This window comes from Anguilla anguilla, chromosome 13, assembly GCF_013347855.1.
Source record: "Anguilla anguilla isolate fAngAng1 chromosome 13, fAngAng1.pri, whole genome shotgun sequence".
NCBI lineage: Eukaryota > Metazoa > Chordata > Actinopteri > Anguilliformes > Anguillidae > Anguilla > Anguilla anguilla.
In genome coordinates, this window is record NC_049213.1 from 11,008,683 (window position 1) to 11,130,578 (window position 121,896).

A 121,896-nucleotide genomic window follows, 5' to 3' on the forward strand; every position below is an offset into this window, starting at 1 on the left:
AGCTTGACATTGCCTTTTCTGTCTGCCCTTACTGTACATCACTGCTGTACAGTAATTCATTCTACAAGAAGCACTTTTGGTAGCCTGTCAGCAGCATAACAGAAAGTGAAACAGAAAGAGTTTTGTTTCTTTGGTTGTGCATTTAAGCTGAACTGTATTTACTCTTATCATTGCATTTACGCTCAGAAAATGTATCAATTACTTTGAACAGTAGTCAGTATTGTGAAGAAACTGTTTTTCTTGCATATGCATCACTTTTCACTTGGTTGGACTTGCCAGTTAAACTGACTGATTTTAGCAAGCTGTCGTTTTTGGGTGGTCGTTCAGGTGATGTTCAAATTTGGATGGCTCGCAATTTCTTTTTGCTGAACTCTGATAAAACTGAACTCCTTACTCTAGGCTTAAATCAGTCAGATCAAATCCAGACACTTGTGGAACCACGTGTTCCCCATTTCAAACGGTTTTCAGAAACTTTGGTGTGTTTTGTCGATCCAAACCAACAAACAGTACTTAAAAGTTTGTTTGACCATGGTGTCACCAGCTACATAGGACACTGAAATTACTCATTCTTTCAAATTGCCATGATTAGATCATTCCAATGCTGTGTTTACTTGCCTGAATTGTCAAGCTTTGACCCAGCTTTAAGATGTACAAAATTCAGCAGCAAGATTAATGAACAGAACAAATCTGAGATTGCTTACCACTCCAATTTTAGCATCTCTATAATGGTTGCCAATGTCCATTTGCAAGTTATGTAAAAATGTTATTGATTACCTGCAAGACGTAATATACTTTAATATACTTATACATAGTTTGGCACTCAAGTACATTGTGAGCTTGTAATACCTTACAGCTCTCAAAGAGGGCTCTGGTCTTCTGAGCAAGCCATATTTGCTGTTCCGGAGTGAAGGTTGAAAGGCAGACATGGCCTTCTCAATGAAGGTTCCAGGACTCTAGAACAGCATTCCTCTTAAAATCACTACTGCTGGGTCAGTGTCATCATTTAAATCTCATTTTAAGACTCATTATCAGAACCTTGCCTTCTTGTAGGGTTTCAATTGTTTGCTATTAATGGGTTTTGTTTCATTGTTTCTATTTTTTTCTTTGTTATATTTACCTTATTCTGCTTTTTAAAATGTATGCTCGCTTTTGTACAGGTTTGTTTCATTGTTTTCATCTTGTGTGATTTTATTTTCCATCTATGGTCGTTAATGTTCTTATTTTTACTACTCCTATCATTTTATATGAAGTACTTTCTGCTGTATTTCCCTGAAGAATTCTAAAGGAAGTTTTATTATTACTGTATCTACAGAATGCCTATGTATTTAATGGTGTTGTAAGTGTATGTAAATAAATGTATTTCCTTGATTCAAAATGGTTATACATAATTGTATTTTATTTAAAACCAAATTTCAATTTGCTACTGAATTAGTTGAATTAGATCTTTTGACCCCAAGAATAATCTTGATTTTATATTTGGAAGCTGACACTTGAGACTGTCCTATTTAAAATAATTGCATGAAATAATGGTTACATCACATTTCAGACAAGCTTCCTTGAACAAGTATGTTGAATGGCCACTTCCTTCCAGCCTGTATTTGGTGTTTGCTAATGCCGGCCACAGTTAATACTTTCAGGGGAGACCTCACTTAAGAGTATGGTGATTAGTGAGGGGTAGTTTGAGTAAAATATTTAGGGACATGTAATTTTGAGACATCTGGTGGAGAAATGAAAAGTTACACCAACACTGAAGGGAACACTAAGGGTTAGAAAGAGAAGGAATGAAATCCAAAAGTAATATTTAAAATTATTTATTGCCATCACCCAAAGTACATCTCATGAACAATAAATAAATACAGCAGAAAAGACCAACATTCCCACAATTACTTGGTTTCACAATTCCATCCATTCATATTTACAAAGTGCACATTCATTTGTAATAAAAAAACAACAAAAAAGCTTTTTAAACTATGAAACATACAAGACACCTAACCATTACAATACAATTGGAAATATTCAGTATTAAAATGTAGTATTCAACACAAAGTATTGACACCGGTTACAAAATCAGGTACAACCAACCATTTGAACACAGAAATTGAAAACTACTGAAGAGAAAAAAACCCCCCTCAAACAGGTTTTCATCAGAAAATAAGTCCATTGTGCAGCAAACTGTTGTGTTGAGTAGTTCAGCACTTTTAATCCACCTCCTCAATGGTGGGTCCTTGAAAGCTGGACCCTTCACTGGACCGCGCCTGGTCTGCACAGCTTCCGGTTGGCATTCCTCCCTGGTACAGCTTGGTGATGATGGGATTACACAATATCTCCAGCTCTTTCCGTTGATGTTCATATTCCTCCTTCTCGGCCAACTGATTGTCCTCCAGCCAGGCGATAACCTGGTTGCACTTCTCAATAACCTTTTTCTTGTCATCCTCACTAATCTTGCCTTTAAGGTTGTCATCCTCCACGCTAGTTTTCATGTTGAAGGCGTAGGATTCTAGAGAGTTCTTGGCTGCGATCTTTTCCCTCTGGAGGTCGTCCTCGGCCTTGTACTTGTCGGCCTCCTGCACCATCCTCTCAATTTCCTCTTTGCTCAGCCGACCCTTGTCATTGGTGATGGTGATCTTGTTCTCTTTACCAGTGCTTTTGTCCACTGCCGACACGTTCAGAATGCCGTTTGCGTCGATGTCAAAGGTCACTTCGATCTGCGGGACCCCGCGTGGAGCCGGAGGGATGCCCGAAAGCTCAAACTTGCCCAGCAGGTTGTTGTCTTTGGTCATGGCCCTCTCTCCCTCGAACACTTGGATCAACACACCGGGCTGATTGTCTGAGAAGGTCGAAAAGGTCTGGGTCTGCTTGGTCGGGATGGTCGTGTTGCGCTTGATGAGAGCGGTCATGACTCCTCCTGCTGTCTCAATGCCCAGGGACAGCGGAGCCACATCCAGCAACAGCAGGTCTTGAACATTCTCAGAACTGTCACCCATGAGGATGGCAGCCTGGACAGCCGCCCCGTAGGCCACTGCTTCGTCTGGGTTGATGCTCTTGTTCAGCTCCCTGCCGTTGAAGAAATCTTGCAGGAGCTTCTGGATCTTAGGAATTCGGGTAGAGCCTCCGACCAGAACAATGTCCTGGATCTGTGACTTGTCCATTTTGGCATCCCTCAGGGCTTTCTCAACAGGCTCCAGAGTGCCCCTGAAGAGATCGGCGTTCATCTCTTCAAAGCGTGCCCGGGTGAGGGACGTGTAGAAGTCGATGCCTTCGTAGAGAGAGTCGATCTCGATGCTGGCCTGGGAGCTGGAGGACAAGGTTCTCTTGGCCCTCTCGCATGCTGTGCGCAGCCTCCTCACCGCCCTCTTGTTCTGACTGATGTCTTTCTTGTACTTTCTCTTGAATTCCTCCACAAAGTGGTTGACCATGCGGTTGTCAAAGTCTTCCCCGCCCAGATGCGTGTCACCGGCGGTGGCCTTCACCTCAAAGATCCCATCCTCAATAGTCAGGATGGACACGTCGAAGGTGCCTCCGCCCAGGTCAAAGATCAGGACGTTGCGCTCCCCTCTCTTGCCTTTATCCAGGCCGTAGGCGATGGCGGCTGCCGTGGGCTCGTTGATGATCCTCAGAACGTTGAGCCCGGCGATCACGCCGGCGTCTTTGGTGGCCTGGCGCTGAGAGTCGTTGAAGTACGCGGGGACAGTGATGACCGCATTTGACACCTTCTGCCCCAGGTAGGCCTCAGCAATCTCCTTCATTTTAACCAGCACCATGGAGGAGATTTCTTCAGGGTTGAATGCTTTACTCTCTCCTTTGTATTCCACTTCAACTTTGGGCTTTCCTCCATTGCTGACTACCTTGAAGGGCCAGTGCTTCATATCAGATTGCACGACGGGATCGTCGAACCTTCTGCCGATCAAGCGCTTGGCATCGAAGACGGTGTTATTGGGGTTCATGGCCACCTGGTTCTTGGCAGCATCTCCGATCAGCCTCTCGGTGTCTGTGAAGGCTACGTAGCTGGGGGTGGTTCTGTTGCCCTGGTCGTTGGCAATGATTTCCACCTTTCCGTGCTGAAACGCACCCACACAGGAGTAGGTGGTTCCCAGATCAATCCCGATTGACACTCCTTTTGCAGAAGACATTTTTCTTGATTGTTGATACACGTGTCCTAGAATAAAACAAAGCAAATCAGAAATATCAGTCTCTGCAGTTTCCACATTGCATGTTATAATCTGCTCAGTTCTGTTTTGGGTTTTAATTCCTCTCATAAACAACAGAAGACAAGGTAAAAACATACTTCACAGTGATTGATTCCATCAAAAACGTCAATAATCTGATTTCACGACAAATTTTAAGTCGAGGGAACTATACAAATTGAGCAAAATAAAGTTTAATAGTTACTCTTGCAAGACACGGTGCAGCCCTCTTTAAAACATGTTCCTAAAACACACTATTTGATATCATGTCACAAGTCGAAAAGAAATTCCATCAATATTACAGAATAGCACAATCATGCTAGTAAACTGTACTTGTGCAGAAATTACAAATTGTGAAGTAGATTGTGAACATTTTTTCTTCAAACCTAACAGACTGCAATCATCGCTGATAGAAAAAAGCAGAATATCTAGCGAGCAAACACGATGTAATTAAACTAGCATTCCATCCCCGAAAAAATGGAATTGTGCCGAGAGTTTACATACCCATCTGGTGGCAGGTAATTGCCTATAAAACTTTCAGTTACTATAGCAACCTGGCTTAATTAAACTAGGTACTTACAGAAAGAAGAAAGCTCGGTATCCGTTGGTGTCTCGCGTATAAATCTTGTTCAACTGCTGTCGCCTTTTCTCTGATGTGCTCTTCGTCAGCTTTAACAGACCAGCTGAAGGCTATTCTTTTTATACAATTTGCCCTTCTTCGAGAATTATCGGACTCCATCGTCCAATGACTGCAAATGTTCCCAGTGATGCGATGCGAATCTTCAGGAGCGTTCGAGAAGTTTCGCGACCCGTCCCGACAGTACGAGAAGCAGGCAGAAGATTCTGTGTAGTGGGAGGGGCCACGCACTGCAGAACGTTCCTGTTAAGTCATGTCGACGGCAAAGATTGTAGAGTTGTCAAGCTGCTTCACTCCCGTGTTGTCGTTTTTTACAGTCTCTGGTTGTAACATTGCAAGAATTCTTACTCGGACCGATTGTAGGGTACCATCATTTTAAACAGCAAAGTGGCCAGTGTACCAAAAACTTTTTTTTTTTTTAAACACATTTAAATAACAAACTTACGCCTTGTATGCCAGGCGTAAGTATGTTATTTAAATAATATCAAATTGTTCAAATCACTTATACTGTATGTCCCACTGGCATTTCAGGACAGGACACTATTCACAGGACCCTTCACTGTCAGCAGGGCAGTCAGGCACAGGACAGGACACAGCGCTGCAGCCCCTTCTCAGTTGAAGGCAGAGAGCATCGTGCTCAATGATGAGCGACAGAAAAACATATACTTTCATCACCAAATATTCACATTGTGCAGAAACTTCACGACACAGCAGTCATACACAATTTAACAAAAGCCCATACATTTGTCCATTGCTGACACATTCAGAATGCCATTTGCCTCAATGTCAAAGGTCATTTCGATCTGCAGGAACCTGTGTGGAGTTGGAGAGATGCCAGAAAGCTCAAATTTGCCAAGAAGGTTGTTGTCTGTGGTCATGGCCCACCCCCTCATCCATTTGAATCAGCACTTGAATGGGCTGGTTGTCAGAGAAGGTTGTAAAGGTCTGGGTCTGTTTGGTTGGGATAACTGTGTTGAGCAGAGCGATTGTGCCGGCACCTTTGGTGTCCTGGCACTGAGTCGTGGAGCTGCGTGGGAACTGTTATGACTGCATTTGACACCTTTTAGCCCCAGGTAGTCCTCAGCAACCTCTGTCATTTTAGCAAAAGGACTTTTTTTATGAGATCAAGAAAATATCATGTCCTTTGTTTTCCCCCCCCCCACATTGAACACCAATTTTAATTCAACAAGGGCTTTTAATCAAGGATCCAGGTGGATTTAAAACCGCTTAAGATGTTGAAAATATGTTTAACTTGACAAGGGACTCTAGTGCTTTGGAAATACAGATTAACTTTGATATTGGATGACACTTATCAAGGTCAGAGGGGTCATCATCCTTGTGAAGAGGGAGCACAAGGGCTGCCTTCCAAGTCTCAGGGATAATACCATAAATACTAAGTTAAGACTCCATAGATCATTAGGAATGCCCAAACAATTAGATGCTTCACATTTAATTAACACATGTTTAGACTTGGCTTTCATTAATTAGGTCTGTCTTGGCCATGTATATTTCACATTACTTTCAGGTTTACTTTCATATAAACTCAGTAATGCTTTTTTTCTGTGAATATTCTTCACAGCATTTCATACACACACTTGAAACACACAAGTAGACCAGGCAGGTTTCCAGAAGAAACAGGTTTAATTGATTAACTGAGAGCGTACAGAACACGGTCCTGTTCAAAAAAACATCAAGGTGCAGGAGGTTTACGTCAGGAATGGATATTGGGCCATCACCTGTACAGGAAGAAAAAAAACATGCCACGGTATCATTACTTCTGCACGTGACCACTAGACGTTTACTCATCGGATGCCAGGTATATACAATTGTTTAAATAAACGATGCATCCAGAGTGTAAAAATCATTTGAAATTTTTCACAGAACAGTTAACAGGAACAATACTCAGACACAAACCAACTTTTAAAAACATGAACTCACATTTGTTTATTCACCAGTTGGCCTGCAGCTTTCAAACACGCCAGCCTCCCGCATTGCATTGAATTCCTTCGTGGCGTCGTAGTTCTTGTAGAAATCAGCATACGCCTGTTTTCTGGGCTCGGTAACTCCGTACTGGAGGAAGAAAGAGGTTATTTGCAGGGACTTCTTGCGCCAATTAAACACTTCAGCAAAGTTAATTCCACACCAATATGGTGTGAACACTGGTACTATAGCCTTAGATTCCAATTTGCAGGTACCATTTGCAGACACTGTCCAGCACCAAGCTGCAGTACCTACATGTCTCATACATGAAAACAGCCACTATTTTAAAAATATATTAGTAGTCTGCAACACTCATCAGCTAAGGCTTCAGAGCCCATTTAACAAAATATAACAATTGATGAAACGCCTGATAAATGAAACAACTGATCTGAATATCAACTGAATATCACTCAAACAGTGGGACAATAAATCTTAATTACCAATTATCATCAATGAGCTGCTTGGCTCATTACCAAATTACCAGTATTGCCTTGGATTAATGGTTCCCATTTATTTTCTTAATGAGTAAATCTGCAAGGTAACCAATTATACAATATGCACCCAGCTTTTGTAAGTGTGTACCACGTCAAAACGCATTCACAAGTAAAAATACAGCATTAATGAAAAATACTTTCAGCAGGAATGATTTGTAAACGAAAATGAAATCAGCCACATTACCCAAACCCCACAACTATGTTAGTTTTAAGATTCAAGCAATATACCAACATGAATGACAGAAAACAGTGGGATTTTTGGATGTTCCTCAATAATTCATTTAACCTGCATTTTTTTTAGGACTGAAAAATATATAATCAACTGACAGTTGGCATTTTGGACTCAAAATCTCACTGGACACAGTGCATGGACATTTGATTTGTTTTGATAACGGGATTGTGAAATTCAAGGCTTGAGGAATATTTTATCAAATTTGAAAGCAAATTTCAGTGGTTAAAAATGAAATGAACCAAATGAATTTCAGCTGTAAACACACACAATACTTCAATCACCTCAGATTCAAAAATCTTCAGACACACGCAAGCAACGACACCATTCCATGTCTGTGTAAAAGATGCAGTACGTCAGTTTTGATATCTGCTTGAGGTAAAGACCTGAATTAATAATACCCAAATAACCCTGATCTGTGAAAATCGCACCAATTTTAATTACATAATTTTTTTAAAAACTGTTTGCCCTTTTCTTCAGTCCCAATCTGTTGGTTTTAATTGTCCCATTGCTGCAATACACAATCAGTGAGAATAGAGAAAAGTAGCACCGACTCTTGTCAGCCTGCTGGCCACAAGTTGGGCACTGCAATCCGAACTGTGCTACTTAAGACAGAAGGGACAGGGAGGTGGCAGGTGGCCTTGAGCCACAAATGAGCCGTTGCTGTTGTGTGATGAGGCGTGAGTTACCCTACTGACTGAAGCCCCGTTTCACCTGACACTACAGCCAATGGTGCACCCTGCCAGCCCATGCATATGCAGGGAGGGAGGGCATCGGTCAAAGTGTGCTTCATAAAGACCACCCAAGGCAACCGGGCACCAGCAGTAAGTGCGCTTGTCCGGCGTGATGCGTGGCCCAGCTAGTGGACCGCAGAGTGAAGAGAGGAAGCCCGTCTGCACTTTCCTGAACTGTTGATGCAAAGAAATTTAAAAAAATAAAAAACAGCAGCAGTTCTGCAATTTCACCTTGAAGATTGCGGCAGCAGCGAAGGACAAGGCGAAGGCGATGGGCAAGTGGAACCTCAGACGCTTCCCAAGGAGTCCTCGCATGACTGGCTTTGGCAGAGACATTGTGACACCTGAAACCTCACACGAGCAGAAGATTGCGTCAGAGGGGCTTCTGGGTGGCTCACTCCGTAAAAGCACGCACAGTAAGCACCGCGGTCTCGGATCAAATTCGACCCATGCCAGTGCCGACTGTACTTGGCTTTGCATTGCAAACTGGACATTCCAAATTTCAATAAAGGTCAATTTAACACAAATTTACTCATTCATAGGGTCAGAAATTAGGCTGCTTAGGAGGAAGTAGCTATAGTGATTTGTGAGCTTGTTATGAGGATGAAATTTGAATTCCCACTTCAGTGCATGTATGCGGTACATGTATGTTCATGCATAATATGTTTTATGGTTCCATTTTGAACGTTCAGACACAAGTACTACACAAGGCCTTAATAAGCAAATGAAGACCACCTTTGTAGCATCTGTTGGAAAGTTAGCCATATCATTGAGGTTAATAGAGTATCCCAATTGTATGCCACACATGGATCAGTAATCACAAAGCCTAATTAATATTTGCCAATAACAGAGTGTGAGAGCTTATTTCTAGGATATTTCTAAGAAACATTCAGTTATACATATTAGGGCTGTCCAATGTGAAGAGGAAATAAAAATGATAAAATGGTGAGTGAGTGAGAATGGAAAGAAGAAATACGACTTCATATAAATTCAATTTTAAGTGAAGTTGTCGATAAACAAAATTGGTTTCTGATGCTGGGGTGGAAAATAATGCTTCTGAATGCCATCTGCATGGGCATGAAAAGTTAAATGTTTCACTGCTGCAGTAAATAGACACTGCCTTACTTAAAGCAAAGTGTATAGAACAAAAAAAAAATTGATCACATTCAGGAATGTCCATTCCATCAAGGAAAACCTATCAAAGATTTTATAGATGCATGAGTAAGCAAACTGCAATTACATTTTCATGAGCTTCCTAGCCGTATAGCTGCAAAGCTGCATAGTTAACACACTGACCTGGCTACGTCTTCCCCCCTCCTCCAATTTCATATTGTCTATTTGAGATCATGATGTGTATGTATGCATGTATGTATATGCAATTTACATTCGCACGTGTATGCATATTGTGGAGGGCAAAAATTCTAAGTCGGTCGCCCATTTATTCATCAATTATCAACATTAGCGAGCTGATTACCAAAAATGTACTCTCAAATGACTCAAGTCACAAGTCTAATCGACTTAATTTGAGTTAATTCAACGTTTCAAGCTGGCTACAATAACAAAGGTTAGCTACCGTTTTGTTAATGCTTACGCTTACTTTTTAAGAGGCGAATGAAAGTCAGCCATTTGGCTATCCTCATTTGACCTCAGAAGACCATCACGTACGCAACGTAACAAGCATTACAATTGTACCGTTGCTACCAATACTTTAAAAATCCCCCCCTCAGCCAATCCATTTCAGCTAGCGACAACGACATTCTACACTTAAACACTTCTAGATTCTAGTCCAGGTAAAGTAAAGTTATCCGTGTTTAACCTTTCATGAGCAGTTTACAAGTGAGAGAGAACATTACGATGGACTATCTATGGAGGGATTAGACACGGAAGTATAACGTTAGTCCACTAGCGGGCAAATAAAAATCATTCAAATTACTGTATTGATACAACTAATGATGCTAATGTTAAGAATTTGACAGCTAGCTAGCAGCCGGTTCGTTTGGACAATTAATGTTCAATAAAACGATGGAACTACGACACTATAAGGCTACAAGCTAAGCTCGTTCGTAAGCAAACGTTAGCTGTATAACAGCTAGTTAAGTAGAAAACTAACGTTTACTAAGCCAAACTAGTAACCTTTACTAGCCATCCGTATTGTGTACACCATAGAACATGCGGGTGGTGACCTAGCTGACCGCTTCGGGTCAAAATGACTGTTAGCTAGCCCTGACTTAGCTAACGCTACCAAGGCCCTCGATTTGTACGGTGACTCTGAGCTGAAATGAATTTGACTGTAATTCTCTCTAATTATTTTCACACAACGTCCTCGTGTAAATGGCGCCAATAAAAGTATCCAAATGACATTTGTTACAGTAAATTTGGCTTCATTATACGTGAAATACTCACCGGTTTTACACTCGACCTTCTCGAGTTCTCAAGTTCCGATCACTGAACTGTTCCGCAATACGCTCACATGAATGACTTCTTCTATGGTTTAATGGTAATATTACTAGCTTAATTATGCATACCGCCACCTACTGGAGAAGACGTGGACTAACTACTATAAACCCTACTACAGCAAAGTCAGCTTTTGTAAAAACTTTAAAAACTCATGTCCATCCTCAATTCCATACAATCTGCTAAATAATCGTTTTTGTCTTAAATATAAAATAAGCTCTTCGCTCAAAACTTTAAGACCAACTGAGTACTCCAAGCACTCCTGTTATATTAAAACCAAACCATGCAACGTCGATTGCCCAGAGACTGCCTCACCACTACATAAGCAGCAAATGAAATACAGACCACAGAAGTTAATCTACTTTTTCTTATTTGTAGTTTTAGGCGGTTGTGAGACCAACATTAGTGCATTACCGCCACCTACTGGGCTGGAGTGTGACCCAAAGACCGCTAAGCTATGACTACTCCCACCCCCTCCCCCCAAAAAAATAAATAAATAAAATAAAACAATAACAACAACAACAAACTAAAGTTTTTAAAAAGGCATAGCCGTCGTTCTTCTTCTGTTGCTTCTTCTTCGGTGTCATTTAAAGGCGTTCAGAAAACGGTAAAGGCTGCATTACCGCCACCCACTGATGTTGTTGGGCTGTGAACTGAGGAGGCCGACAGACTACTTGCGATAAAAATTTAAAATGAAAAATAAAAAACTCAAATTCTATGAATCAGTATGACTTTTAAGCACTGTATGGAAAATTCCATGCTTCTATCTCCTATAGATTTTGAAATAATTTTATGAACATGACTTTCCTCACTTATCTCTTGCAGACTTGCTTTCAATATTCCTTTTTCCCTGCTCTATTTGCTACAATCATTAATGACTTGGAAAACAGTTTCTTATTTTCCACAAAAATCACATTTACTTAAATCATGCATCTTTATAATCTGCAATTCACTATTTAATCATGTGTGACCAAGTCTTAGTCTCGATATAACATTCTCCACTTTCCTGTCTCCCCCTCCAGCCCTTGTATTCTCAACCAATGGATTAATGGCAAATAAATGTTGACACTTGCTTTTTTTATTCCACTCATCCTGCCATCTCATTTTGAAAGGACTTTTGATTAGCCCTTTAGCTTCTGATTTACTAATACCTACCTCAATCTGTGTTTCACCTATCTTTAATGCCTGTTTAGCTCATGTATCTACCCTCTCATTGCCAAGTACTCCTACATGAGCAGGTATCCATACAAATTTAACAGACAGCCTTAATTGCTGGGTTCTAAATAAAGACTTATATACTTAAATATTTCAAAGAAAATATCTATTGAACTGCTAGCGCTGAATGATTGCAAATTCATTAGCGCTGATTGGCTGGGCAATCTGAGCACATAATTGTTCTCTCTGGTCTAACCTCCTCTGCCCATTGTAATGCAATAATTATTGCAATACATATAGTAAATGCGGACAAGTTGTCTGATAGTCTTCTGGCTTGCTCCACCTTAAACTCAGGGATAACAAAAGCAGCAGATGCCCTACCAGTCTTTGGATCCTTTCACTCATTTGAAAATATTTGTAAAAAGCCATAATATCTATTAATGTATATGGAAACAATTATTCCATATCTTCCATCCTCCTGATTTTATTCGTTATATTAGATTTAGATCTACCTCTTGTCACTCGTGGGAGCAGAGCACTAATGTAGCTAATGGCTAATGTAGCTTGTATAAATTCCATTTCATATATTATTTCACTACACAGGCAAGCATACAAAGCACAGGCTTCAAATAGTGTGCTGATTATCAAGGTGCTTAGTGGAACCAAGAGAGCTCAATCTTCTTATGTTTCAAGAGCAATAGCGTCTAAGGTCAGCATGGGGTTATGGAAGGTCTGGGCAACAACCACTTGGAACTGCCTGTGGCAACAACTTGTTGAAGTTCACACCCCAGGATTTGATGCCAAGGCCATACATGTCCACAGCTCCATCAAAAAAAAACAAATATCTATAGAGAACGGGGTGGCGATCTTGAGACTTCTTTGATGGGTAAACAGGAATCTGTTTTTTTAAGGGCTGTGGAGAAGATAAGAAGACACCAAAATGCAAAGGCCCATGAGATGACTATAAAAGTATTCAATAAATTCTTAGATCAAAAGCTAAAACAACATTTTATTGGCTAGTTGATTGAGACTCAGAGAGTCTCTGAGACTCTGTTAAAGGAAACCATTGTCATATTTAGAACTGCTTATTATTTTCCCAAAAAACATTTTAAATGGTTTACAATTCTGTAAACCATTTAAAAATATTTATGGAGAATCTGCTCAACCTTTACATTCAATCAACAAAGAAAGCTACTTAAGGCTGCGGCTTACCCTGGATTGTCCGCTGGACAGCCAGTAAGTAGTTTTTAGTACTATTATCTCAAATTAATTTTGTTTTCCATTAAGACTGGAGAGACTAAAGGGACAGCTGGGATGACATCACGTGCCTTATAAAAAAAGAACTGCAGGAGTTAATGACGTCATGCACTAGCCAACCACAACTTACTGCTCTTGTGTGAGTTCTCGAGTCAGAACCTAATTTTTCTACTTGCTTGTAATGCTGAAATAAAACGAAGAAATAAAAACTCAAAGTTGTAAGTGACGACTTGAAGTTTAATTTCTTATTATAAAAAGAATGCGGTTTGCATAAGAACTACGGCGTGATATTCCTCTCATATGAAGTTACAGATTGCCATAGAAATAAATGCGCATACAACCTTCTCACACAGTATTATGAACACAGCCTGTTCACAGTAAACATTGTCTTTCAGCTGCAACAAGCATTGTGTGTCAACTGCAGTGTGCTTAGCTGTGGTTTAAAACTCAAGTTTAAACCCCTACACCACACAACTTCATTCACAACTGGAACTGCTATTCAAATCTGTGAACTACGAATGTGCTGTTCCAGTTTTATTACAATTCTGTGGTCTAGAGGTTTAAGGCTGAGGTTTAAACAACCACATTGAAATTGACATCACAGGTCTATTATTGCTATTTTTGGCTGAGTTGTAGTTGAAATTTTGTAGACATCACTAGTAGTATCACCAATATTAATAGAGGATTATTTTAGAACAAGGAGTAGTTAAGATGATTTATGTACAATAATGAATGCGTGTCAAATCATCTTCACTACTCCTTGTTCTAAAATAATCCTCTATTAATATTGGTGATTGGCCGTAATCAGGGTAGATGTATATTTTACCACCAATAATTGTACCCTGACCCTGAAGTTGGTGCTATACATTTACAGGCTACTCGTTAAAGTAAACTAAATATTCATTAATTTCACTTTCAACATCATAACACGGACTGATGGGAGCGAATGGGAATAATGTCAAAAGAAACCGGCAGTAGGCTATTCGGCGAGCCCCATTACTCCATGTGATATCATCCCAGTTGTCCCCTTGGTCTGGGAATCGCACCAAGTTTACGCGTGCTGAGGAGTTATTTGGCCCGGGCCACCGGCAAAGCGCTGTCAAGTTCAGGTAAATATCCGTTTAGTGTCCAAAATATGATAGGTAGACTATGGCTGGCTAGCCTGTGTGTAAAAACATTATTGTTTTGTAAAATAAGCTGGAATGCTAGTTTGATTCATGTGGCTAGCTAGCTATATTACCTAACTTAGCTGAACGTTCACTTGTGGAAGGGTAACTGGAAAGAAAAATTGTTCCACAGTGAGTAATTCAGTTCCACCTACGACGCTGTTCTTCTGTTGATTTTGGACGAATTGTGCTTTGGAAGATGGTTGGAAGTTGACGTTGGATGGTTGGAATGTAGCCAGCAAGCAAATATTTAACTACAACACCATAACGATGCTGGTGTAGTTAACTAGGTGGCTCGGTTGCCATTCTACTGTGTTGCTAGTTTGCGAGTCCTGACACGGTTCACTGCTTCACGTGGACAGGGGGACACTGACTTTATCGTCTTATCTCCAGAAGGTGCGAGTGGCTGTGACTTTAGACAAGTGTGGTAAGCGTACGTTCAATAATTAAACCGGAATATACTGTTATTTGAATTTCTTTCTCAGTTTTTTGATTGGTAAAATTGTGAGAAATTGTTGATATGTACGTTAGCCGAGCTGCTGTATTACATTACAGGCATTTGGCAGACGCTCTTATCCAGAGCGTATTATCTTAGTCTATTGCAAACCAGGGTTAAAAAGATACAGAATTAAGCGTTTTCTGACAACCTGCATGCCAGGACAATATACGATATTTGTCTTCCGTTAAATCGTCATTTAGGTTGCTGACATGTTGCTAGCTAACGTGAATTGTAGCTTGTCATATGGATAGCCAGTTAACCTAGGGCTAACGCAGCGCTAACGCTCGAAGGCGTAGGTAGTAATATCCTCATTCAGCTTTCGGAATTCGTTCATTAACTGAAAATTGTAACCAATATTAATGACTTCAGTTTCCATTTAGCTAGTGTTACCTTAAGCTCGGAAGACACAGGGCTACGCAAGCCTGCTCAATGGCTGTCAAATGCAATTCCATGTAATTCCATAGACTAATGTTAGACTAGCTGACTTTATCCTGCAAGTGTGTTTTTGGTGATTTTAGCCAGGGCCATCTGGATTTCAACAGCGCAATGAACATGCTACAGTAGCATGCAGATTTAAAAAGAAAAGCTTAAGCGATTCTTATGTCTTGCAATTGGTTTCATGCGAGCTAGTTTCATGTAGCCAACTAGCGCCTGAGAAATTTCGAGAGCTGAGGTTTGCTAGCCAGCTAGCTAGACTAATTCGAATAATAATGGACCTATATGAGTGAATGATGTTTGCTTGCTAGTAAGTATAGCGGACACATTGCCAGTCTGCCAGCGTTCGCTGAATGCTTTACCAATTTCAAATAACTTAATACCTGCCCGGGCTAGTGTCTAGTTTGTTGGTTTTGCACATAGGCTATGTGGAGCAAATTTCTTGTAAATATCGAATCGTTAACGCTGAATCATATTGTGTATTCATTGTTTCTGGTTGTAAATATTCTAGCATGTTTAATTCGCCCTGCTTGAGGATTTGGGTTTGGGTTTTGGTTAAGGTTATTTACAAGTTAACGTAAAGCTGTGACATGAAAAATAAGATGCAGTTCTTTTCCTTTCGTTATCAGTTTCCTTAGACCTGGATCATACAATTCCAACCGCATCGCCAGGAGCTATAGTTTCTTGTTTAAATTCCAGTGCAAGTTTATAAAATGAACAGACTTACTTTTTCATTCATTTAGGCCTATGAAAGAAAGACCTTATTCTGGTCGGGGACTGAAAGTTTTTTCGGAGTGAATAAAAGGATGTATGACGTGGAAATATGATTGACAACTATATTTAAAAAAATTTAAATGCGTTTAGAACAATTATTAATTATCTTAAGACGTGTCAAACAGTGGAAATAATCGTCTCCAACATTTTAGCGCCGCCGACGCTATCAGGGCAACTTTGAAACATTATCTCGCCTGAGGCTGATTTATGACGAATAGTAAAACGTTTAAGTTTCAGTAATCAATTATGGACGGATCATATGATATTGGTATCAGTTTATAACCCGTCCAGGAGTAGTAAGATGTAGTCCTAGATGGTCCTCTTTTTTTTCTTCTCAAAAGCGTCTGGTCGGATAGATTCTTTAACGTTTTGATGATTTCATTTGGAAGGGGAAAAGCTAATTTCGTTGGGTTTATTAAGTTTTAATTTATTACTGTAATTTGCTGTGTGCATGTTTAATGTGATTTGTCGGTGGAACGGTTTCTTTGTCAAACTTTAACCACTCTCTGACCGGGCGGCGATCCAGTATTTACTTGTTGTGAACCCTGAGTCTCTCCCCGATTCGTCAGTTTAGGGGGCGTTGGAAACATGTCCAGAGCTCTTTGATTGTTTTGCCGAGAGACCAGTGAGCTCCAAGGCGCGCGTTTTGTATAGCAGCTGAGGTCCAGTGAACCAAACCGGGCACGCTAGTTAGCTCCCCCAAATTAGATGATTTTCTTGCGAAAACATCGTCCACATAGACCATGAAACAGTGGGTTTCAAATGCTGCAAGCAACATGCAGACCTGCTGTAGGCTCAGATATTAGCTGCGTTGGTGGATTAATTCTGGCATCCATATGCAATATCCATTTCTCTCATGAAAGTTTCTACGGAACGTGCAGTTGTTTTTTTCGGGTCAAACATCCACTCTTTGGTCTTGCCTGTCCAGAGATCAGTGTTCCAGACATCTTGTGGTTCATTGAGGAGCAATTTTGCAAGCCTCCTGGCTACCCTTCCATGAAAGCTATGCTTGTTCAGTCTTTTCCTAATGGTGGAGTAATGAACTGTAGCATTTACCATGTTGACAGAGGCCTGTAGGTCCATGAAAGTAACTTCAGGGTTCTTAGCAATTTTTTGGAGCATTAAGTGGGCTCATCTTGGGATGAATTTGTTGGGACTCCCACTCCTGAGTAGATTGCTGTCCATCTTGAATGTTCTCCATTTGTAAATGATCTGTTGAATAATGGACTTCATATTGTTTAGAAATGGCTTTAAACCCTTGCTTCTCTGAGATCAACACAGATATATTTTGCCCTTGGTGTGCTGTGTTAACGCAGACCTGATCCAAACAGAAATGTCTGCTTTTATATACAGGTGATAGCACTACCTGATGATCAAGTAATCATGTGCCCATGATTGGCAGCATCGTAAAAACGTCCCATCCCTACTTCAGACCATAAAACCTGAGTGCTCATATACAAGTCACTGTAAAGCCAGCTGGTTATTATAAACTTCCGTAAGTGTGTAAAATATCCTTCATTACGTGAGTCACTAGTTTTTCCACAGGCAGTTTTCACGTGAAATCTCAGTGTGAAATCAGGAGAGCCTTCTTTGATCACTGTCCAAATCATCTTGATAAGTTGTCATGGTCAATTTTCACGGTATCTTTTGTCATTAGCCTACTTGATGATGCTTGTAAACGTTTGTTGTAAAGATATGCATCTTTCTCCTGAAGTTGGTTGTAAAGGACAAGTAGTTTTTTTTTTTTTTGTGAAGTAGTTGGATAATTTTTTTTGTCTGTCCCAGAACTCCCTCCGTGACATCAGTGTTCTTTTCTTGTGCCAATAATTTGTGCAATAATAACGTGAAATTGAGTTCAGATCAACCGTTCCTGTCAAATCATGGATTTCAAGAGGGAGCTTTGTCAGATCAAGTCTGCCAACTTGCTTGGGGGCCAAAAACCTACAGGGGGAAAATTAAAGAATTTAGTTTCCATACAACAAGTCATACCTGATGGTTTCTTGATGGTGAAGGGTGATCTGTTAATTTGACTACACAATAGCCTATATTGAATCAGTCTGCATGAAATTTACCAGGTAGATACTGGTGCACTTGGTTACCCAATGACTTTTTGTTCGAAATTATGTCCATATTACTTTCCTTCTGCTCCCTGTGTTAGGAAAACAGATAGCTTTTATGAGGTTATTAACCACTAAGTGCATGATTAGTCAGGTCATTGTGCTGATCCAGTGTCTATGGACACTCCATAGGATATTGATTGTAATGAAATTTTAAATTAATAATGGTGAGTCATGTGATTAAGAAAGTGAACAATCCCTTCAAAACATAACTTTTATAAAGGTAGCGTCTGTTCTTTCCTGGTCGTTTTTTCCATCAGATGAACAAAAAATGAGATATTTCCAGATAAAATTCAAAAACTGAAGCAGGGAATACAAAGCAAGCCTTCATGCTTTATAGCTGGCTGACATTTTTCATTTGAACCTGGCGCACAATGCACAAGTTGACAGGCGGTGTGGTGAAATTCACATTGAAGGGGTGGCTCACTCAAAAATAGGGTTGGGTATCATTTAGATTTTATTGATTCCGGTTACCATTTTAATTCTGTCGAATCCGGTTCTTATCGAATCCTGGTTCTGATACCTGTCACACTGTTTGAGTGCAAAAAGAAACCAAAATGTGTTGTACGCCAAACCAATGGTGGAGGTGGATGGGTGAGGTGGAATGGGAGGTTTGCTGTTGTGGCCGAAAAATCTGTGGAATCTGTGTGACGCTGTCGAGTCAGCATGGACCAGAATCCCGAAGGAATGTTTGCCGCACCTTGCTGTTGAATCCCTGTCCTGAAGATGTCAAGCTGTTCCTGAGGCAAAAATGGGTCCTACCTGGTATTAGATAGGTGTGCCTAATAAAGTGGACACTGTCTGTGTGTCTGTGTGTCTGTGTGTGTGTGTGTGTGTGTGTGCGTGCTGGCCTAGACAGAGTATTATTATTAATGGGTATACATATAATGTAAACAGACATTTTATTTGTTTATTTTTGCTGTTTTATTTCCATAGGTGACCAAATGCAATGCTGCTCTTCAGACACTGTCCAGGTCTTACCCGGGTTGGGCTGCTCAAGCCTCAGAGGTACGGCTGTGACTTGGCTTCCCTGTCTCAGGCTCTCGTAAAAAATCCCATGGATCAGTTTTCACACAACCTTTGCACCATGTTAATGTGGAAGTTATAAAAACGTACAATGTGAAAGTTATAAACTGTTAGTCATTGCTCATTGAGACCAATGATTACGCATTGGTCCTTATAAAACACAAAAGGGTGCTTATTGTGTGATGTGTTCCCAGCTGGTTGCCTGGCCCTTTATGGCCCGGGTTTCTGGTTTCTGCTGCATGGGAGTTCATGCTGATTGGCTAATTTTGGATTTGCACCAGGCAAATTGCTGATATTGTGTCCAACATTCCTCAGAGAGGAAAGTGATATCAGCAGGTCCCTTCTGCCCGTACACAATTTTACCATTGTGTGTTCATTTTGTCGTGAAATTGGGAAGGCAACACTAGATAAGATAAGACACTTTATTTGTCATTGTAGGCATACAACGAAATTAAATGAAATGAAATTACTAAATTGTCCTCTTTTAACCTGACACCGAAACAACTTGCTGACCAGCATTTATAATAGATGGGATTCTTCCTGATTTTTCTTCGCTTGGAAATACTGATTTTCATACCTATAAGGAAACAAAAATTATGTCTATTTGATGTAACATACAAGGTTTTTATTCCAATAGCAGAAATGGCTAAGCACACAAACAGCATGTGCATTTTCAAGCCTTGATCCGTAGAGATACAGTACAGTACACAAAATAGAAAGGATGTAGTGAATCTGTTATTCTTATCAATCTGGCCGGATATTATTGGTCGTCCTGCTGTGATTCAGTTGGCATGTCTGGCTTTTGTAGTTCCTGGTCTCTCATTTCCGGTCGCTATTGTACCATGTTACCGACTGTATTGTAATCATGATAAGATCAAGGGCCAGCAGACAGTCTGGCCCCAGAGCCTGCAAGACATATCCTTCAGACCCAGATGCCTCTGTAGCCACTAGTAGTTGGCTTTATTGCCCTGCATACTGTAGTGCTGTTAAAGAGTGCAATGGTTCTTCCAGTGCATGCTTATGAAATGCATAAGTCCTCTTTTACGTTTACAGTCTGAAAATCATTAACCAGGAAAAAGTCAAATCCTTGATTTATTTTCAGTATACAGAAACAAAGCTCAGTAGTAAGTTCTGGTTTTGACGCAGCTGAGCATTGATAACAGACTTCAATCAATGCAAACATCAGTGAATACACTGGGAAGTGTGTAAACGAATATGCAATTCCTAAGTGAGATAGTTTGCTAGCTTAGGCTACTCCATCCAGATTAATTTAGGCAAATGGATAAATTAGCTGGTCAGTCACAGTAATACGAGGTTTCAGTGTACTATCGACATTATGGAAGTGATGTGGGACCAATACACTTTTGATGGTCAATTGAAGTTGTAAGTTGATTAGCTTCCTCATTCTTTGCGGAACTTGAATTCTGCACGCGTCTTGCCGAAAGTTAAATATGGTAACATGGATGGAGTTATCGGACCTGTATGGTTTGTTGGGAAAGTGGACGCTGTGGCTGTTCGAGTGCATTCTGGGTCACAGCAGCTCAACAGTGCTGAAATGGGGAGGCCTAGTGTCTGGGACACTGCAGTGCTGTGAGTGACCCAATCTGGTTTGAAGATGCAGACGGCGGACATCGTTTCTCTGTCAAATTTTGCTTTGTGACTGCGCCCCTTTAATAGTGCATGCACGTTTAAGTGCTGTCGCGTATCTTTTCTATTTTACGTCTGAGTGTGTGGCTGTAAGCTGGTTGGTTCCCTGCGGGATGTAAAATGTCTGTTCTCTGTTGCGCAGGTTCCAGCCGAGGCCCGGGGCGGCCTCTGCTCTGGCCCCGTGGGCTCGCTGGGGCAGCGGCGGTGGCGGCGATGGCGGCGGGGGGCGCGACTCGGGGCAGTACTTCCACGGTCGCGCCCCTGGCTGGGGCCACCTGTTTGCCGGGCTGCTGGCGGGGACAGGCGCTGTACTGGCTTACGGCCTTCACCAAAACCGGGTGCGTACTGCTTTCCTCTTTTTAAAAGGGAGTAACACATGCTTTAAATCTCAGGCTGAGTTCTGTCAGCACAACAAAGGGGCAGTGGTAGAGCTGGATGATTATAGCCATTATCATGGTAAAATTTGCTATGATAACAATATAATAAACTTTGGAGTTATTTTCTATAGGCATTACTCTTGCATCCTGTTGTGTATACTCCTCAGTCTACAACATCACATAGCATGCATGCAAATAAAAGCAATAGCTAAGGACAGCCAATCAGGCCTCAGGATAGGCCTGTGTAACAGCTTCACATTGTTGACGTGTACACACAACTGCTAAAGAATTATCACCCCTGTTGAGCTGGAAAGACACGAGATGAACCGGTCTGAGAGCGGGAAGAAGTTTCCCAGGGAGTGGCACAAACAAACTAAAACAACACTAACTTCTCATATACAATAAAACAGCAGTTTTACTGCATTTTACTGTTTTTACAGTGTGTTTATTCTTCAATAGTCCTAGAAGCAGTCCCAGCTACCCAGGGGCCTCGTACATATCCGTAGACTGCTGCTCCCGTCGAGCTTGCTTGTTTAATTTGCAGCTCACCCCATACTTCCTTCTAGCACAGGGTTTTTGGGTTTCCCTTTCAGTCACCTGCGAATTAAGGCCTTCAGGACAGAACTAAGCTGAAAATCTTTTACAAACTTCATATAGCTACAGCATTGGGATAAATTTAGGTTACAGTAACATGCGCAAGAAGGTTTTTTATTTTAAATTTGTTTTCAATGCAGGGACTAACTCCTCAGACCTCAATAGGATCAGAGACCCTTGGAGTTAACTTAATCTGTCCCATCTGTTGTTATTAATTGTCCCTGAACAGGAGAGCCCCATGTTCTTTAAGTAGTTAAAATACGTCTGAAGTTCCTTCAATATGTGAGGCTCTTCTTTCCTGAGGTTTGACACAGTGCTGGATACTCTCTAGAGCAGTGGAAACCAACCCTGTTCCTGGAGATCTACTGTCCTGTAGGTTTTCCCTCCAACTCTAACAAAGCACAGCTCATTCATCAGCTGGACGTGTCATTGAGCTGTGATTTAGTAGAGTCAGGCATGCCAGATTAGAGTTGAAATGAAAATCTACAGGATGGTACATCTCCAGGAACAGGGTTGGTTACCACTGCTCTAGACCAGCGATGAACCACTCCAGTCCTGGAGGGCTGGTTTTTGTTCCAAAATTTTTTTAAATTTTAGCTCTATAAACTGAGCTGGTTCTTCAGGATGCATTTTCAGTCTTCGGCTGTTGTTAGTGCATTCGCAAATGTTACCTCAATATGTGATTGAGCTAACAATGTAATTAGCAGAAGAAGTTGGCACAAAATCCTGAAACAAATCAATCCTAATTGTGCACCCCTCCTACCCCAGTCATAAAGAAAAGCCTGTAACAGCTGAACTTTCTGGCGATTCTGTGATTTTCAGTTTTTTTTCCTGGAGGTTTTACACCTCTTAAATGCCGTAGCCAAACTATAAAACTGGATTTATACTGCAGAAGCTAAAATGTACAGCACTCTGGTCATGGATGCAAGAGTTCCCCTGAGGTTTGAACAGATGACCCTCAGGTCCACAGTTCAGTGCTATTCAATTATGTGACAATGTTCCAGGTTCTTTCTTAGCATTTGTGTAACTCTTTTAGTGCCCGTGCACAATGAACTCTTTGGAAAGAACAGTTGTAGCTGAAACTCTGAAATGCTGACACTGCAGAAAGAATGTGACTGATGTGAACCCACAGCGCTGGACAATTGGGCCAGTCGGTCAGTGTTCTATTTGCCTTGGGTACCTTTCCACTCGCTTTTGTAAGGAGATTTAACAGAGTAATTGAATTAAAAGTTTCAAAAAGCTAATCTGCGGTGCTTGTAAAAAAATCTAATAAAATAAAAATAAAAATCTGCCAATTAAGAAATTATGAACTAGCTTCATCATTCTTGGTGGTTTCGACCAATCACAGATGCAGAAGTAGAAGACTTCTCTTTAGCCTGGGGATTTCGAATTTTGAGGCAAGACTGAGGATAAACCAATTGTCAGAGTGATAATATAGTCTCTTAGCTTGCTAGCAATAAATAAAGGTAGATGAGCTGGCTAGATAACTGCCCTTATTGCGTCCATGTTACTTCAGCAAATGGCTGTTTTATTTTACGAGTTAGTATGTCAAACTTATATGATACTAAAATGCCTTTCCCACAGCCATGTGCTTATCAAGTTACTACTGTGCCACCTTCATAGAGGCTGTCATACATACCCCCTGCCTTGGACAAAGACTCCTACACAATCCAATCGTTTTAGATTCATACACTATGGAAATGCTTCTTATCTCTTTCGCACTTGGTTCAGAGAGTCTCAGAGTCCAGGTTGTGTCTTGCTTGCATCTGACCTGTGCCTTGGTTGCGTTTAGGTGGAACGGGCGGCCACCACCGCCCAGCCCGTGGGGGAAGCCCCAAAGTTCCCCATCTTCACGCAGGAGGAAGTGGCTAAGCACCGCACCCTGGCCGACGGCGTGTGGGTGACCTACAAGGGCGGGGTTTATGACATCACCGACTTTGTGGCGGTGCACCCGGGCGGCTCCAAGATCATGCTGGCGGCCGGGGGGGCGCTGGAGCCCTTCTGGGCCATGTACGCCGTGCACGGGCAGGAGCACGTGCTGGAGATCCTGTCCGAGTACAAGGTGGGCGAGCTCTGCCTGCAGGACCAGCGGCAGCAGCAGGTGGCGGGGGCCTCGTGCTCCGACCCCTACTCCGGCGACCCCCCCAGGCACCCCGCGCTGAGGGTCAACAGCCAGAAGCCCTTCAACGCCGAGCCCCCGTCCGAGATCCTGTCGGAGAACTTCATCACCCCCACGGCCTTCTTCTTCAAGCGGAACCACCTCCCCGTGCCCGAGGTGGACCCCGCCACCTACCGGCTGGAGGTCGAGGGGCTGCCGAACGGGCCGCTGTCCCTGTCGCTGGACGAGCTGAAGACGCGCTTCCCCAAGCACACGGTGACGGCCACCCTGCAGTGCGCCGGCAACCGCCGCTCGGAGATGAACCGCGTCAAGCAGGTCAAGGGGCTCAACTGGGGCATCGCCGCCATCAGCAACGCCACCTGGGCGGGCGCCCGCCTCCGCGACGTGCTGCTGGCCGGCGGGTACGCCCCCGGCGGCGGCGCCGTCCGCCACGTGCAGTTCGAGGGCCTGGACAAGGACGTGACGGGCACCACCTACGGGGCGTCCATCCCCGTGGGCAAGGCGCTGAGCGAGGAGGGCGACGTCCTGCTGGCCTACGAGATGAACGGCGAGGAGCTGCCGGCCGACCACGGCTTCCCCGTGCGGGCGGTGGTGCCGGGCACGGTGGGGGCGCGCAACGTCAAGTGGCTGGGCCGGATCGTGCTGAGCGCGGAGGAGAGCGCCAGCCACTGGCAGCAGAACGACTACAAGGGCTTCGCGCCCTGCACCGACTGGGACACGGTGGACTTCAAGTCGGCGCCGGCCATCCAGGAGCTGCCGGTGCAGTCGGCCATCACGCAGCCGACGGAGGGCGGCGTGGTGGAGCGCTCCGCCGAGGAGGTGACGGTCAAGGGCTACGCCTGGAGCGGGGGCGGGCGGGAGGTGGTGCGGGTGGACGTGTCGCTGGACGGGGGCCGGACGTGGCAGGTGGCCCGGCTGCGGGGCGGGGAGGTGGAGGTGGAGGAGGAGGGGGAGGGGGATGGGGAGGAGGGGGAGGAGCGGAGGAGCGTCTCCCCGCCTCCGCCCCCTCCGGGCCGGGCCTGGGCCTGGAAGCTGTGGGAGCTGACGGCGCCCCTGCCCGAGGACGCCCGGGAGCTGGAGATCGTGTGCAAGGCGGTGGACAGCAGCTACAACGTGCAGCCCGACTCGGTGGGGCCCATATGGAACCTCCGGGGCGTCCTGAGCAACGCCTGGCACCGCGTCCGGGTGACCGTGAGCGAGGACTAGGACCGCCCGTGGGTTCCCCCTCAGACCGAGTTCGGCTCAGCGCACACAGAGCCGCGTTCTGATCCGGACTGAACCTCCAGGGGCCCCGGGCCAGGGCCCCAGGGCCCCACACACTGTTCGTCTGTGAGAGGGGGAGGAATCCGCTCTGCTCTGTAACTTGGTCTCAGCTTTGAATAGGAAAATGCAGCGATGAAAGAAAAAACACCGTTACTGACTCAGGACCGAAAATTCAAAGCAGGATCCTCCTACCGTCTGTTTCCTTCACGCACAAACAGAAGGACCTTTTTCGTGGTTGTGAGAAATGAATTGGGGTAAATGGCTTTGGTGGAAAACTAGGTTTATGAAGACATAGCGGCCTGGGAGATTATAACCCAACAGCTGCTTAAAATACACCAAACACATAAGCTCACTGCAGTCTATCCCTTGGAAGGTTCTAGAAGACTCCTTCACATTTGGATTCTGTAATTCTGTACAATTTTAAAATAATCTTTATTTTATCAAAAATTTATCAAATTTTTTAATTTAGTCACCCACTTTAAATTTTATATGAAAACGATATAATTATCTGCTTCCTACTTTGAGAAGCTAATAAAAATAAACACATTTTATTTTCAGCATGACCAAAGAACGTCACTGGATTCCCTACCTTCCAGTGATTGCTTATGATAAAGTCATGAAACACTAATGTTCTAACTACAAAATATAATATTTCAGAATTTGTACTATATTATGCCGGCTGCTCTAACATAACTGATACCTGCTTGTTTGGCTCCGCCTACGGCTTCTGATAAGTGTCTGACAGTCACTGGCGAACAAGCAAGAAGGACATCAATGGTTTCACATTTTATTTGGGCCAGGCGCCAACCATGTGAAAGTATGCTTTTATTTAGCCTTTTATCATTTTAATTTTCCTTTATCCGTGAATATCTTATTTGTCACAAAACTTGGGTGATCTTTGTACTTGGTTGGTTCAAGTGACGCTACCACTCAATTGTGCCATTTATGTGTTCCATGGAGTATTCCACTGAATATTCCATCAATAATGATTGGTCTGTGATTGTGAAATTTTAGATACTTTATAAATGATCAAAAAGTCTTACAAATCTCTTAGCAATTGTATGGCTGCCACATGCCCGTCAACTGCTTTATTTATCGTCGTTGCGTTTAAATTATCCGGTCATGACCTGGTGGTGGGTCTGGCCTTTTTGTGGATTTCATTTTTTTTTCCGTCCACACCTTCATAGGAACTAGCCAGAGATTTAGGGTTTTAACAAACAAGCTAAGCTCATGCTAACATTTGATAGACGTAGACTGCTTTAAATAAAGCTCACTAAACATGATTTAAGACTATTCTTACATCTTGTTAAATGATAATTGTAATTTCCATTTGATGTCTGTATGCACGGTTTCAAATGTAGGTAGACAATTATTCTTAATTTGACAGGTGTCATGATGATTCATGTTTGTTGGGTTCATTATTGGAGTCAAGAAGCTATATTTCAAAAGGCAGAATTCTGCTTATTGGTTTGTTATGGATTTAAAGATGTGATTTGCAGTGAAGGGATTTGGTGACTGTTTTGTAAAGAATAGAAAATTTACCTGTAGTCATTAATGTTGGATATTTGGTTAAAAATTGTTCAGCCACGTTTAAAGTAGGATAAAGGTATTCATACTGGATATTTTACTTAGTGTGTCCGTTACTGCTGAAACCGGGTAGCACAGGTTTTGTTCCTGGGTCTTAAACAAACTGAAGACTGAGTAATCAAGGGACAAAAAGCACTTTAATTGTTTGTTTCTGTGTCATAACAGTGTTGAATCCCTTTCCTAACATTCATGTGTCATCTTGAATCATTTGCAATTCCAGCAGGTCTACTACAGTGCCTTAAGATTTGTTTTAAAATAGTATAATTTATTGGTGTATGATCAATCATATTTTATTTTTAGACATTGTCTAATTAAATTACGTGCAATTTATGAATGCAACAGTGTGGTTGTGCTTTTCATGATGGTGTAATAAAAATGTATTTTTCTGTGTTTTGTGTGTTTTGGTCTACTGATCTTGTGGCTGAACTGGGTCTGAACATAATACTTTCAGGAAAATGTAATATTCTTCAACTCCAGACTTTCTGTTGAGTTGTAATGTTCTGGGCCAAGTGAGACTAATGATACAGGCTAGTAGCCAGAAAGGTGGCCACAATACAGATGCTGTCTTTTAGTAATAGACAGAATTTTGGTTCAGTTACTCGCCAGGCAGTGTCTTTGCTAAACAGCTAGCCAAATAATTTTATTAATATATTTATATTGAATATTTATATTTTTGTAGAGTTGGTGACATTAAAGGGGAGTTACACTTTATAACACTTCTGCTTCTCATGACTGATATTGTCCTTCTAATGAATGTGTCGCCCTTCATTTTTCGATTAGTTATTTCATTATGTTAATATTTTACGCTGTTTTGTTGTTTTCCTTCACAAATGCAGGAAGTAGACCCAGGCAGTTTAGTGTCGAACTCGAGGATGCATATCACTGCGCGACTTCTGATGTGGGCGTACCTGCAGACAATAACATTAGGTTGGTCGTAGAAATAGTGTTGTATGACTACTAGCTAGCGAAACCGAAAATGTCTGAAGATGAAGGAGATTTTGTTTTTGATCATGGGATTGTTGTGCCCTATCGATTCGAGCCGGAATACACAGAAGAAGACCTGGCTAATTTGCAGGCTGATCGTGCAAGAGCGAGTCAGGAGTGGGCCGAGATTGAGGAACCACAGGCTATTCCCAGGACAAACGGCAACTGGTGGTAGACATCCTATGTATCACAGACAGATGCGATAGCGTTAGCCAGCCCGCATAGTACCTACCTCGAGCGGTTCGACCAACGATGGGAAACAGCTGGGTACAGCTCCAGGCTTCAGACGGCCGCCTTGGTAGTCAGTGCCTTCAAAGTAGTTGCTGCATACCCTTAGTCCTTGTTTGCAAACTTCTTCGGCTGTTATGATGGGGTGTCTGATTACATCCAGCCATGTCTGAGTTGCATTGTGTGGAAAACTATGAAAATGTGCTTTCAAGACAAGTTTAACGGGGCAATGTACCTCATTATTACACCAACATCGCACCAAACCAAAGCTAGCAGACGTTAGTTTGTTCAATTTCAACGCTAAGTTAACGTAATGTTTTGCTTCGCTTCTTCTTGATTTTGCCGTGAAACGAAATCAAAGAAGAAGAAAAAACCGGAAACTGTACTATTATGTGGACTTGAGCTAAAAAAAAAAAAAAAATAGGTCTTTGTCTCTTATGTTAGACATTTAAAATGAAATAACTAATCGAAAAATGAAGGGCGACATATTCATTAGAAGGACAATATCAGTCATGAGAAGCAGAAGTGTTATAAAGTGTAACTCCCTTTTAAGATGCAACCGACTGTTGCAGTTCTCCAACTGTAATCACTAGAGAATTTTGTGGCTCTTGAACCACACTCCTCAGTGTCTGGAGGGAAAATACTCCTGCATCCAGCATCTAGGCAGGTTCATCACAGCTGTAGTTGTTTCAACAAACTTGTTCATTTTTGCCCCAATAGTAGAGATTGGATCTTTTTAGCCATTTATCTCTTATTTATTTATAACCATTGCCTGATTGATGACGGACAGCAGACTTTTGCCTTGTTTTATTTGTGTTCTCTCACCTTCCCCATGTTGATGGGTGAATAAGGGAGTTTGTGTGTCTCCACATATTTATACCCCAGTGAAAACGAAGTCATGCATGACCCCCTAAGAGTTCCTAAAAGCACACTGTGTCCTCTAATGGTGTTTGAGTAGATAAGTCAGGGTCTGCGGGGAAATTGAAGTGGACTCAACTGACTGTATTCAGTTCTCTGTGTTTCATGTGGAATTTCCTATACCACGCAAGCCGGTGTTGGGCGGAACCGATTTTAGAAAGTCAACACAGATTTGATAAAAGGATAGGTGGAGGAACCGAACAACTCAAACAAACATGGCAGAAACTGATTAATCAGCAGTAATAAATGTGCCACTGTGTAGTTTTTCATTGTTTAGAGAGGTGTGTATTTGTTTGTGCTCAGTTTACCACCTGTGGAACTGTTAACCTGGGTCAGATATACCCAGGATATTACTGGGATTTTAAAGCAATACAGAAGTAAAATATTTGATATGTTATCTTTATCTCCGTTCCAAACAATGTTAGCTGTGAATAGTGAATGGTTGCTAGATTGCACTTAGCAATAAAAGTGTCAATCATTTGATTTGATAAAAATGTGATTTATGTACAGTAGATCCACTCTAATGAAGGCATGGGGGGGTAATAAGTAATGTTTATCAGAGAAAAACTGAAATGAAACAAGGTTATTGATATTTATTGTTTTTAACTGATATTCTCTATTTTCATCTTCAAAGAAACCATGTAGACAAAAAGTCATAAAGCAAATATAGATTATGAATAGTAAATAAAAACTATCCAACTCAGTAATCCTGCTTCATGGAGTACCAGCCCTGGTTAATCAGGTAAAATATGTTGTTTCCCTTGTATTGTGTTCAAGAGGAAGCCGGTCCTGCTGGCTTTGGGTGACTGAGACTGTGCAGATGCACAGGCTTGCCAGCACCAGCAGGAGGCGCCAAAGCCAGTAGGCATGAAGAAGCAATACAGAACTTGAACAATACTTCCTCATGGGCAAAATATTTTATATCAGACAGATATTTGGGATTTAAACTGAATCAAAACAAAACATTTGGTTGTGGCCAAGATTTGCGGCCAAATCAGTGCCACTGTTCTAAAAGGATGACAAAATATTCAAGAAGTAATGCAAAAATGTCTGCATAGCTCTTGATGAGGGCTCTTTCTTCTGCTGAGCTATGTAGGTGTGTTTGTATCTACATCTTGTAAAAGCAGGTTTTGCATTTATATCATATTTTAATTAAATGTTACAGAATTACTGATGAGTTGTCCTATTTCAAGAATACAAACCAAGGTAGCCACCGCTAATTGTAAGGCAGATTTCTTTGCTGATGTGTTGTTTTAATACTTTTTTGCATTCACAAATGGCTTAGAAATATTTTCAAATGATTCTTCCAAAAAAAAAAGAAGCAGCATTACAATGCAGTATTACAATATTACCAATCAACCACAGAAAACCACAACGCGGTGGATCGGTGAGTGGGCCTATCATTAGCTAATGACAATTAAATAGCTTTCAAGCGTAGATGTGTGGAATCAAAGACTTTCTTTATTTGGGTGTAATGTCCGGGGTGTAATGTCAAGATAGACCCCCAGCCTGTCCTTTTCTGCTGAACAGGTCACAATAATCTAATTGTGTTTATTAAAATGTAATGGTTAAAATTGGGTTAAAACTTGAAAGAAATATTAAGATGATCAATTGTCACTTCTGGGGAATATAACCACAATTTTAATTCAATTTCCTGGATCTTTAGTTGGTTGAAATGACATGAAACCACAAAAACCCACAGACACTGTGACCTTCCAGGAATTTTGACACCTCTGCAATAATGCAATAGTGCAATATGGACCCCATGCACTTTAGGAATACCAATATACATAAAATAGCAGAAATATGCAGACATAGTTCTCATCTCTGTTTGATGCAAATGTGATATTTCTGGCAGTATTACTTGATAAAGTAATAAGACATGGCTGCTTGAAAACAATTTTATTTTGCATTCAAACCGAAGGACAAAGTGAGGGATAGAAGCTCAATATCTGTCCTGTATGCCATAAATAATTTCCTGGGTGAAAACAAAACACAAGAGTCGCATGATGCTGTTGTATCATATAATATCATAATTCAGAGCATTACCCATATCTATTTTTTACACCAGTGCTGTCATCAGTTTCCATTTCCTTAATGTTAAATATGGATCCACTACATCAGTTTGTATGATGCATAACTGCAAAAAATTCTGAAGAACCTGATGTTGTGGATCTATAATTATCATTAAAAGGAAATGAACACTGATGTAGTACTTCCCACATTTCTAGTTTTAACAAGGCTTGAGAAACTTGTGTAGAGGACAATGTCAGCATTATTTATGGAAGCCGTCATGTCAGAATTGTACAGCAGCTAAAAAAGTAACAATGAAATCATCACTTACTGTGGCAGAGATTTGAAACGGTCAGGATTGTGGTATTTCACAAACATTGGTTAGAGAGTTATTTCTGGTGATCACTGAACTGGCTACACTCTGCCTGAGAAGCTTGAATTGATTTTATAGGCCAGAGTTCAGGCATTAATTACAGTGGTACACGGAGGGAACCACAGAGGCATCTATTTAGGTTCATGACTTTCCTGCGTGGTCTTTGGGGGCGACTGGGCTAGCTATCCATGGAAGCTGTCCGTTTGTGTCCTGCCATTCACTCTCAGAACTGGTTGGCGGTAAGGCTGGTTTGCATCCTGGACGAGTGCCAGGTTCCAGGCTCTAAGGCAGGGACGGCACCAGGGACAAAACTTGGTCCCTTTAGTCTTGGATTGGGGTAGTAATTAAAATATGCAACATCTTAAAAACACGACGAGGATCAATGGATAATTGCCTGGATTATGGCCCAGCCCACTAAGCACCAACCATTGGGCAGGGCTGCACTAAGGACATGGTACGCAACCGTGAAGTGATGATAACATGATTGTTGGCGCAAAAGAAAAAATTTTTTGTCTCACCACAAAAAACAGTTTTCTTTATTGCTTTCCCCCTTTCTTCCGTCCATCAGTTTGTGTTCACTGCGGTGAGCTTCAATGGCAGTTTAGGGGATCGCAGACAAGCACGTACTCCATGTCCTCCAAAACGCATAATGACAAGCAGATGCCATGAAATGTCCGTGCAATCTACAAAGATTGCTGTGCATTTATGATGTATACAAATCCTCTATAAGCTCAAAATGTGATTGTGGAACAATTTTTCAGACAAATTTGTGATCTCTTGAAATCATAATTGAATATGTAGGTTTATGTCTTTTTTTTTTTGCTTTACTGCCAAATGAGAAACAGAACATTTTGCAATTATATTTGGTTACAAACCATGATGACATCTGTGAACGTTCAGTATTCTAGCATTGCAGTTGTTTGTGAGAGATCTTGGAGCAAAGGTAATGGGTAGTATTTCTGTAGCCCGATAGAATAGGAGTTTATATAAATATTACTTTTACGGTGGATGTTTAGAGATCCTTTTCTCACCCTGCTGACCCTCTTATAGATAAACAGCATGGCACGCAGAAGGAAAATCAGGAAATAAGCAATATGCAGTTTTAAATATTTTGAAACCAGCACTTCAGCCTCTTAGAATCAAATAGTATGCTAATTTCTGTGCATGTATATCTGTAAATCGTGTATGTATCCAAATGTGGTATCTCTGCGCAGCTGCTTTTAAATATGAGAGAAAACTGAGGAGTGACTCATGTAAAGGACGTAAATGATGACATCCTGTGCAGCTGTCTCTTGGTGGTGACTGTAAAACCACTGTCAGGACGAGTTGCTGAGATTTTGCCTCGGAAGCATGGATGATGAACAACAGGTTCAGCCTTACGCAGCGGCAATCCTCCACAGACAGACAAATTTTTTCAGTTTGAATCTCACTGGGGAGCTGGGTGACTCATTGATGTGACCTGCTTTCCCAGTTGGAGCAAAGTGTTTTTGGAACATTTTACAACATTACAGCAATGCTGTGTGAAGTTGGGGTGAAACAGTAATATCTAGTAATATTAATATAAAAGTTTTGTTTTTGCTTTTTGGTGTACCTACCAAACCAAAACTAACTTCCAGCTACATTGTACTTAGGGCCAAATCACATTTAGCCTTCACACGAAATTCACAAGAACTTGTAGTTTTCAGAAATTTCCACAATCAAAAAAAAAAAAAAACATCTAAAAAGCCATGTGGCTTATTTATTTACTATTGTAAGTCCTTCCTTTGTTGTCATTTACTACCCACAATTGTCAACTGACAGATTTGCCTTGTTTATTAAAATAAAAAAGACAGGATGGTCCTCCAACCGTCTGCTGTCAGAACACAAATGTTGCACAGATGTGTGTAAATCACTGGCGATTGGTTCCTGGAAAGGATTGGCTGTTCTAGTCAGCGTAGAGAGTGGGGATTTCTGGCACTGGACAATAACAGCATGTGGCCTGAGGTAATTCTGAGGAAACGGAAATATCTGCATGTGTCTCTACAGTCTGATTTTCGTGAAAAACCTCTTTTAGGAATATTACAGACATTTACAGAGAAAACAGGGATTTTCCAACATATGGGGAGAATTATTAATTTAACAGCGAACATGCACGCAAGTTCAATATACAGATTGCTGACTAGGCCTTTGTTGCACTGAACAAAAACACTGTTCGGCAAACTTGTTTGGCAATGTCAGTGACGAGTTTAGAAATAGAAATGGGGTTACCATCATTTGTAGTGTTATCTCCTATTTACCTAGTGGTATCCACTGAAAGCACAGTGCTAGTTTAATTATGTGCCTTAGTTAAATGCCAGAGGTTAGTGCTGAGATCACTTACCTCTTGTAACCAAGATTCCCTCGCAATATGAAGGTTAATTTTCCTCAATAATTTACCCCTGACTGGCAGCAATGGTGCAGGACACTCAGGGAGTCAAATGGCACTCTTCCATTCTTGCTGAGTCATATTGGCTATTAAAATGAATGACCTTTGACCCAAGATACATGAGCATCTGTTTTCTGAAGATCTCCCTCAACAGCGACTAGAATTTATGTCATTTAATTGGCCCAAAAGGAGGGAAGGAGGATGTATGAAACTTCAAGGCTACTGCAGGTCTCTTGATTGGCTTGGCCAGTAAAGGCCAGTAAAATCATCAGAACAGGTTGATCCATTTTTAAACCTGGGCTTTGACATTAGTGGACTATAACTGCAGCGACGGTTAGCCGGGGTTAGCTGGGGCCTAATTTATAAAAATGTTCTTAGATTTATACTTGAACTTTGTCTTAAGATAATTTCCGACAGCGTGCTTATGTTCGATTCATAAAAGATACTGAGCATTAAAAACCTTGCTTACTCAGGTTCTAAGAAGCCCATTTGTAACTTACGCACCCATGATCTATAAATCTCAAACTAACTTAAAATTGACGGCACCTGAACGTGCCTTACAATCAGCTACTTCCCCTTATATAATGCTTGTACAAATGAGGGTTTAGTCAGGAATAACCATGGACCAAAAGAGAAAAGCAAACTTTTTGGAAGACGAGATCACGGCGATGGTAGAGGAGATTGAAGACAGGCAACACGTATTATTCGGTGGACTAAATAGTGGGTTGACAAACAAAGCCAAACAGGTAGCTTGGTAGTGTGTTGCCGTTGTGCAGTGAACAGATTGTTCATAAAGCTAATGCAAAGTTCGCCACAGGCTTGGACGCATATGCGTCCCAAACAGCAATACCCCTACATAGCCAGCAGGAAAATCACTTGCGTCAAGTCTATACTTTGCGTAGAGATAAGATCATTTTCATGTCAAAGTAAGGTTTTATAAATAACTACTTATACGTGATTTTCTGCATAAGTCATATTTAACATAAAAATTGACCGAAGTCCGTTTTATAAATGAGGCCCCTGGATTGTAACCGCATCAACCCCCACTATCTATTAGCCAGACTGGTGGGTGTGTGTGTGTGTGTGTGTGTGTGTGTGTGTGTGTGTGTGTGAGAGAGAAGGGGAGTGGGGAGGGGGGGCTAAGACAGTGACATGCTAAGCTAGTGAATGAGTGTATGGGAAGAGTAAGATTACAAAATCAGCTCTATCCAAGATGTGTGACTAATCTGGCTGTTTCAGTCAGGGTGAAACATCCCTTACAAAAAAGCGTTACGCATTTTATTTTTTTATTTATTTATTAAAATAAATCAAGTCTAATTTCTATGTATATTTTAAATTACTTCATAAAAATAAATTGGCCGATTTAAAATATACTTAAAATATTTCCTGGAACTATACTTTAAGTATACCATTTATGAACTACCTCTAAGCTTTGTAACCTAAAAATTAAAGCGGTTTAAACAGTGATCTATGTTTAAAATGAAAATGCACTTTAAGGACACTTCCTGTGCTTTTATTCAGAAAAGGTATACTTAAGGGACACTTTCATAAACTTGTTTTTTGTAAAGAATTTTTTTTTTTTTTAATTTAAAAAAAGTAGCTTCTTTTTGACAGCCCTGGCAGAGAGCCAGTAATAAAATCTGGACTGCGTCACGCGTCTGTGAACCGTAGATGAACTGCCCTGGGGTCATTACGTTGGAACAGCGAATGGGTACACATTCTACCGTGACACATTTTCAGGCAGAGGCATTCACGTAACCTGACAGGACTTACTGTCATGTTCTGTACGGTATCACATAAATGGGAAGAAGGAAAATATATGCATATACGTGCGTATGCATACACATGTACAATTTTCGTTGTTTTGGCTCTGTACTCCTGCACATTGGATTTGTGATTGGTTTATTTGTTGACTGTCAGCTTTAATTTGTGTATTTCATATTGGGTGAACCACATAGGAATTGCAGCCCTCTTTATATGTAGTCACCCCATTTTGAGGGACGAAAAGTTATCGGACGGTTGGCTGCTCAGCTGTTTCTTGGCCCGCTGTGTGTTGTAGCATCATTAGCTCATGCACAAGAAAGTTACCAAAAGGTCTGGAGTTCATTATAAGCGTGGGATTTGCATTTGGAGTCTGTTGCTGTTTTCTCTCAACATGAGGACAAAAGTGTCAATGCCAGTTAAGCAGGCCATCATGGAGTAGAAAAAACTGAATAAATCAACCAGAGGCAAATTAATTTCGTCCGTCAAAACACTTGGCCTGTCAAAATCAATTGTTTGAAACATTGTTAAGAAGCAAGAATGCACTGGTGAGCTCAGCAACAGCAAACAACCTGTTAGACCACAGCAGATCACTGTAGTGGATGGCTGAAGAATGCTTTCAATTGTGAAGAAAAACACTCTCCAGGATGTAGACAGAAATATGTCAAAGAATATAAAAAAGAAAAGACTTTACCAGCATAACCTCAGAGGGCTCACTGCAAGATGCAAACTTGGTAAGCCTCAAGAACAGAATGATCAGGTTAGAGTTTGCCAAAATTTAAATTTAATTAAATTTTTAAAAAGTACATTATAAAACCTGTAGAGTTCTGGAACAAGCTGTTATAGGCAGATGAGACGAGTATTAACCTGTACCAGGACAATGACCCCAAACACACTTCTAAAGCAACCAAGGTGATTTCCAAGGCCTAAAAGTGGAGTTCTCTGGACTGGCCATGTGTTTACTTGCTGAAGCCAAGACTGAAGGCAAAAATCTCCAGAAACAAACAGGAGCTGAAGATGGCTGTAGTACAGGCCTAGCAGGGCATCACCAGGGAAGATACTCAGCGTCTGGTGATGTGTATGAGTCACAAACTTCAGGAAGTCATTCATCACAAGAGATTCACAACCAAGCACTAAATATGACCATTTTTATTTAAGATTGTTAATTTTCCCAATTACCTTTGGTCCCTTTAAGTGGATAAAAAGGGCTGTAATCCTTACATGGGTCACTGGATATGGATGTAAACACCCTTAAAATAAAGCTGACGGTCTGCACTTTAACCTCATATTCATGGTTTCATTTCAAATACAATGGGTTGGTACAGAGCCAAAACAATAATAATTGTCACTGCCCAAATATTTATTAACTGCACCGTGGTATGCACGTATATATTTATGCGCATATAGGTCTGTCTGTATGTACGTACATACATATGTATGTATGTATGTATGTACAGGTATGCATGTGAGGGTGGAGAAGTGTTAACGACCACACGCAACTACAGTGAATTCAAAAGGGGGTTCTTTAAGTTAACCACGGAAGTGGAAACCACTAGGTCTCAGTAAGATAGAGGGTAACGAAAAGAAATGACTCAACTCCTAAGGAAGAATATCCCAACACAAAGTAATGTCTCAGCAGGAGAACGAAACGAAAGCGTAAGGAGTGGGTAGAATTTTAGTAAAGACTGCAGTGCAGTCTGGAGAAAAGCGAAAGAAAATGTGCCTCGTAACGAGGAAGGCAAAAAAGGCGTATTAAAGAAAATAAGGAATAAAGCTAAGTAACTAGTGAGACCGAAGTCTTACTACTGATCAAAACAGAAAGCTATATTCAAAATCCTATACCTTTTTCCTTACCACACTTTTCTCTAAGAGCGCTTTTTCACTGTTATCGGCTTTCGTGTAACGTGAGTAGACACTAAAGCGAAGAATAGACCTCACGTGAGCGTATATAAGCTCTCTCAATCAGGTGCAAACAATCAGTAGTAATCACATGGAATCTCGGCGGTTCTGAAGATTACCACACTCAGTTTCCTCAACATGGATACTGAGTAGCCGATTAGCACCAAAAGGCGTCGATTAGCACAAACCACAACGCCGAGTCGCAAACGGAATATGGAACCATGACAATATATGTATGTTTTTCCCAAATGACCTCATTGGACGTGACTTTTCAGTCAGTTACTCCGGTGGTTCCATTACTTGCTGGCCCCATAACTCAATGCAATGCAGGTAACAGTTTCAATGTTCAATTTGACGGATATGAATATTTCACTGGCATTATGGCTGTCCTGTTACAATATTTGCCAAAAACAATACATTTTTTTTTAGATTATGGAAAGAAAACAAATTTGTGTTCTCACACTCACAACCACATCCTTCTTGTAAGTGTGGTCTGGATATAATTAAAACTTACTGTTGCTGGCAAGACGGGTGGAAAAAGCAATGTTATTTCCCACAACCTTGTCGGACTTTAGTGAAAAGGGATGTTATCTTTTGCGTTGGATAATGTTTTGTGTTAGCACAGTTTTGTGTTGGATAATGTTTTGTGTTCTCTCACTTATGTGTTGGATAATGTTTTGTGCTAACTGTTTTTTGTTGGATAACGTTTTGTATTCGCTGATTTATGAGTTGGATAAGGTTTTGTGCTAACTGTTTTGGATAATGTTTTGTGTTCGTTGACTTATGTGTTGGATAATATTTTGTGCTAACTGTGTTTTTTTGTTGATAATGTTCTGTGCCAGCTGATTCTTGTGTTGGATTAGTTCTTTGTGTTCACATGGTTTTGTGTTGGATAATGTTTTGTGTTAGCTGTGATTTGTGTTGGATTATGTTTTGTGTTGAATAATGTTTTGTGTTAGCTGATTCTTGTGTTGAATAATGTTTTGTGTTCACATGGTTTTGTGTTGGATAATGTTTTGTGTTAGCTGTGTTTTGTGTTGGATTATGTTTTGTGTTAGCTGTGTTTTGTGTTGGATAATGTTTTGTGTTCACATGGTTTTGTGTTGGATAATGTTTTGTGTTAGCTGTGTTTTGTGTTGGATTATGTTTTGTGTTAGCTGTGTTTTGCGTTGAATAATGTTTTGTGTTCACATGGTTTTGTGTTGGATAATGTTTGGTGTTAGCTGTGTTTTGTGTTGGATTATGTTTTGTGTTAGCTGTGTTTTGTGTTGAATAATGTTTTGTGTTCACATGGTTTTGTGTTGGATAATGTTTTGTGTTGAATAATGTTTTGTGTTAGCTGATTCTTGTGTTTATTAGCGTTTTGTGTTCGCAGGGCTTAGCGCTAGATAATATTTTGTGCTAGCTGCAATGCCATCCCTTGAGATCTCAAACTTTTTTGGTTTTCTGCAGGTGTGAATGCAACAGTATGTAGGTTCCCAGGCGAGCGGACTAGGGCAGGAGATGACTGTAAGAGATTGGCATTCATGCCAGTGCCCACACACACGTCATGAATAAAAGGAGCTGCCAAGGTCCGCCTCTTTGTTTTAAGCACTGAAAACGAGTGTTGCACGTCAACGGTTCCCAAACATGAGATCACAGTCCACTCAGTAAGTCGATATTTTCTGGAAACTACCCCCTCTTAAAATGTAACCTAATCCCTTTTCAGTCCTCTTTTTTCTCTTCTTGTGTGTGCATACGTGTGTATGTGTGTTGCTTTAAAAAATATATATTTATTTATTTTTCTACCATATTATTATTATTATTATTATTATTATTATTATTATTATTATTAATAGTAGTAGTGGTAGCATTTGTGCTATCTGTGATGTGCCACCGTGTGAAATTCAATAAAAATGATTTGTAAGAAAAAAAATGTAGCCTAATAAATAGATTTTATGTTTTTTAAATGTTTAAAAACAAATACATGCATGCTGTAATTTGTGCTCTCCATGTAATTAATATTATGTTTTCTCTGACTGATGTGAGTCTGTGGAAAATGTAAAATATGCATTACATTTTTTTCTTGTGTCTTCCAATTGACTGGGCCCAGACCCATAGCTTGAGAACCACTGTTGTAAGTCATTGAAGACCGCAGTTGGCCAACTTCAGAAGAAGGTTGTGCTGTTGACCAACATAATATGCTCTCTCACATGTTCCGGAAGAATGCTCTTTCTGTTCAAAGTGAACCAAATCCAAAAAGATACACTTCAAGGCTCTGGATAACATTCTGCATGGTTTTGGATGAGAGAACCTGCCAGGTGAAAGTAATGTGATATCACGCCATTACGCTATGCACCACAATGATCAAGCCAGTGTGGATAATGCAAGGAGATGAATGCAGGCAGTTGTGTCCCAGAAATAGCACTGACCAGTAAACACTGTGCATATACGGGGAATGGTTAGTGCAAGTGTCAATGCTCTCATTTAATTGCTTCCCAAGCCTGATGCTCTCACATATAGAACCATGCAAATGACCATAGAGATAGGAATGTTGTCTATAGACACATTCAGCCTACTTCCTTCTGTAATGTTGCTTAGATATTGCGCAGCCATGGACAATGAATGCTTGTACACACTTAATTTGCTATTGAGTTTTACTTGCTAGATATGGGGGATAATAGATCTGTTACACTGTTTGTCTATGTGACACAGGAAGATGTAGAGTGAAGTAGATCTGTTATAACAAATGGCTAGTTAACACGCAATGACACAGATAACAGCACATCCATTACTGCAGTGGTGTCCTGGAAATGACATTCTCTGACTCACTTCCTGTTTAGTTACAGGACTAACATCCTGCTCCTGGAAGGAACACACTTAAGTACACAGTAGCATGGGAAAGGGCGAAGGTTTGATAAGGACTGAGAACTTATAGTAGTGGAATTGCGTTGCGTGTGCAGAGATCCACCAGGCTTAATACAAATCCCCCTCTGTGGCTGAATAACAGCATGGTCTTCTTGTCGCCGTGCACAAACATGTCAGCAAACATAACTGCGGATTATGCCCTAGGTTTTCCTTTACTCCTAATTTGGAATCTCCAATGATAGCCACAGGCCTGTCCAATCATTGCAACATTGTTTGTGAATTTGGGCAGGGTGCAGTCAAGCATTTACATTTCATAGTCCGCCATCTTAGTTGTGCAGCCGTTTGAGGAGTGCACAGCACATTCAGTTGGAAAGGGTCGACTGCATGCATCTGATTGGTCTGCGACTGCAACCAGAGGAGTTGCTGACTTGCTGTATGATGCTGTGCTATATCCAATTATGCACCAACCTGTGGGGCTGCTGGCCACAGTTGACACAGGCAAAGTCAGGATTCAAAACCAGAATGTTTAAAGAACCAGAGTTAAACAGCCCCTCCATGTTTCATGTTTGTGTATGTGTTTTGCGGTTGGCTCGTATGCAAATGAGTCTTCACCATTTTTAAATATGATTGGATGGTAATTATGGGACAAGAGAAGAAAGCTGCATATAAAGGGAAGCTGCTAACATCCATTTTTATGTGATGTCTTCTTTCTGAACAATAACTTACATTGCAGATATGCAGTTACATCCTTCCCAATCTTCCCAACTGAACTACAGATATTCACATTTTAATGATAGCTCAATCATTATCTACACAGATTTTAAAAAGTCTGTTTTTTGTTTTCCTCCAGATGCAATCAGTTATTTTGTTTTGGTGATTGCTGTATTGCCAGACAAAAGCAGTACTTGTGGCTTTCCAGAGTCTCTCACAATTAACTTCAGATACAATAATGATATTGAGTATAGAATTTTTCTTTGCCGTCAACACATCTATCTTATTGTCTCCCCAGTTAGCACAAAATGTTTTTGGTGCTTTTTACAATGTTGCAGTATGGCTGAATAAGGCTGTGGTGAAAAAACATGCTTCTTTCAGCTGTTTGAAGCGACCGTAAACCTACGTACAAATACAAGTGACCTCATATTTGCTCATGGAGATAGTCAGAACCTTCAGAATTCTCAGCTGTATGGAAATAGCCCTGTGGGTGGCTTTAGAGCATTTGGTTTAAATAAATGACAAGCTGGTACAATGTTAATGATGTTGTTTGTCAGACAGCACTGCTTTGAATCAGGACGATGCATCTGCCATTAATATCATTACCACTATAAAATAAACGAAGCTCAGCTGGAGCTCAGGGTGATGAACCCCTCTCGTATATTACAACTGTCTTATATTTGAACTGTCTGCCTTGGGGATCTGGGTTTCTGCTTCTTATCTCAAGGTGGGGTGCAGTTTTTAAAGCTTATACCCTTTCTACAGGTGTCTGTCAGGTAAGTCCTCCCCCCTGCTTGACCTCTCGCTCACCCTGGATGGCACCACAGTGCCAGTGCCAAGGGGCGACATAGCTCAGGAGGTAAGACCGATTGTCTGGCAGTCGGAGGGTTGCCGGTTCAAACCCCACCATGGGCATGTCGAAGTGTCCTTGAGCAAGACACCTAACCCCTAACCCCTAACTGCTCTGGCGAATGAGAGGCATCAATTGTAAAGCGCTTTGGATAAAAGCGCTATATAAATGCAGTCCATTTACCATTTACCATTACAGTGTTGACGTCCTCATCTCCTAGTATCCTTCCAGAGTGGTGCTGGACGACAAACTGTCCATTTCTCTGAACATGCTGGATGTGCAGATTCTTTCTGTGAAACATCTGGACAATCACTTCCTCACCACCTACGCAACCAAGTGCTCGGTCCAGGTGCTGCTCAATTCCTGTATGGACTAGTCCAACTCTTTCCTGATTGGTCTCCCTGCCTTTCCCATCAGACCTCTGTAGCTCATCCCCAAGAGGTCAGGGGATTTTCAATGGGGGGTAATACATGGGGCCCTGGCGACAAATACCTTTTTGCCTAGGCTGGGCTCAAACGTGCGGGTGGGGTGCCCATTTCGTAGCGCGTCTGAAACAGTTGTGCACGTGTTTGCGGACCGTAACCGTTTATCTTCTGTCTTTGCTTTGCTCAGTGTGTTCTGTGGGAGGACGGGAGTGGTTTTTACAATGGGGCTGTAACAGTCTCCAGCCACGGTACTCGAAAAGGGCAAAAGCAAAAAGTGTTTTCTTATCTCCCTTAACTTTCGGTAAGGCAAAGTTGGCTACATGGCTCACAAGAAGAAATAAAATACAGTTGTGTGCCTGTGGATCCAGTTTTAATGTTTAGGGGACTTGTCTTCGCCCACCTTCGGACAGAGTATAAGTTTTATAATTTTGTTAATGATCTTTTTTCAGAACACTTGGTGTGTGGAGGGGGCTGTTTGCATGATCAGGGATGGGGAATTGTTCATTTGAATTTAAGTTGAGTAACCTGGGTGGCTTCGGGGATCAGAATGAAAGGTTGTCAATGGTGTCATGTGTTTTTAGTAGAGGCTGTTCATTTTATGTAATGGATGTTTGGTTTTTCCATGCTACCTGTGGGTTGTCTGAAGGGCTGTTGGTGTGTGATGCTGTGTGGTTAGGTGTGTGGGTGGTGCAGGTGTGTGTTGGCTATGAGTGTGGGGGGTGGGAAGGTGGGGGGGGGTTATTTAATTAATTATTTGTATACATTTGGGGCATATTTGCTTCTTTGTGTGTGATATGGTTTATTAAAAGCTATCAAAAGTCCAAGCCTCTCTGTTCTGCAACCCCTGAGCACCTAGGGGTTTGTTTTATTGCACAACTCTTTTTTTGTTACACCTTGCTTTGTTCCATGCGAAATTAATTACATTTATCGAGAGATTCCTGACATACTAAAACAGAAATTTTAGACACAGGAAAAATATAGGAATATAATTTTAGATATACCACATCCAAAACCAAATTCCCCACAATCCTAGGTTTGCATTATGTACCTCACTTGCTGTAAGAAGTTACATTTTTTCCCACCGTTGTTAGTTCTGCTAGATGCGATTTAAAACATTCCTCACATGCACCCTTCTCTCCTTGTTTGATGTCTCCACATTCCGCAGGACTGGTGAGATCTTACCGCAGTCTGGTGACCTGCAGGGACTGAGCGTGTGCAGTAAATCCCCCAAACACGTGAGGGCAGCTGAGGGCAGAACTCAGGATGCAGTCCCGAGGGTACGATACCAAACAAAATCAATGCCTAAGAATGCTAATGGAGGCCATCCATAAGGGACATGAAAGGTGGCTGGTGAGAGAGAGAGACCAAGCCAGATTCCACGAGATCTGATGTAGTGTTTGCACCCTTTTGTTAAAATTCACACATCAGGTCTGTGGCTGGTCTATTTTTGGGCCTTTCCCTCTTCTTAGGTTAGTTGTTTTACATGGGTTTGTGAGTTCAGGGCCCATACTCATAAGACGTCTGAAAGTACGGGTGCTGGCCTGGGATCAGTGTTGTATTTTATCTCAGTTATTATATGGACAGTGGAGACCTGATCCTAGATCAGCCCTCTTGACAACACTATAAATATTTGCCCTGGAGTGTGCAGCCATGCATGGAGTGCTAAGTGAGGGTGGGGGTGTGTGTGTGTGTGTGTGGGGGGGGGGGGGGGGGGGGCGGGGGGGGGGGGATCTGGACACCCATGCGCCTCATGCCTGCTTCTCAGGGCTGATGAGCTCCCTGCTCTACTCTGCTTCTCAGGCCTGATGAGCTCCCTGCTCTACTCTGCTGCTCAGGGCTGATTAGCTCCCTGCTCTACTCTGCTTCTCAGGCCTGATGAGCTCTCTGCTCTACTCTGCTTCTCAGGGCTGATGAGCTCCCTGCTCTACTCTGCTTCTCAGGCCTGATGAGCTCTCTGCTCTACTCTGCTTCTCAGGGCTGATGAGCTCCCTGCTCTACTCTGCTTCTCTGGGCTGATGAGCTCCCTGCTCTACTCTCTCTGGCTGCTTTTTGTCTCAGATCATCAGAGCAGACACTGCGTCTCCTCATAGCCTCGCTAGTCGCTCAACAACAAACAACAACCAGACATTGCTCTATTTTGTAGCCTTACTCTGCAGAGGAAACAAATATGACTTGTACAGGAATACCCTGGGATACAACACATTGAATGAGATGCATTTGACTACTAAAATCTTTCACAGTAAAGATTAGATTTTATTTGCAATGATAAATTATGTTTTAATTTTTGGGCAGAGAAACACTGACAAACTTGGATTGCAGTGGACATCAGGGAGACGTGATATTTTCCAGCTCAGACACACCAAAGACTCGCCTTCCCACGCATGTCCCTTGGCAGTCACTGGACCACAAAGCAGAAAACTCAGAGAAGCTTCAGTGTGCAGCCTAGAATACAGCTTAATGGCTGAAACACAATTTAAAATTTCAACAGTGTGCACTGGTGCAACCACATGTAATATGTAGAGTTTTAAACATACTGTTAAGTAGTCAAAAATAAAGCTGCACTGTTCCTTATTATCAGTAATTGGGATTCTCTAAAACAAGCTTATGCCAGGAGCATGTTAGACAATGAGTGGGGTGTGGTGTTTTCATTTAGTCTTGCTTTGGGGCACACCACAGGCCCCACAAAAAAAATGTAGGATATGAGTAATAATCACCATTCATTTTTGTCTGTTTCATTATGATGTTTGTTTATTCACAGTTTTTCAGTATTTAATTGGTTAGACTCCAATGGCACAACAGATTAAAAACACACACTGTTCACGTAGACAGCCAGATTCTTCCAGGAAAAGCCACAAATCTCCTTATCCACATTCGGGCCTCCTTCAGCAGATCCCTGTGATCTAGACTTTTATTTTCTAGAGGGTGAGTTGATTCATGAAAGACGTGCTATTACTGCGAAAGTGGGTGCCTTCTCCCATGCAACGCTCCAAGAACCGCATTCTTCTGAAATTGGTCATCGTGGGGGCCGGAGCCCAGGGCTCTGACTCATTCCTCTTTGATTGTATAAACTGCAGCAGACAACCGAAATCCTGAGAGAGGAGCATCGCGTCTTCAACAGAGGAAGGTAGTCCCACAATAAACTGAATCTTTCCGAGACACTTGAGATTATGCTAATCCACGCTGCTGCACGGACGTGAACACCCAGTGACTTCGGACTATGTTTTCATTTCAGGACGAGAAAGAAGGAAGGTAGCCCCCACCACTTTTTACAGCGGTTTCCCCCCGAAAGGTGCTGCCGGTTGCCGTCCGTCGCCTGCTGAAAGAGTAACTTCTGAAGATGGGATACCTGCTTCAGGTGGTGCAGTTGTCCACAGTGGCTCTGTGTGTGCTGTCTGCGGTGGTGGAGAGGCACGATGAGTTCACTGAAGCCGTGGTAGGTGTCGATTGCCGGTGTCGAATGTCTGCGAGGGAGACGACCAAATCACTTGGCAGACGTTTTCCATTAGTTGCCTATTTTTTTTGCTGACTGTGAATTTGGATTGATGAATCACAGGAAGGATGGCTCCCTTTTTAGTACAGCACGAATAAGCATTTCTTTAGCCTATAGTTCAGCATTTGCCAAGCTGATAAAGGTTTAAGTTTATTGAACGTTTGCATGGGCTGTGTAAACTTAACCGGTGGCATTTAATATAAAAATATATCTGCTCCATAGACAGAGATATTTTGACGTAGCAAGGTGGATGAGATGTATTGTGCGAGTGCTAACATTGCTGCTTTATTGATATTCACCTTGATAAAAGTGTATGAATTATTTTCTTTTTTAATCAAAGGGATTTGTCATAAAGGGAAGTCATAAAGTCTTACAACCGACGCAGCTGCATGTGCACAGTCAGCTTTTCTGTGGCCAGACGAGGGGGCGCGTTTGAAACTGAAACAACAATCGAGCTCCCTCTCACTGTCTTGGTGCAATATCAACTATCAGTATCAATATCACATTGGCGTAATAACAATTCTACCAACTCCTGCCCCAAGCCACGGTCCACTTAGCCTGTTAACTTTCTGTGTTCACCTACCCAAATCCTTTCCCCCCCCTTCAGAATTATTTAACAAACATTTGCACTCTCTCCACCTGCCCTTTCATCTCCAGGATTACCTGCGGCAGTATGATTACCTGCCAGCCTCTCTGGACCCCCAGGATGAGGGACACCAAATGGAGGTCGCAGAGGCCCTCAGGTGAGCAGGGTGTCCCATCTGAGCAGAACCCCCAGCTCTGAGGGCCAAGGACAGCTCTGTTGAATGGATCCACATCTTTATGCCGAAGACTTTTCCCCTCTCTGTGACCCCCCCCCCCCCAACTTCATCCTCCCTCTCTTTCTAGGGCCTTCCAAAGGATGGCCGATCTGCCTGTCACAGGGAACATCGACAAGGCCACGCTGGTGGCGATGAGACAGCCCCGCTGTGGAGTTGCGGACCCTTTCAACAAGAAATACAAGTACAGAGTGTTGAGTGAGTGGAAGCCTATTAGCATTAACATGTTAGCATGAGTTAGCATGCTATCGGGGATCAGCTCAGCACCAACTTTGCTGCTCAGAGTGGCTCCAGAACGCTACAGAACCCAAGCAGTTGGCTGAGGATATCCTGTCCTGGTCACGGAGTGTCACTGGGATAGCTGGCTGTCATTTTCACCTTAAAATCAGCAACCAGCACAGACCCAGAGAACCAGAATGAACTGTGTGGTCAACTGCTTTAATTGATCAATTAACCAGCAGGCCTGGGGCTTTCTGGGACCAGGGATGCGAAGGCATGTTTTAGGCTAATCACCTCGCTGCAGTGTTTTTGATTACATTGACGTGGCTGTTCTTTGCTTTCAGGGCAAACATGCAAAATGTATAGATAGACAGATGGATACTTTATGAACTCCCAATGGGTCATAGGGTAGTGTGGCACTGAACAATAATTGGATTAAACTGAACAGGAGACAAAAGCATGACTCATACACACAGATGTTCAGTACCCATGCTAGTTGTACGTGCTGTTTGTTAGGCTACTGGAGGAAGAAGAGCCTCACCTACCGCATCTACAACTACACCCCTGATCTGGGACTGGCCAAAACCCAGGAGGCCATCCGCCTGGCATTCAAGTACTGGAGCGATGTGACCCCCCTCACCTTCCGGGAGGTTCTGTCAGGGCGGGCAGACATCAAGATCGCCTTCCACAAAAAAGACCTCACCTGCGCTGAGCCATTCGACGGGCCAGGTGAGCGCATGGGGAGGGTGGGTGGGAGTGGGTACACAATTATGTGTGTTCCTTAGCCTTCGGACCCTGGGCCATCTGTAACTAACTTTCAATAGCCTAGATTTATGTGAATCTTATAGTAGGGATGACCAAATTGACCTATAGGATGCGAGGACACTTGGAGCAACTTAAACAGATTAAATTTTTATACAAACCATTTATCTAACATAAATATTCATTCCGCATCTTCCCCTTTGGCAGCCATTTTGATTCTCTTCCACTCTTGCTTCCGTTAGAATTGTTAGTTAATATTTGCGGCAGACAGTTTGATTCTGTTAGCATGCTAACTTTCGCTTTGCCAAGCGCATGTCTGGCCTCACAGTGGCGTCCCGCCCCGTGTTCGTTTCTCAGGGCGAGTGCTGGCGCACGCCGAGCCCCCCGAATCGGGCCTGGTGCACTTCGACGAGGACGAGACCTGGACGGAGAGGAGCTACTACGGGACGAACCTGCGCATCATCGCGGCGCACGAGATCGGCCACGCCCTGGGCCTGGGCCACTCCCAGTACAGCCGCGCCCTGATGGCGCCCTTCTACACCGGCTACCGCGTCAACTTCCGCCTGCACGCCGATGACATCAAAGGCATCCAGGCACTGTATGGTGAGAAGCACTGGTCCTTCCCAAGTTCAGGGCCAGAACGGTCCACGGCAGAAATACTGATCTAGGGTCAGCTTTCCCCTGCCAATGTCCTTATCTTATCCATTGTAAGCTAATATATAAAACTGATCCTAGATCAGTAGTCATACTCTGAGACGTTTTATTCATAAGCACCCAGATCGCTGCACCAAAGAGGGTAGACCTGTCGCACATCGGAGTTCCGACATAATATGGCTCAGTTACCTCAGGTGATGAGCCTGACAAGTGAGTCTTATCTCATGCCCCAGTGCAGGAACCGCTGCCCTTATAAACAGCAGCTAACCTGATACTTTCTCAAGGCTGATGATTTTACCTGCCTCCCAGGTAAACGGACGACCAGCTTATCCACAGAGGAGCCACCTTCCACAACAACAGCAGTGCCTGGTGTGCAGGAAAAGCCGGATCCCTGCACGGCCAATCTGGACGCCATCATGCTGGGTGAGAGCCTCCGCCCGGCCGCCCCCAAGCCTGGGAACACTCGTTCCTTTTGGAAGTACCAGCAGCATCTTTGTTGATTCGCTCCCTTTATCCCTTTAGTCTAGAGGCAACCACCTTGAAAGCGGCACTTGTATGATTGTAACTGTACACATCTGTGGTTCTGATGGTGTTTGCTTACCATGTGAAAAGTACTTTTGTAAGCCACTATGACTGAAACATTACCATTACTGCTCAGTACTTTTAAATTCCATTAGCATTACTGCAGCTCATTACTTTGCAACCATTGTTTAATTGCATTAGCATCACCATTACGCCTCAATGTTCAGTGCCAGGCAGACAGACAGACAGACAGGTGTCAGAGTCTCTGGATTTTAAAGGGGTCCCTTTTGTCCCTCTGGTCCCTCAGGGCCCTTCAGGAAGACATTCGCCTTCAGCGGGCAGTACGTGTGGACGGTGTCCGACATGGGGCACAACCCCCCCATCAAGACCAGCCTCCTGTGGAAGGGCCTCCCTGCGAACCTGGATGCCGCCGTCCACTCCCAGAGAACCAACAAGACGTACTTCTTCAAGGGTACGGCCACACGAGCGAACCCATTTTGGGAGCCACACATCGATCAGTCAGTCAGACTTCACTCTAAACGGGCTTTTGGCAAAGGAATCGTCACAGAGGATTCATAGTGCAGCACAAGAAAAAAAAACAGTTAGAGTGATGAGTCATTCCGCCAGCCAATCCCTACCTCCCTGGGCAACACCGCAGCCAATAATGCGCCGCCTTGCAGTGCTGCCAGTTGCATTCTGCAACAGCACAGTCCGATAAACACAGCCAACTGTCAAACCAAGGGGCCCACGCTAAAAGTATTAGCATGGTAGCGGTCCTCGGGAAGCACTGTGGTACTGTGGTGGAGTATCGCCGGTTTGGTTTCAACTTTTGTTTCACAGGGGACAAAGTGTGGCGCTACACCAATTTCCGGCTTGACTACGGCTACCCCAGACCTATGACGCGCATCCCCCCGAATATCGACGCTGCCTTGTACTTGCCAGCCAACAAGAAGTTTTTCTTTTTCAAGGTACGGTGAAGATCTGACTGCCTCAATAATAGTACCTAGCCTAATTAGAGTTAGGCCTACAGTACAATGATAAGGTTTGAAACTATAGCAAAGAGTGTAGCGTGATCAGCCGCAGCAGGTTTATGGTGGCTTTCTACGGTACATGTGTAGTGGGTTTAGAGAATCATGATACATTCATAACAAATTAAGAGAATTAAGATTACAGAAGTAGTAATTGTGAGGGCTCTGACTGGTAATTCCTCTCTAATTAATCTTTGCATTTGTGTCAACATTACAGGGTATATACTATTGTCATCAAGATATTTCAGTATTGAAGGAAATATTCTGAAATGTTTGAATCATTAGTACACTTGAAATTTCAGATCCTTTGTGCATGCACAGCTGTTACTTAGTGCAGACTGCTTCATAGACTGCAGCCTGTCTCACCCTCATCCCGCTCCCTCTCCCCGAACCAGGGCTCCGTGTACTGGCAATGGGACGAGCTGAAGTACACGGACCTCAGCGCGTACCCCAAGCCCATTTCGGGCCTCTTCAGCGGGGTGCCCGAGCACCCGGACGCCGCCCTCACCTGGACCAACGGCAAGACCTACTTCTTCAAAGGCGACAAGTACTGGCGCATCAACAAGCACCTGAACGCGGAGCGGGGGTACCCGCTCAGCAAGAGCGAGCGCTGGATGGGGTGCGGCAAGTAGGCCACCGGAGGGGGCAGAACACTCGGCGGGGGCGCAGGGGAGCCCCCCCCCCCCGCCCGCTCGGCCTCCGCCGTGAAGGGAAGAGTCTAGCGCATCGCCGGGAGCTGGTCAGGACTGCCGGGACATGTTTCACTAAAGCATAGCTTCACAAAAGCCCGTTCACTAATAGCAACTGTTAGTGAACTCCGGGTTTGAATATAATCAGGTGTCTGTTACTGGACGCACCAAGTGTAATGTTACCATAATGTTGCCATGATTCACTGGAAAACGCTGCCATATTTCTGTGGTTAAATGTATATCACGATGAGCACACATTTAATTGCCATTTCGAGGGCTTTAGAGTGGAGAATATCCGTATCAGAAACAGTGCGGTGTTCAATACAGTAGAAGAGACACTTCTGAATTGCAGTCCCCCCCCCCCCCCCCCCCCCCACCACTTGCTGCAGCAATGATTTAACGAGTACCTTAAGTCCGAGGGGGTGAGCTGTTGAAACACTGCCATCTAGTGCTGTCAATGATATTGCACTGCTAAACGAGGTATCATTTATCATCGCCTGTCCAGTGATGTTTCAGTTATATTAAATGATTACTCTGGAAATTTTGTCCTTGCTGCAGGTACGGCATCATATTTTTTAAAGCGATTTTATACATAAATTGTTGTAAATAGGCAATTATCAATTCTTTATGGGTGATGTTAACTGTTAACTAGTGACCTAGTGATGTTAAGTGTCCTTATTATTAGATCTGACAAAACAATTAAGAGATATCTGCTTGAAACACTGAAAAGAAAATGATTAAAATCAAAAATCAAAAAAATAAAATACATTATTTAAACTGTTGTGTTTGACTCTTTCATACATATATTCTGTACTGACTTATTGAGAATTTACTGTAGACAGCTGGAAACCTCCTTCTAAGTTTCTGAGTCCAAAGTCTCAATCCAGCCCATAAGAAAAAATAAACTCTCAGTTGACACAAGTGCACTGACCAATAGGAAGGAAGGGACATGGAAATCTGCTGCCACAGAGCTCCATTCTAGAACTGCATCTAGCAGAAGCGGTTGCTTGGTAACCAGTATTCAACAACAATCGACACAGGACTTCCTTTACTTCAGAAAAGTACTTTGCAGTCAGGCAGCATTTTTTTTCTAGTTTAATAGTTTCATTTTATTTCCCTATTGTAATTTCTGTACAAATTCCAGAGAGTTGTCAGTACTGACTCTCAGTAACAGAGTAACACTGGAACATGCTCTTCATAGAAATTAAAGCAGGGGTGTCCAATCTTATCCGAAAGTAGAATTAGTGCTGGCCTGAAGCAAAAACCGGCACCCAAATCAGCCCTTTTTGGATAAGACTGGACACCACTGCATTAAAGACACAGCAGAGGTCTGCTGAACTTTCCCATAAAAACAAGGGAATATTTATTTTTCCAACTTGAAATTAGTTTAGACTATAAATGAGAATATTTCACATTCATTCCAAATGTTAAACCTGTGAACTGCAGAGAAAATGCTAATTTGCCCTTATGAAGAGGAATGACAGTGCATTAATAACTTGTACTGCTACGTTTCTTCGGTGAATCACAAAAAGGCACCAATATTTTAAAATAAAGAAAAAGTTAAACGTCTAATTGGTTGAAATTATAACAAGCCCCCCCCACCCCCAACTGACTTGTAGCGAGTATTCTGGTGCATGCATGTCTATGGTAATGCTCTTTTTAAACCTCACAAACGTGAAAGATTTTCGGTTCCTCAGTTCATCATCAAAATTATCAACATGAACCAACTTGACTGTAGGTCCACACAAAGGACCAAAATTGTTCAAAATTGTCCAGTGAGTCCATTTGTGTGACCAGAATCAGGTTTGCTCCAGGCCAAGGGGCCAGTTCACTGCCAGTTAGTACCCCGCCCTGTTTCCTTGTTGCGTTCTCATTTAGAACAACGTCCCCGGAGTAGAACACAGGGAGGGACTGTTCTGAGCTCATAAGCCAGTCAAGTGTTCTCCAGTTCAAAAGGCAAGTTCTGTTTGCATTCATTCCTGAACGAAAGCACCAAGGTTCGATCCACGAATACAGACATATACGTTTAGCTACGCGGGGAACGTAAAAAAAAAAAAACGTTAAAATTTGTATAAAAACAAACAAACAAAAAAAAAAACTCGGACTTCTACAGCATGATTTTCTCTGTGTTCCGGGAGCTAAGTGAGTCCAGAGCTTCTTCTTCTGATCCCTGTGCCTGGGAGATCTGTGCTTGTCATTCACACTCTGATAATGGCAGGCCATGCAGCTCTCTCCACACAATCAGCCAACGGAAGTTTCGCGCACACCTGGTGCATGATGGGATGCGGCTAAATATCAGGGCAGGTGCAGCTGCAGGGAGGTCACAGAGGGCTGGTCCAGCATGGCTGACAGTGGATGAGGGCAGACGTGTCTGAAAACACCTCCATCAAGCACAGGCGGCCCTCGCCCCCTCCAAACAGACGAGACTGAGCCTGCCCATTGGCTCTCCAGGATTTGATTTGCGGCTCCAACCCCCCCCCCCCCCCCCCCCCCTCCCGACCCTTGAGAGCCGAACTGGACTAGGACAGGGGCGGGGCTCAGAAAGAGGCTCCTCCCTCAGACCCTGATGACGGGGTTGGCGGTGGTGAGGGGCACGGTGGAGCCGGTGTCGTAGTCGAAGTCGATCATGGTGTGGCTGGAGGTGCCCAGGCTGCTGAGCGAGTTCCCTGTGCCCATCTGACGATCGCGAAGACTCTGCAGGTAGCTCTGCACAGGAGAGAGAGAGGGGGACAGAGGGAGAGAGAGGGAGAGAGGGAGGGAGAGAGAAGTGGAGAGAGAGAGAGGAAGAGAGACAGAGAGAGAGAGAGAGGGGGAGAGAGAAAGAAAGATAGAGAGGGAGAGAGAGACAGAAAGAGAGAGAGACAGAGAGAAAGAGAAAGAGGGAGAGAGACAGAGAAAGACAGAGACGGAGAGAGAGACAGAGAGATTGATGTAATTTATTATGCACTTCCACACATAACTGCATTCAGCTACATGCATAAAGTTCACTCGGACTGAGCTAATCTTTTACATCGTTCAGAGAAATGAGAAGTGATGGCACACATCCGTATCACGTGGCGTGTTCTGAGCTCTGGACCCTGGACCCGCGGGTCACGGGTTCAAAGCCCACGTCCAGCAGCACCGCGGCACGTCTGAGCGAAGAACTCTGTCTCAGCCGGGGCGGTAATGAGTACTGGAGCGGTTATTAGGGCCCCGGCAGTAAGCCCCCCGTGTGTGTGACGCGTGTGTGGTGTGTGTGTGTGTGTGTGTGTTAGCGTGTGTGTGACGCGTGTGTGACGCGTGTGTGTGTGTGACGCGTGTGTGTGTGTGGTGTGTGTGGTGTGGTGGGTGTGTGTGGGGTGTGTGTGTGTGTGTGTGTGTGCATGTGTGTGTGTGTGTGGTGTGTGTGGGTGTGTGGTGTGTGTGTGTGTGGTGTGTGGCGGAGGCTGACCGGCGCCAGCAGGTCCCCGGCGTAGCGCTTGACGGGCAGCGGTTTGCGGCGGTACGTGCCCTCCTGCCCCGCGCCCTGCTGCCGCTTCCGCGCGTCCTTCTGCCGAATCCGCATCAGCTGCACCCGCTTCTGCCGTCGGCTGATGATCACTGAGGAGCACACACACACACACACACGCACGCACACACACACACACACGTACACACGCACGCACGCACACACACACACACATATGCACACACAGATACAAACAGACAACGGCAATCAGTCAACCTCTGAGTCATCAACCTACATTACAATTCTAACATCCGATTCCAACATGAGCCATTCATTACCATAAAGAATGGCAGAAATGAACAGAAACTGATTCATTCCAGCTCAAACTGCAGCAGAGACACAACCACAAACTCTCCACTACAGTAATCAGTCTTCTCTTACATCTCTTTCATCTACAGTGAATCACTCAGAGCTGTGACTCAGACAGTATGGGGGGTGGGATGGTCCTTCTCAGAGCTGTGACTGAGACTGTATGAGGTGGGGGGGGGGGTGGGGGGGGGGGGTGGAATATGGTCCTTGTCCGAGCTGTGACTCAGACCGTAAGGGGGGGGGTGACGCACGCTTCATCACTCACCCTCCGTGTGCGAGAAGCCCTCTGCCGTCAGCTTCCACTGCACCAGCACGCCCATCAGGCTGAGCGTGGGCCAGATGCCCAGGATGACCCAGCTGTACCAGCAGAGGGGCGGGGCCGGGACCAGGCGCAGGCAGTCGTACACGTACGCGCCCAGCGCCAGCATCTCCACGAAGTAGTCGGCGCACACGGTCATGATGGCCGCCCCGAAGGCGGCGGTGGAGAGCACGGTGAAGAGGCGCTGCCACTGCAGCGTCAGCACGGCGCACAGCATGCCCGCGCCCAGCAGCGTGCCCAGCGGCACCCACACCGTGCCCGCGCTGTAGAAGCTGGCCACCACCAGCAGGGCGGCGAGGGCGAGCAGCAGGCCCAGCAGCAGGCCCGTCATGAAGAGGCCCACGCTGCGCACCAGCATGGTGACCAGGCCGCACAGCACGCCGATGCCCAGGCCGATGCCCGCGCTGGCCTCCACGCTCAGCTGCGTGTCCAGCACGCGCTCCTTGTGGCACAGCAGGAAGATGATGACCGAGCCGAACATAAGGCCCGACAGGAACATGACCGCCTTGAAGCAGCGGTAGCCTGGGGGGGGCGGCCACCGCGGAGAGGGGCGGAGCCAGGGAAGAGGGGGTAGGAATGGGGGAGAGAAAAAAAGAGGATGGGTGTTAAATCAAAAAGACGAATGAAGGGAGTGGAGGACTGTAACCCACAATTGAATATAAGGCACAATACTGCATTATGTGTGAAGAATTGCTACATTTACAATTCAGTCAGAAAAAGAGCATCAAAGCAGCTGCTTCAGCCTGCCCAACAGCCTGGTTTCAGACAGTAATGGAGAAGTCACAAACTCAAGGTTTTTTCATGTAAGTCACATGCCACACCTATGTGTTATAGGTAGTCCATCAATTAAATTTTTGAAACAAGGCTCTGAGAAAATATCAGGTAAGAGTGGCTAAGTGAACAGCACTGGATGATGTTCAATCCCAGGGTGCAGTACACTGTAAGTCCACCAGGTGTCCAGTATTACCGTCCTGAACAGCAAGGATCGGTACACTGCTGTAAAACATGCTGTTAATTAAAAGACCTTGTGTGCTTGGCTTATCCGCATAATCGTGATGACATGAACTTCAGAGGATCAGCCTTAAAGCAGCCGTCTGGGAAAGACGTGCTCAAATCAGCATGCTTGCCTACGATTCAGCATATTCGTTGAGGACACTCGATGATAAACCTGTTAAGTAGGCAAGATTTTCTCAAAATGTAGAATACTTAAAGTCCCAGAATGATATACTTATTTCCGGGGTTTTGCTATTTAGGAAGTAAACAACCATTCTGGTCAAAAATTTAGAAGCGCAGTTTCACTGACATTTTCCTTCAACAACAACAATGTAAGCGTGGCCACAAAGGTGTAAGACACTTCCACAGCACCGTCGGAATAAAGTATGGAGGATATTGTTTGCATATTGCCCATCGTGTACTAGAAAGTACGCAGTTTCCTTAGTAGACAGCACACACTTTGAGGACGCAGTAGTTAGAAGGCTGATTCGGACACGGCCAGGTCTTGAGTGGCTAAATGGATTTGGGACTGGGAGAACAGAGCCCTCAGGTGATACCCCTGCAGTGCAGCAGACAGAGCTGACTGCATTCACAGCTGGCCTGTCCTAGCTCATGGTAGACGGGTCCATCCTGTAAAATGGCCCAGACCTGGGAACCTCTCTGAATCCCAGAGAGCCCGGGAGATTGGCAGGGAACGAACAGTGATTTACAGTAAAGAACAATAAGTTTTATAGCGACCGGTTTAATCGCTACACCCTGGATACTGTCTACCGCCAAGGCAGTGATGTAATGGTTACAGGACTTTCTGTATGTTGAGTTTGAATGAGTGAGAGTGAGAGTGTGTGTGTGCTAGGGTTGGCAAACTTAGATTTGATATTCAAATATATTTTGAATAGGAAAAAAAAACAATCAAATTGTTAGAATGTGAATATCTAAGTACACACGCTTGCTGAAAATGGTTGTTCCTCATTTCAACATTACTTATTACGTCTGTGATATAATCTATATTTTTGGTGAAATTTAAATAAAATAAAAAGTATGTCTATAATACCTTTATATGCCTTTGTACTTGCCTTCTTGCTCCCCCTTGTGGACACGAACACACATAGCAGGAAGTGCCCAAGAGTACAATGGCAATGCAAGTTTCAATACAAATTTCAATGTATTAGAATCTCTGTTGTTTTTTGGAATACAATACCCAAATACATTTTTTGGTACATTATTATGCACATGTGTGTGTCACTGTTTGTGCATGCAAGCGTATGTGTGTGCAAGTGTGTGTGCACTTATTTTGCGTGCGCCACAGACACTGGTTCTTCAGAAAAGAAAATAAATAATGTGTGGTGTTTGGGGACATCTCTCTTCCGCTGACCCTCACATACAGATTAGCTGGAACAGCTGACGGTTGTTATGGACACCGGTTGCTTGGACGGTTGCTATGGACGCCGGGTTGCCGGGGGGACTCACCGAAGAAGCAGTAGATGATCCCAAAGAGGCAGCACATGGAGCAGATGATGGCGGGGATGACCTCATACTTCCTCTCGATCTCCAGCTCGCACGCGTCCACCTCGGCCGCGCCCGTCCCGGCCGCGTCGGGGACCACCCGAAAGGGGTCGGCCATCCTGCGTCGACGGGAGACGGAGTACGAAGTTTGGGGACCGAACAGGGCGGGTGGGGCACTATTCAGAGCCCATCAGGGAAGGTCCCATCTGAGGAGAAAAGAGAAAGAAGCACTTGAGTTTCCCACCAGACACGCAACCGTCAGGAAGGCGCTATACGTTTCCACGACATCCAAACTCATGGCGGCGCAGAACCAAAAGACATACATCCAAGGTCCTCGAGCAAACATCTTAATCAGGTCCGCTGAGCACAATGAACACTCGCAGCGCTGGGCCTGGCCCCACCCCAAATCCCGTAGTAATCCGCTGAAAGAGGAGACCTGGAATAATGGAATTAGCATCGCGTCATCTTCCGCCAGACTGAGCGCCTGCTGTGAAATCTGACGGCTGCGTGAGACTTTACCGGCAGCACGGTGAATGTGACCGCGTCCACAACGGTCATTCAAATATGACCATTCACGTGTGTCCCTGTGAATATGACCATTTACGTGTGTCCCTGTGAATATGACCATTTACGTGTGTCCCTGGGAATATATGACCGTTTACACAGTGTTCCTGTGAATATATGACCGCTTACACAGTGTTCCTGTGAATATATGACCGCTTACACACAGAGGTCCTCTATAGGTGACCACTGACATACTGAGTACCGGTCATGTGACCTCCTAGGCCCTTTGATTGTAACGACGTCCCCAACACAGTCTGGTCCTATATACTGAAGACCTGTTCCAACTGCAGTTGGACAGACTGTCAGGCCCCAACATACAGCAAATATCATTCCCACTTAGTGAAGAATCCCACTGCACAGAAAACAAGACCAGGTCAAAACCTAGTATATGGCTGGACCGAACCGGCCGACCAATGGTGTAACTTCATCACTCAGTCACTCAGTCACAGACATTCACGTTTATAGGGCTGGCCCCGCTGTTGCGGTCCAGCCAAAATATATATATTGACCATACCTGTTAAACACCATATTTTACTCAAATCTGCACAGGTTTACTGCCTTAATATATGTAATCGATCATAATCTCCATAACCAGAGTACAGCAGATCCCCTTCATGAACACAACCAGCAAACACGTATGAATCATAAGGAGGTGTTGCCAGAGACCACAGCGCAGAGACCATCACTCAATGGGGAAGGCATGACTTAGTAATTAGTCTATGTGAACCCTTAGTAAATGCATGTATGGATGATACTGGAGCTGTGACACCTGTCACCTGTATCTGAAATGATGATGTAATCTGAAGAGGCCATGAATGAAAAGAAACAAGCGTTTGCCTGTAAAGGGAGCTCATCCTGAATGAACCAGAGGAACCAATCACAGCACAGGAGTCTGATTACAAACAAAAGCTGGAGCAACAGCTATAATGTAATGAAATGATAGGAAGGAGAATTGATGGTGCCATTTTTGATCAGGTCTGTCTGAGAAGTTGAATTTACCCAGGATTCAACAAAAATTTGCCCATAACTGACAAAATAAATGCAGTGTCAAGTGTCCAAGCCTTTTTGGTTTGGCAAGTAAATTCTGGTGGTTTCTGAAGAAACAAATGAACACTTGAATTTAATCATGAGTCCATGACAAATTGAAGACAAATTGATTCAATCCTGGCCTTAATTTGTCACTATGGCTACAGTCACCTCGGACCAAAGAATGTGATGCAAACGAGCCATGCTATTCTGTGGAGGCTTCACTTGGAAATCCGTGCATTCCAACAGGCTGGTGTGTCCCCGTCCAGCATGTGCTAAAATGCGGGGAAACGGCGGTTCCCGGGATCGCAGGGGAGTGAGGGGTTAACACAGCTAGCCTCCTCCGAACAGCGCTGGGCGGAGGTAGAGGAGTGGGCTGCCCCCCCCCTCTTCTGGAGAGCGGCTCGGCTATGAGCTCACCAGGGCAACGATCTGATTACAGCGCACTCACGTTTTCAGGACAGGAGAGGAACAGCCAGAACCCTGGCCCCCGTCCCACCCCTCTCTCTCTCACACACTCTCTGTATCTCTCTCTCTCTCTCTCTCTCACTCTATGTATCTCTCTCTCTCTCTCTCTCTTTCTCTGTCTCTCTCTCTCACTCTCTGTATCTCTCTCTCACTCTCTCTCTTTCTCTCTGTCTCTCACTCACTCTCTGTATCTCTCTCTATCTCTCTCTCTCACTCTCTGTATCTCTCTCTTTCTCTCTGTCTCTCTCTCTCACTCACTCTCTGTATCTCTCTCTCACTCTCTCTTTCTCTCTGTCTCTCTCTCTCACTCACTCTCTGTATCTCTCTCACTCTCTCTCTCTCTCTCTCTCTGACTCTCAGTCACTCTCTCCCTCTCCTCAGTCTCTCCTTCCCAGTGACTCGACACGGAAAGAATGACAGTCGTTTGGAAAACAGCACCCCAGAACTCCCTCCTTCGCTCGCTTGCTCGCTCGCCCTTTTATTTTTTTCCGTGCGCGGGGCGGCCGGCCGGCCTCTCCCCGAGCTCGTCCTCCCGGCCCGGAGCCCTGCCTCTGCCGCGGGGAGGACGGGGAAACCGGACGCCGCGCTCGGAAAAATCCAGCTGGGCCAGGAGAGAGTCCACATGCGGCTCAGTCATCGCTGCAGCCCCATATCACTGCTGAGCGTGAGCACCAGTCACTGCAAGAGCAGTGAAAAATCTCTTAAGTCTTTACAGTACGATACAGTACTGTCATTTAGGGTTAGATGTTCCAACCCAGAGAAACATACGTTTTGTGTTGCATTGTGTTTCTAAGCCCACAGTCACAAGCATCTATAATCCACTCAAAAAAATAACTTTTAGGTGAGAAAAAAACTTCCGCTTTTAGTGTTTGAACTTCTGTTACTTTGTTTCTGTTACTTTGTTTCAGTAATATTTAAAGTAATTCTAACTCCCAAGAGTTACCTTTCAGAAGAGACCAATATTATGCCTGTAGTCCAAAGGGTTCAAGAACAGGAACCATTTCATTTTGGATACGTCACTTTTAGGCTCGTGTTAAAAAGGGGGTGCTAAGGAGGTTAAAGTTCGTTATTGATCTGTAGAATACTTTAGCACACTTCCATATATTCAGGAAGTATTATATCTTAGTAAAGTGCATACACACAAGCAGTTGGGAGTTACACACACTCCTGCACAAACACACACTCTCTTGGCAGACAAATGCACTCTAGCACAATCCCAAATGCTTCCATGCACACACACATTCACATACACAAGCATGCTCAAGTACACTCACAGACACGCCCACAAACACACATACACACCCCAGACCATATGCATGCGTTCACTCATAACATTCACACACACACACGCCATCGCATACACATGCGTGCCTGAGTACACTCACAGACACCCCTACAAACACACATACACACACCAGACCATATACATGCCCACTCATCACACTCACACATGTACACACGCACACAAACACACTCACACACCATCACACATACACACACATACACGCACACACATCCACACACACACACACACACACACACCAGAACACATACACACGCACATGCACACACACATCCACACACACACTCACACATCCACACACACACACACGCACGCACACACTAGCGCCTCCCACTCCGCTGTCCGTGTGTCCGTCCCTCTCCCTTCGCTCACAATGGGAGCCTGTGCTCAGCGGGCTGGGGTGCGATCAGCCCCCGGGAGAATGGAGCCATTATGGCTCACAAAGACCGAGGACCGACCGTGACCTCCGCTGGCAGGGGCCGCACTGCATGCTGGGTAACCCTTGCAAAGAGAAGAGGGAGAGAAGGCGAAAAGGAGGAGATGAAGGGGGCTGTTTGGAATGCGGGCACCGACGCCCCTCGAGATGCAGAGAGGAGCGGGTTTGTTTTGGGGGGGGGGGGGCGGGATGGGGGGATGGGGGGGTACGGGCACAGACTAAGCTCTGGGTCCAGCCAGCGTCCTTCTCAAGCACCCCCGACTGTGAATGAGCACGGGGAGCTAAGGAGAGTTTATGGGGTTCACTCTCATTCCGTTTCAATCCGTCTTACTGGGCCACTGAGCTCACTCGCGTAGCCGTGGTACCGACACGACTGCCTCAGAAACTAAACCTGACTGCATTTACGCCCCAAAGCCAAAGACTTAATGAATTTGCTAATGAGTAGCAAAGGGAGCTGAAATTCAAAACAAGTGAAGAAGAAAAAAGTTGGAGGGAAAGCGAGACTCTGAAGTTCTTTGTGGCAACCAGATGGCCCCTTTCCAAATCACCAGAGGCAAACGGTTACCATGGAACATGGTTCAGGTGACACCGAAAGCTTCAAAATGGTTTATTTGGGGGTATTTAATTACAAAATATTATGGTACTGGTGCTTGTCTCTTGGAACACTTATAAACATGAAAAATGCAGACCGCACACAGACATCATTTACATCACTAGCGCGGTTTAGGGGCACACCTTCCAGGTGCACAGCGCATTGTCCTTCTTTTAATACAGCGCATTGTCTCGTTTCTAACAAACCTGAAAAAACAAGGACGGTGCACTATGCACCTGGGAAAGCTGTGAGCCAAAATGGTGAGTGTTTAATTAACCCTTTAAGGTGTAACATCACACATACGTGATTAGAATGATCTTAACTGAACATTCTAATGATGTTACAACAAACACTACTGGTAAACCAAGCATAATGGAGTTCTAGAACACTGACTTAGAATTTTGAAGAAAACATTCCAAAACACCCACTCTTCAAAGGGTTGTCATGTAGAGTAAGGGGGCGGAGTTTCAGGCAGGTCCTGCATAAGGGAGCCTAGATAGCTGGGCACCTACTTCACCGCCCAGCTGTTAAACAAACCAGTGGGCACCAGGATGGTGGGAGTGAGCATCGGCTGGCATCTCCCCCCAGCTGGAGCAGAGTCCACCCGCTGCCAACAGCTGCCAGGGGTCTGCCCGGCACCCCTCCCCTGCTCCCTCTCTCAGCATTTGCCCAATGAATCCCCCCTCCCCTGAAAGCTATAAAGCAGACCAATGTAGAGATGCCATATAGCCACCACTGTGCCCTAGCATCTGCACACTTGCCAAAAATGTGCTTGCACAAATATGAAACACCTCATTTATACCAAGTCTTCTATTGTTCACTGTGTGCCAAACATTGTATATATTTACATACATTTTACATAATATATACATTGGATGGCTATCTGCCAGATGCACATGCATTTCCTGCCTCACACAGATGTCAGTATTGCTGCACAGTTAAGCGCTCAGTAATAGGCAGGCTACACTTCCTGAGCCATGACCTCTAGCCCCTGACCCCTGTCCCCACTAGTTAAATCATTACATTTAATTTACTAACCAGATATTCACCTTTGTATTTCCTTCTTTCTTTGAACTCCCATGTCCAGGTACAGAAGAGATGTTATACCTTCAACCAGACTTTTCTGTATTAATAGTCCTAATGAGCAGTCAAATCAGAACAGAATTTTGGAGCTCGATATCTGGTCTGTGAATAAAGCATCTGCGCTCCTACTCAGGAAACGCAGACTGAGAGGAGGAAGGTGAGCCCGGTTCGGGGTCAGTGTTTTCTTCCCCGACCTTCCCTCAGGGACAGGAAACAGAACAGGAAGTCGGGAGTCAGGGGTGTACGCTCTACAAACGAACCTCCCGGCTCCCGTCCAAACGAGGGTCCGGTTACCGCACGGAGATCCGAAAAACACCAGGGGGGGTCCGGTCAGTCGAGACCAGGCCTTCATCACATGTGAACATCACTTCACCAACAGTCCACTTCATAACCTCAACAATCCAATGTCCCTGGCTGGGGTTCAGTTAACGTTTGCCCTTTACGTTTACAATTATACAACTACTAATAAGTGAAAGCATTAACACTCATGTTTATGAACTGAATCCAGGTCACTGCTACCCTCGAAAAATGTTATATATAGCTTATAATGCAAATGCCGCTGTGTATCACTGCTCGTGACAAATAACAGGAAGTTCCCCTCCAGTGTAAAAGAGTCTACTTTATAGATCCAGCCACAAACGCAGGAAGCAGAGAGGGGAAAATGACAGTTACAGGGACTGTGTTCTCGTGGGCTTTCAAGCTCTGGCCTGATCTTCCCCTGAATCGAAAAACCAGTTCGACGAGATGGTCTGTAACGCGCAAAAACACCCTGTTGTTAGGAACCCACACGTTCTGTGCAGTCTGGGGTTTGTGCAGGGCTGTTGCTACAACGGAGTGGGACAGGGTGGGGTGGGACGGGGTGGGGGGGGACAGGGTGGGGTGGGACGGGGTGGAGTGGGACGGGGTGGGGGGGACGGGGTGGGGGGTGTTAAGCGGCTTTCAGAAACATTATGTAAATGCACTTTTGAGCTCCACGAAAACAAGAAAACATGCCCCAGCTTAAACAGGACGTCTGCTTGCTTTGCGTGCAGTTTAAACTCCATGAATGATCAACAGGGGGGAAAACAGAACAGAACAGAAAAGTTTGGCTTCCAAGATACAGAGATGCCGAAGAGACTCTGGGAAAGTTCCGGTGTTTGGGAGAGGCTCAGCAAGCGTGGGCTCCACTCGACTCCCAACTGATCGCCTCGGACAGGACAGGAAGCCCTCATCTCATCTCCCGTCTTCCAAACATTTGTCTCGGACGCAACAGGAAACCCTATCTAATATCCTGTCTTCCAAACGTTTGCCTTTGGAAACACGGCAGGAAGTACTCGGTACTACCCAACGGACGAATCCAGCTGTGAAAACTCCTTATACTCCGCACGTGAGGCCTCAAGAAGGACTGGCTCTCTCACACTAGCCGGGGAGGATCTGATCTGGAAGCAACCACTTAAAATGTCTAGAATGTTCTTGTGAGACCACACTCAAATGCTTTGGGAATATGCATAGTCTGAGGGAGGCTTAGGGGTTAATTATGTGTGGTTACAACCATGACCCCATTGAGGTCCTCCACCCAAAACAGCACTCACGACACCATCAAGCGCCATAACAGCTGCTGCTGTGATCTACGTCACATCTGACGATAAATACTGGAGAACAACTTCCGCGTTTACAAACAAAACTACGGCAGTGTCGATGAGCCAGCCCCCTAAGGAGATATGCTGCAATACATGTAAAGTAGATAAATTACATAATCAAGATCAAAAAAGATATTGCAACACTTCACACCATGTGGGCAAATATGCTATATAGATTATCACTCTTTTTTATGTTTAAAATAAAATGTAATATAGGCTATTTATCATTATAATTTTCCATATATATCTTTCAACGTATTCCTATTCCATTTCTCTCAGAAAACCTTGTTTGATGTCCATTGAAACGTTTGGTGCTGGAAATCAAATGTTTTTATGTAAATTTGGTTAATTTATTACATGCAACCTTGGACTTTATAAAATAACATGAACTGTTTTTCTTCTCTCAAGCAAAAAAAAAAAGCCTAATAGTCAAAGAGTTCTGACGTGGTGTTTATTTGCCCCAGCTTCTGATTTGTGATAAATAGTGGGAAACTCACTGCCAATGCCCCCGCCACGCCCCCTCCCCACCCCCCCAAAAACACCCTCTTTCTCTTTCTCTCAGACCCTCTCCACTCAAACATGCACTGTTCCCAGAATGAATGAGGAAAACCCCCTGCCACGATTTTGGCAAAAACCACGAACATTTTAGCCTTGCTTCAACCGAGGGAAGCCTTCACCGATGTCCAAAACTATTGTGAAGGCCCAATTTTTAATGAAGACTGATTTAGTTCCCAGTGGCTGCCTGTGAGTTCTCTGTTGCACTGCTATGAGAAATTTGTCTTAAAAGCAGACTGAGACCTGGAGCCCAGTTAGGCTGTGTTTTTATATCAACGGCTTTTTGTCACCCACTTTAACTTTCCTCCCCGTCACATCTGGACGTCTGTTTCATCACCACGTCTTCTGTAATTCTGGGAGAGCGTTGACAACGACTGCAGTGGATGACTATGCAGGCTGTAGTTACATGACTGAAAAGGCGCTGTCACGTAATGAGACAAAGATATTCCCTAGCTCCAAAAGGCATGAAGAAAATAAGTAGCACATGCAGTAGCCTACATCAGGATGACAGGACACTTCTAAGACACTTCACCATTTAACTGCCTTAGCTGTAGGTCATCATCTACACCTCAAGCATTTCCACGGAGCTGTCTTAGCAGCAGGTCAGTTGTACTGAGGCATTTCCACTGACTGACCTTAGCTGCAGGTCAGTTGTACTGAGGCATTTCCACAGAGCTGCCTTAGCTGTAGGCCAGCTACACGCGAGGCTAGCCAAACATTTAGACAGCAGGCTGACCCGGGTCATCAGTACGCCGGTCAACTCAAACCATGATAACAGGCCAGCCGCTTGCCTTGGCAAGTCAAGAAGACATGTTTATCTGACTCACACTGACATTATGACAAACGAGTGCACTTCCCTGTACTCAAAACACAGGTATTACTACAGCCTTTTCAATTGAGATACCATGTTTCTTTACTTCCCTCTCGGTGCAAACACAGCAAGCAAGGCCATGCTTAAGCAAATATCTCCTATTAACATTTCAGCTGAGTATCATTCAAATGCAGGAATGTTATATAAAAAAATGTACAACAAACAATGTAATCAAAACATAAATAGTAGAGCCTCTAAAAAGTAGGCTACCTCACGCTAACCAGAAACTTTCACAAAAACTTTCTATTGTGACTCCTTGTTTTTCATATCAACCATTTCCATCTGTTGGTTACTCCAATCATTATTAGTTCACACAAAAAATAAGAACAATGTTTACCTTCAGTGCTGCACATAAAATCCACACTAAATCACAAACAATTACTGAAATGCTTTTTGTGTGATGTTGTGAAGGCCAAGAGGAATTTGTATTTTTTTTTGCCAACTTCAGTACTGCGCCATTTGTTATAAGGGGGAAATCAAACCTAGAGAAAGCGAAGCCTTTTATTCTGGAGTGTGGATCTTCCCGATCGCTGAACGATTTATCTCTCTCAGAGAGCCCCGGCCCGGCCCGGAGCCGCACAGCTGCTCGTCGGAGGCCGTTCTCAAAGAGCCGCGCACACAAAGGGGGCCTTTCTGCCCCCGAAGGGCCCGGCGAGAGCGAGGCGGGAGGAACAGCGCGACGCGGCGAGGGGGCGGGGGGGGGGCGCTGGGGAAGTCACGTGCGCGACGGTCTCCGGAAAGGCGCGTCGCTAGCGGCTAGCCCTGTCACCGCCCGCCGACGCCGACCGCGCACCCCCCCCTGCGTGAGTCATAGCAACGTGACAGCCCAAACAATGCGTCCCAGAGGTGGGCCTCGTTGCCCATCTTAAAGCAATCGAGCAGTAAGCGGCGCTCACAGCGGCCCGTTGTGAAACGCCCCTAAATAACCGCGGGCGTGACGGGTCGATTCCAGCGGTGACAATCAAGAACTGAGACTCGCAGCGGAAAGCGTTTAGCTGGCGAAGACAACTGTGAGCTCCCGTGAAGAAACCAACCCAGGCAACCTCCTGGTGAACCGAACCGACGCGAGCTCAGACCAGGCGAGGGTTCAGAGGCGGTGTTTCAGAAGGCCATGCTGCAGCAGGCGCACACGCAGCTGCACTTGCCATTCTGAAGTTACCTTCTGGCAAAGGATCTCGGCCATGCTAATAAATTGTCCAAATCTCATGGTGGGGGGTAGTGGTTGGGGTGCTGGGGGGGGACGGGGGGACGGGACAGTCAGGCCTTGCAGGACAAGCTCTCCCACTAATTTCCATCTCTGTCATTTCAGGGTGAGCTCTATCATTAGGAGGCTCCTGGTGGCCGTCCCGCTTCGTGCCTGCTGTGTAATCATGCGCAGCGGTGGGTTCTCCCCAGAGTGCTCCGGCCTCCCAGCCCCACAGAGCACTGAGCCTCTTAGCCTGCAACACCGCCTGCTCCAGCCTCCCAGCCCCACAGTGCACTGAGCCTCTTAGCCTGCAACACCGCCTGCTCCAGCCTCCCAGCCCCACAGAGCACTGAGCCTCTTAGCCTGCAACACCGCCTGCTCCAGCCTCCCAGCCCCACAGTGCACTGAGCCTCTTCGCCTGCAACACCGCCTGCTCCACCCTCCCAGGCCCACAGTGCACTGAGCCTCTTAGCCTGCAGCACCGCCTGCTCCAGCCTCCCAGCCCCACAGTGCACTGCGCCTCTTAGCCTGCAACACCGCCTGCTCCAGCCTCCCAGCCCCGCAGAGCACTGAGCCTCTTAGCCTGCAACACCGCCTGCTCCAGCCTCCCAGCCCCACAGTGCACTGCGCCTCTTAGCCTGCAACACCGCCTGCTCCAGCCTCCCAGCCCCAAAGAGCACTGAGCCTCTTAGCCTGCAACACCGCCTGCTCCAGCCTCCCAGCCTCACAGCGGACTGAGCCTCTTAGCCTGCAACACCGCCTGCTCCAGCCCCCCAGCCCCACAGCGGACTTGAGCCTCTTCGCCTGCAACACCGCCTGCTCCAGCCTCCCAGCCCCACAGCGGACTTGAGCCTCTTCGCCTGCAACACCGCCTGCTCCAGCCTCCCAGCCCCACAGTGCACTGCGCCTCTTAGCCTGCAACACCGCCTGCTCCAGCCTCCCAGCCCCAAAGAGCACTGAGCCTCTTAGCCTGCAACACCGCCTGCTCCAGCCTCCCAGCCCCACAGTGCACTGAGCCTCTTAGCCTGCAGCACCGCCTGCTCCAGCAGGGCGTCTGGGCCTGTGCTTACTGACGCTCCCCAGTGCGGTCAGGACCGAAATACACCAGCACATTAGACGAGGCCAAAGCCTCCCTGCGTAATAAAAGGACACGGATAACAGCGAGGAGCCTGTCTGAACATGTTCAACACTGACGTTGCGCAACTGATAACTGATAGCATTCACTTTCTGCGTGCCTCACACTGACACACACTTGTATGTATGCACACACAGACTCATGCACACTTGTACATGCATAAGGATACTCACATACACACACACGTGCTGTACAACACACACGTCAACACATGTACGCACACGCACATCCACACACATTTAAACTTCACTCATACATATTCTATCCACCACATGTTAACCACCAAACTTGATATAGATCTCCCAGCACATGGTATAAATCACCACGAATGTATAACTGAATTATTCATTCCGTCCCACCCTGAAAGCACAAAGAATTAACAAAGAAAGGGTTCATGTGAGTATTAGCAGTAATCTCAGCCACTCGGTGGCTACTTTCACGGAATGCAAGAGCCACAGGCATGGTCAGTGAGAGCCGGAACAGCGATTTGGATTTTAGGTTTTAGTAAGTAAGAAAGCTTTACTTAATTACCCGTCAATAAAACAAATTCATAGTGCGGCAAATACAGAATCACAAAACCGATATATATTAAAAGTTACTAATCTGCTATTATTTCATTATTAGTAATTATCAGTTAATAATTTGTTTGATTTTAAAAAAAGAATCCTGGGGACCACTCAGCATGAGTTCTGAAAAAGAGATCAATTTTAACAGCCTGGATGGGCGAAATGGGCTTTTGTAGTCAGACGTGTGAATTAGAATATTTTACATCTCTATCCACTATCATATATTTTAAACTCCCAGCATTGCTAATGGACCAATGGTCAGTTAGATCATCGGATGAGTCACAATCGCCATGCAGGTGGGCCACCAATCGGGAGGTGGAAACTGAAGCAAACTGACCTGTAACCTAATACTGATTAAATCTTGCCAGAGCCTGATTGCAGGAAACTCTCATTTCCCTTTCTTTCCAGATGCTCAAGAGATTGAGGTGATTCCGAAAACAGCTGACTTCAAAAATGAAGGGGGGAAAAAAAGGACCGAAACGTCCCAGGCGCAGGACTGCTTTTCGCGGTAATGCGAGCGCACGGGGGCGATCTGTACGAGGTCAAGCGGCCAAGAGATAAGGGTTGTAATCACATTGAGGAAATACAGTCAACCATGACAGCACAAGATGGCCCTTTCAGCCGAGCCAACTCCGCAGAGAAGGCCTGAATGGCCTACGGAACAGAGATATCTTGGCAATTGGATCACAAAGGACGGAAAATTCTGAGCAGACACAGAGAGGAGGGGAAATCCACGGGGGAAGGCAGTCCTAAGGAAAACAGGGGGGGGGGGGGGGGGGGGAAAGCTCCTCCATTACAATGGGCGATGTGGCTGAGGGAACAGTCCCCTGCTCTGTGTGCTGTGGGCTGACGAGTGTGTGTGAGAACTGGAGACAAACCAAAGGGTGAGAAAGAGTGCGCGCTCAACGCGGGGGCCTTCGATATGCGGACATCGGCGGGGGGAGCAGTCTGGCTCATTCGCGAGGGATAGCCGAGCGGCTTGCATTTTAGGCCCCCGCCTCTCCGTTTTGCTTATTTTTTGGCGCTCGTCTGGTGGTTCCGGTTGTTGGCACATGCACCGTAAACGCCTTAAAGTTTGTAAGAACTTGGGTCGCGGAAAAGTACACTGCACTCCTTTTCTCTCTCTGCGAAAGAGAACAACCGACAAAGAAGACCTTCGCAAATCAGAACCAAACAAGGAAAATTTAAACAAATAATCGGGAAAATGGAAACCTGGCCGAGAACCAGGCAGCCAAATCCTCCGAGGAGCCGCAGGCCCGCGCCCGAGAGCGCCAGGAGCCAGGCGGAGGGGAGCAGCCCAAATCAAAGCCAAGAACCTCTCAGGTGGACAGAGCCGGAGGAAAGAATAACAAAAAACGAAAGACGAGAAACAGGCTGCTGGGTGCTGGACGGGACGTCCAGCTGAAGCGCTCGGTCTTGGCGCGGTGGAACCGGACGGTCTGGAATCCAGTCGTGGCCACGCAGCACGTAGCTGGCTCCTGCAGCGCTGCTCAACCCAGCCCTGGGACTGCGGAGTGCACAGAGGTGGCGGCTGGCGGCGCGTATTCCACAGAGCGCACGTGACGGGTCTGTGCTTTCCTGGACTGATGGAGGGTGTAGCGAGGGTCGGATGGGTTCACAAATAAAGCTGGGCAATACGAACAAGGGGACAAGAATAATACACACATATTTTTAAGAGGAGAACATGTGAAGACTGACACAACCATGCTGGAAAACTAAAGGTCGGTCGCCACAAGAAATAAAAATGAAGGCTATGACGACAACGGTAAAACTATTCACCATTCCCTAGCACGCACACCATAACTCTCAGTAGGACCATGTAACGGCTCAAAACGCCAAACCGCCGTAACCAGTTTGCGAGCCGCAAGTGAGTATTTGGCCAGGAAAACAACGTGCCACTCGGTACAGACTGAGGCACAGACACTTAATGGCGCTGCCAAACCAGAACTGCACGAGCCGCGTAAACAAATGGAACGGTTTGGTTCCAGCTTGAGGCCAACGTGTCAATAATACGTAAACCCTCCCTGTCCAAGCACCGGCGGGGCCAGATCGAGGCACGGCTTCGGAGCACAGCGGGAACCGCCAAAGCGGTGGCTCTCAGACGAGCCCCTGGGGACCCCCGCGTACGCTGGGTTCTGTTCCAACCACAACTACAGTCCGGGTACTCTAACAAGTTGATCATTTTTGGCTTTTCATGTTGAGAGGGATTATTTAGGCTAAGCCACATTATGACAGAAATAGCCACGCATACCATGAAGAGTTAAAGTCTGTCATTTACATTGCGTTATTTTAATATGGCATCCCTAATCCCATCCGTATTTGGAAAGTCCGGTTCGTGAACTATGTGTAAGCAGGCTTATATACTGTACACGCCCTGCTACCAGCTCAGGAGAATAAAGACTTGCGGTTCTCTTCCAAAGCACGCGGTGTCAGCCAGCTGCTTCTTATCACATCGTGTGCCGTGTGCATGTAGAGCAGGGGTGGAGGAGACCCAGTCATACATGTGCACAGAGAGCAAGCCACAGGGCACACGGGCCAGCAGTGACGGTATGGGTCGCTCAAGCAATGACTGCTGCTGTACCCCGCTGACTGAATCCTTCCTCCTATATCCCTTGGGCGACACAAAGCCAACTGTACGCCACAGTCAGCAATGTCACAGGTCAGATTCGATCCAAGACCGCGGTGCTCACTCGTGGTGCTTTTACCAAGTTACCCATCAGCCCCTATTCACATTCTGCTTAATGTGCTATATTGCAAATGATTACATGAAAACAAACGAAAGTGTGGACACCTGGCCACTAAAACTAACCACCCAGTAGATAATGAAGAATTCAAAGACAAAGCAAATGATAATGACGCAATTCAGTTATGACTGAATAACTGAGCATTTGTTGACAACCAATTTTAGGGTAATTTATGTTTCATTACACATTTTAATATTCGGGGTCACTGGAGAGTGAAAGAAGCACTTCAATAAAAGGATGAAAGGGAGGGAGGGGCAGTCATAACATTCTGAGGCAGAGCCAAAGAAAGCCATCTGATCCCCTCTTACTGGGGGTGTAAGTGGGGGTAACTGGAGTCTCAGGACCTGAACTGTCATGACATTTCAGTGAAGGCAAAATCACACACACACACACACACACACACACACACACACACACACACACACACACAGCATCCAAATCCCCAAAAATAATATGAACAATGGATGCTATGTGTTCAGCCTAAGTGACTAAAATGTCTATACGCTCTTCCCAAAAGCATGCTTAATACTGGAAGAGTGAGTCAAAGTTAAGAGAGCAGACAGTGTTGGTGCTAAAGCAGTGGGCAGTAAACAATATGTATCTGACCTGACTGAACAGGGGACAAAACAGCCCAAAATTAGCCAAAATAGCTACCACACCGAGAGCAAGCACACCATGTTTCTTTCCATGAAAATCTGCCAGACAATTTTATGAAATTACAAAAATATTAAATGCTTTTCGATAGACATGAGGTATCCGCACTGAAAAAAGCTCAATAAGCCAATACGTGCAATTACAACTCCCATTCCTCACATTGCTGTAAACACCTGCAGTATAAACCAGTTTTTAAATCGTGTAACTTTACAAGACCAAACATTTAAAAAAACCTGACAATGGCAAATGCACCACCAGGACAGAAATGCTGAATCTGGTTTATTCATACATGGTAAACATGAACGTATAGCCTACTGGTAGAACTAGAACCTGAAATTCGGGATTTGAAGAAATTGTTTTGAAGACCCTTTTTGTTGACTAAATGAACTCTCCTTTTGTTTTTAAATTACCTTCAGCTGCCATAGCTTTTCCACCTTATTATTAAACTTGTACAATCAACAAGTGACGCTGCGCACCACTTAAACTGCGTATACACATGGAAGCACACAATAGGCCTTACAGTCGTATGGATGGCTCCCGAGTAAGCACATAACAGCAAAACTGTTAGTTTAAAACCACACCGATTATGAAATTAGACATCAAATTATCCGATATAATGAAACTATCTGCCATTAGCGTTCATGCATTTACTTTTGTTAGGTGTGTTCATCATTCATAAATAAATAAATAAATAAATAAATAAATAAATAAATAAATAAATAAATAAATAAATAAATAAATAAAGCTACGATGCTTAGGTGATGGCAGAATAGTAAAGTTGCATCTAGCAAATCCAGTGAATGTAACTTAAATTACTCTTATTGGATGACTGTAAACTATGTTTTCTTCGATGTGTGGAATGCCAACGAACTCATCATTCGTTGTAGGCAGGAAACATAACGTTACTGTCTACTATACCTATATACGAAGAGCCCATCCGCTGTAAAGACTTGAGCGGACAGATGAAAAGCGACAAAGACAGCAACCTAACTTATATTTACTTTCACTGGAATACAACTGCCAGTCGTGCAGGGCTTTCAAATTCAGAAATGGATAAACGGATAAGTGAAAAGTTAAATCCTTTCCTTTTGCTACGTGAATTTGCCTCCGGTGACCGAAGGGACCCACGCCACGGACGCGTACGCGACAGCACAGCACATCAAAGAAGATAGCGAATCGGACTTTTGGCGATTAACGTTATCAATACGTATTTACAGAAAAGATCAGTCTTTCTCTACCCAAATCAGCCCACTTCCCAAAAATGCCTTGACGGTGCTTTCTTCCTGGCTGGAACACACGGGGCAGTTATTATTAAGCTTTTTCTATTACTCTTTCCTGCTCTGTTGAGGACAGTGAGAGAACGAGAAATGTTTAGATAAGAGCCTACCTTGATTTTGCTGCTGCCGTTAATTTCTTGTTCATTTAACTTCATTTATACGAGGCAACTATTAGCCTATCCAGCATGAACTAATGTTAGCCAGTTCGCTGGCGAAGTAGCTAACTTACGTCTGGAAAAAGTTAGGAGACCAAATGGTTTCCTCCCCCCACTCTCTCCCTCCCCGCCTCTCTCTCTCTCTCGACTGTAAATTGATGCCCAAACGTTTCAAGGTTTTTCAAACACAAACTCCAAGTCTCGGAAAAAATTGGGGGCTGGGTGCGAGGGGAGGGTATCTCTAGCAGCTATAGCAGCTGAAACCGTTGAACATCATCATAGCCAAGAGACCATCTGTTCCCGACGGTTACGTGAGAGAGGGGGTAGGCAGGGAAGACCTAACGCCAGCACGATGGAGGTGACGCTAGGTTAGCCTTTGTTTTCTGTTTTATAAGAGGGACAGAGATCCCTGTTGTTTTTGCCCAGATTAGTATTGTTGTTGCATATTTAACTTTATGCAAATTAGGCGTGTCCCTAGACATTTAATATACATTGTAGTGGCAGCAACTACTCTTTTAAAAAATCTATTTATTGGTTTCTTGAACCCAGGGTGGGGCTACATTATTGTCACAACGGCTTGTCTTGGGAAATAACTAACCTACCCAGTCTTCAAGAACAGAACAGCCTACATTTCAGTATTTTCATTGAAAATTGAAATGTAGAATGTAGGCTATTATATTTTTTAAACAGCAGGAGTTCACTGTGCAATGCAAATACATAGCATCTCCTCCAACTTTGTAACAAGTGTATTTCATGAGAAAAAAACAGTTGATTGGGGCCCTTAAATGGCTTACATATAGTGGAAAAGAAAAAAAAATCTAGATTCGGTCTAGGCAAATTTTATTTCAAAATTTCTACTCAATGGTTTGAGAAGAAAGAAGGGCTCTGTTCTAATCTGCCTCTAACAGAGCTGTGTTGCTCAGCCTGTCTTCAGTTTGGAGATTTGAACACACAATACAACAGACTTCACACAACTTGAAAGAAAAAGTGGGAACAGAGTGGAGGGGGGGGGTATCAGAAAAGTTGGCAGCCATCCAATGTTACCAGTTAACACTAACAACCCAGAATGTGTTGCCCTTTCCCTGCTTTTACACAATAAAATTTAAACATCAAGATTCTTCAATTCCTCTACTTAAAAATCCTTCTGTGCTGAGCTAGTTCAAATAATCTATTATAAGAAAGAACATATTTGATTACAGCCGTAAGCTTTCCTCCCCCAACAATATGTGGTCAGGCTCTGGTCGGGTCAAAAAGCACAAAACTAATCTTAACAGCCTGTAAATTAGCAGAGACTGGAGCAGTGCCTTTTCATGCAAGTTGCGCCGCTCAGCACATTGTGCGCACTTCCCTATAGGGTGTGTTTTATTATTATTATTTTTTAGGTGTGTTCTATTCACATGGGTCACATCCAACTTACCCTTGCATTTTGATTTTCTCCTGTGGCCTGGTGGATGCTGATTTGCATTTGGCTGACAGTTCTGTTATCCTAACTTGCAGATCCACAGGCCGTTGTAGCCTGAGGTGTCTGGGGCGGAGTGAGCAGGAAGTTGCAGTGCACCTGGAGTACACACGTGCCCTGCAGGAAGTAACACAAGTGAGACAACACGTGCTCACGAGACATCGAGTTTGCGAGGTCGATGGGCTTGCATGAACCAGTTACTGCAGTTTCCAAGTTTTCTCCATTTGTTTATCAACACTAGAACCTTTTTTTGGTTGGCCATAGGCCATTGCACAGGCTGCCTTGGTGCATTTCATTACATTCTGGACTTTAGTACATTACCCAGAGCAACTTACACCACTTATGCTCTATTACATACAATCCATATATACAGCTGGATATTGCAATATAGTAAATTACATTACATTACATTACATTACAGGCATTTAGCAGACGCTCTTATCCAGAGCGACGTACAACAAGTGCATCAGTTCAAGGTGCAGAGGTGCAGAAAAACACACTAGAGTGAAGTAAAGATCGTAGTGCCAGAAGTGACCACATAGATCAAATTAAGGTGAACGTTCAAGAGTATAGCAGCAGCATCCCAGCTAGGAATCATACCCAGTTTCAGACGCCCCGTTTCCCTAACCATTACACTATACTGCCACCGCAAGATGTGGAACAATACATTTGGTGATGGATTCTATTTTTGAATGTAAATTGCTACTTATGGTACGGAGTGATTCACTGGAGCAGTTTTGGTTGTGGTGCACTGCTGTCCACAGTGCTTTAGCTGTCTGTGTTTGCGCGTCTGGGTGGGTCGCTGCCGCTTTCTGATTGGCCGCCCCGGCTCGTTTGTTTACGAAGACGCCGGCGTGCTGTTTACCCCACCTCCCTGCGTCTCCCTCTCCCGTCCCTCCCCAGGGGCCCGCGGGGGTCTGGGAGCTGACCGGATGCCGCTCGCAGGAAGTGGCTAACGCGGTCCAGATGTGGAGGGGAGGGGGCGGGTGCGGCTAAGGGAAGGTGGGGATATCGCTAGCCCCCCCCCCCCCCCCCCCCCGCTGTAAACAGCAACAGTGTCAGAACTGGGTCAGGGGGGACAAGGGCAGAGGAAATCCTTTTGATCCTGGGAGTTTGAAAAGGGGTGGGGGTGGGGGGGTTTGCACCCCCCGGATATCAGGGCAATAAGCAAGGATGCAGGTTAGCTTATAAGCCTGAGTGGCCAAAGCAAACTCAAAGCATATTGAGAAGGCAATTTCAAAGGCTGCATTAAACACAGGGAGTATCTCTGGAGGGGGTCCATGTTATTGAAAAGGCAGAGTCCCCCACTGATTTCTGGCTAAAACAAAAAGGAGGAAGCACACCATTAGACACCAGAGTACCTCGGTTCCATCACAGCCGTGGTCACAAAAACTAACCTCATCAACCACAATCTTCTGTTAAAGCATATTGTAAAATGCTGTGATATGTTCTTAATTGTTTATTTGTAGGAAAATGCATTTGAGAAGATTTGACAGATGAAAGAACACACTTTTTAGCCAAATACATTGATTAATTTAGCCATACGTTCCCAGTCAAATCTATAACACCGGGATGGGTTGAAGGTGAACATCGATGATTCAGTCATCATCAATGCATCCACATGAATACAAATATGCATTAAGCCATTTAATAGTAGGTTTTTTGGAATGTTTCTTTCAGAATTCTACATCAGTGTTCTAGAACTCCACTGCTTTCAATTACCAAGAGTGATTCTTACATCGGCGTTAGAATGTTCAGTTAAGAACAATCTAATAACGGATTTGTGATCTCACACCTTAAAGGCTTAATGTAGGCCTGTGCAACACCTCGGAACTGATGGGTGCAAACAATGTACATTTACAATAGCACAGCCTTTAATGTGCACCCTCTAGTGGCAACAGGCAACAGGACCACAACGATATCTATTTTTGGTTCAAAATCAAAGTTCACATATTTTGTGCGGGGCGAGTTCACACAGGAATATGCAGTGGTTTTATCCTACAGTTTTAAGGAGCACTGTATTGGTCTTGATACTGGTACTTGGGTGGGATGAGTCCCCAATGCCATGGCATTCTGAATTTCAAATAGAATAGAAAATATGAATAATATGAAAATATATTTACATTTTTCTTTGGCCAGCCTTGGCCATTATAACCTTCTATATTCCATATTTTACATATATATATATATATATATATATATCAGTTCTAACTCACGAAAAAAGTTGTATCAGTTACTCCTCCTGTTAAATCGGTGAAACTAAAGGATGACATTGACACAAAAAAGTTGTGCTGTTGATGGATCAGCATCCCTGTTATATTTTAACAGTTACAATAACAAAGTCTTGTGAAAATGAACAAATGCAAAACCAGATGCCAAAATCACTTTAATTCACAATTCAATTTATTGAACCTAACAACAAGCACGAATGAGCTCCAAACTAAAGACATCGCAAAGCATTTACATTTATCAATGGGAAAAATAACTTCTTGGAACAGGGTAAAATTTCACCAATAACAGCAGCAACGGCAAGAATGAGGTTTTGCAGAACAAAAAATTGGCAGAGCGTCCATTGCTGGCTGTGACAGCAATTTCATTCAATCGTTTTGGTATTGCGGGGAGCAAAACATTTTTCTTGGTTCAAGTCAGTGAGTGAAAGCCCACTGTAGCTTCACATATTTCAAGCTTCATGAAACTCTTACTCTTCCATCAATACCTGAAGGTTTCCTCAATAAGACCCGTCAAACATGAGACACTCCAGAACTTGCATTCCACATATCTGGTCCTTTGAACCCAGCTGTATGAAAGTACTTGTAAACTTGTCTTTAGAAGTTAAAACATAGTAACAAAACCCTAAACACAGTAAAACAGAGAGGAGGAGCCCACACTGAGGTCCTCTGCTGAGGTCTTAATACAGTACTGCAGATGCAGCCAGTGGGTGGAGTCACCCCGGTTCCTCTCCCAGCCTGGAGAAAGCGCTGGTAAAATTAAGTAATAACTGGCTGATGGCTGTAAGATACGAACCTTCAACCTTTATGTGTGTGTCTGTGTGTGTGTGTGTGGGGCTTAAAACGCCAAGGATATAATTAAACACAAAGCCAGGACCACCCAATGGAGCCTAGCACCAAAAAAAACACATGATTATACAGAAACATTAAAAAATAGCGAACGCTCGTTTAGAACCTAAACGGGCTGCCTACAATCTGCTGCCACTTGTTCTTCGCTCAGCAGTCAGTCGTGCTTCCCACCTCTCAGTGAATTTGGCCTCAGATCCAGGATCAGCCTCTCAAACCCTTGTCCTAACCGCACAGCATTATGAGAGGACAGCCGAAACTGACCCAGGGTTGCCACAGGCCCCTGCAATTCCCTGCCTCCTCTGGGATAATGAGTGCGAGTTGTTGGGGGGTCATCTCCCACGAGTTTCGGTTTGGCCCCGGCTTAACTCCGGACCCCAGCGTGTGAAAGTCTTCTAGTCTTCTAGTCTTCGTCTTCGTCGAAGACGAACGCCCTCTGGCGTCTGCGCTTGGAGGGGGCAGACTGTGCTTCCTCGTCCGAATCTGGGTCTACGTCGCGCCCCGCGTCCTTCGCCGATGAGTCTTCTTCTGGAAGACAGCAGTTTCGGGTGCCCGTGAGAATTAGGGATATTACTACTAGTAAGCGACAAAATGCTTTTGCCTCATTCCTCTAAACTGTAAATGAATCAAAGGCACAGTATTATGTTGTATTTCAGAAAAATGGGGGCTTTGCATGACAAAACGCTGCATTTCCCTGAACATCCAACTTCGTTAAACTCTTCTCTGATGCATATTTCATTAGTTAGGATTTCATTAGTTTCGTGTTTTGTCACTTGGACAATTCAGCATTTCGAGATTGGAGCATAAAGCCATAATCACACCATGCATGAATAACTGCAAATATAATTCCATCTAAACAAGTCAACAGCTAGCTCTCTAATGACAAGGTGGCTATCTACTAGCAGTTAGCTAATGGTTAGGTAATTATTAGTGTCTTTTGCCTTTGGTTATGAATGGTATGCTAAGCTAGCTATGTAGCTAGCTGACGTTAGGTAATTATTAGGCAGTCGTAAGTGTCTTTTGCCTTTAGCTATGACTGGAATGTTAAGCTAACTATGTAGCGAACTAACGCAAAGCAATAATTTGGCGGTTGTTGTCTGTATGTGCCTACAGAAGGCATGTTGAAGAAAAAAGCAAACATGCACCTTCTTAAACTACGCTGAATGTGGGAAAGAAAGAAAGACGGGAACGCAAACAAATCGGCCTGCTCAGCTTTCTTCAAAACCACAAGACTAAAAAGGTGGTGTGACAGACACGTCACTCGTGTGATAGAATAAAGTGTTTGGAGGGAAGCCATGTTAGACAAGCAAGTGATTTGTACTTTATTCCAGTGCTGTGGACGGCATTTTAAAATGGCTGACTTGGCAGCAGGTTCCAAGACACGAATTCAGACCGGGACGGTACCTCTCTCCTCGTCGCTGTCCAGCACTCTGCTCCTCTTCGCAGAAACCTTGCCCCGGTCTCCGGCTCTGGGGAAGAAGAGAAGCCATTTATCATCGGAGAGAAACAGAAGTGGAATATCGCTCACATCCGTCTCCAGAGAGGGCCTGACATTCCACAGCCCAGCTAATTAAAAAAGCAGAGACCTGGGGAGCGGTTTGTACAAGAATCAGACTGTCCAGACAACGCATTTGATCAATAAAAAAAAAATACAGAGAATGAAGCACGATGATGTCATTGCTGCAGTTTAAAAGATGTACTCTGTTGACAACCTGAACTTAATTACTTGTTTCCCTTGATCCTGAGAAAGGACGTCACTAACACGCACCCACAGCTACACAACATGAGAGGTGGACATTAGACTTAATTTAAACTAACAAGGAATTTCAAAAGGTCAAAATTTTTATTTGCAAGGAGTTTTAGAACAATTTAATTTATCTATTTATGCTCACTTTTTAATGTCCAACTTAAAGCTGCTGAGGGGAACTGCTTGCCAGTCAGCACTGACGTAGTGAAGATTCAATGCCAGGCCATGGAGCACATAGACACTCCGGATAAATGCCACCCAGCAAGCTCCACTTAAATGGGTTTTTATATGCGAGGGCCAAGAACTACAAGCAGAAGGCTCAATTTCCCATGATACCACAATGCCATAGCCACACCCATTCGCAAGTAGACGTAAACCCAAATTTCAACAGGTGAGCACGGCCTTACCTTGGAGTGTCTCCATCAGAGGTGGACTCCAGATCATCGAGAGAGGAGTGGTTTTCTGAGGGACAGCAAACACAGATGAATGTTGGGTAAATCATGCTTCTGCGAGTGCATGTACCTGTGTGAGTGTGAATGTGCGACTGGGCGCTTGAGTGGGTAACCACGAGAATGTGTGTTTGTGTGTGTGTGTGTGTGTGTGTGTGTGTGTGTGTTGGGGCGGTCCTCACCAGTGTGTGTGTGTGTGTTGGGGCAGTCCTCACCAGTGTGTGTGTGTGTGTGTGTTCGGGGCTGTACTGACCAGTGTGTCCAGCCACAGTGTGTGTGTGTGTGTGTGTGTGTGTGTGTGTGTGTGTGTGTGCGCTGGGGGCGGTCCTCACCAGTGTGTGTGTGTGTGTGTGTGTGTGTTGGGGCGGTCCTCACCAGTGTGTGTGTGTGTTGGGGGCGGTTCTCACCAGTGTGTGTGTGTGTGTGTGTGTGTGTTGGGGGCGGTCCTCACCAGTGTGTGTGTGTGTGTGTGTGTTGGGGGCGGTCCTCACCAGTGCGTGTGTGTGTGTGTGTGTGTGTGTGTGTGTGTGTGTGTTGGGGGCGGTCCTCATCAGTGTGTGTGTGTGTGTGTGTGTGTGTGTTGGGGCGGTCCTCACCAGTGTGTGCTGCCGTTGGGCGTTTCCTCTTGCGGGCCAGCAGCAGAGCCCTCAGGACCTGAGCCCTCTGCTCCACGTCATCGCTCCCCCCCTCCGGCTCCGCGGCGGGACTCCCCTGCTCCTCCTGCGCTCCCCTCTCCCCCGCTCCCACGTCCTGGGACAGCCAGGAGGCAGCTGCACGCAGCTGGGACGGCCTCAGCTTCGCCGGAATTCGCCAGAAGGACTCCTGAGCATCACGTGACACAACCCACAGCGCTTCAGTCACACACTCACATCACACTTCATACACATTCATCGCTTAAAACACACTTTCCAAAACATGCAGGGGGAGGGGGTCTTTGGGCCAGATGAACCAGGCTTCCACTGACCAATCTGAAGTTCTTACATACACCATAAGCATTATGAAATAAGATGCTGTCCGTCATATTTTATGTCTGAGGACTAACAATAAGGCTAGGGTCTTGCACTATTGTACAATTACATTATAGCATGCCAGCAAAACCAATATACAGTAACAACATGCTCCTTTCTGGGGGTTACAGCTAAATGGCAGTGGAATATTTCAACACCGTATTAAACTGAATTATTTCCAGTTCCTTCAAAATGGCTTCCTGCTCCTCTTGGTGATTGGCTGACTGCAGGTGGTTTCCGAAGCAACGGGCACACCCACCTGCTCGTCGGCGGGCGCTCGGACACCCAGTTTGCGCAGCAGGCGCTGGAAGCTGGCCGTCTCCATGGCGTCCTCGTTCTCCTCCATCAGCGGGACCAGCGGCACGGCCTGGACCAGGCCTGGAGGCGGGGACAGGGGCGGGGCTTTCCTTAGCGATGATGGTGCTTATGTCATCTTACATCAGCGTACAGTGAAACATGGGCTGGCCTCACAACAATAGTGAATTTTTGAAGTGGTGTGTGAAGTCGTGCTTGGCGTCTGTTGACCAAGAACACGCGCGCGCGCGTGCGTGTGCGCACACACGCACACACACACACACACACACGCTCACACAGACACAAAGACACAAAGACACACACACACAAATGCTCACCTTCTTCTTCACGGTCATCTGCTGTCCTGTTCAGGCAGTTCTGTAGCCACAGCAGGGGTCCTGCCATTCCTGCCATACACAGAAGAATAGATAAGCTAACGTCAAGTCCTGCAGTGAGGTGGGGGCATGGATATTGAGTAAAGGGGCTGAAACAGAGCAGTGGTGGTGGGTCTGACAGTAGCAGGGTTTTGAGCTTTTAAAGGGGAGCGGGACTGGCCTTCCTCTCGCAGTGCGTGCACCATGGCCGCCACGCTGGCATTCCGCTCCGCCGGTGTCTCCCCGCCACGGCTCCCCTTCTGCCGAGCCCCTCTCTCCTCCTCCCCTTCGTCCTCGCTCCTCCCCGACCCGTCCTCCTCCTCAGAGTCTTCCTCCTCCTCTTCTATGTCCGAGGGCTCGTCCTGTACTCCCCCGGCCAGGTCAGAGAAGAACTCCTCTTCACTCTGTGGGGGAGGGAAATGACTGGGGTTCAACACTAAGGTAAGGCTGTGTTTAAAGCCTTTGATTTTAATAAATTAACAATATTAACCGCCTGTATTACATTAACTCTTCATATCTGGAGATTTGCATTTCAGTGGCTTTATGTGACCACACACTGAAAAAATAAGGACAGGTCTGGCTTTAAATACTTGGCTGATCACATATGATGTTATGGGAAAGTATTCACTTTAGGTCACACACACAGTGGCTTCGCAGATTTGTAAATTTGATTTTAGGTCTATTACGTAATACTCATTTGCAACATCAGTGCTTTTAGAGAGAATCAACACTTTGTAGGTAACTTGGCAGCGTATTATACAAAGTGCTATTTCATAGTCAGGAGTGTTGTGGGAAATATCATTTGCGACTCACTATACTAGCTTATTGAGGAGTGTTCTGAGCAGAGCATTGTGGGAAGTGTAGTCACTCACCATGCCGGTGGACTTCCCAGGGGCGGTGCGACGCCTCTTCTTGTACAGCTCCTTGCGGTCGGACACCAGGCCCATGCTGAGCATCTTGTCCACCACCCGCGCCCGCGAGCGCCGCGCGGTCAGCCTCTTCAGAATGTTGCCCAGCACATCTGAGGAGAGACCACGCCCACTGCTCAAAACACGCCCCCACACACCCGACTACAGCCAATCTGAACCTTACCTCTGAGAGCTAAACCCACGCATCATCACAGCTACATTAATAATGTTGGCTTGAACATTTAACATGTCTTCTCGTTTCACAGTTGACCACAGTGAATTCTGCCGTAAATATTACAGTGGACTTGTCACAATTATTGACAGTCAGAATTTCTTTGCACATGGAGCAAAAGCAGCACTTTCGGTAAACCTGACACTGTAGGTGGTGTATGGGGACAAACTGCTGCCTTTTAGAGGTTGCCGTGGGGGGAGTTGAGGTGAGAACGCACCATCAGAGTTCTGGTACTCTTCAAACAGAGTCTCCAGCTCCAGCTCCTGCTCCTCCGTCCACAGGACGATGCGAGTCCCCTTCCTGCAGAGAGACTAGTGGTTAAGCCAGCAGCACTAACCCTGTAGCACAAACCTAATCTCGCAGTACAACCATTAACCCTGCAGTACAACCCTCATTACATTACATTACATTACAGGCATTTAGCAGACGCTCTTATCCAGAGCGACTTACACAACTTTTTACATAGCATTTTTACATTGTATCCATTTATACAGCTGGATATATACTGAAGCAATGCAGGTTAAGTACCTTGCTCAAGGGTACAACGGCAGTGTCCTTACCCGGGAATCGAACCTGCGACCTTTCGGTTACAAGCCCAGTTCCTTACCCACTGTGCTACACTCCGTCCTCCTCACTCCCTCACCATCCAGTAAAACTCTCACCCTACAGTACAACCCTAACCCTGCAGTGCAGGTCTAACCATCCACTAAGGGCCAGGAGTGAAAGCAGGTTTCATGTTTCTGCAACCGTACTGTGAACGAATGACATCCTGACCTCTCTCTCTTCAGGTCCTTCACGCTGCCCACCAGGCCCATGTGCACCATCTGCGCCACGACCTGCCGCCGCGTGCGGGTGGTGTTGCTAAGCAACGGCAAGATGGTCTCCACAACGTCGGGCACTGCGAAGAGAGGGCGGTGAGAGTGTGGGAACGATGGACAGAGGTGAGGAACACAGCGAGAGGGAGGTGGGGGCAGGAGAGAGAGAGGAGAGAGAGAGAGAGAGGAGAGAGAGAGACGCTCACCTCCAGAGTCTCGGTACTCCTCGTAAACCCGCCGTAGCTCCTCCTCTTCCTCCTGAGTCCAAACAACTCTCTTTTCTCCTCTGATTGGACAAAAAAAAACACGACCCAAAATTACCCAGAGGTGAAGCTTAAGCTACATTTACATGAACTAACACTTTCTACGCTAGTCTACATTTAATCCCATGTGTTCAGAAAATGGAGGACCCACATCAGGGGTGTCGAACTGAATCCCATGGGGGCCCCAGTGTCTGTGGGTTTCAGGCGTTTCCTTACAATCTAGAGAACAAGGTGTGTGGATTCCTTAGCCAATCACCTACTTAAATGACACTTGTGGCGAGAATACTCCAAAAGCCAGCAGGCACTCTGGCCCTGCAGGACTGGAGCTTGACACCTGTGACCCGCAGGATCACGTGCTCACCATTCCGACCCGGCAGCAGGGGGCACGCTTGAGCACATTTGTACACCGTTCACAAAATGGACATACCAAATTCGGGTGGGACTGAAGATGCCAAAACAAAGAGGCGCGCACACACACACACTCACCTGTTCCCCTCCCCCGGTTTGGTGTACCCCTCGGTCATCTCGCGCACGGCCCCGACGTTCTTCCAGAAGAGCAGCTCCACGAAGGCCTTGTCGTTCTGCGCCGCCAGGGCGAAGAAGCGGTTCAGCACGAACTTGGCGAAGGTGACCAGCTCCTGTCGGGCAGGCGAAGAGGAAAGGGGGGGGGGGGTTTAAGACCATCGAGCGTCGATTCGTCGCACCCCTCAAAGGGCTCCTGGGAAAGACATTCTTCTGCAGTTTTACGCTCACAGACTTAAAAGAGATCAGGTAGCCTGGCCAGGGATGTGCTAACTTGCGGGAAATCGCATAACCGCGAACAGGAATTCTAAACGTCAGGTTTTACTAGGAGCGCTTGCACTTACTGAAAATGTACTGATATGCCGTGCCAGAGAGTGGGGTCACAGACATCAGACAAGACTTTACACATAAGCAAAGGAATTACTGTAGACTGTATGTATATCATGTTATATCACACCAGCCTATACAATTAAAAGGAACATCATAAAAACACTATTATTCAATTCAGTGCTTACTACAATTACATAAGTATAACAGATCCAAATCTTGGCAGTGTCTTTTTTTGTGATGCTTCCATCTCAGTGTTTGATATATTTATTTGCTAAGAAACCAATCCTGTTGGCTTGTGACTGGACTCCGTGCAGTGGGACAACCTTCATGACAACCTTCTCACCAGTGACCAACATAAAACCAGCCCACTTCACACTTTCACAGCCTTGAATTCTCCACTTAAAATTAAAGCACTTCCAAGGTTTCACAGACAGGGAGGACTCCTGCTTAACTGACGAAACGCATGTCCTCAAAACCCATACTGGCCAAAGTATGGTACAAGTGCTGGTGCTCAGAATCCACACGCGTGATGTCACAAGTGCTGGTGCTCAGAATCCACACGCGTGATGTCACCTCCACACGCGTGATGTCACGGGCCTGTGCAGCACTGATGGCGCCGCTGCGGGCTCGGGTCTCTACCTTGTACGCGGCGGCCGCCGGGTCCCCCAGGATCTTGTCGAAGAGCCAGAAGACGGACAGCTGGAAGAGCAGGGCCTCCATCTTGAGGTCGACGGCCAGGCGGTGCAGCATGCGGGTGATGCAGTGGTTGGTGTGCGGCGTGTTCTGGAGGTACGTCTTCAGCAGCAGCAGGTACGGGCGCACGATGTTGGGGCTGGCGAACCTGCCGAGGGACAGCCCGTACATTTCAGTCGAGGGAATCTGACCGAAACGGAAACTTTCATTCCCTTTTTTTAGCTACACGAATGCTAATGTTAGCAAATATGCAAACTATGGCTCCCTTTGGCAACCATTCACTTTCTCTCAACTGTAATTCAGTGACATCACTCCAGTAATTCCCATAACAGGCAGGACAGGACCCAGTCAAGAAGCTCCTTGGATTTGGATTATAGCCAGTTATGAATATTTTAGGCCAGACAATGCAAGTAGACAAAAGCATACTGAAGGAGAGGTTAGGTAAGAGAGACACTATGGTAAGTATAACTGTATAAAAGGTGAGCTGATGAGGTATACTGAAACTGTGTACATGTCTGAACAGACCTTTTGATGTAGTCCAGGAAGTTGAACTCCGTCTCAGACACGTGCACGGACTCCACCTCTTCCTCTTCCTCCATGTCACCGCCTCCCTCCTCATCCTCTATGACAGGATCGGTGGGGGCAGACCCTGTCCATCAAAGGTGTTGTCAGTTACATTCTGCTCGCACGCCTGCACACACATGCTCAGTGTTACAAATGAAATATCATTGCTGCCAACAATAAGGAATTGCATGATGGGCCAACATATCTTACTTATGTAGATCGGTAAAGCAGATAGGTATTGGTATGCATTTCACCAGAACTAAAATCCTGTGAAAAAATCTTTTTTTTTGTTCATAAACCAGCGATCACTCCGACACATTAAAAAACCCTCCAATGTGTGAGTTGCGTTTGATATGTGCGATGTGTGTTCTCGGCCAGGCTGAGTGTGCACTAAGGCATGAGGCTGAGGCAGAGTGTAAAGCTGTGTGTCGGCGGGGCAGGGCAGGGCGGGGCGGGGCAAGGTGGGGCGGGGCGGGCAGGGCGGGGCAGGGCAGGGCAGGGCGGGGCGGGGCTCACTGGGAAGTTCGGCGAACAGAATCTGTTTCAGCAGCTGAAGCTCCTCCTCCGGCTCCACGTCGGTTGACCCAAACACGTCTCCCTCCGGCCACACCTCCCTGTGACAGAGAAACAAACAAGAGTAAATATTCAGCCTCTGTTCAAACCACCTTAAGGGTCTCCAGAACAGCAGCTGTGCAGACCGAACACCTCACAGCTCTCTACAATGCCTAGGGCAATGGGCCAGGAAGTCCAGCAGGTTCTAAGTTTTTAAAGACATGGCATTGAAACAGGCCTCCATTTTACTTTTCTGGTAACACAGATTATGTGTGCAAGAGATCCAACAATGTTTATTTCTTTCACGGAAATTTCACAAGCTTTTAATGTCTGAACTGAGAACCTAGCTTGAGTATACAAATCACACCATTGAGAGTCTGTTAAGTTCTCACTATCACTTGGTTTAACTTTTTAACAATGAAAACACAAGTAGAACTGACCATAATTGTTTACCAAGCTGCACTGTAGTACAATGGTAAGGTAACTGGACTCCAACCTAAAGACTGCAGGTATGATTCCCGGATGCTGCAGTGGTACTCTTGAGCAAGGTACTTAACCTGAATTGCTTCAGCATATATCCAGTGGCATTAATGTGTATTTTTTCATGAGTCTCCTAACCAGACAAATTTCCATTTATAACCGAAGCAGGCTTCCGCTTTTTCCAAAAATTGAGTTGGAACGAATCTCATAACAGAAGTTTGTTACAGGCTGCACAGATAGAATGACCCACACATGAAATTTATTTAGGCTAAACAACAGTATACCACTCCAGACAAAACAATAACATGGCATGCTGTTTATCAGTCTGTGATACTGAGCACTACCATGAGCGCAACACAAGTGCAGAGCACAACCGGTCTCCTTATTTCACCGTGGCAACGGCATTACAAGTTCAAACCTGTAATTACATATTTAAAATTTCCAATTCTCCTGAGATTTGAACAAGTCTGATAATCACACATTAAGCGTCGGCCTTAGAGGACACTGAAGCTGAACTGTACTGAACTCTTGGCCATTGGCCTGGCACCGCAGGCCCCTCACCTTGCCGCCCGGAGCAGGCCCAGAGCCTCGGGTCCCAGACGGGCCAGCAGGGCGTCCTGCACCCGCACCATGGCCTCGGTGCGCTGCTCCTCCATCGGCGTGTCCGAGGCGGCGTCGAACGGCACCGCGCCCTCCGTCAGCGACGCGGACAGCTACGACCGCAGCACACGCCACAGACAGGACATCAGGAAACGCGATGAGGGAACGGCTGCTTATACCAGACCTGCCTCAAGTGCTTCATTTGAAATACATGAACCCTTCAGACGCCAGTAAAATTGCTAGTTACTAAAAAAAATCTATTTTGTAACCAATATTCACGACACATTTATTTTTTGTCATGAATGTAAGTCTCAAATGCAGTTTCACATTGAAAGCAAGTATTTCAAATTCACAGTGCTGTCCAGAAGTATGGCAACAGTAGAGTGAGGTCTTATTTTTGCAATCGGCCTAAGACATTTGGATTTGAGATAAAATGATGAATACGAGACAAACATACAATCAGCTTTTATTTCATAGCATTTACGTGCTTATATGGCCTTCGTTTTCATCTGTTCCAATAAATCCAGATGCAAATCATGTTGAAAATTATCCAAAGAATTTGAATCCTCTTAAATGACTTTAGCTAAACCTAACACTGGACCTGTAGTCCAAGGCTTCTGAAAAAAAACAGAAAGGCCATTTCCAACCCAGCCACATTAGAAGAATACCAGAACTGAACTGCTGGCCCAACTCATCCCATAACCAGCGCGGGGAATGGGAGCACTGTACCCTGCACCCTTGATCTGAACAGCATAAAGGCGTACCCGTGTTATCCATGTTACACACGTCGCGCCCCCAGCGTCCCGGCAGGGCAGACTGACCTGAAACCCTGCGTTCCTCAGCTCCTCGGACACCACCTGCCAGGTCTCCTCCAGGTGCTCAGGCGTGTGCTCCACCTGCGGCTTCTTCTTCCCGTGAGACCGCCTGCGTTTCGTCTTCTTCTTCTGCAGCAGAAATAAGAACACAGGGCATCACCCATAACACCCAGAACCTGAACACAGGGCATCAGCCATAACATCCAGAACCTGAACACAGGGCATCAGCCATAACACCCAGAACCTGAACACAGGGAGAACAGCCTACATTCTGAACCAGAACACAGGGCATCAGCCATAACACCCAGAACCTGAACACAGGGCATCAGCCATAACACCCAGAACCTGAACACAGGGAGAACAGCCTACATTCTGAACCAGAACACAGGGCATCAGCCATAACACCCAGAACCTGAACACAGGGAGAACAGCCTACATTCTGAACCAGAACACAGGGCATCAGCCATAACACCCAGAACCTGAACACAGGGCATCAGCCATAACATCCAGAACCTGAACACAGGGAGCACGACCTACATTCTGAACCAGAACACAGGGCATCAGTCATAACACCCAGAACCTGAACACAGGGAGAACAGCCTACATTTTATACCAGAACACATTTTATTTGCATAGTGCATTTTGCAAAGACACCATCACAAAGATGCTTTACAGAGGAAACAGGAAGGAGAATTTGGCAAAAATCATGCCTGAACCCCCCAAAAAAGTGGCCAATTTTCCAGAACCTGAACGAAGGGCGTTAGCAGTATTCTCGAAAACCTCAACACGGACCAAGAGTTCTATTCTTTAAAACCCTCGGAGAATAAGCCTAGACCACCCTGCACCCCAGGTACCACATCACAGGCAGGGATTACATGACAGACACCTCCACCAGGCTCTCTGTCGGCCCTCCTGCTCGAACCCTCACCTGCACCACCAGGTTGCGACGGCCCTTGCAGAAGCGCTCCAGCATTCGCAGGAAGAGGTGCGTGGTCTCCACCAGGTCCCGCAGGAAGGAGCGCGGCTGCTTGGTCTCGTCAAACTTGCGCAGCAAGGTCAGGAAGATCTCCCTGTACTCCATCAGGTAAAATATGTTGCCTAGAGACGGACGGGAGGCAACAGGGAGCTCAAACAGAGGAACAGTGGGAAAACGGAAGTAAACGGAAAGGATGGAGTACAGAAAAAAACACACGGAAGGATGCAGGAGAACAGCACGACTGAGTGCCGGAGCAAGAGAAGGACTATCGCAGACAGGATGCGGAGAGGAAGACGCAGGAAAAAGGAAGTCAGGGCGCTCACTCTTGATGACGTTGGAGCCCTGGCGGATGTTCTCGTCCCGTGACCGGTCCATCTCGTTCACCGTCAGCAGCAGCTCCTGATAGGCCTTCAGGGCCAGATGCATCCTGGGAACATCAAAAAAACAGTTTTACAAAGTCACTCCAGGCAAATGCGTGTGACCAGACGGCCAGGAGACTTTTTCAGAGCGACTTATGAAGGAGAACATAAATCCTTTCAGTCGATTCCTAGACAAGGGAGTGCATATGCAATATCACTAAAGCTCTGTAGCAAATTAGTCAAACCTACCAAGAATCAAAATATAAAACTTGGAACACATACCAGCCAAGCATTCGAGCACCCAAATGAACCCCAACCCCCCCAACCCCAAGACCACTCCCTCCAAAAACGGACCTGCGAGACCAGGAGGTGGCCTCCTTGCGGTCGGTCAGCATCATCTCGTAGTAGTTGGTGATGTTGCGCTCGATGAAGTGGAAGGCGCGGATGGACATGGTTTCGGAGACGAGGTCGGGCCGGAAGTTGTGGCCCCGGTTGAAGGCCATGAAGAAGCTGAGGGCCCAGAGGTAGTAGGTCTCATCGTGCTGCTGCGCCTGCTCCCGGACCAGACTCTCCTGCGTGCATCCACGGAAACAACGCAGTTGCGGCAGTGTGGTACAATGGCTAAGGAGTTGGTCTTGTGACCTAAAGGTCGCAGGTTCGATTCCCCGGTAGGACCCTGCCCTTGAGCAAGGTACCAAACCTGCATTGCTCCAGTATATATCCAGCTGTATAATTGGATACAATGTAAGTCGCTCTGGATAAGAGCGTCTGCTAATTGCCTGTAACAACGCGACTCAGAAACATGAAACTGTCTCCTGGGTCCGTTTCCAAAACACACCCTGCTCCTCACATCTCCCGCCCGCCATCGACCTGAGAGGTTTACTTAGTGACCTAAGCGGCTTGCTCTTCCGCTTCCTCCTCCCCGAAGCGCCGGCGTCTGCACCCACCTTGACGAGGTACATGAGGCGGTTGTAGCAGTTCTCCAGGAAGTCGATGCAGAACTCGCGCAGGAAGAGGCGCACGCTGAGGGCGGAGCGCCTCTGGCCCTCGCGGTCCCGCGCCCGCATCTGCCGCTTGGGCACCCGCCGCACCGCCTTGCCCATGTCGTGGGTGTAGTTCTTAAACTGCAGGGGACAGCGGGGAGGTCGTGAGCGAAAAAGGACACGGTGAACCGAGGGGCCACCGCCATGACCTATGAACCGGATGATGGCCCAATAGAAACCCAGCCCGGATTCTATACAGTCTACTACCTTACACACTGACGACAAATTGACATCAAAACAGCTCCATGACTGCTGGGGAGCTGCTTCTGAACAGTTTTAGAGCTACAGCTACAAGAGTAATACTCAGAATTACACAGTTGTTTTTTTTTTTTCCAGGAAAAGCAGAAGGTCCAAACAGAATCCCATTATGATGTACAGTACATTAATACTAATTGAATTTTTCATACTTCATTTGACCTTGTTCGAGTTGGGTAAGATCACATCTTGAACCTAAACCAAAGTTTTTCACCTGTCCAAGGGCAGTTGGCATTTTGATTAAATCTGAGTGGGCGGATGATCTGACTCACGTTGTGAAGCCCCCGGTGATAGATCACATCATTCTCCCCGATGGACTTCAGCCCCTGCACCACATAGGAGCCTCCAAAGCGAGAGTGCCTGAGAGAAAGAGAGGGAGAGGAAGACGGAGAGATAATAAAATTACTTCATTAAATAAAAACTGCTTCCTCTGTACAATCACATTGACCGAAAACAATACACTTTGACCTCATATTAAAAACTTACAATAAAAAGAAAAACAGAGAAATAAACAACAGATAGACTGAACAAAAATAACCACACTGCCTAAAATGGTAGCAATCATGCACCTTCATCATTCCCCGTACATAGAGTGCCACCCTACCCACCATGTATGGACAAAGCCCTGACATGTTCCCCACCAGCCCAAAATGCCAAAGCCCCAGCATGTACTAGCAGTTGCTTTCACATTAAAATCAGCAAAGACTGCAGACCCAGGAAACCAGGCAGGAGAATTAACTGTGCAAAAAACTGCTTTAAGCAGACCCTGTGGCTCCCCATGCCCAGGGTTCAGGAGCCCCCGGGTGTGGTTAGCGCTGCAGTGCAGTGTCAGTGTAGATTTAGGACTAGAGTGTCGGTGTTACTGCGCTGTCGGGTTCATTATTCCTCGCAGTCTGAACGCACAGACCCCAGCGCCGCCCCGTTGCCTACCTGGTTCCCCTCTGGAAGTTCCGGGTCCTCTTGGCCGCCAGCTCCTTCTGCCTGAGTGCCTCCAGCTCCTGGTGGTCTTTCTGCTTCTCCTGAGCGGACCGGGCCTGGCCCGCACTCACCAGCAGCTCGGGGGTCTGCGGGGGCCACAGAGAGGGGCGCTCGAAGCCTCCGCACACAAAACCTCACCGCTCCACGGAACACACGAGTAGCTTCACACCAGCCGAACAGCGTCTACGCGCTCCTCACAGACTGCCGGCTGGACTCCAGCATTCTCTACTTCAGCCACTCGACACACAAGCGCTTCCTGCTGGTATGGACCACTAACCCTGTCTGTCCTCACTCAGACACACAAGCATTTGAACGATTAACTAATAGTGCATGTTAAAATGGGCATCTGTGCTCAAACTAGGGGTGGGGAATACGGCCTAAACTTCATATCACGCGATACCTTCATGTTATCGTGATAATGACACAAATCAATAAATGCAATATTATTTTTATTGTGCAATTTTTTTAAAACTCCTGCACCATAACGAACAAAAAAGGTATCTTTTTTCTTACCCAATAAAATTTAAATAAAAATTGACAGAAATGTATTTAGTGACAGTGTAAATTAATGCCTTTTCCCCTCACAAAATCATTTCAGTGACATTTTCAGCTCAAATTTTCCCTCTCTGTGCAAAGTGAAAAGAATTTAGAACCCTCCTGAAAGTAGAGTTCCTCAAAGTTATCAATCATGTCCGCATGTATTTCACACTAACTCTTCAAATGTAACGGGCAAGAAACAACAATCGTGCTGACCAATGGCAAGTAGCCACATTTCTAGTGCTAGCAGTAAGCCCTCTCTGATGTGGAACTTGTGGCAGGGAGGCACAAGTATTTCTCGGCCAGGCAGCTTACATGCGATGGCAGTAGCAGCCCTCTTTAGCACACATTTTACACAAAACAACAACTTAAAATTATATCGTTATAACACTCAAAAGGCCAAAAGGTAGAATTTAAATTTGACTTAACTGATACCAGTTAGCTATAATGTTAGCTTGCAAAGTTCGCCAATACGAACTAGCTACTGTGCAACGTATTTGCGGGATTGCCAATGGATTGCGACACTGTGTTATATTTAACTATGGATAGCTGTCTGAAGGCTGGGCTTCAAATGGTTCGTTATTTGGTAAAATGAATGTATACACCGTTCTGAATTGCTGAATGTTATTAACTATACTTAATGTTATAACTAACTTGAAGGGTGAATGCATTAGATACTTATTAACTGTCATTATCTGTTTTAAATTATCATTATTGTAACAACACCACAAAAGTACCACAAACTCATTTTCTAACCAAAGATTTTGAATGATATTTACGATATGGCAAATTCCATATTGTGGCACTGTCATACTGGCATTCATATTAATACTCAACCCTAGTTTAAACTGGCTATTTACAACAGAGAGGAAAATGAGGCTTCATGAACATCAAGAAGCTTCAAATGCAGTCCACTCCTGAGTTTCTGGACCTTATGAAAAGGTTTTGCACGCTGCAAATCAGTTCAATTCAGTCTCATCCATAAAACATGACGTTTCTACCTATTTAGATGAAGCCTCCCTGTTTTATCACTAAAACCATGCCTAGAAAGGTTGATGCATACGGTTACCCGAGTAAAAACCGGTGCAGGAAGCCATACGGAAACATAAACGTTAATAATCGGCGCAGTGCGTCGCGTGCGGCTTCCTGACCTGGTCCCTGAACATGAGGGAGACGACCTCCAGCACGTGCAGGCTCCACTGCTGCTCGCTCTGGGCGCTGGCCAGGAACTTGAACAGGTCGTCCAGGCCGCTCATGTGCACGGCCCACAGCAGCTTGTCGTGGACGCTGGCGTCGTCGTCCACATTCTAACAGGAGCCAGGCACAGGTACACACAGAATGCTCCGATGAGGCTCGATAAAGAAAACACTATCATTACAAACAGAAAAAGGAGATAGTACTTATTTGGGAACAGAGGTGGGTAACCCGGCTTCAAAGAGTAAAAAGACTGACCATGTATTTGCTCCACAATAATTACAATAATTAGTTCTCCTATCATGCTGAAGAGTTATGCTAATTAGAATCAGCTGGTTTAGTGCATGGTGGTGGAGCAAATACATGGTCAGTCTTTTTACTCTTTGAAGCCGGGTTACCCACCTCTGTTTGGGAAACCTGGGGATGATCATAAACAGCTGTGCAGAGCTTAAGTGGTATGTCAAACACCCACAGTCATTGTACTCGATGATTGCTGAGGCAGAAGACTGAATAAAGGGCAGTGCACTTTGCCACTTCCTGCCTGGACTGCTCACCTTCTCCTCGTAAGGGTCCGCAGGGATGTGTAACACGTTCCTGACGAGGAGCAAGATCCGCTCGATAAGGAGATTGTCCTCTTCCTGTCTCTGTTCCCATTCCTGACAGAGTCAGAGAGAAGCAGGAGAAAAATCAGAGAAATAAGGTTGCAGCAGAATATAGACTTTAAGCAGCAATAATGTCAGAATTAGGCCCTGGCAGTATTTATTTTAGAATGAATATGAGTTCCTACTGCTCTGATGCAGCCTGTAGTCTAAATATAACCCTGCTTCTGTACGTCTCAACTCTTTTTCTTTTTTTTTTTTTTAAACTAAGGTTGGACTCTTAACAGAACCAAGGATATTGTTTATCGAGTAAAGTTTGCGTGTCTGACGGAATGAGATATGCAAACGAGGTCCTGGTTCACTCACCAGCTGCAGGAGGTTGTAGAGCGTCTCACTCAACACAGTAAACACTTTCTCATTGGCAAAAGCCTGTGGAGGGAGAGTTTAGTTTCATTTACAAGTTGTCATCAAGACAAACTGACGCCGCCTGGCTATGTCCAGAGGCTTACTGCAGTCGAAAGACTGAAGAACACTACTGCCATCAGTGTCATGTCACACGTACCTCCTTGTAGGCCTGCAGGTAGGACACGACCTGCAGGAAATGATGTCTGAAAGCTGGGTCATCTGGCACCTTCCCAAAGCAGAGCAATGCAGGCTGGGTAAGGTTGACCATTAGCCTGAGAGGACAAAGGGAAATATGCAACCAATTATCTTTAATAGATAACATCCCCGTTGCTACACGGTATCAAATAGAAAACGTCAAATGCAGAAACCCAAAGCGTAAATTACACTCCATTCCCTGAGACTAAATGAGGAGGAGAAACATCATGTGTCAAAATCATAGTGTTTTAAAAAACATTAAATGATTTGTGGTCTGGAATAGGGGTGCGCAGCGCAGAGGTGGGCAACGAGGGCCGTATGTGTTTCTGGTTTCAATGCCAATTTCCAGCCTTAAATTACCTAATTACCTCCATCTGACATTTATCTACATTTCTTGCTAAGTGAATGAATGAAAAGCCAAGGACTGTTCTCGTGTCCCTATATAAAATGTTTCAGACCAGTTTTAACGTACTGTATACAGCCAATCAGCTCATTTAGCCAAAATGGGTGGAAACAAAAGCCTGCAGTGACTGCCGGTTTTTGTGGTTTCCTTTCAATCAGTTGCCAATGAAGCAATTGGGATAAAGGCGTGTGGATTATTACATCAATGAATTAAATGAGCCACTGGTGCTGAGAACAGCCCGAGAACCAGCAGACGCTGCGTCCCTCCAGGACCGAGTTTGACCCCAGCGATCCGCAGCCAGAAGCACCCGCAGCTGCCCTGTCCCTTCTCCCTAAGAGGTGAAAAGGAGGACGGCTGCAGCCCCATACCGGATGCAAGCGTCAAACAGGGGCTTGTCCTGGTGGTGTTGGGTGATAATGGGCAGCAGGTCGTTCTGCAGGATCTGCCCCGCCCCCAGCTGCTGCCGAATGTCGCGCGTGTCGTCTTCATGCCGCAGGTACCGGATCAGGTCCTTCACGCTCTCTGTACGGGACGGGCGACGGGTAAGAGCCCAGCAAAAGGGTCCCAAAAACAGGCATCAACCGAACTCAGCTCGGATTCTGGAGGACTGATACCTCACTGAACTGCTTTCACTGCGTTTGCAGTCTTTTTAAAAGCAAACTGAACATGAATATCGCACTTCCCTCTGAATTCAAAATGCAAAATGAACACATGGGTTATTCCCCTTTTTTCTGGAACTTTCCTCCATCAGCAGGTTGAGGAGCGACATCAGTCCCAAAAACTATAGCAATTTGTACTTTATCTTTATTTTGTCAGACAATCCAGACACAAATCGCTGCTGCCAGCTGAACTCACCCAGACACTAATCACTGCTACCTACTGAACTCACCCAGACACTAATCACTGCTACATGCTGAACTCACCCAGACACTAATCACTGCTACCTACTGAACTCACAGACACTAATCACTGCTACCTACTGAACTCACCCAGACACTAATCACTGCTACCTACTGAACTCACCCAGACACTAATCACTGCTACATGCTGAACTCACCCAGACACTAATCACTGCTACATGCTGAACTCACCCAGACACTAATCACTGCTACCTACTGAACTCACCCAGACACTAATCACTGCTACATGCTGAACTCACGCAGACACTAATCACTGCTACCTGCTGAACTCACCCAGATACTAATCACAGCCACCTGCTTAACTCACCAAGACAGTCCGGTTCACGGTGGTAGGTGTCTCCTTCCAAGAAGCCGAGGGCACTGCACGTTGCCAAGAGTTCGCAATTCATCATGTACAAGTCCATATATCTCTGTCCAGGCAATAGGCGAAAGGCCTCAATCTGGGGGCACAGATGGTTAAGATGGTTAACACTTTCATGCTAAGGCCTGAACTATGCTGCCTGGAAACATTTTACACACATACTCTCTGTACATCTTCCATTTTGTGAAATGGTAAATAAACAGCTAACAGACAGTACACAGGTAATATGATTTCCATTGAATTTACTGGTCAGAAAGTGATCTGAAACTGCTACTTAATATTTTTTGTAAATGTAAATACATTATGAGTATACTGTACTATGAAAATATGAATCAAATTAGTTAAGTAGTAGTAAGTAGTAATTTTTGGCTGGACCGCAACAGCGGGGCCAGCCCTACAAACGCGAATGTCTGTGACTGACTGACTGACTGACTGACTGAGTGAGTGATAGAGTTACACCGCGCATGTCTGTGACGTCGGCCGGTTCGGTCCAGCCATATAGCCTACTAGGTTTTAACCTGGTCTTGTCTTACTTGAAATTCATTCCAAATAACAAACTATTTATACCTGTACCTGAAGTCCCTGCTTCAAACAGTGATTATTCATTCTTCCAAATCTGTTTCTGAACTACTCAAATAGACTATTTTGAATTAGATAGGCAGAAATGCTGTTCCAACCGTGCGAAGTGGGACCAGAGAGGTGTAGAGGGAGGTCACCTGATTCTCAACAGCTGAGCTGAGGTCCACGGACGTCAGTTCATAGGCCGTTCAAAACCTGCGGAGGACAGAGGGGGCATCAGTCGGAGTCACCAAAACCGCAAACGAGCTCACCAGCTCCAAAAGAGACAAAGAAATGGCGCCTGCCTGTCATAACATCCTCATTTCTCCACACATTGAGAATGTGTATTAAACCATAAGCGTTTTCTTACTGTAACTTTTGCAAGTTGCTTGGGCTACAAACATCTGCTCAAACGTACGTTGGAAATTGCAGGCACAGTTTTAACACAGTCAAGTCTTTTGCTCGCCGCTATTTGTCCAAATGGCGAGGAGGAAATGTTGGGAACCACGCCTGCATTCTTATTAAAGCAAGATTATTCATTTTCGAGGGTGTTTAATCCCAGAATTGTTTGTTGCATAACTGAGAGCAAGCAGCTTCACTGGCAAAGAGCAGATCATGTGTGCCGCGTAAACTATTTACAGTAGGAGCCTTTTAATCTTTTCTGAGTGATAAGTCCAGAACCAAGTTGTGTGTGCCAGGAAACTGACTCGGGCACATTTGTAACTCCACATAAACCAGGAGATGCACCACTTTTTGTTTCTGCAAAAGGAAAGCCCTCCCCAGAGCAGAGACACCCAAGAGGCACCCAAGCTTCCCCCTCCCCTCTCAGTGTAATCCCGGGCAGATCTTGTTCCTTTCACAAAGCCCTCAAGCAGAAGTGACACAGCAACCCATCATCTCCATGCTCCAGGGCCTACGTTACCCAACAGCAGCGGCGAGGCCCCCAGGGCTGAGCTTTCACCCTCACAAACACGCCACAGCGGCGTCAGACGCTGGTCCAGAGATGCACATCTCTTTCTTTCTATATCCTGCCAACTTCCCCTCTTAATTATTGAATTAAATTAATTGATCATAAATATGATCTCAACTTTTTGCTAAGTTTACAGCTCTAGTGTACCTCCATGAAGCATGCTACATTGGCCTAATCTACGAGTGATCTGGCACTGCTATACAGAGCTAATTATCTAACTGAGCCAGTGTAATGGGAGGAGAGAAAAACCTGAAAAGAAACATCAGACCTAGGCTACATGGAATGGAACTGCCCACCCCTACATGACCACTTTCCCTGAGTAAATGCATCCAGGTAGGCCTAATTCTTTCTCTCTTTCCCTTGGCTACTCTATTTCACTATCCGTTTCTTGTGTGTGCACGACTATTTGAGGAACAGGCCGATTCATTTACTATCTGAGCAGGCAACCTTACATTCAAAATGGTCAGTGATCTTTGCTAAACTCCACCCTCAAGGTCTGGTGTTCCAGTGTAAGATCTTATCTTCTAGGGAGCTCTTTTCAAATGGAAAATGCTGAAAAACCATATTCAGAGAATACCCACTCAAAGAAAGTAGGATTTCCATATTTTGTGTGGATGGGCGAGACTTATAGAGTTGGCTACCCATTTAACTACAGCATGCTGTTCGGTCCCTGCCACTGCAACACTAAATAAAGACATGAATTAGCTGGCTGTGAAAGATGGATGTTGGTTATAATTTAATTTCTGAAAAGGTTCACTGGACGCTCTTATCATGCAGGGCAGGTCAAAACAATCAATCCCTACACAAACTCCACACTGCTGACGTTTGCCTTATTTTTTGTGAGTTCTTGGGATGATCTAGGGCTCTTCTTGTTTTGTGCCATGGCATAGAGGTTTGAGCACAAAATTGAAAGTCAGGGCTACGTGGATTTTTAGGGCTATGTGGATTTTTTTCCTTTCTGGAAAAAAAAAAAGAAATACTAAGTGGGTACTGAATTTCCACACCAACCGTTTCTCAAAAAATCTTAAGCCCTGTAATCTTAACAGCCGACTCACTGAAATCATTTTTAAAATGCATAGCCTACATGTAAAGCCAAGACACACACCAAATTCATATATATTTACTAGGTCAGGGGTGGCCAACTCCGGTCCTGGGGAGCCGCAGGGTCTGCGGGTTTTTGTTTTGACCTTAAATACAACAACCACTTACACAAAATAAACCAGGTGAGGTGAGTTAACTATGTAATCAACTGCTTTAATTGATCAATTAAGTGCCGAGTAAAAACAAAAGCCAGCAGACCCTGCGGCTCTCCAGGACCTGGGTTGGCCACCCCTGTACTAGGTGATCAAAAATAAACTAATGAAACAATTCAACTAGAAAACCAAGAAAAGTCAAACTTTCAAGAAACAAATCTCAAATTGTTCAAGCAGCATTCAAACTCCCCATATACCTTTGAGCTCTTGAAGTGGGTGGGTTGTCCCGAACACCGGTGCACACACGCCTGCCCTGGTTTGCCCCCAGACTGCACACACACTGTCACGCTCACAGCCGCTCTTACTCACTGCGTGTAACTTCCGACCGGAGGACAACCTAAAACCTCAGATTCTGCTCTGCCTCCCAGTGATTCTACCTTCTTTCCACCCCAAAATGAGCAGGAAAACAACCAGAAAAGAGGGTCAAGGCAGCCCGTTTGATCCACGGTTATACAACTGTAATACTTACCCACAATGCCCTCTGACTCTAACCTAGTTTCCTGAAAAGGATTAACCCTTTGAGTGCTAGACATTATCACCGGACTGACAGCTGCCCACAGGCATTTATATTTTCACCACTTTGGCGCCAGGCTGTACCCCTGCAAAACACACTAACCTGTTATTATTAAGATGGGTATGTGTTTGTCAGGCACAATTTTAGCTCTGAAGCAGGTTTTCTACTCTGTTGTATATGTAAACAATATTAAACAGCAGGCCAACGTTGCTCCTTTAAGACGTGGGCCCCATTAACGAATGGAGGGAGCTTTTCAGTTGGAAAAAAAAAAACAACAAGGTTTATACAATGAACAGCTACCAGCAGAAACAGCGCACCAGCAGGCAGAGAAGTGGCACACAACAGTGACGAACAGTACGCTGGTACTGTCCTCCTGGTGAGTCAAGAAGCTCGTTCAAAACCAAGCAACCAGTGAATATGTCAGGGGAATAGGTGGTTGAGACTTCAGACCACCATCATTTTTTCACATTTTATTTTTAAGACTCTCTGCTACACTAGCAAGTTTTGGTTAATGTAGCTCTCAGGATTAAAAATTTGAGAGGAGAGTACACAGATAAACACATTAATCATTGCAAAACTATTTAGCAAGGAAGGCTGCATTGGATTGCAGCCGGGGGAAAGCAAACACTACCAATATCCAGACAACATTAAGGAAAAACAAATGACAAGATCCCATAAACAGGGTTCAACAGGGTTTTCACCAATGATTTTCAATGACTTTTCCATGACTTCTCCACAACCTTTAACTGAATTTCCATGACCAAAACAAATGACTTTATCTCAGCGGGACGATTTAAAATTATTTATTGTAACACTAAGTAAAATTAGGTCTGCATCTGAAACATATGGTGCCTCTCTAAAACAAATAAACACCAGACAGACACACTTAGATACATTCTCTCATATTTTAATTCGAATAGTTTAACATTTTTGTCAATGTCTCAAACAGGGCTCGAAACTGCGACCATTTTTGTCGCATATGCTCCCGAAATTTAATCTGTGCGACCTCGAAATATAATTGGGAGCATTTGTGCGAGTGCAAATAATTGTTCTGGTGCGACCTTTTTTCTTTTTCTTTTTCCAGTCGAACGTCTTTCTCTGTACATTCGCTAGTTAGTACATTTAGCATGTCCCTTGTGAGCTGACGGTGACCCTTCTAACCAATCGTGAGCTTGACATTCTTACCTTTAATGCTGAATTTAAATTGGTTAAGATTAGCCTTCAATCACTCCCTTTCGCTGCGCTTCAGTGTCACGCGACACAGGGAGCTAACGCGTTAACTAATGTTACCTGAAGACAAACGTTTATGTTCAATTTATTAGCGTTATCGAAAGTTCAAAAGTTGAAGCGAACGATTACGGTTGTTATATTAGCAGAAGCGTGCCTGTTGGGCGTGCCTGTAAACAGACTGAGGCAGACCGAATTAACTTCTCACACCACCAAAATACGACGAAGGTTACGTGCCAATTTACGTTTTATTACTATACATACTATTTTTATGATTGGATTAATTAGTAATTATATTCGATGCAACTTTAGCTGTTTCCATTACTTTTCCAACACTTCTCAAAATATATTATTTTCCATAACTTTTCCAGGGCCTGAATTTCAATTACTTTTCCAGCTTTTTCATGACCGTACAAACCCTGCATAAAAGGAGTAAGATATTTGGAATCCACTGCAGAAACCAGTACCATGGGATACATTAGTGTTAATAGTAACAAGGACCGTGCAAACCCCACAAGAATTACGTCTGCTTGCTAGCAGGAGACTTTTTCCTATTGGTCTGATTCCGAATAATTCCCTACTCACCAGTTGAATTACACGTTGAGTTCCTTTCTTGGAATAAAGGTACAAGTAATTGAGCGAGACGGTTTATTTCACTAGAAAGTTATTATTACCATGATAGCTAGCCACTTTCTGCGACTATTTCCAAAAGACTTGCATGATAAAAAATAAAGGTTACCCTACTACTCAAACAACTAGACAACAACCTATTACTTCGATAAATATTTGCTAGTTGATTAGTCAGCATTTTCGCTAGTTGGCAAGTATTTTAATGTACTTATTTTTAACAACTTGTTCTCGCAGCTTTGTTAAATTATGATTTACATATGAGCAAAATTCGCACAAGTTAGCGCGCAACGTTCACCACCATCGGCTATTCCTTTGCTGATATTCTAAGTGTGGTTTCAAAAATGTTAACTTACCAGATTAAGCAGATGTGTAAACAATCAACAGAGAATAGGTTCACTTTGTGAACATTCGTTATCTGCGCATTATATCAAACTTTCAAACTTAATGCCATTTTGGTCACTTTTCATTGACTGGTTTAAATTCAACTTATCTTCGAAGATACGGAACAGTTCTGTCTGCCTGCGACACATCTCGCGCCTAAACACTGAAAAAGGTCGGAGTTACTGTTAAAGGGGCAACGACACTTATTATGCGGACCACATGCTTTCCAGCAATTCGGCTGTACGAGTTCGCAATGTACCCTTGCTGTGTAGAAGCGCCTACACATGATCATTAATTGTCATAACTACATTATTTATTTATAATAATCCTTCTTATATTTATTTATACACAGGCCCGGTGTCATATAGTTTATTTTTGAAAAGTAACATATTGTAACGCCATTCATGAGCTACGCAGACAATTGTAAATGCTTTCTTATGCATTGTTGCTATTTCAACTGTCCGTCGCTTTTGATAATCCAGCATGCAAAATAGTATCTTAATTTTGATTGACTAAACTGAATAGCGCTACAGTTCATGATTGACTTGCATCGGCTCAATTTCTTTGGTTGCAGATATACCTAGGGTACCTCGTTGGTTAGTAATACTACGAATAAGCGCTTATTGCTCGTGGGAATGGCTGCAGCAGCAGAGTAGCTATGTTCTTACACACGTTCAGGAACCGGCATACGGTCTTATACAAATAAAACATACCTGTTAAAATATGACGCGGCGGCTTTAATAAATTGCGGCCACTTGTCTTCATGTAGGGTGTACCCAAAGAACATGAAATACAAATCCACATTAGCGAAGTACCCAACCTGTACACTGTTCTGAAGAGAACATACATTACAAGGGGAAAGGCACAAAGGACAGGGAAACTCGTACATGTTCTGTGTACATAAAAATCGTAATGAGACTGACAAAACTGCTACATCAGTTATCACAAAGGCCACTAACCATAACAATCCGAAAAATTACAAAGTATATGCATTACTTTCTAAGACAATTGTATACATTATGTATTAACAAGGATTGTAAGCGTATTTGTCCCCCCTATTCTACCACGGAACTGATGGTTTCGTCTCAGAGTCACATTCAAGGTCTGTGTGACAACTTCTGACGCAAGCAGCGTCGTGGTTAAAGGGCCGGTTTTTCTAGCATGCTTTGGTCCGTCGTTTCTGTAACGTTGTGAATTTGAATTATGCTCTGTTGCAGCGTTTTATGCTGTAGTTTATGAAGTACAATACTCAAACCTGTAGGTAGGCTATCATTTATGGATGCCAGCCGCAGATCTAACTTTTGTTGTTCATTCTTCAGTTGTTCCATTGTTCACAATAGTACGTCTAATAGTAGTCATAGGACAAACCCTGTCAAACCAATATTATAATTCAAATCTGAAATTCAAAAATTTGAATTAAAATTAAAATGTATAACCTCACATATTTCCGACAAATTTAATAAATAATAAAGTCAAGAGCATTGTTAGGCTATAGCTTATCCTGTATTTCAAAAAAACATCCCATTGCCTTAAAGACCATAATACTTCTATGCGATTAGTTTATTTTAATTGTTTTGTCAAATGGCATCAATGAAGTAAGTACGTTTTATTTCTAGAAAGTACACGGGAAACCCAAAATATCACTGGTTACTATTTCACTACCATGTGTCATGGTTCTGTGTTTCGGTCTGTTTTTCCCTGTTGGGACGCCAGATGGCGGCACTTCTGTTTTGTGTCCTGCTCGTTCTGCCTGTTGGTTAATTGTATTATTCCTTTCAATTATTTTATTATTGTCTCGTTATTTAATCATCGTCCCCACCTGCCTCTCGTTTTCCCTTCTCTCTGGTTTGATTGTTCTTTGAGTTCTCCTGTGTCTTGTTACCCCTGTCTATTTAAGGAGCAATTCAGAGTAAGTGCCTTGCTTAAGGGTACAACAGCACTTCCAACTGGGAATCAACCCCCATTATCTTTGAGTTATTAGTCCAGTTCCCTAATTAGTATATTAAACACATATTAGGTAATACTGTTGTAATGTAATCTAATAACCAATCATTATTAGTTTCTGTGTGTACTTCACTCTGATGGAGGCATTGTGTGTTTATCTTGAGGATAATTGCTAGGCACTGATCAGTGCAATCATTACCGTATATGATTGTTTTACCACTATTTTTGAGCTCTACTCTATAGCACAATGTTAATGGCTATTCATCAGTACAGACTCTTTGTGTTCTTTTTGTTTTGTGATATGTATTTTAATGCATCTCATCATGCAAACCTTTACTGCACACATGGATAAGTTAGCTACAGAAAAGCAAGACAAAAGTCAGCAGAGTTACTCGCCTTTGTTCCAGTTAATTTTATTTGCACATTTCATTTCAATTTTACTTATTAGTAGTTACAATTTTCATTTTTGTTTTTTTAATTATTATTCATCATTCCATTCTTTATTTTTTGGTTGCCAAAACACACATCATCAACCCATTGCAATGCGAGTCTTCCTGCAGTGATTGTGTGTTAGAAACAGAACTGTCCGTTGGAAGTGTTGCTGATCTCTCTGTCTGCCATCACGCCCCACTGTGGGGTGGGGGCGGGGCCTGAGGTTTCGCAGTGTGTGTCTGAGCCGGGCGGGTGGGGGTTGCGCATGCCTCCACCCACCCTGCTGGATTTGGGCTCCGCCGTGGGATGGACAGCACAGCTGTTCAATGTGAGTACCTGAAGAAACTCCAGGACAGAGGTATGCACTATGTTCCAGTTACCCAGGGAACTGAGGGCTAATGGGGACCCCAGCACCAGGTAGGTTGAGACTGCCAGAGCCAGCTGGGAATCATCTCTGTCGCTGTGGCAGTACGGCTGTCAGTGAGGAATGGCTAAACGGAAGCACCACTGAAAACAAACCTGATCAGGAGTCAAGGTTTTAAACAGAGGGGAGATTGGCCTGAGGTTTATCTAGGCCCCTGAAGGAAGCTGCCTTGGGTATGAGCTTTGGTACAGTGGTACAATCAACAACCTTCTTAAGCTCAGAGACGGTGAGAAGTGTGGATTTGGTTGTGATTGTGTACTATTTTGGCATAATTTACTCTTCATACGGTTATTTATTTTCAGTTATTCTTCTTTTTTTTCTTCTGTTTTCATTCTTCTGCTCTAGGGCTGGAACAAGCGGCCATGGTCTTCTGTCTAATCATCCCTGTCTGAATCCCTGTCCTTCCTGGACTCCTTCACCACCTGGTGGGGGAGGAGACACAGCGCAGGTATAAATCAGGGGTAGGTGCCTCTGAGCGGGAATGCTGATCCAGGATTAGGTTTCCATAGCCTACCGTCATCCATTTTGAGCAAAGGCCAAACTGATCCTAGGTCAGCACTCCTGCTCTGCGATGCTTTATTAATACGAGCTCTGTTGACCATCTGGAACGCCTCTATTCCATCAGGCAGTGTGTGGAGCTCTGCTGCCAAGCACCCAGAGACTTACCTCCCCGTCGCGAGTCTCCACGGTCTTTATCACCACGCTTTTCTTGCTTGGGGTGCTGCGGTTGTCATCTATATCTGGACAGAAGGAAGGAATTGGTCAGACTGAAGGGAGAGATGGTGCCAATGGGACAGAGGTGTACTAGTCACATAGTGCTGTGCCGAAGAAGAGCTGTACTAGTGATAGAAAGCTAAGTACCTTTTTGAACTCTACACATGTTCGACTGAATGGAGATGTTGTTTTGTGATTCCAAGAGAGTTGGTTGAGATTCCCCGTGGCTACCGATTGTGTGGGAAAGGCTTCAAGTGTCCTATGTTTTAAGCAGGGTCACAGTTCACTGTGTGTGTGTTTGTGTGCACACATGCATGCTAGTTTTTCTGTGTGTCTGTTATTGTGTGGCCTTTCCCGCGGGGGCATATCTGTGTGTGCATGCGTGTGTGTGTGCGTGTGTGTGTGTGCGTGCGCGCGATGGACTCACCAGCATTACGATGAGAACTCATAGAGGAGACATTGATGGGAACAGTAATCCTGGAGGCAGAAACAATGGTCATGGGGTCAGTAGGATGTTACAGACAAGATCATACTCAGTACAAGCTACAATGACAGTTTCTTTATAAAATGAGCTCCCTTCCTGTTTTCAAAAAGTCACTGAATGCACTCGCGTATCAATGAATTTCCTGTCTAAACAACTACTTTATTTGATTAAGTAAATGCTGATTAACGACGTAAACTGCAGGCTCTGCATTTATCCAGGACCAAGAAGCTGCCTGCATTTAGAAGTGTCTATTCTTGTTCCCCCATCACCCTTCTCTCCTTCACCTGCTCTCCTCGCCCTCCAGGAGCTTCCTGTAGGTGGCGATCTCGATGTCCAGCGCCATCTTGACGTTGAGCAGGTCCTGGTACTCCCTCAGGTGGCGGGACATCTCGTCCTTCAGGTGGCGGATCTCCTCCTCCAAACGAGCCACCGAGTCCTGGTAGCCGTTCACTTCCACCCCAAACTGGTCCTCCATGTCCCTCATCTGCCTCATCAGGGCCTCGTTCTGCCGGGCCACAAGGGGGCGACAGCCATGATAAAAACGGGTTAAGAAAGGTAAAAAAAAATAAATGTTTTTGAACTAGATGCATTTCAGAGACCTAGAGTGAGCTGGTTGACTGTAAGCATTTGCTTGAAGCTCTGAAAGTTAATGTGTGTAACGGCTGAGAGCAGGGAACCCTGGAGTACTTAAGACCAGGCTCAACACAGTGCTAGAGGCGCTCTACTCTACAGCTTATGTAAATGGTAAATGGTAAATGGACTGCATTTATATAGCGCTTTTATCCAAAGCGCTTTACAATTGATGCCTCGCATTCACCAGAGCAGTTAGGGGTTAGGTGTCTTGCTCAGGGACACTTCGACATGCCCAGAGCGGGGATCAAACCGGCAACCCTCCGACTGCCAGACAACCGCTCTTACCTTCTGAGCCACATTGCTGTTTTAAAAAAAGTACCAATTTAGCGTATTTTTGGTTGAATAAAAAGACAGTTGAATTAAAAGACAGCATGGTTGCTTCAATTGAGATACATTACATTTTGGGAGCTGCAAGCTAATGATACGAGGTGCAAACCGGTCTATTTAAGCCCTTGGGCACACACACCGTGCTCTTCAGCGCATCGATCTCACAGGTGACGGTCTGGATCTGCCTGCGGTACTCATTGGACTCCTGCTTGGCCTGGCGCAGAGCCTCGTTGTTGCGCTTAGCGGAGTCAGTCAGGTCAGCAAACTGCAGGGACACGCAAGCGCACGAGGACATGAGCACAGAAACACACTCGCACACGCACACACATCTGTGTGTGTGTGTATTTTTGAATGTGCATGTGCACATTTGTGTGTGCATCCGGGTGCATGTGGATGTGTGTACATTATTTGTGTGTGTGTGGGTTTGTATATGTTTGTGCGTGTTTGTGTGTGTGTGTGTGGGTTTGTATATGTTTGTGTGTGCACGTGTTTGTGTGTACATATTTGTGTTGAATGTTCATGTGTGTGTGTTACCTTGGACTTGTACCACTCCTCAGACTCCTGCATGTTCTTGGCAGCAATGCTCTCATACTGGGCCCTGATGTCACGCAGAGCGGTGGTCAGGTCAGGTCTGGAGGAGTCCACTTCCATCTTCAGATGCTGGGTCTGCACGCTCACCTGCACATCCTGGATCTCCTGATGTGGCGGGAGCAGAGGGCAAAGGGCAAAGGGCGAGGAGGGGTCACAGAAGGAATCGCTCATATGGGTCAGCCAACAGAAAAATTTTTCTCTCCATTTCCATATTTTTAACAGCTGCATTTCAGCAATGATTACTCAAATTTCACATATGAGTTGTTGCTGGTATTCATTATTAAAGTGGCAATGCTTCCAGCTAATTCCCTTAATTTGTATGTTTATTGAACTATAGTTTTTGACTGAGGATTCTGGGTGCTGGTTGTCTTGTGTAGGGGTCAGGTCACGGGACGGCAGTGCTAACCTCATCATGCAGCTTCTTCAGGAACTCAATCTCATCCATCAGGGACTCGATCTTCCTCTCGAGCTCCAGGCGAGAGAGAGTGGCGTCGTCCACGTCCTGGAGGACATTTTACTTTCATCGTGACTGCTGCCGTGCATAATGTAATGTCATGCCATAATGTCATAATGTCATAATGTAATGTGTCTGCGCTACTCAGGTTTACTAAACTTTGTGGAATCACAACCTGCCACAGGGTGTCAGTCATGTGCAGGGAAGAGACCAAGGGTACGGACAAAGAAAGCAGAATAACCCACATAATCACAAACACTCTGCAAACTCATTAAAGTGCATGGGAGATGTGTAGATTTCCCTCTTAGCTGCTGATCTGGAAGGGTGTGGGCTGCTCATGTTCTGAGGCACAGTCTGTGTAGGATCTCACACAGGTATATAGTTATTTTGTAAGAGCTGTGTTGTTCTTTTCTCTGTTGCGTTAGTTTACCTTGCGGAAGAGCACCAGGTTGTTCTCAGCTTCAGCTCGCTTCTGGGTCTCTTCCTCCAGGCTGGCCAAGGGGGGTGGGGGCGGAGGTACACAAAACCATGAGACCAAGTCAAACACACACACACACACACACACACACACACACTATTGTCTCTAAATTTCTCTACATAGCACATAATATAATGCATACACTCATCATGAAAATTCAACATCTTGTTTTGCATCCATGAACAGTGGGATTAAAATAATACATAAAGCCATGGAATTATTTTTTATCTGTCAAAAAGAACAAGGCTCTACTAGTAACAAACAGCTAGCTTTAGTAGGCTTTACTTGTAACACAAATAGACTTTTTCTTTGCAATATGATGTTAAAAAATGTCATGCTAAAGTGCAATATAGAAATTGTTAAAATGTTAAGTGCAAGACAGCCATTTCGATCATGCTACCATCATGTCAGTAGCATTCTGTGTACACTTGCCTCATTTCTAGTCATTTGTGCTGATTTGTTTAATAGGGTAAGGAGTCTGCAAAATTGCATAAAAAATTAATTTACAGAATTTTATGGACAATTGCCACCAGATTGTGATTGTTGATAGTTGATAATACATCAGAGGAAAAGATAAAACAATGTCTGAGGCAATGTGGTATGCCAGATCTTCATTAAGACATTCTGTCTCAGCCCTATGTTCTGTCTGGAGTAATCTAAACCCCACATTCTGTCTGGAGTAATCTAAGACCTGTGTTCTGTCTGGAGTAATCTAAGCCCTGTGTTCTGTCTGGAGTAATCTAAGACATATGTTCTGTCTGGAGTAATCTAAACCCTACAATATGTCTGGAGTAATCTAAGCCCCACATTCTGTCTGGAGTAATCTTAGCCCTACACTCTGTCTGGAGTAATATAAGCCCTATGTTCTGTCTGGAATAATCTAAGCCCTATGTTCTGTCTGGAGTAATCTAAGACCCACACTCTGTCTGGAGTAATCTAAGGCCTACATTCTGTCTGGAATAGTTTTAACCCTATATTCTGTCTAGAGTAATCTACTGTAAATCATGTCAGATTGTCTGGCTTTTTGGGTTACACGTCAGTGGAGAAACAGGGTGAGAGTGTGAAATATGGAACATACAAATGCAATCAGTTGTGGAGTAAATTCGAAAACTATAATTCAGTTTCTGGATTGAAGAGCATTTTGTTGAGTATTTAAAGAGATTGCACCCAAATCACATGATTACGTGATCCCCTTTGAGATCTTTGGACAGAGGGCTGGATGGATTTGCTGCCAGGTTCCACTTGTATCCACACAAGAGGTAGCAGCTGGCAAATGGCCATCAGATCCATCTCCCTGTTCAAAATCATGTTAAAGGATCAGGAGAGGCGGATGAAAGGGGTCACTTACACAATGACAAATTTTGTTGATTGCCCCCTTTATGACTCCTGCCCTCTCCCCCCCCAAGACATAGTGCTTCCTCCAGCTGTCCTGAATCTCTCTAAAATGTTTCGGTTTTTCCTGTGGGGGGGGGGGGGGGGGTTGAGTGTTGTGCGACAGCCCCACTGTCACATTTCCTCAAAATACTGCTTCTAAATACTGCTTATAACAAGAATATTAATTATTTTTATTGTTGTTGTTATTATAATTATCAATAAAAAATAATGAACTCATTATTATTATTATTATTATTAGTAGTAGTAGCATTATTATCAATAAAAAATAATTAAGTTATTGTTTCAACAAGCTCCACAGTTGGGATGAAAGCAAGTGTACATTTAATCCATTGGAGAAGTGAAGCTGTGTGTAACTTGCTGTCAGCTTAAGGAGTGGACCGTGCGGTTTTATGATGTAACAGGACAGGATGCGGTAAAATGGCTGGGGTCCTGGACTTCATCTTATGCTGAAGTGCTGCTGTTATACAAAAACTGTGCATAACTATACCCTGGCTACTCCAATAAAACCACAGCTCTTTAATTACTGAATGTTGCAATGTAAACAAATCCTGCAGAATTTTGGTGCCAGCTAAAATAAACACCATAACTGTCGAGTGTGTTTAGTTTGTTTTGAGTAGGAAAAGCCTCCACAGTGTCTATAGAAGCGGATATGCAAGCTAGCTAGCCTTGATGTATGTCCGCATTAAAAGGAATCCAATCACGGCAGGAGCGTGTGGGTCTGGCTCATGTGGTCAGTAATTGGGCAGACCCCAATCTGTCTCCTGCAGCAGCACTGCCCCCAGGGGCATAGCAGCCCCTGTTACACAATAGCCAAGGTGGGCGGGACCGAGCCAGGCTCATCTTTAATTCATGCTCCATTGCAGCAGCACTGTTTCTAATGGTGCTTCTGACACTCCAGCCTGGAGACTGTAATGGAGAATCTATGATGGGGCTTCATTGATTTTTTTCTTCCTTGATGCTATTTTCCGCATGAAGCCCCCCCACAGATCGCCCACCCACCCCCACACCCCACCCCCACCCCCACACCCCGCCCACACACGTGCACACCCCACCCCCACCCCCACACGCGCACACCCCACCCCCACCCCCACACCCCACCCACACACGCGCACTTCCAGCTCCTCCCTTTGCACCACCCATCTATTCCCCCTGTCACCCTTTTGCGGGGGAGGGGGAGGAGCTACGGACTCCACAGTCTGCATGATGCGGGCGTGTCCTTCACACGCAGTGCGTGTCACGGCTCATGTCGGCAGCTTCTCCCGGTCCTGCCGCCCGCAGCCCAAAGCCTCGTCTTATCACAGCCAACTGTCCACAATACTCGCGTTCAACGCTTCAATACACCTGCTAATAGAGCTGCTGTCCTGTTTTTCAGTTTGACTAAATAGAAATGCACTCGCTTGGCTTTATTCAGGATAATATTAAGGCTATTAATTACATGATACTTTTTGAATGCACTAAACCTCTGATTTATTTTAAACACCAGCCACCAACCGCTCTTGCAAACGAAACGCTGTTGTTTGATGCCGTTCTGTTTCGAAAGTGCTCGATGAGGACTCTGCTCTTCCTCTCAGTAAATGTAATTAAAAAGGAAGTAAGGGTGCGTTTTAAAGATCCGTTAGAGTGGTTAATTATAGTTAGAAACATAAAGCATTTGTATGGCTGAGTAAGTTGGATATCCAAGCATGTTGTAAAAAAAACGGTCTGTTTTACATAAGACCCATAAGCATGTCAGTACTGTATTAAAAAAGCAAACAAAAAGAAACGAAACTTTTAAAACACTAAACCTTTGGATAGTATGTGCATTGGATGCTCCGCATGTACAATGTCATCCCGGAGACTACTGCACCAGAGTTAGGGGAGTGTGCCACGCCCCACCCCGCCGCTGCCAGAATGGAATGGGTGTGGCACGGAACTTTGTCCCAGATCGGGACGTTTGTGAAGGTTTAGGGATGGAAGCCTCCTTACCAAAACAAACCCAAGCCCTCCTCAGCACCCCTGCTCGCTCTCTCTTGTGCTTGTTCGGATCTTAAAGTACAGGACAGGGTCTATCTGAGCTAACAGCAGCCCCCCCCCCCCCCCCACCCCAAATCAGCCCACCTGCAACCTGCTGTAAAAGTTGTGCAAGTCGCTCTGGATAAGAGTGTCTGCTAAATGCCTGTAATGCAATGCTGAGTTCTACACCTACGTTCCCCAGGAACCCAGACTGTTATCCCGTAATTTCTCTGATACACGCTGAGCGCTAATTTAGCCCAAAGGACATTTATATGGAGGGATGCAATTAACCGAATCAGTTTAATAACGTTAACTTAACGCTGCACGTTTCGCTGCATACCCAGACCCTTACCCCCATCCCGCTGGCCCCCCCGCCCCCGCCCCCGCCCCGCCCCCGCCACCGCCCCCCCCTCAGTGCTCACCGCTGCTTGACCAGGGCCAGGTCCTCGGCCATGTTGTCGCGCTCCACCTGCATGCCGTCGCGCTCCTTGCCCATGTGCTCGATCTGCTGGCGGAGCTCGCGGAGCTCGCGCTGGAAGAGCTCGTCGGCCCGGCTGGGCTCCTGCTTGTTGCCCTTGAAGTGGCTGAGCTCCGTCTCCAGCCCGGCGTTCTGCTGCTCCAGGTAGCGCACCTTCTCGATGAAGCTGGCGAAGCGGTCGTTCAGCTCCTGCAGCTCGGCCTTCTCGTTGCTGCGGGTGGTCAGGAACTCCTGGTTGACGGCCTCGGCGAGGGTGAAGTCCACCTTGTCGTAGGACAGGCGGGGGGCCGGGGAGCCGCTGGAGCGCAGCCGGTAGCCGGACGAGCGGGAGGCCATGGTGGGGGGCATGGAGTTGAGGTAGCGCCCCCCGCCGTACGACGTCCTGGAGGACATGGAGGAGTAGGAGGGCATGGGGGCGCCGCCCCCGAAGGCCCGGCGGTAGGAGGTGGAGGCGGAGCCGGAGCTGCGGACGGAGGAGTGGCTCATGGTTCTTCTCTCTTCCGTTTCCTCGGACGTCTGGTCTGGGGCTTCTCTGGCTCGGCGGCGCTCGCTGAGGTCGCAGGGAGATTCAGGCAGGGAGGGAAGCGACAGTCTGGCTGGCTGCGATGTGCCGGGCTTTTATAGAGAGGAGCCCGACCCCCCCACCCCACCCCCCACCCCCCGCCACCACCACCACCCACCGGCTCTAACATCGCAGCCTTCCCCTCCCATCCATCATCGCTCAATGCGGAGTCCCCCAAGCCCCTCCTCTCTCGCATCCCTTCATCCCTCCCTCTCCTCCGTTTCTCCCACCTGCCCCTCCCATCTTTCCCAAGACCGCCGCCCAGATCAATGCGATGTCTCTCAAGATCTCTCTGTTTCCACACAGCCCCCACACATCCTCATTTCCACAATCAAATTCTCTGCAGCATTCTACCTTCATCTTTTATTTTCCCCTCTTCTTCTTTCCAACTATCCTTCACTTTACTTTAACTATTGATCCTTCTGATCATACTTTGAACAAGTAAGCTCACTCACTCACTCACTCACACTTTTGCGTGCACACAAATGCACAGTCTATTGGCACCTTGTCCTGGTTTTGTTCTGGACTAGAGAGTGGATGAATTCCTGTAGCAAATTTCCAAATTAAAAATATCCAAAGCTGTTCAAATTATTACCTTCAATCTACGAAAGCAACTTTGCAATCACTTACCAACAATGAAATAGACTGGATACATTAATGCAATTAAACTCTTAAACTCTTACTGTAAATGCTAGCATTCATTAATAAAACATGTCATATTAGAAAATAGATACGAGTGTTTCCAACAAAACTTGTCTGTAAATTAATTCATCTGTCCAATAAAGTTGAGTAGCTGAATTTTTTATTTGATCGTTTTGCAACGGGATTGCTGCCCTGCATATATTTTTTTTACAGTCGCGCCGAGTTTTATCGTTAATTTTATTCAGCCAATAGCGGAAATTTGTATCGATGTTCTGAAAGGCGGACCGCATGCGGGCCATGACTGTGCAATTTCACGGCATAGCTCCAGTCATGATGCATGGTGCACTCGTTCAGTCCCCGTTGAGTGTGGGCTGGGCTAACACAGGGGACCGGTTGTTTCCCACAATCCCTGTGGCTGCACTGCAGGCTACCTGGGAAAGTGCACACGTGTGCTAAAATAAACACGTTTGCTGCTTTACAGCACGTCTCCAAAACTAGCACTTATGCTCGCTTCATCTGCACGCTTTACGTTTGGTTACACAAGAGCAACAAATTAAGTGAACTTGACGATGTAATAATGTGTAATGATTTTCACAAACACAAACATGCTATATTACAGAACATCCATATGGAGACAACTGTTATGACAAAACTGTTCCTGTAAAAAGCTACTTTGAAGATTCATTTTTGCCATTCTAAGCCAATTTGTTTATTGCCCGCTGTTCTTATTAGCTTTCTCTTTTCCACTGTGTGAACACACATTAAGTCCCATCAACAAGATGTAACTCACATAACAACAGCTTTGGAAACAAGAACTGTTTATGATTGACAATCTCCTGCATGTTTTTCTTGCAGAGGTTAATAATAATTTTTAAAACTTTTATTTAATGTTTAATATTGAATTACCCACCATGGTTACTTGCAAAATGGTCATAAATGATAACATCAGTTTGGCCTGGCTTCCTTCCCATTAATAATGCAGTTTTTACCATGCACAAAAAAAACACTGCTGACATCTTACTGTCGTCTGTGAAATAACGGTTTGTATTTTGATCTGATTGTACGCATGCATCCAAGTGTGCAGGAGTCTGCCAAGTTTGCAAATCGTGCCAGCCAAGACTCTCTCTGGAGCTCAGCTGGCCCCGTTCCGCACAGGGAACCCCAATCGACAGGAAGAGGGAACCCAAAATACGCTCTAAGGCGGGCAAAGGGGGCTCGGGGCCCCAGGCTAAAACCAGAACCTACAAGCCTCAGACACAATGAGAGCAGGAGAAGCTGCCCCTCCTGAAGCATGGCGCACACAGATGGGAGGGGGCAGCAGGCCCACATTTACATGCCTCTCAGCCAATTAGAATGAAAGGCTTCTATCTGCAGACGGTATAACTCACTGTTGTCAGATGCAGTCCCAGAATCATAATCCCTTTTCACGCTGAAGAGAGATGTGCCCAAATAGTGGAAAAAAAGCATGGATTGTAACTGCAAATTTTAAATGATGCCTAAAACATTACATTGTGATTTCTGATGCACTGAGGGATTTGAGGAGGCGGGAGTCATAAAATGGATTATATATGAGAATGTTTCTCATACTGGATGATTGACTTTACCCATCTCAACAAACTGCCAGCCCGTTAAGTTCCGTGATTTCTACGGACCATATTTTCACGCCCAGTTTTATGAGCAGTACGGTATTTTGCCCAGGGCAAGGAAGGGCTCAGTCAGGGAATGCTGATGTGGTGTAGTGTATGATCGTGGCAAGCACTGCGTGCTACAGGGTCCGCAGTGGCTCTGCAATGCAACCCCCCCCCCCCACTCCACACATCAATGTGCGGTTGTGCTCAGTCAGCACCTGTGCGCATGGGATCCAGTGGGCGGGGCCAGAGCATGTGCTTCCTCATGCCGACTGCATAGCTGGAGGTGAAGACTGCCGCAATGCAAAGGAGAAAAACTGCAGCCTCCGCTTCGATTGAGGGAGGGCCGGTTTGAAGGTGCTTTTGCAGTACTTCGTGTGCGCGCGTGTGTGTGTGCGTGTGTGTGTGTGTGTGTGCGTGTGTGTGTGCGTGCAGGCGCACGAGTCTGACTCATGTTTGGTTTGTATGCTGCCTCCTTCTCTTTGGCTAAATTTAATAATGCTACCGAGGCAACAGTACTATCCAATCCCTACTGCTGGCCTCATCTGGCTAATGAATTAACCTCCATGTTGGCATGACAGCATAATCTTATCAACCTGCATTTTGGTAAATGAGGGGCTCTACTTTCGCTCTCTCTCTCTCTCTCTCTCTCTCTCTCTCTCTCTCTCACTCTCTCTCTCTACCTCTCTCTGTCTTGTTCTGTGTCTTTGTCTTAATGGAAAGAAGACCCTGGCATGCTGCAGGCCATTGCTCACTACCCCTTCCCGGTGGGGTCGGTTCCCAGAGGAACACGGATCACATTTCTAACGTCAAGCTTTCCTGCACATCCCCACGGTCTGTGAAGCAGCGATCAGGCTCACGTTTATAAAGGCGGGGGGAAACAGAGGCCACAGATTCCCTTCCGCATCATGTTCTGGTATAATCTGGTGTCTAGTGGTTGTAGGATACTACATTTCAGTGTTTATTTCATATTCTCCCTCCTTGTAAAACACATAAAAACTTCAGGTCTTCAGCTTGTCCAAATTCATTCAATACATCTTCACATTCTTCATGTGGTGGCTCAAATTCAGTTCAAATAACTCAAATACAATGAACCCTTCTCTCCCTTTATCTTGCCTAGCTCTAGCCCTAGTGGCATATCTTAACCATATGAAATTAACTTTTGTAGGCCACTTAAATATGTCTGCAAAATGACTAAATTGTAATATGCAATACAATGTATAAAAAATATTAAAATACTAACCAGCATACCAACATTAGTTTCATTCTTATTGTAAAACCTTGTGGGTACTGGAATATTATTACCAATATGAAGTTTATTTGTGGTATGGAATCCTCAAATATTTTGCCTGCGGTTTAAAATGATTTTTGCTTCACATATTGTGCTTTTTTAATGAGCAAGTTTAATTCTCTATGGCATTGGAAAACACCTTTACTGTTTCAGAGCTCCGTGCCAGCTTTAGCCATAAAAGCATGCGCAGCTAATGAAAGTAGCCTTCTCTCTGTCTTTCACATTCCATTCTCTCTTTCATCGCCCTTAAATACTCACCCTGTCTCTTGTATCTGTAGTCATGACTACCTGGTGCAATGTTTAGCAGTAGATGAAGATTCAGTAAACTGCTTCCAGCAGCTTGTGAAGGGAACCTCAACGCTGTTATTCTGGATTCTTATTTTACTTCATGATTAATGGTGTGTCAGTGTGAGGAGTTCGTGAGTTCGGTGCATTGAAAGCACAATAGCAATGCCTGTGTACATCAGGCTAAAAAACTACCAATTTATTTTGTTTGCACAACTCACAGTCTATGCCACGGCCATTTCCAGGTTTCTATTTGAATACAGATACAGACATTTGTGTTGGTTGAACAGCTTACCGACACAGATGGTGTCAGCTCTGCAGTCCCTTAATAGCTATGCATATTTTAAGAAATCATCCAAATTGTATACAAACATGTATCATACAATCATATTCTTTAAAACAGTATGTTGAAAAACACAGCATGTAAGTCACCAGAAGAGATAATTGAATAACTCCAGGTTTCACGTATATGGTTGAGATTAATTTAACCACAGAAAGAGTTACTGGTTAAATATCTAATCGCCTGCGGCACGTGGCAGCAAGGCATCACGCAATGCAATCCATTTCAGAGCACTTGAATTAAAAAGACAAAAATGATTGGATTTGTTCCCCTTGGCCAGCTACCAGGGACAAGGGCTCCATGGTTATAGTCAAATGCAATTCCCTGCCAACGTTTTACTGGTCACTCTGTACAAATCACCCTTTTAGATTTTATTGGCATGAATTTTGTTTGGCCAGTGCTGAACTTTTGTCTTCAAAGGTAAAATTAATTGCACGTGCATCCTGCTTGCTCAACCAATCACCACCACCCCCCCACCCCCCACCTCACCCCCCCGTCACATAGCAACAGCCTGCTGAATTGAAGACTGGAGTGGCCTGTCTCAGGAAGCAGAGGTCAAAAGTACTCTTGGACAGATGAAAGAAACTTCTCCTGAAAGTCATTGATGAGAGCTTGTAATGGCTGTAATACTGACTGCTCCATTCAGCAACATATAAAGGTTGGAGTGTAAATGTGAGTGTTTTTGTACTTTGAAATTTGTTTTGATATGTATAAATGTGTCATATTGTATGTTGTGATGTGATTCAGATCATTTTTTCTGCTCTGAATGCAGAGGTTTGTGCATATAATATAATTACATTGGGTGGGGCTAATGCCACAAATATTTGCTAATAGAACACTTTGGGCTATGGTGAGGAATATATGGCACATTAGCGAATGTTCAGAAATTGGCTGTATAATTAGTGTAAGTGTGTCTGGAGCTTTGTGGTCTGACTGAAGAAAGATTCTTTATGTCATGTTCCGGTGTTCCTGTCTGTGTTTCCCCTGTTGGGCCGCCAGATGGCGGCACTTCTGTTTTGTGTCCTGCTCCCTCCCTGTTAATTGTATGATTGTTTCATTGTCTCGTTATCCCATCATTGTTCCCACCTGTGTCTTGTTATCCCCTCCTTCTGGTTTGATTGTTTTTTGAGTTCACCTGTGTCTTGTTACCCCTTGTCTATTTAAGTTCTCTGTTCCCTTGACTCGGGTGCTGGTTCCTTGCGTTTGTTCTTCCTTGTGTTTGTTGCCTTTTAATGTTCAGACCATTTATACCTGCCTGTGTTTTTTTACCTGTTTGTGTTTGTTCCCGAGTTGTGTTTGTTCCCTGACTTTGATGTACCTGCCTGCTTGTGTTTGTTCCCTGACTTTGATGTACCTGCCTGCTTGTGTTTGTTCCCTGACTTCTATGTACCTGCCTGCTTGTATTTGTTCCCTGACTTCCATGTACCTGCCTACTTGTGTGTGTTCCCTGACTTCCATGTACCTGCCTGCTTGAGTTTTGTTCCTGACTAGTTTTGTTCCTGACTTGTTTTGTTCCTGACTTGTTTTGTTCCTGACTTGTTTTGTTCCTGACTTGTTTTGTTCCTGACTTGTTTTGTTCCTGACTTGTTTTGTTCCTGACTTGTTTTGTTCCTGACTTGTTAATTTGCCCTTGTGTTCTGCCTACCTGCGTTCTGCCCTGCCCGTGTTTGAGTTCCTCTTGTTTTCTGTTATTTAGAGATTTTTTGAGTTCGTGTTTTTTCCCTTTGTGGCCTTGTCTGTTCCCTGCTTGTTTGCCTGTCTTTAGTAAAGTCTTTGTTCCCCTCCCATTTTGGATTTGTGTTTTCTTTTCCCTCTGCGTTTGGGTTCCCCCTACCCGCGCCGTGACACTTTATGACTGTGTCATGGTTTAATGTTTCTGCATTGTGGTCTTAGCAAGTAGTGGTCAGACAGACAATGTGAAGCCCATCTCACCTATATGTAGGGGATAATTAATCCATGTCTGTGGTCAAAATGGACGCAGACTTCATTGTCATTTTAGTACATGGAGAAATGTTTATTTCTTGGGGTGTTTTCCGTGAACTTTTGAATCACTGCAACAACAATGTCTGAGAGAAAACTATTAAGGTTTGACAAAAATTCTAAAATAAGACATTTAAAAAACAATTATGTTATTCATTATGAACCAAAGAAAACAAATTACATTATATTACTCCTCTTGTTTATATTAAATATATTTTCTATTACATAAATTTTATTCAGTTTAGATTTTAAATTCTTTTTTCTTTTTTTTTCGCCTGAAAGCAACCAAGTTCCTAAACTACACAATAGAAGAGGATTTGGTACTGGTTGTTTGAAAACCAGGTTACTTATCTAAGTAACCTAAATGTCATCAATGGTGCATCTGTTTAATGAACTACCACTCAGGAGAACACAAGTGAATATCTACTACAGAATGGATGCACCATATTAGCATTTAGAAATTATATTTTTACATCAAAGGGACATGTTATTATTCTACTGTTTAACCTTCCTGCTGTCCTTGGGTCAAAAAAGCCACCTTTTTTAGTTGAAAAGTAGTGAAACCCCACTCAATTTTATTACTAAATTTTTTCAGCATGAAATTCAATGGCTTTTCCTGGAGTGACCCTACCATTAGAAAAATTAAAACATGCCTATTTTTAGATTTCTATAAAAGCGGTAGACAGGATAATGCACCACGTCATAAAGCCCCCATTGTCCAAAAGGCCATGGGCATGTCCAATGCAGGCAGCATTTGGTCCTGGGCTGCAAGTATACTATTCTAGTCGACCTACAGGAAGGCGTGAATTGCTGGGACATGGTTCCTCAGATGGAGGCTGACTGATGCCAGTCCATACGTTGCCTTGCGGTGCCTGTCCAAAGTCAGCCTGGACAGGGTCCTGGAACGCCAGCCTTAATGAACGTGCGGGCTCCTCCCCGTGCTCCCCCAGGGAACCGCAGGCCCATTCTTTCTGGATGGTGCTCAAACGGCAGGTCATTGTTTGGGCCTCTCGTTGGAATCCTGGCTTGTTGGGCTCGGCCGTTCTCCAGACGTCTCGGACCTCTCATTCATAATGCACAGCCCGACGTGACGTGATTAGCGTTCCCCGCGCAGACCCGTCCGCTTTAACCTCCCTCTCTCGCGCCGCCTTATTTTTAAAGACACCGGCTGAGTAAGGAGGCGAAGTGCCGCTGCGGGTTCCGCTAAAGCGAAGGAGAGCGGTTAAGTGTGGTTACAGCTGCAGGCCTGCGACGGGCCGCACCTTCCGCACACTATACCCACGGGGCGCCTAAAGCCACCGGTAACTCAGCTGACCGGCGCGGCAGTTAGCATCCTCGTTAATAATTCAGGACGTGCGACCATTTCTTCCTGACTGCAACACAGTCGATATCTAATCGTTTCCTTCGTAAAAAAAAAAAAAAAAAATCAAACTGCCGTGTCTCTAAGTGACAGAGTTCAAAATGTTAATCATATTGTGCCAATGACAGAAGACTGGGATTAGCAGCAGGGGTTGCCAGGATTGGTTTTCTTGTATGATGCAGATTTTATTTGCAGTGGGATTTAATAGGACAGTGTAGAGAACAGACTTTTGGAAAATTATTTGCCTTTATGGATACAAATTAATGTGTTTTTTTTCATGTGTTCCCACTTCCTTTTATTATACTCTCCTCTGTTTACCGGCAATTTAATGGTTTTACACATAGGCAACATAGCCAACAGCTGACAGTCGGTGTCCTGTGCGTAGCAGTAACCCATGGAACCCTGGGTGGCTTAAACCCACCCTATCGCCAGTGGGACAAAACTGACTGTGTCCCATCGGCACCAATTATGAGTCACTGGGCCACTGACAGGCTCAAACCGGTGATGTCTTGCCTAGTAGTTGTTGCCCTGCCTGAACCAGCAGGCATACTGGAAGAGTGGTGACTTACCATGACCTGCATCAATGTGTAGTGCTTGGCAGCCATTTTGCACCAGAAAACTGCACATGTGGCACAAGTCAGATGGATTGGGAGAAAGGATTTTTTTTAGCCAATGCTGGGGGATGATGACAGCCAAACTGATATATTTTCCAGGACAATAATATTGATTTAAAAAATAACAGAATAGAGAGAGCATTGATAACAAAACAAATGTATTTCTAAAGACTCATTTTGAGTCAAGGGAAATATAAAATTGCTATAAAAATACCTTTTCATTGCCCAGAGCATAATAAGACCCATAATTAGACAAGTTAAATAATGTTAGGCTTAATCATCAATTATATAATTTGTAATAATTTGTTAATGTGTGAAGACCTCTGTTTGTATTTGTCTCTAGATGAATACTCATAGCACCCAAGCATATCAATACGATTATGATCCGTGGATAAAATAAACATGCAACATACGGCAAACATGCAAGCCCTGACGTATCTGTGCTTCTGATGAGAAGAGCACAGTTAGTGACTGACACATAACAAATATCCATAAGGTGCACAGCTCGCTGAACAAGCTTTCACAACGCATAGGCTCCTGCGCTGCCCCAGTAACATATTCACAGCGAGAGAGAGACACGCTTATGATCACTTGAAAATAAACTATGTACGCTGTGAAACTCCTCCCTGCGGATCTACAGCACAACAGCGCCCATCCACAGCACACCGACCACATCAAAAATTCACAGAACCCCTGCAATCGAGCCTGCCACCGTATCCGTCCGAACCTATCGCAATATAGCTA

The 121,896-nt window shown here is 44.8% G+C and overlaps 7 protein-coding genes and 1 long non-coding RNA gene across 14 annotated transcripts; 3 read left to right on the plus strand and 5 right to left on the minus strand.

Annotated features, from left to right (window-relative positions):
* Positions 1 to 1,795: 1,795 nt before the first annotated feature.
* LOC118211160 (heat shock 70 kDa protein-like) lies at positions 1,796 to 5,015 on the minus strand. The gene is made up of 2 exons (XM_035388075.1): positions 4,765 to 5,015; positions 1,796 to 4,156 (listed from the first exon to the last, which is right to left on the minus strand). The coding sequence occupies exon 2, from the start codon at positions 4,128 to 4,130 to the stop codon at positions 2,199 to 2,201; it is 1,932 nt and encodes a 643-aa protein (XP_035243966.1). The 5' UTR covers positions 4,131 to 4,156; positions 4,765 to 5,015; the 3' UTR covers positions 1,796 to 2,198.
* Positions 5,016 to 6,439: 1,424 nt separating this feature from the next.
* LOC118210667 (cytochrome c oxidase subunit 6C-1) lies at positions 6,440 to 11,000 on the minus strand. Its single transcript, XM_035387031.1, has 4 exons — positions 10,662 to 11,000; positions 8,490 to 8,602; positions 6,760 to 6,891; positions 6,440 to 6,557 (listed from the first exon to the last, which is right to left on the minus strand). The coding sequence occupies exons 2-3, from the start codon at positions 8,592 to 8,594 to the stop codon at positions 6,766 to 6,768; spliced, it is 231 nt and encodes a 76-aa protein (XP_035242922.1). The 5' UTR covers positions 8,595 to 8,602; positions 10,662 to 11,000; the 3' UTR covers positions 6,440 to 6,557; positions 6,760 to 6,765.
* A 3,133-nt stretch (positions 11,001 to 14,133) lies between these two features.
* suox (sulfite oxidase) lies at positions 14,134 to 27,119 on the plus strand. 3 transcript variants are annotated; one of them, XM_035386724.1, is made up of 4 exons: positions 14,134 to 14,233; positions 19,052 to 19,123; positions 20,931 to 21,126; positions 23,552 to 27,119. In XM_035386724.1, exons 2-4 carry the CDS (start codon positions 19,065 to 19,067, stop codon positions 25,082 to 25,084), a joined length of 1,788 nt encoding a protein of 595 aa, XP_035242615.1. In that variant the 5' UTR covers positions 14,134 to 14,233; positions 19,052 to 19,064; the 3' UTR covers positions 25,085 to 27,119. The 3 variants fall into 3 exon arrangements, with proteins under 3 accessions (XP_035242615.1, XP_035242614.1, XP_035242618.1); XM_035386723.1 differs by lacking the exon at positions 14,134 to 14,233 and adding an exon at positions 14,273 to 14,717; XM_035386727.1 differs by lacking the exon at positions 14,134 to 14,233 and adding an exon at positions 16,963 to 18,891.
* A 17,832-nt stretch (positions 27,120 to 44,951) lies between these two features.
* Positions 44,952 to 50,692, plus strand: mmp19 (matrix metallopeptidase 19). The gene is made up of 10 exons (XM_035389344.1): positions 44,952 to 45,265; positions 45,374 to 45,574; positions 46,289 to 46,374; positions 46,520 to 46,647; positions 47,185 to 47,397; positions 47,788 to 48,033; positions 48,394 to 48,507; positions 48,914 to 49,078; positions 49,447 to 49,574; positions 50,030 to 50,692. Exons 2-10 carry the CDS (start codon positions 45,479 to 45,481, stop codon positions 50,264 to 50,266), a joined length of 1,413 nt encoding a protein of 470 aa, XP_035245235.1. The 5' UTR covers positions 44,952 to 45,265; positions 45,374 to 45,478; the 3' UTR covers positions 50,267 to 50,692.
* Positions 50,693 to 51,385: 693 nt separating this feature from the next.
* On the minus strand, positions 51,386 to 73,293 carry LOC118211834 (transmembrane protein 198-like). The gene is made up of 5 exons (XM_035389345.1): positions 73,124 to 73,293; positions 56,899 to 57,140; positions 54,385 to 54,960; positions 53,754 to 53,902; positions 51,386 to 53,029 (listed from the first exon to the last, which is right to left on the minus strand). The coding sequence occupies exons 2-5, from the start codon at positions 57,050 to 57,052 to the stop codon at positions 52,880 to 52,882; spliced, it is 1,029 nt and encodes a 342-aa protein (XP_035245236.1). The 5' UTR covers positions 57,053 to 57,140; positions 73,124 to 73,293; the 3' UTR covers positions 51,386 to 52,879.
* A 3,703-nt stretch (positions 73,294 to 76,996) lies between these two features.
* On the minus strand, positions 76,997 to 103,166 carry timeless (timeless circadian clock). Of its 4 annotated transcripts, none has more exons than XM_035388284.1 (31): positions 102,818 to 103,166; positions 97,288 to 97,345; positions 96,518 to 96,650; positions 95,659 to 95,812; positions 94,850 to 94,964; positions 94,654 to 94,716; positions 94,243 to 94,344; positions 93,646 to 93,801; positions 91,910 to 92,043; positions 91,252 to 91,339; positions 90,629 to 90,805; positions 90,036 to 90,253; positions 89,646 to 89,749; positions 89,275 to 89,444; positions 88,353 to 88,475; positions 87,493 to 87,644; positions 86,416 to 86,513; positions 85,861 to 85,984; positions 85,282 to 85,483; positions 84,277 to 84,428; positions 83,734 to 83,813; positions 83,487 to 83,610; positions 82,930 to 83,012; positions 82,445 to 82,593; positions 81,754 to 81,976; positions 81,537 to 81,605; positions 81,164 to 81,282; positions 80,494 to 80,719; positions 79,856 to 79,910; positions 79,106 to 79,170; positions 76,997 to 78,229 (listed from the first exon to the last, which is right to left on the minus strand). In XM_035388284.1, the coding sequence occupies exons 3-31, from the start codon at positions 96,612 to 96,614 to the stop codon at positions 78,105 to 78,107; spliced, it is 3,747 nt and encodes a 1,248-aa protein (XP_035244175.1). In that variant the 5' UTR covers positions 96,615 to 96,650; positions 97,288 to 97,345; positions 102,818 to 103,166; the 3' UTR covers positions 76,997 to 78,104. The 4 variants fall into 4 exon arrangements, with proteins under 4 accessions (XP_035244175.1, XP_035244176.1, XP_035244178.1 ...); XM_035388285.1 differs by lacking the exon at positions 102,818 to 103,166 and adding an exon at positions 102,077 to 102,270; XM_035388287.1 differs by lacking the exon at positions 102,818 to 103,166 and adding an exon at positions 99,662 to 99,812.
* A 1,274-nt stretch (positions 103,167 to 104,440) lies between these two features.
* Positions 104,441 to 113,034, minus strand: LOC118211234 (peripherin-like). Its single transcript, XM_035388288.1, has 9 exons — positions 112,395 to 113,034; positions 108,538 to 108,598; positions 108,060 to 108,155; positions 107,597 to 107,758; positions 107,202 to 107,327; positions 106,387 to 106,607; positions 106,046 to 106,095; positions 105,571 to 105,644; positions 104,441 to 105,326 (listed from the first exon to the last, which is right to left on the minus strand). The coding sequence occupies exons 1-9, from the start codon at positions 112,934 to 112,936 to the stop codon at positions 105,279 to 105,281; spliced, it is 1,380 nt and encodes a 459-aa protein (XP_035244179.1). The 5' UTR covers positions 112,937 to 113,034; the 3' UTR covers positions 104,441 to 105,278.
* On the plus strand, positions 105,257 to 110,196 carry LOC118211235. Of its 2 annotated transcripts, none has more exons than XR_004761981.1 (4): positions 105,257 to 105,352; positions 105,530 to 106,657; positions 107,620 to 107,828; positions 108,031 to 110,196. It is a non-coding gene; the product is annotated as an uncharacterized LOC118211235 (long non-coding RNA). The 2 variants fall into 2 exon arrangements; XR_004761980.1 differs by having other exon boundaries at positions 107,641 to 107,828.
* Positions 113,035 to 121,896: the final 8,862 nt, after the last annotated feature.

Excerpts from the sequence above, each read along its gene's own strand:
- LOC118211234 (XM_035388288.1), bottom strand. The coding sequence starts at position 112,936 with ATGAGCCACTCCTCCGTCCGCAGCTCCGGCTCCGCCTCCACCTCCTAC. Across the intron at positions 108,599-112,394 it reads CTGGCCCTGGTCAAGCAGCG|CCTGGAGGAAGAGACCCAGA; the intron begins GTGAGCACTGAG and ends CCCCTTGGCCAG. Across the intron at positions 105,327-105,570 it reads TGGAGACTCGCGACGGGGAG|GTGGTGAAGGAGTCCAGGAA; the intron begins GTAAGTCTCTGG and ends CTCCCCCACCAG.
- timeless (XM_035388284.1), bottom strand. The coding sequence starts at position 96,614 with ATGGACTTGTACATGATGAATTGCGAACTCTTGGCAACGTGCAGTGCC. Across the intron at positions 95,813-96,517 it reads CCGTGAACCGGACTGTCTTG|AGAGCGTGAAGGACCTGATC; the intron begins GTGAGTTAAGCA and ends CGTCCCGTACAG. Across the intron at positions 91,340-91,909 it reads AACTTCCAGAGGGGAACCAG|GCACTCTCGCTTTGGAGGCT; the intron begins GTAGGCAACGGG and ends TCTTTCTCTCAG.
- suox (XM_035386724.1), top strand. The coding sequence starts at position 19,065 with ATGCTGCTCTTCAGACACTGTCCAGGTCTTACCCGGGTTGGGCTGCTC. Across the intron at positions 19,124-20,930 it reads GGGCTGCTCAAGCCTCAGAG|GTTCCAGCCGAGGCCCGGGG; the intron begins GTACGGCTGTGA and ends TCTGTTGCGCAG. Across the intron at positions 21,127-23,551 it reads ACGGCCTTCACCAAAACCGG|GTGGAACGGGCGGCCACCAC; the intron begins GTGCGTACTGCT and ends GGTTGCGTTTAG.
- mmp19 (XM_035389344.1), top strand. The coding sequence starts at position 45,479 with ATGGGATACCTGCTTCAGGTGGTGCAGTTGTCCACAGTGGCTCTGTGT. Across the intron at positions 46,375-46,519 it reads GAGGTCGCAGAGGCCCTCAG|GGCCTTCCAAAGGATGGCCG; the intron begins GTGAGCAGGGTG and ends CTCTCTTTCTAG. Across the intron at positions 47,398-47,787 it reads TGAGCCATTCGACGGGCCAG|GGCGAGTGCTGGCGCACGCC; the intron begins GTGAGCGCATGG and ends TTCGTTTCTCAG.
- LOC118211834 (XM_035389345.1), bottom strand. The coding sequence starts at position 57,052 with ATGGCCGACCCCTTTCGGGTGGTCCCCGACGCGGCCGGGACGGGCGCG. Across the intron at positions 54,961-56,898 it reads GATCATCTACTGCTTCTTCG|GCTACCGCTGCTTCAAGGCG; the intron begins GTGAGTCCCCCC and ends CGCCCCCCCCAG. Across the intron at positions 53,903-54,384 it reads GGGCTTCTCGCACACGGAGG|TGATCATCAGCCGACGGCAG; the intron begins GTGAGTGATGAA and ends TGTGCTCCTCAG.
- LOC118211160 (XM_035388075.1), bottom strand. The coding sequence starts at position 4,130 with ATGTCTTCTGCAAAAGGAGTGTCAATCGGGATTGATCTGGGAACCACC.
- LOC118210667 (XM_035387031.1), bottom strand. The coding sequence starts at position 8,594 with ATGTCTCTGCCAAAGCCAGTCATGCGAGGACTCCTTGGGAAGCGTCTG. Across the intron at positions 6,892-8,489 it reads CTGCTGCCGCAATCTTCAAG|TACGGAGTTACCGAGCCCAG; the intron begins GTGAAATTGCAG and ends TTCTTCCTCCAG.